This window comes from Arvicanthis niloticus, chromosome 4 (genome assembly GCF_011762505.2).
Source record: "Arvicanthis niloticus isolate mArvNil1 chromosome 4, mArvNil1.pat.X, whole genome shotgun sequence".
Taxonomy (NCBI): Eukaryota; Metazoa; Chordata; class Mammalia; order Rodentia; family Muridae; genus Arvicanthis; species Arvicanthis niloticus.
Window position 1 is genome coordinate 95,682,508 of NC_047661.1, and position 144,179 is coordinate 95,826,686.

The window sequence follows — 144,179 nt, forward strand, 5'->3', positions numbered from 1 at the left end:
AATAACATCATTGGCTTGCTGGAGTCAGTGTAGTGGAGACGACAGTGACCCAGGGATATCTGCAAATGGGTGAGATTGCATTTTCTAAAAACTCAGTGCAGCAGTTGAATGGGGGAAATGAAATGCTAAGAGAGGAAACTCTGAGAGTCACCTCATCACCTCAGTGTCAAATGTGTCCTTGTGTGCTGCAAAGAAATCTCAGCAGTTTAAAGCCTTTGGTGCTCTTGCAGGGAACCAGAGTTTGGATCTCAGTTCCCATGATGAATGACTTACAATTTAATGGAACTCCAGCTCCAGGCTCTTTGACCCATCTTTTGGCCTCTTTGACCCACCAGGTGACTACACATTCAACATACACACACACACACACACACACACACACACACACACACACACACACTCATGCATGCACCACAAATAAAAATAATTTTTGAAATGTCTTTTTGTGCTAGAACCAAGGACAATGTACGTATATAAATTTATTTTCCTCTCACTTCTTCTTAAATATCTTTTGGTGAATGGATAGTTCCATGACAGAATGAAGGTGAGAAAGATGGATAGAAGTTACTTTCTTTCTGTAACATTGGCTTGGTTATGTGGCAAAACACATAGCTTGTAGCTTCCAGAAGGAGTGTTCTCCACACAGTGGGCCTCTTTTCCACTTCTGTGCCACATGTGACACAAAATGCAATTAGCCTTTCAGTGAGCTTGCATTTCCCTGATCTTCTAACAACTAGGTGTCAGATCTCTGGATGTATAACCTCCCACTCACAACAAGATTATACATTAGACTTGTTGTTGTCTACTTTCAAGGAAGATTTCTGAATGCTAAACAGAATAATTAACTATAACAAGGTTTAGTCTGCCTATGATTGTTAATATTGTCACGATTATACAATAATTCCCAACAAGGACAAAAACATTCACATCATTATAAGTGAAGAACACTGTATGTTACATCACAGACACTCGACTCATGGAACTATGCATCCATTGTCTAGACTTAATATTATAATAGTTGTGTAAAAGCAAGTTATAAAAATACTTATTAGAATAATCCTTCTCAAATATAAGTGAGAAATATGAAATCACATATTTGCCTTCTTATTTAAAATGTTCAGGTTTTAAGCCGTCAGCATCTGTTTTCTTCTGAGCATTGTTTTAATGTTCTTATTTCTTGCCCTAGGCTTAGCTGAATGTCTAAGTCAGTAAATGCCTGAGAATAAAAGTGTTCCTTTTTCTGCCATTAACATTTCCATTAATGAGAGTGACTGACAGAAACACATACTCCAAGCTTCTTTGTTTAATATTGAATAAAATAGTTCATTGATACAGAATTGTGGGATATAGAGGCAAATATACATAATAAATCAAACAATAGCTATATTTTTGAGTTGCCTTAATATAATGAGATGTTTCAATGTACATTGCATGTTTCAAAAATTCTAAGCATATGAAATGTGTTTTCACAATCATTTTGAGGATAAGTAGACTTTTAAAACATATTCTACTTGCATACCCAAAAGTGTATTTAACATAATTTTTGTAAGAAGTCTGAAGACATATTATCTGACTTATGACTGTGACCACTCTGATGTCTATTCTGACCTCAGGCTACTTTATTATTCTTAAAAAAATAACTGAGAATTTTGCCTAGAGCATTTTTATTTACTGTATGTCCATTGAAATATCAATCCATTACTCATGCATCTACTTATCAAACACAGCACCTTTATCTTGTCTGTGTCACATAGCCATCAAAAAGACTCTGAATGAGGCTCATTCCTGAATGTATCTTGATATCTTATAACTTACATACTATGAGTAAAGTTAATAATATGTAAATATTATTACATAAAGTAAAGCTATCTTACATTCCATAAGGTGGTAAGAGAAAAGAAAAAATCATAACATGACATATTACGTTCATCTATGTGTTTATGTGTTTGAATTTACATACGGAACTTAGAGGGCAACTTTCTCCCATGTGCTTCCTGAGGAGCAAGTTCCGATTGTCAAGCTTGGCAGCAAGCACCTGTTCTCACTAGCTTCCTATTGTTGTGATAAACATCACAACAGAAAACAATTTAGAGAGAAGAAATATTTAATCCTACAGCTTACAGTACACTCTGAAGGACGGTCAGTATAGGAATTCAAGACAGGGACCTGGGGATGTCAGTTAAGCAGACACCATGGAGGGTGCTGCTTACTGGCTTGTTCTCCATGACATACTCAGCCTGCTCTCTTATTCAACTCAGAGCCACCTGCCCAGGAATGGCCTGGGAGCTCCCACATCAATCATTAATCAAGAATTCTCTACAAATTTGCTCACATGCAAATCTGATGGAATTTCTCAATTGAGATACTTTCTTGCCACATTCCTATGTGATAAATTGACATAAAGCTAGTCCATGCATACCATTACCCACTGACTGATCTTGCTAGCCCTATGTATAGCATGTATTACAGATTATATATATATATATATATATGGATATATGGATATACATATATATCTTTGTGTATATATAAGTAAATACACTTATATAATAAAATATATAAGTATAATATATAAATAAATATATATATGTATATATATGGAGATGTATTAGTAGACATAATAGAAATAGTCACAGCAATTGCAGTCTATATTTATATACTGATGATGTGGCTTGTTTACTTATTTTCTTCTATGAATTACTATTCCCTGTGCCTTCAGGAAGCTCTGGTAAGCTGGTAATGTTTGTCATTGGTAGAGTGACACAAATGGTCACTCTACCTGGAGGTTTTGAGTCATTGGGAGTTTTTCTTTCATTGAGTTGTTAGAGTTTTATGTTGAGCTTGCCCACTGGCCATGGAGAGGGTAAGAAATGCTCTAGGAAGCCCATGTACTCCAGGCATTCCACTAATGTGAAGAAAAAAAATCCAATCTCCCCTGGGTACAGGGATTCATCATGTTCATATATTCTGTAGCTCCTCCTTTGTGTATGAGTTCAGAAATATAAAAAGCCCAAAATGTCTGGAGAGCAGCTCCCATCTCTGGTTCAATGGAACCATTGTATAATGACTCAGTAGAATGCTTCTTTATTTGAAAATAATAGTATTGTGTCCCAGTGGAACCTTTCATGATTTGAAAAAATATACAGGGACAGTAAGCAATGGGGCTAATAGTCCTGTCTGCAACCTATTGAACTGTGAGCTCATGGAAGAAATGTCATCTTCTATGATCAGTAACTCTGAGTGCATGCTGTAGCCTCCTGGAGACCCCAGGCAAGCACTTGAATGTACTGCCACTGAGGTTGTTCATATTATTCTATTAAACAAGATCTTTTATAATTGAAAAACAATGGTCATGTGAGTTCACAGTGAGAAGATGGTCATCCTTGAGGTCAATCAGTGAGGTCTATAAGACTCCAAACCTGCTGTCACCTGATCTTGGACTTCTGCTATGCAGATTTTTCATATTTTGTTATAGAAGCCATGGCAGACTGATCAAATATTTTCATAGAAAATGTACACCCAAACATTGGACTGAAGTTGAGGATCGCTGTGGTTGAATTAGAGAAAGGCTGGAAGAAGCTGAGGAAGAGGGAGACCCCATAGGAAGACCAGCGGTCTCAACTAATCTGGACATATGAGATCCCTCAGACACTGAGCCACCAACCAGGCTGCATATACCGGCTGGTTCAAGGCTCCCGATGCATGTATAGCAGAGGACTTCCTGTTCTGGCCCCAGTGGGAGAAAATATACCTAACCCTGGAGAGACTTGAGGCCCTAGGGAGTGGAGAGGGCTGGTGGAGGTGAGCATCCTCTTGGAGACAAAGAGGAGGAATGAGATGAGGAACTGTGGGAGGGCAAACTGGAAGGGGGACAAATACTGGACTGTAAAAAAATTAAAGTAATAAAAAGCATATCAAAAAAGAAAATGGTATTTTAAAACATTGAGACTCAGAAAGGTTAATAAAGATGCCTAAGTTCATGTAGATGTTAAAAGATAATCCGAGTCAATTCAACTTCATTCTGAGACACTAATTAAGGAAGTATCTGGATGTCATGCAAAACCAGATGTTAGGGTCTTCTGTCATTTTTGATAATGCTCAGCACTCTTGGTGTTCAATAATTGGTACTTAATTTGCCAATCAATCTTTTTGGTGATTGTGTAACATTAGGAGATGCTAAGCTGTAGGTGAAAATTGTCATATCTTTAAAAGGAAGATAATATGGGCAATGATTTTAAATGCTTTAAAAGATTTTCATTTTTACTTGTGTGTACGTGCCCCTGTGTGTGGGTATATGCATGTCTGTAAAGAGCCTTTGGAGAGCTGAAGAGGGCAAAAATTTCTTAAAACTAATGTCACGTGTAATTATGAGATGCCAAGAGGATGCTGGGATTTAAAGTGAATCCCCTGCAAGAGCAGCTCATGCTCATAACTGTGGAATCAGCTTGGCAGCCCCAGCAGGCAGTTATTGCTTTTTTTTTTTTTTTTTTAAATAGAAATATATTGAAAGGTTTCCTTTTTTTCCTTTTTCCTTCTTTTCTTTTTTCTTTCTTTTTTTAAATTTTTAAAAATTTTACTTAATGAGGTAAATTCTGAAAACTCCCAGTAACTTGGAAGTCTAAATTGGCTTGTGTACAGTGAGGTTTTACCACTGGCCAAGATGCAAAAATGTGAGGCCTGGATGAGCATTGGGATTCTGGACCATTTCAGGAGGAGGATCAGAGTTCTTTGTCCAGAGATGCTTTTCCCTTCATGTCCCCAAAGGACAAGTTTGACCTTGAAGTTATTGCAAAGGTTTCTTGGAGAAGCATTTAGCAGTAATGGCTGAAGTTGTGATTTATTCAAAATGAAGAAAACATTTGAAGAGAAAAAGAGGCACCCTTAGTGAAAAATTAAGGTGTGAAGAACGTGGCTAGTTATGGTCAGCAGGAGAAAACAAGAAATACCTGTGTTTACGGAAGAGCCAGAGAAGGACATTGGGAGCCCTGTTTTTTTTTTTTTTTTTTTTTTTTAAAGGTAAGGTGTCCTACTGAACCTGGAGATAGGCTGGTGGTCAGCAGGCTTGAGTAATCATCCCTGTTCCCTTTTCTAACAGTGCTGGGTTTACAGACAGGCATATGCATGTGGTCATGCCTGGATTTTTATGAGGCTTCCAGGAACTTGAACTCAGGTCTTCATGTTACCCCATGCCATTTCACAATCCTAGAAGAGAAATTTTTTTATATTATTTTTCTTTTTTTAAAAAATTTTTATTGGATATTTTATTTACATTTCAGATGCTTTCCCCTTTCCCCATTTCCCCTCCCTAGAAAACCCCTATCCCATGCCCCCTTCTCCTTTTTGCTTTTATACAATTCTTTTAAATGTTGATCAAAGGCTTTATAAGTTTGGTAATGCTCAATCAGAAGTGTAACCTAATACCCAACCTAGATATATAAACTATCTTTGACTGGTGGAGACACGTGAACATCTGCCTCCATGTCCCCCCTCTCTTTCTCTCTCTTTCTCTCTCTCATCACCTAGCTTCTCCTCTCCTCCTCCTCTCCTTACTCCTTCTCTTCCTCTCAGTACTCCTCTCATCTTAGCTCCTCCTACATATCACCCTTCCAGTTAAAATAAAACTTTTCTCTCAAAATACAATTAGAGCATAATTATGCCAATTTGTACCAGTGAAGTACAAGATAGTCCTAATACCCAGTTCATCATTTTGTTGGCTAACCAGAACCTCTGTCATCTATCCTAACTAAAACACTTAGTTCTGAACTTGGATTTTTCCTTGGCTTTAGAATGAATGTCAGCTGAAAACCATCCACTAAAATCTTTTCTCTCAAGGTAAATAGCCAGGATTGGCTATGGGACTATAAGTTTTAACCCCATCAGAAATCCAGAATAACTGAGTTAACTAAAATTATGGGAAGCACAAAGCATAGCTTCTAAAACTTAGCCAATTTATAGAGACCGCTGAACACCTGGACACTCCCTATACTATAAAACGTTGGAGCATCTGATCTTCAGCCTTCTGGCCCAGGATCATCTGACAGACCTTAGTGATGCAGAATTGTTAAGGGCTGATTACTCTGTCTTGGCAGATATAATCAGTCGCCTATTCTACAAGTGTGTCCTTTTCTGGACAGTAATTTGTCTGTAGATGGAAAGAAGCAATTCTTGCCTAGTGGCTGTAACTACTGGAGTAACTCCAAAGATGCTCAATTTCTTCTTAGAATCCAAGACAGGAAGCTGTCAGGAGCAGACAGGTCTCTAATCAAAATGAACATTAATACAGAAATGTTTGTAACATCAATTCTGTTGACTTCTGATGTTTTGAAAACCAACTATCCATGTAAGGTAATCTAGACTGTTGTCTGTTAACTCCTCTCAGCTATTTCTAAATAAAATATAGAAAACACCCTAACAATAAACTCAAAGCCATGAATTTGCTATAGTCCCTAAACTCACAGGCTAACCTCTCAAATCAGTTGAAAAAGTTAAAAAAGGACTGGGTCTAGGCCTTGTATTCCTAAATGTGTTATATCGGCACAATGCCTATGAGAGTATCAATATTCATCTCACTTTTATGTCAATAAGAAGCTCGTACCAAAGAAAATCTTAAATTTGAAATCAAAGTAAATTTTGTACCATTTAAGAAATTATAACTTTGTCTTGATAATAATTGTACAGATTTCTACCAATAGGTTATGGCTATACAATAAATCCCAGCTAATCCTCCCTATTCCCACAAAACCACTACTTTTCCCTAGAAAGACAGCCCAATATTTACCACCTTAGTCCCCAAGCCCAGGGAATAGGGGCGCTGACTCTTCATTAACTTCTTCAAGCTGATTACGGGGGTTGAGATATTAGAAGAGGGGTGGGGGGGACAAGTAAATTGATAAGCCTCTGATGCTGTGTCTTCACTGCATTCAGATGGAATTCTAGGACCTCAGAGGTTTGAGCAGGTCTGCTCAGCTTGCTTGATGAGTAGATACACCAAGGCTGTGTATTCTGCAATATACAATTCTCAAAACAAATTTTAGTATCAAAATAATTTTTAAGAGGGCTGACATTTTATTAAAGATGTTGGTTCTAACAGCTTCTCTTCCCCCTTTTTTAGTAGATATAATATTTACATTTCAAATTTTATTCCCTTACCCCATTCCCCCCACCACCAGGAACCCCTTATCCCATCCCCCCTCCTCCTGCTTCTATGAGTGTGTGCACCCACCTACCCCCCACTCCCACCTCCCCACCCTCAGATTCCCCCCTCCCCCACTCAGTGTCCAGCCTTCATGGGACAAAAGATCTCCTCTCCCCACTATACCCAACAAGGCCATCCTCCCCTACATATACATCTGGAATCATATGTCCCTCCCTATGTGCTCCTAGGCTGGTGGTTTAGACCCTGTGGAGCTCTGGCTGGTTGTTATTGTTGCTCTCCTCATGGGGCCACCAACCCTTTTGGCTCCTTCAGTCTTCTCTCTAACTTCTCCATTGGAAACCCTTGACCAGATTAATGGTTAGCTGTGAGTATCTGCCTCTGGGTATGTCAGACTCTGGGGGACCTCTAAGGAGACAGCTTTATCAGGCTGCTGTCAGCATGTACTTCCTGTCATCCATATCAGCAACTCTTTTTGGTGACTGCACATGGGATGAATACCCAGGGGGAATGGTCTCCATATAACCTCTTCTTTAGTTTCTGTCCCACACTTTGTCTCCATATTTGCTCCCTTGGGTATTTTGTTACTCCTTCTAAGTAAGACCTAGGCATCCACACTTGTTCTTTCTTCTTCATGAGCTTCATGTCGTCTGGTAGTTGAATCTTTGTTGTTTCAAACTTTTGGGCTAATATTCACTTATCAGTGAGTAACTACCATGTGTGTTCTTTTGTGATTGGGTTACCTCACTCAGGATATTTTCTAGTTCCATCCATTTACCTAAGAATTTCTCAAATTCATTATTTTTAATAGCTGAGTAATATGCCATTGTTTAAATGTACCACATTTTTTGTATCCATTCCTCTGCTGAAGGGCATCTGGGTTCTTTTCAGATTCTGGCTATTATAAATAAGGCTGCTATGAACATAGTGGAGCATATGTCTTTGTTATACGTTGGAGCATTTTCTGGGTATATGCCCAGGAGTGGTATAGCTGGGTCCTCAGGTAGTGCTATGTCCAATTTTCTGAGGAACTGCCAGACTGACTTCTAGAGTGGTTGTACCAGCTTGCAACCCCACCAACAATGGAGGAGTGTTCCTCTTTCTCCACATCCTCGCCAGCATCTACTATCACCTGAATTTTTTATCTTAGCCATTCTGACTGATGTGAGGTGGTATCTCATGGTTGTTTTGATTTGCATTTCCCTGATGACTAAGGATGTTGAGCATTTCTTTAGGTGCTTCTCAGCCATTCGTGTTTCCTCAGTTGAGAATTTTTTGTTTAGCTCTGTACCCCATTTTTAATGGCATCTAATTTCTTGAGTTCTTTGTATATATTCGATATTAGCCCTCTATCAAATCTAGGATTGGTAATAATCTTTTCCCAATCTGTTGGTTGCCGTTTTGTCTTGTTGACAGTGTCCTTTGCCTTACAGAAGCTTTGCAATTTGATGAGGTCCCATTTGTCAATTCTTGATCTTAGAGCATAAGCCATTGGTGTTCTGTTCAGGAACTTCCCCCCTGTGCCCAGGTATTTGAGGGTCTTCCCCAACTTCTCTTCTATTAGTTTCAGTGTATCTGGTTTTATGTGAAGGTCCTTTATCCACTTGGAGTTGAGCTTTGTACAAGGGGATAAGAATGGATTAATCTGCATTTTCTAGAAGAGAACTTTTATATTAGAAAAAAACCTTAATTAAACATTGCACTTCTATAAATTACTCCATAATGTGTACAACTGTGTACAGATCTTCTTCACAGATACCAAAGATTTGTAGTCTATTACTAAGTGAACCTCACCTATGTATGTAGTTCAAAATAGCAAGTCAAAACTTCTCATGAAAATATGAAGGAATAGTAACCTTTGTGTGTGAGTTATGTTCCTGTGTTCTGTCAAGTAGGTCTGCTATAATTTGAATCTCTATAAAGCTACTTTTCATGGAACTGTACTGAGAGACAGGGACATGGTATCTCCCCGGTGTACCAGAGAACTCTGAATATAATGTCTGTCTGTCCATCTTCGAGGTAATGAAAGAGTCTGGCATCCAAAGCTTGTGTGCTGTTAGCAGAGGTGTCAGGTCATACATGGTATGTTAGAAGTTGTCAAAAAAAGAAAGATGATTTGTTTAAAACCGTTTTAACTGACAGTATACAAGGAGATGAATATTTCTAAGTCCAACTCTGATCTCTAAATACAGGAAAACAAGATGCAGTAGATAATGTGTGAAGCCTGTTCTAAAATGAAAACTCAAAGAGCTTCTGTGGAAAACTCAATTGGATTTTCAGGACAGTGACAGCAGAGCATGTAAAGCAATCTCTCAGAAGTGATGAGTACAGAATACTGTGTGACTCCCCAAGCTCACCAGTGGGGAAGCTTGGCTGTGACCCTGCAAATAAGTTATTTAAAAATTCAGTCCCTGAATTTGCTCTTTTTCATGGATCCCTGTGGCATTTAGAATTTTGTGTTATGACTGAAACTTTGTTTCTCAGATGGAAAAGTTTATAATGTTCACTTGTTTAGGGAGAATTTTATTATCACTATTTTTTACTCTTTAAAACAGAATTACTCAGCAAAGGATCTTTCAGTATTTGTACCATCTTTGTCTCAGAGGAGAAAAATTCTACCTTCCAAGTAGTGCATATACTGGTTGTCATGTATTTCTGAAGAAAATCTCAGAGAATCTCACCTGCTAGAAAAAAAAGGATGTGAGTAAAACCTCTTGGGAATAAAGAAAAATGCAGCCATTAAGTTCAGGCTTAAAGTTTGGAAATGGGTAAGTACAGCTCATTGCCTGCATTTTCTATTTTAGCACTTTACAGCTCACCAAAGAATGCAAATTATGCCATCAAGCCATCATGAGCTCTTTATGTTTTGTGATATAATAATCAAACAAAAAAGTTCACCCTCAAAAAAAAACCTATTGCTTTTTTAACAGGATTTACCCTTTCATGCCATGCTAGAATTTGGCTTCATTTTGACAGGAAGTTCTACAGGATGACAGAAATATATGTGTGCATTCAACAGCAAGAGAAAGACATGAAAGGAGGAAAATTAAGACAAAAATGGAGGAAGGAATAAATGCCATTTGTATTGTTGTCACTCTGTTGGTCATTTCCATTAAGTAGGAAATCAAAACAGAGTGACTCCCATGATAATTTTAATGAACTGGAAAATGGTGGAAAGAATCAGTAGGTGTCTGGGCCAAGCATATAGACATACCATAATACTCAGCTTTTCAAAGTGCAGCTGACACACAGGGTTGTGGAAAGGCTTCTGTGGACTGTCCATCATGGAGTCTGATACACTGTCAATCATCCATCTTGGTTTTAAATGGGCACACATCCATCCCATGTAAATTCCAGACTTCTGTTTTTATTCAATGGAAGTTGTGTATACAAACATGTATTGAATTCTCCACCCACACTTGAATCTAAATGTGGTATAGAATAGTCATTGAACTATGGCAAATCCTCACCATGAAGTTGCAAACAAAGTCATGTAGGAGAGGAGGTTCTTTTCCTATCAGCAAGCCCACTGTGTTCTCTCTATGTAGTGGCTCACTCTGTTTATATCCATCCTGACCTTTTCTTACAATTTCATTTTCTTTTTGAAATTCTTTAATTCTTCTATATGTATGGAATTCTTGCCTCCGTGTGTGTGTGTGTGTGTGTGTGTGTGTGTGTGTACCCCATGCATGTAGTGCCCAAAGAGGCCAGAAGAGGGTGTAGGATCCTCCAGAATTGGAGTTGCAGATATTTTTGAGCCACTATATGGGTGCTGGGAATCCAACCCAGGTCCTCTGTAAGAGTAGCCAGGACTCTTAATTATAGTGCCATCTCTCCAGGACTCATTCCTTAATTTTCAAAACAATACTTTCCTGATATTATATTATATGACATGTTTGTTTATATTACACTTTAGCAAGTCCTTTCTGTTATTCTCTCTTGGCCATTAGTTATAATTTCAATCATCTCCAGAATGAGCTTCGACAAATAATCCCTAAGGATGCCTGCCGCAGGTTCTCATCCCGTGACTCTGTTAAGTTTGTTTCACAAACTAGTTTCCTGTTTGCTCCAGTGCCTGTACACTATCAAAGCTTGAAGCTGAAAATCTGAGGCAAAGAATAGAGAGTAATAATTGTTATTATAAGTCTTTTATTCCTATGATCTCCACAAGCCAAATTAAGCTACACGGAGACACATCATCACAAATAAACCCAGCTATGGTGTGCCATGTGGAAGAAAGAGTAAGTCTTGGAGAAAGCAGAACATTTAAAAGATCATGTATAATTAGGTAAGACATGAGTGTACAGAGTGTAAAAGACAGAGGGCGCAATCTATCAAGCCAGAGAAGTTAAAGGAAAATTTCCAAATGGAATGATCTTAGAAAGTGGTGAGAAAGTCCATGTGCTGGGATGTCTAGGGAAGGGAGTGAGGCATGAAGGGATATGTAAAGCAGTAGCTTTAAGTCTGAGACTACAGGAGAATGTCTAAGACAGCGTCTAATATGGGCAGGATTTTAGGCTGCCTCTGTCTCCCAAGTGCTGGGATTAAAGGCGTGCACCACCACCCGGCTCTTCCCCTCTTTCAAGTGACAATCTTTTATGTCTCTGGAATCTGACTACAGTGAGTTAATTTTCTAAGGTGCAAAGATAACTAAACAGGGAGAGATAATGTATTTTGCATACATAGACTGTGTGGTGTGGAACATACTTGGAATTCTAGCAGCACTTGGGAAGCAGAGGTAGGAGGATCACTGAGAGTCTGAAGACAGTGTGGCAGACAGAAGAGTTCAACAATGGCAATTTTCAGAAAAATGACAATGCACAGGCATGGGGTGTTGACCAGACTCCATCACAGCTAACTGCAGCATTGTCTGGGCATGCTTTCTGCCTGCCTGCCTGCCTGCCTGCCTGCCTGCCTGTCTGCCTGTTTGTCTATCTGTCAGTCTGTCTGGTCTTCCTTCTGTCTTTGTCCTTCCTTCTTTCCTTCTTCCTTCCTTCCCTGATTTCTCTCTTTCTTTTTCTTTTGTTCTTTCTACTTTTTAAAACAAATTCCCTGCTACATCGGTCTTTATCTTTCAAAATCATCTTCTATCATTCAACGTTTTTAGTTTTTCAGTAAAGGTTAAGATGTCAGGGATTATGTCTAAGACATGCACATGAGGTAACTAAAGTTTAAGCTTACTCTAATTATATTTAAAAATATTGCTGTGAATATAAAGTCATATATTATTGCATACATGTATATGTGCATGCATATACACATGTGGATGTCTATTTAAACTTATGTCTGCTCATTATATCTGTGTGTGCTCATTATATCTTACTGTGAAGTGTACCTCACAGATGGCCCAATCATAATAGAGCAAAGCATGTGATAGAGTTGACGTAAGATATTCTTGGCTCATAGTCATAATCATGAGACACTCTTTATTTCTGAAACCCTGGGGTCTTCTAGGGAAGGTTTCACTAGTGTGTTGGAGATGTATGACAGTGACTGCCCACCAACTACTGTTGAAGTGATCAGACACTTTAATGATCAGTCTGGTGGTGCTAGTACAAATCATTTTGAATATGAACACAGGTTATGATCCTCTGAGTTGCCTGAAATGTTGCTGGTGTTCACATTTATGCTGGCTTTCTCTCCCTGTCATTGTTTCTATCTTACTTATTTCCTTCTATGGCAGTGGTTCTCAACCTTCCTAATGCTGCAGTCCTTTAATGTAGTTCCTCATGTTGTGGTGACCCCCAACCACAAAATTATTTTCATTGCTACTTTATAACTATATTTTTGTTATTGTTATGAATCATAATATAAATATCTGTATTTCTTGATGGTCTTAGGTCAAGACCTCTGTGAAAAAATTGTGTAACCTCCAAAAGGGTTGTGACCCAGAGGTTGAGAACCCCTGTACTGTGCCATACCTATTTGACCTGCTGATATATACTTATAAGATCCATTCTGGTTGAGTCCTTTGTAGACATAGTATCTTTAGCTAATTTAGGTAATTGCTGAAAATTACCAAACAAAGTCTAGCAAGATCTAATAATTCATCTTGCGTTCCTGTTCTCCAGTTCATCATTATGGCTTGCTATGCATTGTTTCCTTGCTTGTTTTTGTGGTTGTTGTTGGCTTTATTCATTTTTTCTCTTCTTTCTAGCAATCAAGATTCCCTCCACCACAGGGCCATGCATGCAATATTTCTGTCCATTCCAGACTACCTCTTTCCTTTTGGTACTTGGTTCTTACTCTGTGGCTCCTTCACTAATGTTTTCCCATTCACTTAGTGTGACATCGATGCTCCAGGTTACTTTTAGTGCCCTCACTGGGCACAAAACATACATCTGGTAATGATGTATCATTAGAGGGCAAAATGTGTACTTCTAAACAAAGATATGTTGAAGTCTCAACTTCTAATGCTTCAGGACAAATTTATTTCAGCAAATAATCAAGTTGAAGTATGGCCATTAAAAACAGACTTTCATCCAGAATCACCAGTGCCCTCATTATAGAGAAATTTAGAAACAGAAAGATTCTGAAAGGAAGAGTGGTGTGGAGACACATAGAAGGAAGGCCATGTGCTGAAGAGATGCACCTATAAGCTAAAGGATAATGAACACCACAAATTAGATCATAATCAGAGTTGTAAGTTAGAGTGTTTCTTTCCATGTACTTTAATCTCATGCCCTCCACTTCTGCACTCTAACTGTTGTATGATTGTTTTAAGTCACCCCATTATTAACACTTTAAAAAGCAACTTTAGAGACAAATTAACACATTGAGTTACATTTATTACATATTGCTAGATGTCTGTGTCCTTATTAGATGTTTGGCTTTGCTGTGGCTGTTCAAGGCTGCTTTGTTAACCGTTATTGTTTGCAGCAGCACTAGTGACAATTTTTAGGATCTATTAGGGGAGGGATATTTATGGAACTAATGAATTATTGAATTATTGGAAGCATAAATGGTGATATTTTAATGTGCAGTGCTTTTGACGATTTGGAATTCCAGATTGTTCAAATAAACAAATGACACTTTATTCTTAAAACCAGTCATGGTATTTCAAGTAAAAAAAGATCTTGATATATCATTATCAAATGCCTTACTGAACCAGCTTTGAATAGTTATTATTAGTATGATTCTCCAACAATTAAGAAAGCACTGCTCTTTGCATCTTTGGAAAGGATTTCACAGTCACATTTTAGGATTTCAAAAGTAAAATCTCTTCACTCTCCATGACTTATATTAAGAGAATATAAATGAGAAGTGTGGGTAGTCTGATTTTTGGAGCATATTTAATTGTGATTAAAATTGTAATTTAAATAGAACACCTTTAAATAATTACATAGGTGGGTAAACATAAATGCATCACACAAACTGATAGGCATGTGAAAAATAACATCAATACATTTTCAAACATTGGGGAATTGTTATTGATGCAAAGATAAGAAAGTAGATAGTTTTAATTGCCAAATTGATACAACATAGAATCATCTAGCAATAGCCTCATTATTTAGATCGGATTTCTTTATAGACATGTCTGTGAGAAATTATCTTGATTACATTAATTAAGCTGGGAAGACAAGCCCACTATAAAAGGCACAATTCCCTAGGCAAGGGATCCTGAACTACCTCAGAGTAGATAAAGTGAGCTGAGTACAAATGTGTGCATTGTTTTATTTCTCTAGGCTCTTGACCATGACTGTAATAGTACTTGTTTGTTTCAGTACATGGCTGTATGACTTCCATGCTACGATTGGAATCACAAGCTGAAGACCTCAGAAGACGGAAAGATCTCCCATGCTCATGGACAGGTAGGATTATCATAGTGAAAATGGCCATACCACCAAAAGCAATCTACAGATTCAACACAATCCCCATCAAAATTCCAATACAATTTTTTATGCAGCTTGAAAGAGAAATGCTCAACTTTCTTTGGAAAAACAAAAAAACCAGGACAGCCAAAACAATTCCGGAAAAAAAAAAAAAACCTTCTGGAGGAATCACCATCCCTGACCTCAAGCTATACTCTAGACAATAGTGATAAAACTGCATGCTATTGGTACAGAAACAGACATACTGATAAATAAAATCAAATCTAAGACCCAGAAAGAAACCCACAGACCTATGTACACTTGTATTTTGATAAAAAAGCCAAAACCATATGAGACACAAAAGAAAGCATCTTCAACAAATGATTCTGGTCTAACTGGATGTAAATGTAGAAAAATAAAGATAGATTCATATTTATCACCCTGCACAAAACTCAAAACCAAGTGGATCAAGGACCTCAACATAAAACCAGATACACTATATCACATAGAAGAGAAAGTGGGAAATATCCATGACAGATTGGTACAGGGGATAATTTCCTGAACAGAAGCCAAATGGCTTCTAAGATTAACAATTGATACACAGGACATCATGAAACTAGAAAGCTTTTGCAAGGCAAAGGACACTGTCAATAGGACAAATAAGCAGCCTCAGATTGGGAAAGGATCTTCACCAATGCTATATCTGACAGTGGTCTCATATCCAAAATTAACAAAGAACTCAAGAAGTTAGACCCCAACGATCCAAGTATCCCAATTTAAAAATGGGGTATGGAGCTAAACAGAAAATTCTCAACACAGGACTCTCAAATGGCTGAGAAACACTTAAAGAAGTGTTCAAAGTCCTTATTCATTAGGGAAATGCAAGTCAAAACAGCTCTGAGGTTCCATCTTACATCCATCACAATGGCTCTTAAACACCACAATCCTAGGATGGATGATCCAACTAAGCAGACAAGTGAAAAGACAAAATTTAAGTATTTCTTCCGGTGTTCAACCCTCAGGCCCTGCTGAAGAATGGAACTGTGAACAAATACTTTGGAAGACATACCAGGGTTGATCTTGTGACTCTACAATTGTCAGAAATCTTTGAGTGTCTCACTTATCCTCAGAAAAAACTGAAATAAGATGACCCCTATTTAAAAATGAAGGTTTGTGGAATGGTAACCAGGAAGGGGGATATCATTTGAAATGTAGATGAATAAAATGACTAATAAAAACTATAAATCAAAAGATGATGCTACATTAAGTCCTTTGAGAATAACCACATAGGATATAAATGGGCACAATATTACTGCTTTAGCCATGATTTGTTTCTGTGCAATGTAATATCTGTGAAGGTTTCATTTGCGATGTGTTAAAACTGACTGCTTTCAAAATCCAAAACAGCCCAGCTCTGTCTCAAATCACCTGAATGAACCATAAAACCGGTCGAAACAATCAGCAATCAATCGATTCCTTACAGGACTCATGTTGCCATTGTGTAGACACTTACCTGAATGTGACCAAATGCCCTTAAACTGCTAAGCACTAGCCTGGCTTAAGATACTCAGAGAAAAAAAATCTCTAAACCACAGGAAATGTTACGACTTTGAACCTTCTGTAAATACTAGCTTGAACTTGATCTTTAGGGAAGGGTAGGTGCAGCAAAGGCTCTTTATTCCATTCATGGTAACATAATCACAGCCCACCCTCCCTGTTAAAGAGGAGATCTCAGCCTTGTCTTTCATTATCTTCTCCGCAGGGATGTGTCCCAGTGGAATCTCCATTCAGTAGTTAGTATAGGCATGCATTTCAGATCCCGAGCACATGATCAATCAAATCTAATGGAAAGGTTATTCTTAATATAGATGAGCACACTAACAGCTCTAATCTCACACTCCCGTGCTAGTTCTTAACCAACAAAGTTATGGCTGACTTTCCATGTAACCACAGTTACTGCACTAATGGCTTATTTACGCTTGTAATCGCCCATCCATGAGCTCTGAAGAGCCATTGTTACATCAGTCCTAGCTTGCTCAAAAACTGCAAGAGTAAGAGCAGTGCTAATTAAATACGTGTAATGTGATTCTACGAGGATCACGTTCATTTAAAATTGTATTGCTGATGTAAAATTGTGATGTCATTTCTTTACCCTTTTATCTTTCTGTTTTAATTTCCAATTTACCTGAGTATTTGCCAGTCTGCGCAAGTGCACCAGGCATGTTTCTAGTGACTTTGGTGTCAAGAAGTGGGTATAAGGTCCCCTGGAACTGCAGTCACAGGTTGTTGTGCTGAGATCCTAACCCTGGCCCTCTACAAGCGCAGCAAATGCTCCCAAGGTCTGAGTCATTGCTCAAGGCCCACGATTCTTCTTTCTTGTGGGCAAGGATGCCCTTTCTTTTGGATGATGAATATTTGTCATGTAGTCTGATTGAAGCCCATACATTTATTTTTATTTAGCGATAACACCCCCATAATTTGGCCATAATACTCCTATCTGATGTGTTTAGTTAGAAGGATGAATTGACCTTGGTTCTTATCCACAACGAATGACCTGTGACATTTATGGATGGTAGAGGTGACAAGGGGCTTGGCTATTTCCCCCAAACCAGCTTGTATCTGGGGATTTTTAACTGACTTGATATCGAAAGGGACGATATCCTTCCCTGTAGCCAGTGGGAATCAGTAAGCAGGAAGTTATTACTCCACTTTAAACCAAAATTGTGAATCTCAGTTTAGGTTACATTGGGTAACCTTTGTGTTTCTCTGGTTTGGAAAGAATATTCCAAATAATGTTTCTTACCCATTCAATTCTGAGTGCCAGACTATCCTAGGCTACAATGTGAGACCTTGCCTGAAAAACTAAGGTAAAATAGAGAAGAAGTATGAGCCATTGAACATGGGATTCTGTGGCTGTGAGACCTTGCCTGAAAAACTAAAGTAAAATAGAGAAGAAGTATGAGCCATTGAACATGGGATTCTGTGGCTGTGAACAGAACAGATCAAGCAGTGCTTCCAAGTTAAACCTCCCAGTTATCCCCCTTGGCCTTGTCCCCCAGCCCATGCCCCAGCCTGCCAAGGTACTTTGCTCCCATAAATAAGTTTCTGCATATATACATCATATATATATATATATATATATATATATATATATATATATATATCATGGTTACATATGCATAGACTATATATAATTTTATGTTTTTCAGTTAAATATATATATATATGGCTAGTTTCAAACTTGCTACATAGCCAACACTGGCTAACTTTAAAGAAAGTCTTGATCCTCCTGCCTCCACTCTAAGCACTAGGATAACAGGCTTGTGCCACCTCACCAATTCATGTGTTGCTAATGGTTGAAGTGGGGCTTTGTAAATGGAAGATAAGCATTCTACCAACTGATTAACCCAGTCTTTGGGAGGCAGAGGCAGGTGGATTTCTCCAAATTCAGACACCCTAACCTACAAAGCAAGTCCCAAGTCAGCAGAGGATGACATAGTGAGACCCTGTCTCCAATCTTCTGCTTTGACTGATTCATCAGTTAAGGTGACATGGCTTTAGTTTTCCTCTACGGAACTGAAATGAAAGGAGGGAGTGGACTCCTTAGAAAGAACTGAGCTCCTGCCTCCACGCAATTATATGTGTTTAAAATGTTTAAAAACAGCTGGTTTGAAAACATATTATGATTTTCATTGATTCCATGTAATCATGATTCCATGTAATAGCTACTGGAATGTCTCCTCAAGCCAGGGTTTGCTTTTCTGTAAAACTAATTGCTTTGAGGAAGGTAAAGAAAACATGTCCCTTGGCAACTAAAAGATGGTATGTGCTAACTGCAAAGTACACATGAATGTGGGAACTGTGTCACCAGACAGGAAAACTGGTAAGGTCAAGCAGATTAAGGAACCCCAGCAATTCTCATAACGGAGAATGGTAGGGGCTTGAATCTGCTCCTGACCACATTCCTGTCCTGGAGCACACGACCACTACAGCCCAAGAGGACCATAACAACTGGTCCCATAGCATAGAGCTTAGAGTTCTCCATACTAATGAGGTACCTAAATGGGCTGATCCGGAGGGTTGAGCCAATAAACTTCTCTTCCTGGACATTCCTTCCTGCAAAAGGTATTTAATCTCTGGTCCACCCTCAGTAAGTTGTATGGACCCTTTCCACCATGAACAAACATTTTTGACAAGCAGGACTGTCTCTCTTATCAAGGACCACAGTAGGAGTAGTAAGCCTTCGTTACTGTGCCAGGCTGCCTAAGTATCTGGCAGAGGGCCGCTCAGAGCTATTGACACTCATCCTGAACTAAGCAGGATTTCTTCCACCCTAGGCTCATCTCAGGCTTTTGGGCCCTGTTCTCCTTGAGTTTTCCAGCAGTATTTGGGTACCCAGGAGTTTGACAACCAAAGCCTCGGCCCCAGCCTGCTCCGTTTCTCACGATCTGGGGCCCCAATATTAGATAGACTGCTTTTTCCCTCCCCGGAACATTGTGTTGGTATGTCCCTCGAGCCCGACACCCAGATAGTGGCAAGAAAGGAACATAGCCTAGCTTCCCTGAGTGGTGTCCTGACACCCAAGCGACATTCGAAACACAGACACACTTATGAACATTCTTCATCAATGTGAACCACAAGAGCTCACAGCACAGTTTTGTAATAGGCAGACTCAAGATGCTGTATGCATTAAAAATAAAAGCTGGATATAAGTTGTAAAGATAAGCAAAAATTTACAAAAAAGAGAATCTATTACTGTGAATAGGCTGTATGACAATGTCTAAATAATAAGACAAATAATAACTTAAACCTACTTTGGAAAAATTTTACACTGTTGAAAACAATCACTTTATTTAATAAAAATTTAAATAACTGTTATTCATATTTAATAATTTTGTACATTTACTTCAAACTCTTAATATCAAGGTAACTTATGATGACATTAAAGTACATGCATAATATGCTTAATAATACATAATGAATTAACATTAAAACTGTTTCAAAAGATTTATCTCTGATAGAAAATGAACACATCATAGACACCCATTTCTTATTAAAGATTTTATTAAAACCAAGTCTTTGCAACATATTGAAAAATTTAATATTCCACAGTAAAATATGTAAGAAAAAAACCTCTATATGTAATTAATGGCACATAAATTTAAGACCATAATTAAAATTACACTAAATATCTTTCTATCCACATAGACATAGATAAATATCTATCCTTATAACAGATCTATAGATCTATAGAATATATATCACATAATAGACCTATATATCTAGATAGATATATTTCTATCACAAATTCACCTTGATGACCTGGAATACCTGAGTTTTTATGTTGTTGGTTTTCCAGACAGTGCAAAATCATTTGTCATCCTCTTTATAAAGGGCACAGCCAATCCAGAAAAAAAAAATAACTTTGGTTGATAGATGCTGTCTCTTAAAGATCAAACAGGAGCCTTCCTTAGGATTAAAGTTTATCTTCAGAATCTTCTTCTAAGGGGAGATCAGTCTGTGATGTGAGGAATGATTCCCATGTAGCAAGGCACTGTATAATGGAAACATCATGAGAGGGGTTAGCTGTAGTTAATGGTCAACCCAGTAGATACACTCCTATAGCAATGTGCTGCATTTCATCCATCAGCTTAAGAGTATTTGTCATTTCTCAGATATTTTAATATCCTTTTCACCTTTCTCACTGTGTGTGTGTGTGTGTGTGTGTGTGTGTTGTATGGGTGTATAACTTTTCATTGTGAGTTTGCAGAGGCTACTAGGTGTCTTCTTTAATCGCTCTGTAAATTGTTTTTTGAGACAGGATCTCTTATTGGACATGGACTTAACTGACTCAGCTTCACTGTCAGGCCAACAATTATCAGGTATTTTTCTATTTCCACCTGCCTAGCACTGGGATGAGAAATTTGTGTCTCCACTCTAGACTTTTTACATGGGGTGTTTTAGGTACACAAGCTTGTGCAGCAAGCACTTTGCCAATTGAACCATCTTTCCGGTTTAGTATTTTAATTCGTACTGAGAGATACTACTGGCAACTAAAAGGAAACCATATGAAAGGCTGAAAGAAGAGTTTTCTAAGACAATGCATTGGCATCCCATTGACAGGAGAGAAAAGAAAGCTCATCTGGACCTTACAAGGTGCACATTGGCATCTAGACCTGGTGCTGATGCAAACAGGCTCAGGTGCTTTAGGATTGAGGTGTAAGGTATGTATGTTTGTAACTTGGCATACACCCTGTCTTGCACAAGAGTTCTGAGAATGTTATCAGTTGTTTTATTATGTGCTAGCACTGGGTGTTGAGAATCAATATTTAATGGCTAAAATGTCACTAAGATAAGATAACAATGAAATACACACAGTACACCAACAGGTGGAAAAGTAATTCATATAAAAGTGTCTATTAATCCCCTAAAGCCAAAAAAATGGAAACAGAATGAATAAAAAAATAACAGCAAGATAACACATTCAAACCTAATCCTATCAGCAGTCAATTTAAATGTCTACAAAGCACACATCTCAATAAAATGGATAGGTTGTCTACTGAACAGAAAACTAACACCAACCTGTAGTATGTTTCAAGTTATTATGTATTTTGAATATAATAGCAAAATGAAAAATGAAAAAGAATTGTGTATATGTGTATAAAACACATGTCAAAGAAAGGATTGAATAATAATGCTATATTAGTATTGATGCCTTCAGAATAAAGACTTATCAAAATAAAGATTATCTTTTATAACAGTAGAAACTGGAAGTTCAAGATATTTTGAACAAAAACATACTAATATAAAGAGAAGGGTAAACAAACTTATGATTTTATTATTGGTTTTCGAGTCCTTTTATGTTTAACATGTAAACAGAAAAACAATAATATAGATTTGAAGCATATGGTAGATCAAGTTGACCTAACTTGAATATCTAAAGAACAAAACCAGAAAACACATCTTTTTCATGCACTATACTCTGGACCATATGAGAGGTCTCAATAGTCTGGCGTGGTAGCACATAGCTGTAATTCCAACACACAGGAAACTGATGCTTGAGTATTTCTCATTGTTATTATTTTTTTCTTGGCCACATTGTGAGTTTTACGCCAGTCTAGAATATGGTATAAGACCCTGTCATAAAAAAATATTAGTATATACAAGATTCAAGCCACATGAACTGCAGTTCCTGAATGATGTAGAATCAAGTAAAAAAAAAAAATAGAGAAACCCATGATAATCCCTGAGTATTTGTAATATAAATAGAATTTTAAATACCCACGGACCATAGAGAAAACCAAAAGTGAAATAATGAAGTATTTTTAATAGAATTAAAAAAGAAATCACAATATATCAAGAACTCCCATACACCACTACATACCACTAAGGGAGTAAACAGAAGAAGACTAATTGCCTACATTAGAGAAGAAGAAAAGGTCTCCAATTGATACATTTAATTTCTACTTTCAAAACCAAAAGAGCAAAAGCCAAATAAATAGCTCCCAGCAAACATATTAAAGCCAAAGTAAGCTGCAGCGTGTGCATGTATGTGCATTTGTATATCTGTTTGGGCAAAGCAGAGTGGGAATCAAAAAGAGGCCACAGGACAAATAATAGAGAAAAAACAATGACACTCAACACTGAATCTCTGAGAAGATTAGTAATATCATTAAAGTACCTTACTGATCATCAAAAGGAAGATGGGGCAGGGTGATGGGGCTTGGTAGTAAAACAGTTGACTAGAATGCATAAGGTTCTAGGTTCGATTCCCACATGGTAAAAATGATAAAGAAAAGATGGTGGGATTTGTTAAGAGTGAAGAATGGAACGGCATTATTAGCTCAGATCCTACTGACTTCAAGAAGGAAATTCCACAAGCTTTATGATGTTGCTCTTGACGTCCAGATGAAATGGAACCATGGTCAGCTACTCAAAAGGCAGAGATCAGCCAAGCAAAGCAGCACAAACAAAAGGCTGAAGGCACAAGCAAGCTTGCTAGCTAACTCAAGTGAATGACACTGTAGGAGAAATAAAAAGCTGTAGACTGATTTTAACCAGAAATATACATGCAAAATCTCTAAAAATTAGGAAACAAAACAAAAGCCAGTAATGTATACAAAGAATCATAGGTAATACGCAAGTAGATTTTATCATGAAATAAAAGGTTTCATCAACCCTCAACGTCACTGACATAGCAAACACAACATCATCTCCATCTCAACAATACTCAAGAGTATTTGCCAATTTTCAAAGACTCTCTATTCCCAATTAAATAAACAATTCTCAGCAAATTAAGAATACATGTGAAAGTACATGCATCTGAGAAAGAAAATCTGTAAGAAAAAAGTCCTACAGTTTACCTTCCATGCAGATATACAATAAATATTGGTTAGGTAAGAATATGTTTTTCTTTCCAGTTTAAATTCAGTTTCAGATCTCCTTCAGCAAATTTAAGTATAAAAATGAAAAAAGAATACACTGAGAAAACCGATCCACAGTCTTACCCACACACTGGGAGAGCCCATGTTCCCTGAAGACCTTTCTGCTGAGCTCTAGTCATTCCTCACAGAGGTCACCCATAACCAGCAGCTGTTAACCATGCAGAACCATTCAAAGCATTTGCTGCTTTCAGATAAATAGCATAATTTAGAAAACCCAGTCAAACTAACACTTAAATAAATTGACCACCCCTCAGGTTAAAAGTCTACATGAAATTTCAAGCAGCTTTCTTTGTTTAGAATTCATGTCAAATAAAGACTCAGAATTGTATTGAGAAAGACACTGGTCCTCAAACAGACTCTCTTCAGTCACTGATCTATTGTACTTCAACTAAGCCAGTCTAATAGTGGCTGTGACATGTTAATCACCATCCATGTGGAGAAGTATTGTGAACCACCATTTATTTATAAAGTAAGCACTAAGGCCATTGACATATGGTAAAGAGACATTAGCTACTGAGTGACTTCCTTGCCATCCTCCATCATGAGGCATAGAAAAGATTTTATGGATTTTGATTACTGAAAAATCACATAAGAACCCCAATAGAGTAAGATGTATAATCAACATTACATACATTGCTATGAATATTCAATAGACATTACAATGGCTGTTTCATACATGATACTTTTCTTTGAGTGCACATTGCTATCATAAACTCTGTTTTACAATTGAGGAAGCTATAGTTCGAATAACCTAGATATATTTAAAGCATTGCAAATGTTCTGGAGACCATAGCTACTGTTTATTCATTGATACATGGAAAATGATAGATCTCCTATGTCACCATTGGAGTATACAAGTCACTGGCAAATGTGAGAAGATGTCTTTTACATAGTAGAAGAAGGACTATTTGGGAGGAGGGGTGGGAAGAAAGAATAGGAGTCAACAGGGTGATGAATTTTTAAGGGAAAAAATACCAAATCCATGTATACGGAAGCTGATTCTCTGCGTATTTCTTAAGCATGCTTTAGTTCTGGTATTGAGCCACCATTGAAGAGGATGGAGTCTAGATAGGGTGTTCAGCTAATTCTCAGTAAATGTATTGAACCACTAATGCTAACATTAATGCTAACATGTTGATCAAAATAAAGTCTGCATTCTCAATTTTCTCATGAACCGCTTTCCTGGCTTCTTTTGCTATCTAATTTCTAAATGTTAAGTTTTGACCTCATGTCCTATGGCCCCATTTCTGCTCACACTTAAGTTCAGTGACAATTCTGGGTCTGCAAAGCTGAAGGTTTGGTCTTGAACTATGTAACTCATGATGCCACCCACTCTCTTCAGAGATTTTAAAATTCTTTTACATTGTTTTTTATCACATTTGTTAATTGATGCATTTACTTTGGGTGTAAGTGTGTGGTGCACATGCCATAGTATGTGTGTGGAGGGCAGAGGACAGCTCGCAGGAACTGGTTCTCTCTTTATATCATCTGGGTCCTGGCTTGGTGGCAAGTGCTTCTGGTGTTAAGTCATCTATCTTTCTGGCCCTTTTTTCAAATTAATTACTGTTATCATTATTATTATTATTATTATTATTATTATTATTATTATTTTACTTTAAGTAAATATATGTAGTTAACTGTTCCTTCCCTCTCATGTAGGGGTAACAGTCAGCTGAGTTATTTGATAACTGGTACACATATCATGTCAATCTATAAATCTCTTCTTAAAAACAATAAAAAGGGGCAAGATGGCTCCGTTGATAAAGCTGTTTGCTGTGGAGCCTGACAACCTGAATTTGTTCCCCTAAATCAGGAGTATCAACATTGCTAATGCTGCAATCCTTTAATACAGTTCCTCGTGCTGTAGTGATCCCCAAAGATAAAATTATTCCCATTGCTACTTCATAAATGTAATTTTGCTATTGTCATGGATCATAATGTAAATGTTTTTGGAGATAGAGGTTTCATAAAAAGAAGTCTCCACCCACAAGTTGAGAATCCCTGCCTCAGATTACCAACTCCCGGAAGTTGTCCACCCATCTCTACATGCACACACTCAAACGCTAAGCAAACAAATAAATAAATGTAATAAAAATATTTAAACAGCTGATGCCTAACATTACTCATTTCTTGTTATTCTTTTGCTCTTCCTTTCGAACTGGGGAACTTAAGTAAGACCTCAAGCATCAGGCAGTTCACACAGCACAGTTGAGCAGCTTAGTACCAAGGGTATCCCCTGTGATCAGCATTGTGATGGTTGAAAAACATTACGGAGAGAGTCACCAATGTCTCAAAACCTAGTGGTACTTGCTTTGTAAGTTAGCTTTTTAAATAAGGTGTTTCTATTTGTTTGGCTTTAAATTGACATTAAGCATTTACTTTTTCTTATTTTTTTAAACCACCACTATCAATCAAGCTAGTTAGTATTTGTATAAGCCAGAAGGAAGACAAAATACTTTGAAAATGATATTAATCACAAGCATCCTCTCTGGCCTAGTCTTTGTAGTGTCATCTAGCTTTACCAAGGTTGTTTCTTAGACAACTGTGGGACAACTTATAACAACACTGGGCTCTCCTTGTTTGATTAACATGTCACATTTTTTTTTCCTGTAAGTGGCTTCTGATGCAATCAGATAATTTCATTTAAGTTAAGAGAATGGATCTGGGAGCCCCATGGCTCAGAGAGTGAAGGCACTTTCCATGTGAGCCGGCTGACTTGAGTTGGATCCTCAGATCAAAGGTATGAGGAAAGAACTGGCTTCACAAAGCTGACCTTTGACTTCCCCAGGCATGCCCTGGTGCACACTCCCCCACCCACATGCCAAACAATAAATATTAAAACCAAAACCAAACAAAACCGATTCACAGAATACTATGCTGTTTTTTTCCCAAGAGCATAGAGCGAATGGTCCATGCTATGGAAGGATAAGTAAGGTGGTGGATATGTGTTAGCTGGGATGGGGCGGAACTGAAAACAAGGTTCACCACAAATCCTCTGTAACTGAAAATCCAGCAAGTATCCTCCCCAGGTGACTGTGTTCTATAGCCAAAGGGCAAACACTAAAACTCTCTGAGAGACAGTAGCTGGGAAACGGAGCCAAAGTACGAACAAAAGATGCTCGGAAAGGTAAGCTTTAATTCCAAAACTAACTTTTAGTTTTAAAGTAAATCTCTTGCCGCTTCAGCAGAGGTGATGACATTTTGCTACCAGAACAGGCAAATGTCTCCTTAGTTCCCAGGTGCACAGTAATCCCACAAACAGATGTGATCAAGGTTTAAAGCGATTCAATGGTGACAGTAATACTCCCATAGAAATAACAGGTTTCCACAGACGGGTCTGCATTTAGGAGTTGGTATTGAAATTCTGTCACCTTGTGGAATGTGAGGAGATCTTTGCCACACTGGGACTCTCTGCCTTGCTTGGCTTTTTCACCCACTTATAGAATAAATGGGTTTACACTAAAATGGAAGGTTCCAGGGTCTGACTGAGGCTAACAAGAAGTTGGTAAATGGAATTACGTAAGATTTACAATTCTGTCTAGTTCTGCTTGCCTAGAGACATTATGAAATATAGTGACAATAAATTTTTAAACATTCCCCCAAGTATTTGGTATTTACCGGATAATTACTATCATACAGTTTCCAAAAGTAAGATCCAGAGGCACATGAGACATCTTTTCAGTCATCACCATAGTTACTACTGTTAGCCTACACACGCTGACTGCTTACTAACTGGTAGACGTTCAGTCTGCTGCTTTTCTTTCATTTAACAGGTCTGAAGCCTGTTTTCTACATCTCAGTTTCAGGCACAAATAAAATGAATAGTTTAGGGGCACGCTAGTCAGTCCTGATGGTACAATTTAATATCAACTAATTGGGAATCTGAGGCAGGAGGATTGCAACTTCAAAGCACGGACAGACCACAGAGTCAGTTCAAGGCCAGGCTGGGCAAGCCAGTGACTCTCTGCTTCAAAATAAAAAGTGAATATATTCAAATATTCTGCATATGTTCCTTAGTGGTAGAACCCTTGTCTGCCATATGAAAGGCCCTGCGTTTAATTCCCGATACTACCAAAAAGAAGAACAAACAAACAAACAGCAGCAACAATCAAACCAAACCCAACAAACAGGAAGAGAAAGGGAGAGAGAAACCTCACTTTTTTAGGAGTCTAAATCCAGATTCTGAGCGCTATTTTGAAAGCTTTAACCTTATAGGTATCAGCAACTTTAAAATAACAGAATTCATATGCTGCTTTGGGCAATTACAACGTAAGCTGTGTGTGCAGCTGCAAGGGTTAAAGGAAAGAGACTCATTAGCTACAGACGCCATCTTGTGGCCCACTTATTTATTATTCTATAGTAGTCTGTGGATGCCTAACTCAAAAGTCTGATAAAGACAGAGGTGTATCAGGGACTTTTTTTTTTTTTTTTCAATTTTTCTCACTTTGCACACAGGTTACTGGGGCAGTAAAATGTTAAGAATATTTCTTGGAGAAACTAAACCAAGGGCCTCAATTTGCATTTATATTCTTTCAACTCCTGTGTTGCTTTTGACGTAAGGAGCCAATTACCCGAGGTTCATCAGCGTGGAAGTGCCCATTTCCAAGCGTACTCTTTCAAGCTTATTTTTGTTTAACCATATATTGGCCCTACAGATAATGACAGTGAAAACACTTACCCTTCTCTCATTAAATATTTGATCAAAGCACAGCGATGATATTTTGGTAACTCATTTTAAAGCATTTGCCACACTTACTGCTTTCATTCTCCTAAAGGCTTACAGTTCATGTGTATGTACGTGAGTGTGTGAGTGTATGTGTGAGTGTATGTGTGTGTGTGTGTGTGTGTGAGTGCACATGTCTAGTGGGACATAGGAGGAGATTGTTACTTTTCACTGACATATGAGCCAGTGAGTAGCAATGCTGACAGTCAGTTCCACATTTGTCATTAGTTGACTCCCTTATCCTTATATGTACCCTTTGTATATTCTAAAGTATTTAATCCTTCCTAATCCCTTCCTATTAAATCTCTAAACAACTAAACTTCAGAAATGATTGCCTAGATTAAAGTATGGGGAAAGCAGATGCCTCTGCTTTGCCTCCCCATTGTAGACATAGACTCGTTTTCATTAGCATGAATTATTGAGAAATAATTATATTACCGGACATAAAGTAGTGAGGAGACTATTTTAATAGAAGTTTTGAGATAGCAGAAACCTCCAAAATACCAAAAATGTTTACTAACTATATGAGACAAAGTTTTTAAAAGGCACAGTTATGTAGAGCAATGGTGTGGACTATTTATTACTTTTGAGGTCTAATCTGGACAGAAGTCGCCACTGCTTTTTTTTTTCTTTTTTTCTTTGGTTAATTTTTAGAGAGGGTCTCACTTCATAACTCAGCCTAGTCTGGAAGTTACCATGTAGCACAGGCTGCCCTGAAAGTCATGGTAATTCTCTGGCCTCAGCCTCCTAAAGTAATGCAATTATAGGCATATACCACCATGCCTGCCCATCTTTTAATATTCAATGTACATCTCTTTGAATTCCAGTTATAATTCTTTCCTCTTTGTTTATACAACATTTCTAGTGACCATTTTCCCACCTGTTAAGGTCGTTTCCTGTTACCTATGAAACCTTTGTTCCCTGACGTATTTCTTCTGGTGAGGAGAGAACACCCTATGGCAATTGCCTCTAGTGAGCAGTCCAAAATAATTAAAAATAAAAGTAAATCACCCACTGAAAACTGGGATCTATGGTCAATCATGGAGCCTCTGGGCAGTAAGAACAGAATTATTAACATCCCAAGGCCATAGGAGTTCTCATTCTCTTGCTTTATTCATTCTTACCGCATACCTCTGGTTTTATTTGAAGTAAGAACTGATTGCTCACACACAAAAAAACAATTTTTCTATGACATATATGAAATAAAGGATGATGGAGTGAATTATTATACAATCAGTAGCATTGAACTTTCTATAAAATGTTAGGAAAGAGCTTCTAGCTATTTAGTAGATGGCCATCACAAGGCACTGAGATAAAAAGAAGTGGCTGTTTTCTATTTGATGATGGTGACTGCACCCATGTGAATTGGATGGTCTACTCAGAAACACTAGAGTGAGCCTGAATTTCCTAACTCTGAGATGGTTTGCCTTCTAGTAGTGTCTTCCAGTGGCTAAGAGAGAAAATTACAAAGGCACAGGAAATGTATTAAAATATTTTAATTGGCACAAAAATGGCTAGGATGAGTAAAATTGTAATCTTCTGAGCCTCTTAGTCGAAGTAGGTATGTGTACTTAACAATATCTTCCCTTCCTTGCCCCCCACCCCCACACAGAGGCACTCCAATCCTACCGTGTATAATCATGTTCTGATACAGTCTTCCCACAGTGACCAAGATACTGAGAGTTGTTTCCTTGAGGAATTGTTTTGTTACCATTAAGAAACTTGTCTTCTTATGTGTCAGATGTTAGAAACCGTTAGAATTTGTTTTTTCTTTAAAAAGAACAAAGAAACAAAAACCCACTTTGATATGGACTCCATCTTCCAAGTTCTAGACCTTTCTAGAGTCTTCTAGCTCAGCTATGCTACAATTCTAGAGCTTGGTCCTTGGACCCTGACAAGGGGCAATGAGTGAACCAAGAAAGGACAGACACACATAGAAAAGCTGGGTTGGGGGGGAGTGCTCACTCTGATGGAATGACATGACTACCATAGCGATTTGAGTCCTTTGCATGTTTATTATGTAGGGCAGAGGGGATAGGGTTAACTAGTCACTGGAGGAGGTGTCTGTAGGCAGCAGTCTCAGGTTGGAAACACCTGGGGGAGGAAGCAGCTGTTGCTAGATTTGTCCACACCGGACATTTGCTTGAACTAAACACCGACTGCAATACCAGGGAAGCTTTGCCTTCCCTGTTGAGTCTCACCTGGTGAAGGCTTTGGCACTTCCATGGGGTTGAGGCCTCGTGGTTCTTGACAGAACATGCCCATGTGGGTAATACACAGTCACTCAGGACTGCATTCTGAGCGTCTTCAACTCCCTATAGGTCCTCTTTGCTTTTGCAGTAAGAAGAGTGAGGTTAACCATTAAAAAAAAATGTGTCTCTTTACTCAGATTCAGCCTGAGAGAGAGCCAATATGTAAAGAAACTTAACGATTTAATATACACTGCTAAATCTGCTTCAATATAATCTACTAAGTCTCTGTCCCGAGATTTTAAATGAAAATCCAAACATTGCCTGCATTCTCAAGGCTCAGAATCACAGAAAAAAAAAAAAAAAAAAAAAAAAACTCTATATGAAGAAAATTTCTCCCATGTCTTCCCAAGGTGATACATATAGAGAATTGAGTAGTGCTGGTGACTATGTATGACACCCATCCAAATGGCAGAGGACAGTAATTAGAAACTGGTACCCGAGTTCCAAGTTTCCGGAGTTAACTTTCAGTCAACTAGAAAGGGGAAAAGGGGGTGGGTAGAAGGCCTGTCAGTCTCCCTACTAAGAGTCAGTTTAGAATTAAAAGCTTCAGTTGAGGCTGTAACGCAGCTTTCTAACTGGTAAAGGGTTTTCATAACACCAGACAGGACAATAAAATAACCAGCTTTCTTCTGTGGAATGGGTAGTTTTCAGTTAACCTCTTCAAATACACTGTTTTTTGGGTTTCGTTTTCTGAAATCCATTCTATTTCCATTTTCCTCCTTGGCTGAGATCACAGAGGCAGAACAGAAACCAAGCAGCCATTTTCTCTTTCCCGGACTGTCTCCATCAGAGATGCATTGTAATAATGTTATGAGCATATTAGATCTTCTTTTCTTTAGTTCAAAGAGGCTCCACATACTTGACTCGGGAACTATTTGGAAGTTTCTCGACTCCCCCTCTTCACACCTCACTCTCTCCTGAAATGTGACCCCTGATACTCCCAATTCTTTCCTGGACTCATCCTTAAATGTACTGTGCTTTCATCTTCACGTTTTATGGTCCGCTGTCCGTGGTGCAATCACGTTTGATTCTTCATATGATTCACGTTTCTCTCTTTCGAACTGCTAACTCCTCTTAAGTCACAACCACTTTCAAAGTCTTTGTGACTTTGGAAGTGTAACTAACTTTTCTAAATTCTAGGGAATATGAAAATGGCTAGCGTTTCCCTCCTTTGCTTTCTCCTTCTGGATTTAAAAGGCACTTTATCCTTAGGCTGAACGGCAGATGAAGGTGACATTCCTCCTGTGCTAGTTAGAATAAAATTTTGGGAGGCTGTTCTACTTACTCCTTTTACTAAAGTAATTTTTCTGATTTTTCAGCTTCCAAAAGAATGAAATTTCTGACAGAAATCTGGATCAGGATCTTTCCCAGGTAGCAATTTTATAATTATAATCAATACACTTTTACCTCGTATCAAAATTCTTGGGAGCTATTCTATCTTGGGCCAGGCTGGTTTTCAGCATTTTTTTTTTCCCACATCAGAAAAATGCGTCAAGTCTGTCGTGTAAAACTGATGTTAAAGCAACCCTTTGCAGGCTCCCATTTTCCAAACATAACAAGGAATACATTGTATTCTGGAATAAAGGTAACTACATTTGGAGAACATTCAGAAACTTTGGAGTCTGTCTGTCTATTAGTTTGTAGAAGAAGACTTACGTTATTGTTTTGTACATTATGGAATTTTTTAATGGCTCACAAATAACTAAATTTGGATTTTAGAAAATCTTCAGCAGTTGTGCCCATTTGGATAGAGATTTGCTCTTGTTAAGATATTTATTTTTTATATTTTCATTTACCTCCCAGAAAATGCATTTCACCATAAATGCTTCCCTACATTCCAGATGTCCACGTGGACTCAAATATTTGTGGTGCCCAGTATACCCAAAATCCTCCTATAGGTCTGTCCATTTCAAGCAACTGATTAAGATAAATTTAAACAATTGCCCATTAAAAATATCAGCACAAGCTGCAATGATGCCTGCACATGATTCTATCACTCAGAGGTTAAGGCAGGAGGATTGCCATAATCCTGAATCCAGTTTAGGTGACAGAGTGAGTTCTAACTCATCCTGAGCTACACAGCAAGACACTGGAGAGAGAGAGAGAGAGAGAGAGAGAGAGAGAGAGAGAGAGAGAGAGAGAGAGAGGAGACTGTAAAGCTCTATTAATCAAGTGAATATGTACATTATTTCTCCATAATAAGCTTTAACTATATGAGAAAGGTTTAAGCTTAAAGTTCTATCTCCCACAGTAGCTCACACATGGGTTTGATAATAGTCCTTTTTAACATTAATTTTAAAGTCAGTATACAAAGGACTGAGTTTCATTGTGGCATTGGCATTTTGGGACATATTTCATTGTACTTTGTTCTATCCTATGCCTCTCCATGACTGCTCACCATATGTCCTCTGCCCTGCTCTGTCTGGCTCCCTTCCTTCACTCAAATACTACTCCCCCACTTCTGATTTAATGTTACATGTTCTGGGAGTAAAGTTGTTTGCCACCACACAGGGCAATAATGGAAGGGTAAATGAATCATTTTACATGAGGAGAAGAACATTCTAAAATGAGATATAATAATATCATGAATATAAATGTGGATTTACGAACAATTGATAATTGTAGAGTTGTTTCTTTTTATTTATTTTAAGGTTAGTGTACAAAATAATGGGTTTTCTGATAGTATTTTCTTTGTACATTTCATTTCCATTGTATTTCTAATTTGTTCAATTCCCCAAGGCCCTCCCTCATGTTTCCTACATGCATCTGAAATTCAATAACCAGTAATCTGGTTATTTAAAATTCATATTACCCAAATTTCAAACAGCTAATATTCATAATTATCTTAAGACTTAAAAAGAGATATTTAGACAAGTGCTTAAGTATTTCTGTCACAGCCTTGCAAATACTCTGGATTGCTGGTATTGGTGTCTTTTTCCAAAACTGAGTCTAGGCTCAATTTAAACTGTGCTGAGCCAGGCATGACCCTGGTTGGGACAGAGTGACATGGTTCCTGGCTCTGAGACAGGGCCTTGGTGTGAGCCTCCACAAGTGTCTGGCTGCAGTGGACATAAAGCTTGTTTGTGTAAAAATGTATATATTTTCTCATTCCTCTGATGAATGTCCTCCTTGTTAATTTTAATGACTCTATGAGAGTCATTAATTTTAATTCTCTATAAGAATTAAAAATAGCATGAGTCCAGGAGTTGAGGATGTGGCTAATGGGGAAAGAACTCTAAACACATGAGTTCAAAGTATATATAATTTCTCAACTATGCAAAAAAAATAAGGATGTAATATGAATTATGGGGGATTCATGAACCTAAAGGAACAAAAGCAGCTATACTATGAGCCAACTTGTCAGAAAGATAGAAAAGCCAGCAGATTCCTGAGTTCAAGGTTAGCCTAGGACAAAGGGAGGTTAGGCCCAGGTGTGGAAGAAATGGTAATTTCAGGGTAAGGCCCCACCCAACTAGTTTATCATCTGTGCTTCACAAAGGCAGACAGATCTCTGAATTCTTTTGCAAAGATAAGAAAAAAAATGTAAGGTTGCTATCTCCTAAGAATCAAAGGGCTGGGTTCAAGGGATGTAGGTTCACAAGATAATCAAAAGGAAACAAGCACTAAATGATTGGATTGATATGTAAAATAAAAGATTGGACCTGTGTTCTACAGGAAACAAACTATCCAGAGATTTTTTTTTTTTTTTTTTTTTTTTTTTTTTTGAATAAAAAGAGAGAACTGCTTGGAGAACTGACAGACAAACAGGCAAGCAGGATGGGACAGAGAGATCTCTTAGAATAAATAGCAAGTAGAACACAGGTTGCCTGTGTCTGCAAGAACAAAACTTGGATCCAAGATTTGACTTAGAGTCCTTTTCCTGATCCCAGATACCCCTTCTCTCTGAACTCCTCTCTAAGCTAAGGCGGGTCAGTGGAAAAGCTGGACTATGAAGGATTTCTGACTGTCCAGGAAATTGCAGAACAGGTTCCTGTATGTAAATAATAGTCATTTTTCTTTTTTTATGGCAAAATAGACACATGGCTCTCCACTGACATATGTCTGTCGCAGGTATCAGTATGTCCAACCAAGTCCATTCTGGTCTCCTGGCTCTCTCATTCACTACTCACAAGTACCTGTTCCTTTACTGTGCCTCCCCCACACCCCACACATAACAGCACAGCTGACTTAATAGTGTTACTTATGATAGAAAAAAATACACAAATTTTAAGTATTAGAGAATATCTGATGGCATGATGAATTATAAATACATGATGATTATGACAAATTATGTAAGACAACTTAAAAATATGAAAAAATCCCAAATATATTTATTTTAATCATCATGGCCCCAAATGGAAAAGTAATATACTCTCAAAGAAGGCCTTGCAAATGTTTATTTAATCAGTATGATAATCTTGGGCTAGTAAATTATTTTTCTATAATTATACTAATATCTACTTTTCTGTAGGAGATAGGGTTATTAACTTTCATGTCTTCTTTACTTTAGGATAACTACTTAATTTCTATGTGGTGGTTTTCAATAAGTATGTATTACTTTTCTTTTAAACAGAACACTAGTCTACAAAATAATGACTTTTATTTACTTACTAGTAATACTAAATAAAACAAATCAAAACACAATAAAAAGACAAATAAGAATAAGAGCCGGGCGGTGGTGGCGCAAGCCTTTAATCCCAGTGCTTGGGAGGCAGAGGCAGGCAGATTTCTCAGTTAGAGGCCAGCCTGGTCTACAGCGTGAGTTCCAGGACAGCCAGGTCTAGACAGAGAAACCCTGTATAAAAAAAAAAAAAAAAAAAAAAAAAAAGAAAAAAAGAAAATAAAAACCGTAAGAGTCTGTGAACTACAGATGCCCTAGAATCCCCTTTATTAACGCCAACCCTCAACACAACTTCCAGTGACTTCTGGTCAATTCCCTGTCCTTTTTACTCCTGTCAGGTTGGCCTTGGTGTGTTAACACACAAAGTAAGCAAAGACATTTCCATGAGCAAAGGGCCTTCAACAGAACTGTAGAGAAATTGGGGCTGTTTGTAACAGCCTTAAAATCCACAGTGATGTCACAAGACAAGTTTTCTACTAGGGAAAAGGTCACTGTTCTCTTTTCTTTTTGTTTGTTTTTTGTTTGTTTGTTTGTTTTGTTCAAGCCTGTAGGAGGAGCTAAGGTGGGAGGAGTAAGGGAGGAAGAGGAGGAGTAAGGGAGGAAGAGGAAAAGGAAGAGGAGGAGCTAAGGGAGCAGAGGACAAGAGAGGTGAACATGGAGGCGGGTGTTCACGTGTCTCTGCCAGTCAAAGGTAGTTGGTATATCTAGGTTGGCTATTGGGTCACACTTCTGATTGTATTAGCATCTTATTGATCATTACTGAATATATAAAGCCTTTGGATAATCTAAGCATTAGAGTCTCATTTGTACCAAGCCCGTGTGGTTGGTAGGGTGGTCCGGGCACTGCCCAGCCTTGTGGAGACAGCATGGAAGATCAGCAGAGCCATCTCCCACGCTGGTGTCTTGTGGGTGGCAGGGCTGGTGTTTTTGGCTGGCTGTTTTTAGCTGCAGCGTGCATGTGGCCTCTGGCCATGTGGCTGAGCTAGGGAGAGCCACAGCTTAGATGGTCATTTTAAAATAATTATTACAACACAAGCCTAGAGCCATTCTAAAGCTACCCTGGAACCAAGTCCAAGGAGGTACCCAATGCTCATGTGTAAGAGGAGGTAGGATAGCTGAGCAGAGTCAGTGATGCTAAAATAAAGCTTTCATAAGAATGCACTTTCATAATCCACTGACTATTTCTCTCAAGGATCAACATTCTTTGAAGCTTTCTCCATCACTATAAGCATTGAGAATATTCAAAAACAATGAAAAAAATCCACTCACTGAATTCCACATGCCATATTACAGTTTCAATATCCCTGTCACATTACCACATTAGCAAGAATTGGTTTGTACAACCATGCTGTTGTACAATCATGTCCTGTTTCATACTGCTTTACTCAAGGTCACAGCACCTGCATGATGGCATTCCCATAATACCCCATCTCCTAGTGATGTCCTTGTCATCTTAGTTTGTGTAGGCACACTTCGCAGTGTTCTCAGAGCAGTGAAATTGCCTGCAGACACACCGTACAGACCAGTCCCCTATGCGAACAGATGCACAGGTACTATCCAAGCTGGGTAAGCTTTCATGAAAGAAAATAATGGAGTAACATTTTATATCCATCCTTTAGCCAGAGTCAAGTGTCTCCCACAGAGTCAGGAATCTAAGTAGGACATTTTAGAATGGCAATAGTTAGCATCTGACTCAGACTCACTCTGCATATGTGTAATCTCATTTCCCTCTGTCATTTTGATATTTAAATTTGAAGTTATACAAGCTGTGACCATTTCCCTTCCTACAAGTAAATCCAAAGGCACATGTGTGAACTCTATTTTATCTTTTGCAATAGGAATAGACCCTTTGGGCATTTATCTATGTGAATGTTGAAGAAAAAGGAGACATTTCTGTGATAATATGATTAAATTAAATGGGGGACAGAAAGATCATGAAACCCTTCATTTTTCAGTGTGTCTGAGAGAGTCTGAAGTTAACAGATGACAACACACTGCTATTCTTTAGGACCTTGCAGCTTTTCTACAATGAAGACTTCTTGATCACTCAAGGGTGCCAAATTCCTTATCTTGCCTTGGTGGACTGTTGTGTCAGATATGTTAAAATTTATCATTGAGGAAACAAACAACAAAGGATATCTGGGGCAGGGTCTTTTTAAGTTACAATAACAAAAATCAATTGTTCTTCAAAACAACACATCCAAGATGCAGTGCACAAGATGTATCTTCAGTAACAAAAATACAGTTCACTTTGGGGCAGAATTAGAAACACAACACATTGATGAAAATTGCTATGAACAGTGACCAGGCATGTTAGTGCTAATTTAACTGTTTTCAAGGAAGTGATACTCGTGTATAAACCAAGTTTTAGCAGGAGAATAACATGGATACACATCTATGTAAAATATTGTGCCAAATCCCAAACATTTTAGTTAGTTTCAACTGAATTAGTAAGAACATTCACCCCCACATTTTATTTTTAAAAGCTTAATCTCAAGCCCAGTGTGGTGGCACACACCTTTAACCCAAAACTCTGGAGGCAGGGTCAGGGTCAGGGTCAGGGTCAGGGTCAGGTTCAGGGTCAGGGTCAGGGTCAGGGTCAGGGTCAGGGTCAGGGTCAGGGGCTGGGGCAGGGGCAGAGAGGCAGGGGCAGAGAGGCAGGGGCACAGGTAGGCAGGTAGGCAGGGAGGCAGGGAGAGGCAGGGAGGCAGGGAGAGGCAGGGAGAGGCAGGGAGGCAGGGAGGCAGGGAGAGGCAGGGAGGCAGGGAGGCAGAGAGGCAGAGAGGCAGAGGCAGAGAGATGTCTATGAGTTCATGGTCAGTCTGGTTTACATAGCAAGTTCCAGGTCAGCCAGGGCTACACAGCAAGACTCCATCTCAAAATAGAAGCAAATAAAGAAAAGAAAACCCAACCAAGCAAAAGAACCCAGACATAGAAAAGTCATGAGGAATTACATTTAAAAAATGAATTGTATTTGTCATATAATTTTAATATCTTAATGTACTTATGATTCACAATACTAAACATGTATATCACATATTCTCATTTTCAAGGCATTTCCTTTTTTTCTGTTTGTGTGTGTGTGTGTGTGTGTGTGTGTGTGTGTGTGTGTTCTCACAGAAGAAGGCATTGGATGTCTTGGAGCTGGAGCCACTGTCAGTCAGCCGTGTGTGGCGTGACATGGCTGCTGAGGCCAAACTCAGGTTCTCTGCAGGAACAGGGCACACACCCAACTGCTGTGCACTCTCCAGCTCTACAAGGCATGCTCATAGCCTCTGCTCAGCTGATTGTCACTAAGATGCCATAGTGTAAATATGCCCAGGCTGGACCACAAAGAAGGAGTAATGATCACTGCAGATTTAAACAGTTGTGATACTGACACTTTATGTAGATAAAAGGACTTCATTAAGGAGCAGTATTTCAGATCATTCAAACTTGAGGTTTACAGACATGTTGAATTGTTTGGATTACTTAAAGGGTATGAATGCAGGGTCAACAGTAAGGGGAGAGAATGAGCATCATCAGATGAAAACTCATTAGCCTTCTTAGAAGGAATGATAAGCTTAAGCTGACAGTATGTTCATCAGCCTAGTCGTTATCTCAACATTGCGCCCGCTTCTCCCTCCACCGCAGTTAAATGGTTTGAACATGTCCCTCACTTCTCTGTTCTTGTCCATGAGGTTTTGGTACCTGGATTTTGATTTCTCACAATTTCAGGTAGAGATAGATGTCTTATTCAACATTCAGATTTCAGCCTCAACCTATTCTCTGAGGACCACCGCATCTCTTTTATATTAGGTTAGAGTGCCTGCAATGGATTTCTATATTAGAACATGCATCATTGTTTTTAGGATGCCTTGTTTTAACTGTTTCCTATACTGGGTATCCCTCTATGAAAAAGGGATGTACATGCTTTGCTCTTTCTTCGGGGTTACTGTACAATGCTTGGTTAAAAGTAAATGCACATTTACTTCTCATTTTATGGAAATGTCCATATTAGCTCATCTTTCAAAAGAAATAACTACTGAATTTAAGCTTCTTCTAAGATGATAATTATTGTAGCTATATAGTATAAATTCCCTAACCTACCAATTACATGTATTTATTATTTTTATCAGAGGCAATGTTAGAGACATGCATTTTAAATATTCTTCCAGGAAAGTATATTTAGACTATGTTGGGTGAAAAAGCAATAACATTATATAATTCATTTGAGAAAGTAACCTCTTTGAGGGCTGTTTGTTGCAAAATTCAAAACGATTATTCAAAAAAATGCTAACAAAGCCTGAAGACCTTTTCCCCCAAATGCTTGTTAGTTTTGTATAGACAGACCTATAGATCATCTGCTCTCTTCTTGTTGCTCTTTAAGTAGCTGTGGGATAGAAGAAACATGGGGTTCAGGGAGGGCTGTGCATTGATTCTGTGCTCCCTCAAAAGTCTGCTGGTGTTCTTCCTTTGCAAATTCTTTATAAGATAGACATAGAAAAGGGGACAGTCAGAAACATCTGATCCTCTTTTGAGGACTGCAAATCTTCCCAGAACAATCAATAGAGGGAGAAAACAGACCAGAACAAATGTAGTCACCAAGGAGGCTTCAGACTGTGATATCGGACTCTTTTTCCTGAGTCCACAGGGTAGGTGGACAGTCACGAGCGTACCACGTAACCAGGAAGTGCTTACAAGAACCACGGGCCTACCTGCTCATAGTAGCGGATGTTCTCCTCCGCGGTGTCTGTAAACGCGGACCTGAGGTCATTCTGCATGTTCTGCTTCCACCGGTCCCAGTCTGCTTTCAGGGCGTTGTTAGCACATTCCACTTTATCTTCAAGTTTTCCGATTTCCTCTGTAAGCTGAAGACACCACAGAGAAAGGTAAGTCGATGGGTGTGGTCTGGCCATGTGGAGAATTCATTGAGTCCACGTAGTCTGACCATTGTATTAAGTAAGGTTAAGAATAGCTTCTCCTGTTTGGTGTGAAAGTCAAAAGTGCTGACCATGCACAAGTGGAAAGCACATGGCATTCCCTGAGTCCTGCTGCACGGTCCTAGAGTCTGCCACATGAACGCTTCAGTTTGGATAAGATCTCAAACCCTATGCTTCAATTTCATTATCTACAAAATAAAGAAAATTGAACACCACACATCTGGAAAAGAATTAATACTATTATTCTCACGATCACTATCATTAGTGGGGATGGTATTTATATTCAGTTTAATGGGATGTCACAATTCCCAATTTTTATTTTTTTTTTTTTTTTTTTTTTTTTTTTTTTTTTTTTGCCAGAATCTAAATTAACTACATGCATAGCCACAGAGATTGTTTTCACATATGCTGACCCAGGGGATTAACTTATACAATTTTGCTTCTTAGTTTGGGGTTACTATATCTGTGATGATACACTATGACCAAAAAGCAAGTTGGGGAGGAAAGGGCTTATTTGGCTTACACTTCCACACTGTAGTCCATCATTGAAGGATGTCAGAACAGTAATTTAAACAGTGCAGGAGCCTGGAGGCAAGAGCTGATGCAGAGGCCCTGGCTGCTTACTGGTTTGCTCCTCATGTCTTGCTCAGCCTGCTCTCTTATAGAACCCAGGACCGCCAGCTGGGCTGGGCCCTCACACACCTGAATCACTAATTAAAAAATGCCTTTCAGCTGAAACTCATGTTTCAAGTTGAAATAAAACTATGCAGCACACTGAACAGAAGCAAGCTCACAATCTCAACATGTCTGACCTCCAGTCCATCCTCCATTACATAGGCTTAGTGGAATATTTACATTTTCCTCCTCATCCCCTCCAAACTTGAACACTCTGTCCACTGTATTAGTCTTTAGATTTAGCACATTGAGACATATTTCACGTATGTATGTGTTTGTTAATATACTCAGAATAATTTATTAAGTGTCTCATCTGCACCAGGCATGCCTCTGGGGCTGTAAGATTCAGCACTGAAGATATAAGACAAACATTCTCGCTTTTCCTAGAGTTTATTCTCTCTCGGGGAGAGACAGACTATATGCAAAATAAATAAAATATGAACCATCAACTAGTAATAAAAGCTCCAGTAGAAAAATGAAGCCCAAAGCTAGAGAGAAAATGTTAGGATACTGAAATTTTAGACACAGTGACCAAAGGAAATCTAAGTAAGAAAATACCATTAGAATTGAGAGCTGATGCTTGAGAGTGAAACATGGGGTTCTCTTGGTTACAGCTGTGTGGGCAGAGGGCATGGGTAAGACATGGACCTGGAGGTGGGCACATGGCTGGCATCACTCGAGCAAGAGGCTGGGTGGATTTAAAAAGCAGAGGAAGCTCCTTGAGGGGCTGAGAGAAGTCGCAGAATGATCTTATAGCTACATAGTCCATAGAAGGGCTCTGGAGTTTCCTGAACCAGAGCTAAGTCAAGATACATTAGCAGGAATGACATCTCTCTCAGGTTAATGATACACTTTTCATGTTTCAAAAGGGATGTTATACACTGACATCATTTGTGGTCAGACTGACTTATAAAGGGACATCATTTCAGAAGCATTTCTTTCAAAGAAATGATGATGTGAAAATGTTTAAAGCGTGAAAAGCCAGTAAAATATATTTTTACTGATGCTTGAATTAACTTTTTCTGTTAATAGGAAATTTTATTTCTGTGTTTGTGATTTCACACTTTATTTTCCTAAAGAACAGATTTTACACACACACACACACACACACACACACACACACACACACACACTCACTCACCTGTGTTTGCATGTAAACAATACTATATTCCCAATGGGATATTTACATTTTTTAGTGGTAGGACTCCTGGAGTGTTGTTTTCTTGTTTGCTTTTCTAGGTAGAACTATCTCAAGGATGTCACGAATAACTTTGTGAGTCACTGTGTTCTTTTAGGAAGAAAGTCTAACAGAGTGCTAACAGAATGGCTAATAATGACAGGCAGTGGGTGCTAACACTAGAGCTTGAAGTAAGGTTGTTAAAAGACCAAACTCAGGCAGGATCCATGCCCACGAAAAAGTGCTTTGAGGCTTTATTCCTTGGCCTTACTCCTCCTTGTTGCAGGTTAGAGTCTTCCCAGCTTCAGAGCCATAAAGATTTTAATAAAATATTTAGGGATCAGAGGTCAGTCCAGCAACTGTGACCATACTGTATTCTACTTAGCCTTGCAGTCTATACAGTTCTATATACTTGCATGGAATGGCTGGCCTGAGGTCTCCAGAAACTGACTTCAGGAAACACAGTATTTCACTCTTATATTTTGTCTTCCTGCCTTTGCTGTGAAGGTTAAAATGTTACTACTGTTATAACCAATTTACAAAAATTGCCATTCATCAGTTTGTATGCTGCTGCATTAAAACCCTTTAAACAGAAATGGGTTGATGATGGTCCATCTCTGTCCAAGGGATGCTGCAGTTATGAAGAGATGTTGTCTTCTGACCTCAGGGACAAAGTCAGGAGTCTCTCTGTGTAGCATCAGGACTAAGAGGATTGTGAGTGGGCTTGACTTCAGGTTGAGTCCGGCGACTACCTTTTATAAGATATGTGATACTGTAAGGCTCCTGGTTGAAGTCCTAATTCCTCCATCCATAAGACAAACAAAAATAGTAGCATTCATATCATAGGGATTTAAAAAAAGCACATGAAATGCAAAAACACAGACTTACATAGTGTCTGACAATTTGCCATTAGTTGTTTGTTCTTGACCATCACTACCAAGAATTCACAACATTAGCATTGGCTGCTACAGTGGACACAGACATCCTGCCCTCTTCTGGTACTTTGGTTTCTAGCACTGTTTTGTTCTTCTGTCAATGCCTGGGTCTTACATCAGGCACTCGTGCTGTTCCTAACTCTGTCATTACTCCTGTGGAGGATGACACATATGCTTTGAATAACTATGATCAGTTCTTGATGTTTTCCTTGCTGCATTTTGTTGTTGTCCTTGTTCTCGATGAGTTCATTATTTCAGTTAGAAAAAGGGAAAATGAGAATATGTCTGCACAATGAATCATGAATCATCTTCTTGTGATTTTAATTCAAAAGAACATTGCTTAATAAGAAGCACAAGACACCCAAGTCAAAGAATGCTATGCGCTGCATCATGCTAATGCCCCATGATAGCATAACATAATGAGATGTTCTTCTCCTAAGTTCTTCAGTGGACTTCAAATTTCTGACTTTTTTTTTTTTTTTTTTTTTTTTTTTTTTTTTTTTTTTTTTTTTGAGACTGGCTCTTAATGTTATCTACGCTGGCTTCAAACTCAACACAAAGCAGAGGATGCTCTTGAACTCCTAATCCTCCCACTGCCTTCACTTCCTTCCTGTATCCTCACACCTGGCTTATACAGTCTTGAGGATCTAACACAGGGCTTTGTGCATTCTAGGCAAGCACTCTACAAACTGAAGTACAATCCCAGCCCCTCATTACTTGCTTTGTTACAAAGACTAGGTATTCTGCGTCTGCCATCTGTCTGAATTCTGACAGAACATGGACGTTCAACAAAAGTTAACAAATTTAAGAAAACAGAATGTGTGAGACACACATGAGGCCAAGGAAACCCTTCCAGTGTCCTCGTCTATTGGTCACGAACAAACAGCAGGCTCCGCTAGCTGTAACCACTTGGAATTCATTTAATATTCTCGATTGCAAAATAGTGCAGAAAAGGCTGGGTGGAGAGAACTGAATTTTTTTTCTAATTTTTCTTTTCACGAACACTTGCAGTAATTGGTCCTCTGTCAGGAGAAAACTTAAAAAAGCAAGCAATTACCTGCAAAATGGTCTAAGACAAAAAAAAAGTACTAATAGAATATTGGAAGGTAATGAGAAAAGGTTGATATTTAATAGCAAAGCTATTGGGTAACTTCTAGTTTCAGTTTTGTTCAGCTAGAAATTAGCCATGGAGTTAAATGAAACTCATTAATACTTGGAGACAAAACAAGATCTTCTAACAGTCCATACCTATTGCAATAGTAACAATAAGGCTAATGATTACTACATTTATACCATTGGCTATCATTTTAAGTTATATGCTTTGCATATATTATCACATTTAATCTGCATAAACATACTGTAAATTTGGTTTCATTATCTTTCTATTAGAAGCTGGGAGCCTGGGAGAAAGGACTAACAAAGTCTACAGTGACCTATGACATAACAAGGCTTCAAATCAAAGTCTGCCACGTATGTGTTCTTTGTATGCCAAGAGCATATGACCATGAGTTGACCTAGCTTGCCTATGATGGTCAAAGGTGAACTAATTTTGCTCTCATTCTCAAAGACTGTCATCTATAAAGATACACATATGCAGAATAAAGCATAGCCAAGGGCTACGAATAAAAGAAAGAACATAATTCATCTATCATGGAGGGAAGTGTTCAAATGAATCTGCAGATACAGGACAGAAGGTTAATTCTGCTTGCAGGGCAGGTGCTACGTTGACTATTTATTCCCAGGGCCTCAGACCTAGGTGAGGACCCAGCACGAGCATAGACATTGTTACAGTGAGACAAGGAAGGGAGAGATGGTGGCAGAGTTTGGAGTGGACAAGGAGAAAGGTAATAGATACAGTAGGGAAAGTAGACAGAAGACTGGAAGGTAAAATGAACTGCAAGTGGATTGGATTCTGGAGGGGTAAAGGCTTTTATCCAGAACAGGCAAGACTGTGCATTGAACAGAATAGACACGGTGGCTAAAAGAGACAGGAGGGAGGAGAAAAGACAGGAGAACAGTGGGTTGGAAATAAGAACTTAGAAAATTATTAAGCAAAAGAACAAGGAAGGTGTGGCTTGCTCTCATTCACTCAGCTACCCACTCACCCACTCTGTGGTATTCACTCAGTATGCATGTAGGCTGCGTGAAGTGGTAAAAGATGGGGGGGGGTAGAAGTAGTCCTCATAAATTCCCCTGCTGACAGGAGGAATACAAAGCAATAGGTTACAGATGACGTGAGGAGCAGTTCCTGTGAAGTGCACGACAAGTACAGGCACACCCTTACTCAGGAGCTTCAGAAGAGCCTAGGGTGGCTCTTCATTGCTGGGACAGAATGGGAGCAGCAGAGGGATGGATGAGCAGAGGGGTGGCTCGGGAATCTCAAGGAACATTGCTGGGGAAGTTTGTGTGTAACAAAGAGTTCCTGAAGGAGCTCAACCAAGATTCCTGTGACTCCAGGAAAACATAGAGACTGACCACCAGAAGGCAGAAGCGGGAACGTCTAGGTACAGCCACCAGGAGAAAAATCCAAGTGACTTATAATGTGAAATGGAAGTGCAGGTGGAGTGGGGTAAGGCACAAGGCAAGGCGACAGTAATAATGTGGTCCTTCTCCCAAACTGCCCCTCTGGCCCAAGTGTCACAGTGTTGGATAGTCATTAAAAATCCACTCATTTACAAAAGGTTGTTAAATCTCAATGTTGGTGAGGCAAGAGAGCTCAAGATATGAAACCTCAAGACTACACTGACCTAGTAGGCATTGGTCCACCCACATCAAGGGATCAAGGACAAATGTAAGGAAAAATTCTTGTCTCTGGGAGTCAGCTTTCTAGGAGAATCTTAATATCCACATTATACCTTTACTTCCCATAGATATTCAGTACGGCTCCAAATTGCCATGTGATGAAATTAAAGTACATAAAAACACAAGTAAGTAGTAAACAATCAAAGGTAATCAAATTCAGATGGAATGACTTCATTACCATAATGCTTCTTCATGCTCAGGGTTCTCCCATGGGTGAGGGAGAAAGGTGTCTGTGGGCTGGGCGGGTGAAGCACCTGTCTCGTTGTTAATTCCTCCACCCTTGAAGACCTGCCCTTGGCTACAGGACTGACAATCCTCATTAACTGTCCACTTCACTTGGCCGAGTTGCTTAGCATGTTAACAAGGTAGTTTTGCTTCATCCTCCCAAGTTTTGTCCAAAGTTTAAAACTGCATAGTCATGCAGGAAAGACCAATGATTTAAAGCACAGGGTTCTCAGGTTCTAGGAGTCCAGTCCTGCCTAAGAACATCACAGGGTAAGTTTCCTAATCTATAATTTATAAAATAACAAAGCAGCACTCACTCCACAGGATCTTATGGAATATGCTAGCAACATGGAACCCAGGCTTTCTTTTTTCTTCTAACTTTTTAGTGTGTGTGTATGTGTGTCTATGTGTGTGTCTGTGTGTGTGTGTGTGTGTGTGTGTATTTCAAACCATGCATCCCAATCCTACTCATATCCCCCTAAATATGTCGACTGGCATCAGTCCAGACCAGGGACATTCACCCGTCCTTTGGTGGTTAACAGATCCCTGCTGCTGCAGGGCTACACATAAACCCAGACATAGACCCCAGTGACAGCACAGGCTAAGACCCCACCACTGTCTCCAGTAGCATCCCAGGATACTCACATCAAAGCTGTTGCTCACTACACATGTTCATGTTAGAGACACACTGAAGAGACTTTTAAAATCATCCTCTGGGAATTGAGATAGGTACTTGTAGAGGCTGAACCACTTTTTACTTGGGCCTGTAGATGTCCAATGTATAACTTACAAAGCAAGATCAAAGCTTCCACTTGCCCTTTTTTTTGAAATGGAAACTTACAGGTTCATTGGAAAGTCAGTTGCGTTGGATAGTGTTTTGCTGGGACAAACTCGTAAAGGAATATTTTCCTGAAGTGGACACAGGTGAAAGGTTAAGGAAGACTCATGAAGAAACATTTTGTTGAAGCAGACACAGGAGAAAGGATGTCACCTGAGACAGACGCATGTGCTGAGGCAAGACCCCTGGGAGGACATGTGATGTTTGGAGGGATATAAAGAGGGCTTCAGCAGCTGTGTTGGATGCTGAGCTTGGCTTGCTGGTACAGCTAGCTGTGCAATGCTTGTTGCTCTCACATCTTTGCTGATCTTTGAGTCTTTGCTGATCTTCCCTTCACTGAGAGGAACAATTGAGAACTTTTCCTTGGGTTCCTGCAGGTCCCTCCTGCTGACTAGTGCAGAGGCCTGGCTGTCTCTTTTAGGTTGGGTCACTGCTGCTGCTCACCTGACTCTACCGAACAGGACTGCTGATAGATCCTTGAAGTGTTTGTGACTGGATGAGTGGCTGCTGTTGACCTGTGAACTGAACTGCTGATTTCCAGACAATACAGAGGGGAACTGCTCCAAAGAATCATTTGTAAACAGGTCCACTTTCCCCTGTATCCTTTCTTTTCCACCACCTTTCGTGGGTGGTGGATTAAAGGGGAGGTTAAAGGCTTTAAGAACAATCATTCAAAATTAAGTTTTGAAAGAAACTAAAGTTACACTTTTCTTTCAGTTATTTTCTTCTGCGGACATCTTGGATTGAGTTGAAGACACTTATGTGAAACTTAAAACCCAGAGTTCTCGCTGGCTGGCTAAGAGCACTTGCTGCAAAAGCGCGCGGGGGGGGGGGGGGGGGGGTGGAGGTGGGGGGGGGGGGGGGGGGGTGGGGGGGCAGGGTTCAGATCTCAGCATGCATATAAAAGCCAGGCGTGGTCAGGCAAGCTTGTGTAGTAGGTGGTAGAGACTAAAGGCTGCCAGCCTCGATCTAGGTTCAATGAGAATCTACAGACAGTAATAGAGCAGGGCACCCGAAGTTACTGGTCTCTGTACCTAGGCACATATGCCTGCATACATGTATGCACACACCTAGCACAAGTTCTAATAAATACAGAATTAGAAAAACAAATGAGTGAAGCTGGAAAGCTTTTAAGAAAAGTAAAGCTCGCATTAGACACTGGTGTGTCGGAGGTTTACTGGGGGGATACATTCTGGATCCTTTACATGACAGAAATTAAACTGTTCTGACAAGAGAAAAACTTTGAACTATATACAACATTAAACCAAGTATGAGAAAAACATGTGTTTCCTGAGTTCTATACTTAATAAATAATTCATATACTTCAGCATTATAATTCTAGAGGAGTTAATTGCTGTGACTGACAACAGTGCTGCCAAAACATTTGTTATATACATTTGAGTTGATGGGCCAGTGAGATAGCTCCTCAGGAAAGCACTTGCTGCAGAGGCCAGTGACCTAAACTCAGTCCTCATGAACCACATGGTGAAAAAAAAAAGAATCTATTCACTTAGGGCATCCTCTGAACCACAGAGACAAAGAGACTGAGAGAGACAGAGACAGACAGAGAGACAGACAAAGAGGGAGGGCTTCCCTACAGTTTACTTCCATGGATTAACTTTCTTCAATACCTGTGGTCATTGTTAAAAAACAAAACAAAACAAACAAACAAACAAAAAAAAAAAACCAAACAAACCCTCTTTTGCCTGCTCTTGGGACTTTTTTTCTTCTAGCAGGTTCACTTGTCTAGCCGCAACATGAGGGCTTTTGCCTTGTCTTACTGTATCTTGTTTTTTCGTGTTTGGTTGTCTCTTGGAAGCTTGCCCTTTTCTGAAGGGAAATTAAAGAGTTATGGATCTTGGGGAGAGGGTTGGTGGAGAGGAGTTGGGAGGAGTGGAGGGTGGGGAAACTCTGGTCAAGATGTAATGTACAAGATAAGAATCTATTTTCAATAAAAAGGAAAAATAACAATGTAGGAAAAATTATATTTGCTTCTCAGAGAGAGAAGCATTGCTGTTGACTATTTAATCATTAAACCTTTAACCACTGATTTCTGATTTTATAATGACTTATATTAAAAGTAAACATCTCTTATCATCACTGCATCACAGACTTATAGAGACGCTAACATGGATTAGGAATGTCCATGAGGCTTCAACACTACACAAAGGACTACAGGTAACTAAGGAATACTGAGGATGGTTAGTCTTCTGGTTATCCATTAAGAAAAGGGTAACCCTAAACCATACATACAAGTAACATTATATAGACTGAGCACGTTGTACTTAGGAATATGTGTGTACACACACACACACACACACACACACACACACACACAGAGACATGCATATACTCTCACTCTCCCTACCTTCTTCCCTCCCTCCCTCCCTCCCTCCCTCCCTCTCTTCCTTCATCCATCCTCTCCCTGCAGTTGTCATCTCAAGATATGAGCTTTCAGCTACTACTCCAATGCCATGTATGTCTGCCTGCTGCCAGATGCTCCACCATAATGGTCATGGTGTCTTCTCATACTAATATAGGAATCATCATTATGAATGAAAATGGTTCGAAAGCATTTACTTTAGAACCAGGGACAACACAAATATTTTCTGTTGCTAATAAGCACTCCTTTATTTTACGTGTACTTTTCCTCACATAAGCTCTGCCATGGGGCTGCATTCCCTTTGAGCTACAACCTTCAGTCCGATGTGGTCAGCGAGTTAGGGCAGATCCATTGCTTTAGCTTCCCTTGATTCACAAGGGAACTAATTAGAATAGAAAGTGTAAAGGAAAGTTATTTACAGTTTGGGGAAAAACTATGAGTAAAAGAACCCAGCATCTCTCACCATGCCTATGACAGTCTTACAACTCATGGACAAGCATGACACAAAACCTCAAGGCTATGGAAATTTCCTAAGAAGTTTGTCCTCTGCTGGGGAGGGAACAACACTGGACCAATTCGCTTCCTGTCTCTGTCCTCAGCACATGGCTCTGATACATTTTGACTTAAACCATCTTTTTTGTTATATGGGAGTGATAGAAAAGTGTAGATTGAAGGATTAATCTTGGGAGAAGTGAATGCCTGCCTACCTTTCCTATTATTTCTCTCTAAGAAAATTTTAATACCTGAAATTACCATAAAAACTTAAAATGTGAATGATCCTATCCATAAAAGCACAGAATACCAAATTTTCAATAAAATAATATAATTTGAGAATTATTATTCTTACTCAAAATACCTCTGTTTTCTTTTCTAAATGATTTCTCTATGATTTCCTTTTATGGAAAAGGAAAAGCCCAGACACTCAATTTATTCAAATGTTAAAACTTTCTCTTCACAATAAGACAAGCTTAGGAAATTATCATTTGGAAAAGTTCTTGAGAATAACATACCTAAATAAAAAGATTTAGATTGCCACTCTATCAGAAGACAATAGATAACTCAAAAATTAAATTCTAATCTGACAGCTACCTCTGCTTAACAAGCACTAATTAAATTGCAGGAGAGAGAGAAGAGGGCTCTTAACAATAAAATTGTATTATTTTCTGATTCATAAGAGAGGTGAGATGTGTCTGAAGAAATTAAATGCTTGATTATACAATGCTGTTGAGGCACACACGTGGTTGCTAAGTAGTACCTTTCTTAACATACTTTATAATTCACACTGTTCTCAAGAAGTAGAAACCTCTCTCCTTGAAAGCTACTGCAGATTTATTATCTAAATGTAATGTGTTCAATAGTACACAATAGATTCTCTAAAAATGACAACTTGAATCTGGAAACACCCACAAATGCTGTTGCTGAATCACTGTTGAAGCCAGCATCTCCATCGGCATTAGCATCCTTCAGATAGTAATCACGGCTTCTTGGTACGCGGTAGGCACAGAAAGCCAATTACCTAAATAGCACTATTCTAGGAAATGATGAGGTCCCCCCGCCTTGAATCTTCTGCACAGGCAAACACAGCAAACATGCACGGAGACGACATTGAGAGTTCTTCTCTTTCTAAGGCGTCCAGCAGTCCGTTTATAAAACCCTTCAAAAGAAATCAACTTCTGCCTAGACTCCAGGCTCTCTAATGGGGTAGATGAACTTGCTGGTGTATGTATAGGACAGCTCACAGTACTGCATGGATGGAGGAATTTCCATTTTCATTTAGCTTAATCAGAACTTTTAGTATTATTACATTTATTGTTTATGAAAGAGGCTGACTACATGATTAGAGAAGTGTAGATAAATAAACACAGGTTTAAAATGTGCATGTATTGAATGATATGGTCAAAGATACTTAGGTGAGAGAGTGCATGGGACCAGTCTGGATGTATTTCCCAAAGATCCACACAGTGTATGCTTAGTCTCCACCATTGAAAATCAGTAGAATCTTTAAGGTATCCCATCACTGGAGATATGCCCAAATCTGAACTTTAGTATGCCCATCTCTTCCTTGTTCTATTTCTATGACACATGAGAGAAGCAGCATGCTGTGCCACGTTACTGCCATGATGTAATGACTCACGAGAGGCCCTAAAATAAAGCAACAAGGCCTACTGACATCTGACTGAAAGTTCTAAGACTGTGACCCCCAAACAAACCTCTCTTCCTTAAATGTTGTGTAACTTGGGTATTTTGTCACAGTGATGGGAAACCAGTGTAACAGGAAAAAAAAAAAAATCTGGTGATTGATTGTCATGGCAACTTTGCTTTGGTATTGCATATAAATTATACTTCAATTAAGTAAATTCCCCTGATGTTTCTTTAGACATCCATCACCCCTATTTGAATCATTATCAGAGCTAATGTTTCATGAGAATGACTTCTCTTTGATTAAAGTCAGTTGTTAAAATTGTGGCACATTCCAAAACAGAACTGTCCCGTAGGCCACCCTACAGGGAGTAATGCTGCACTCTGAACCACACAATGCAGTAGCTGTGACCACATGAGACTATGGCACTTCAGCCAGTGAACGTGAGGAATCTGACTTTTGTATTTAATTTAAATTTACTCAACTTTTATGTAAATGGCACCTGCTTCTTTTATGCCATATTGGACAGTACAGTTCTGGAAGGTCATGAGTACCTTTATTCAATAATATATATGTTCAGGTTAGTAAGAAGGGATTCCATCCCCAAAAGATCCTCAAAAAGCAATGCTTTTATTAGCTTCTTTAAAAAGCCTCAGGTATTATTGGGTATCTCAAACACCTCACTCTGTATGATAGAAGAATATTTTGAAAGAGATAACAGGCTGAATCAAACTCTAGTAAGAATATTTTCAGGTCTGTATCATAGTTTATATTCTAATACCTGAATTATGAGGTAATCTGCAGAAAGAGTAAGCTTGCTATTTGCCATGGTTGCAGGTTCCCAGAGCGCAATGTCTTAAAGGAGTTGTACTTAAAGGAGGAAACTGAGGGAATGGCTTGGTCAGGAAAAGTGTTTGCCTGACATGGTAAAAGCTAGGCACGTTGGTGCACTTAAGTGACACCATCACTGAGTTGATATACTCCTGGCTCAATGGCCCATCAGCCTAGCCAAGTCAGAGGGCCTTGGAGTCCAGTGAGAGCCTCTCAAACAATCTAGGTGGGTGGCTTCCAAGAAATGAAATGTGATGTTCATCTCTGATCTCCACATAAATGCACATGCACATTAACTCTCACATAAATATACCACACACACACACACACACACACACACACACACACACACACACACACAAGCTGAATACAAAAAAAACCCTCAGGTATATTTCATAAACATCATCAAAAATCACTAGAGAAAATATTATTAGGCCATAGGCTGTTCTGGAAAATCTGGATGGTTATCTAAAAATAGACATAGGTGATTGATAGATGAATCGAGGAACAGCTAGATATGTAGAAGACAGATAGTTCAATTAAAACCTATAAATTTTAGCTGGAAGTAATTTTGAGTACCTCAAATATTCAACCATAAAAAGTAACCTTAACTATGGAAATCAGGGTGGCAATACCTCAGTAAGATGGCTATATAACAAGCTGAGAAAGTTTCATTTTTATATTATTATTATTATTATTATTATTATTATTATTATTATTATTATTTACTTTACATCCTGCTCACCTACCAGTGAGCCCCTCCCACAGTCCTTTCCCTATCACCTCTCTCCACCCTGACATATCACATCTCTGCAGTGCTAAGTGCACCCTCTCCCACTGAGGCCTGACAAGTCAGCCCAGCTAGAACCTATTCCACGTACAGGCAACATGAAAGTTTCATTTTGAAGATGTTCCCCACATTATTCCTGAATGACAAAAAGAAAAAGGAGTGATTCTCTAGAGAAGCTTGGTAAACCCCTTCACCAGTTACTAAAGAAGGCATCATCATCAATAAGATTCATACAGTACCATATACTGCCGAACAGGAGTTGATGAGATGGTCACAAAATTACTCCGGTGAAATCTCACATACTAATAATTATAATATAGTCAAGATGAAATATCCAATAAGTAAATTTAACCTAGGCTTCTACAAAACAGCTGCCCCGTGGTCTTTGAAGGTCTGATGATTATGAAGGTTAAGGAAAGAAGGGATTATTCCAGAAGGAAGAGAGGGAAAAGGAAGAGGAGGAGGAGGAGGAAGAGGAAGAGGAAGAAGAGGAGGAAGAGGAGGAGGAGGAGGAAGAGGAGGAAGAAAAGGAAGAAGAGGAGGAGGAGGCCTCTAGGTGCTGCTGACAGCAGTTGTGAACTATGGGAAACTTTGCATGGCATCTGAACATCAGATGCTCAGAATGGATCAAACCTTGGACTTATGTGCTTCCTTAGCTAGCGTCACCAGTGCTAGGTCTATGAGTATATACTACTGTGCTCAACTTGGTATCAGACCTTAAAAGTCTGCAGTACTAATAAATAATAAAGTTGTTCATAGTTCAAAAGATGTTTGTGGGGATATTATTATGCATTATCTAATATTTCACATGCTTGTAATAACTGTAACTTAGCAAATGTTCATTAACCAAAGTTGTAGGTTTAAAAAAAAAAAAACGAATTCTTCAAAAATAAACTTTCTTTCAAGCAAGGCATTATTTCTGGGTGTCCACAGATAAAGAATGGCTAATGTCTAATTAAGGTTACAAGTTAAGGGTGAGTGAATCAAAGCCCTCTGCAGGCTTCTGGCTCCCTGGGTGCTATTGCTGCAAGGATAATCAAATATTTATTGCATGTCCAAGCAGAGCTGGAAGTGAAAGAGATATGGAAGACAAGTCCTCAGGGCACATTCTTTATTAACAAAATGTTTAAATTATAAAAAAAAAAAAATGGAATCTCTGCTGAATGTCTGGATAGGACAGCTGTTTAAACTATTATTCTCATGGCAGGAGGATCCCACAAAGAAAATCACAAATCCAAATACCAGACAGAGAAGGTTGTTTTAAATACTGGGAAAAGAAAGAGGCTAGAATTTCCAACTTCTCTTTTTACTTACCCATCTGTTACTTCTCCTGGTGCAGTGAAGACAGGCAAGGGAAAGCGGCCTGGAGGAAGGCAGAACTTAAGCTCTTCCCTAAGAAAATGAGCTACACCACCACCACCAACAACAACAACTCCAGTATCTGCTGTCTTCTGGGTCAAAGTGACAAGAGTCATTCAGAGATTATACATTTGTATTTGCAGATGACATGCTGATGTCTGTTCATTCAAAGGAAATAACTTTAAAATTTTTTATCTGGGGACACACTGTATAAAAGTGGCTGGTCTTGTATGAGTTTGGAGTTTTCCCTCTAGTTCCTGTTAATATGTGTCTCATATGCTCCTTGCTGGATTTCACATGATTTCCCACATTAGTCTTTACTGGCTTAAAAACACTAAGTGGAAAGAGACAAAAAAGTACACGAGCTGGAGGGATGGATGAGCCCTTAAGAGCACATGCTACTCTTACAGGGGTCCCAAGTAAAGTTCCCAGTAGCCACATGAGGAGGCTTACAACCATGTGTAGCTCCAGCCCCACCTACCCACATACACGCAAAATAAAAATCCTTTTCAAAACATGGAAAAGAAATTAAGCATGGAAATAAGACAAGGTAAAGCCAGCTGTGTGGCCATCTCTTCTGCAAAGGAAACACGTGCCAGACAGCAGCACATCAGGATGGATGGATCACCATCCAGGCAATGAATATAAAAAGTGGGCTGAGAGCAGAGATCAGATCAGGTGGCCAAGTCAAGACCTAAGAAAACTGAAGACACTACTCAAAACCCAGAAAGCTCAGTCGCTGCTGACAAGAGGAAATGGAAGCTTTCTCATGGGTCCTCAGAAAGGAAAAATGATCAAGTGCCCAGCGCTGCCAATGCTCAGCTTAAGTAGAATCGTGGCACTTCTTCAAATGGCCTTCATTGTACTTTCATGACACAGGACCAAGCGTGGCTTAGCTAAAACAATTCCCACGCTCCTCAAACACGGCTTTCAAATTGTCTGTATAAATCTAGATGCACTAAAATATTCATTAGAGTACAATTCCACTGGACAGAATCCCTAATACACTATTTAGTACTTTGAATGCTGCTTCCCTTTAAAAAAAATCAATAAAAAGATTGTTGCGAGACAAGAGTTGTATCACAGAGCTATCCCCCAAGCCCATTTCTTCCTGTTTTGGGGTTGGGATGATGAAGAAATCTTAACAAGCAAACATACAGCTCCCATGCTCGCCACGTTTTGATACGAAATAATGAAAATGCACACTGTACACTCCAAAGAAGGGCTAATACGTTTTAAAATTTGATAGCCAAGTTTGGCTTAGCATTGGCTAAGGGTTTTAAGATACTTGTTCCTTGCTTCTCTGGTAGCTGAGGGAAATACAACAGAGTGTAAGGAACTTGCCCTAAACCCCAAAATCAGTTCATGACCTCTGCCAGGAAATACTGTGCTCTCAACCAGCATGGGCAATCCACAGATTAGAGTCAAGGCTGTATCTTCAAATTCTTTACAGAGACTGCCATATTAGAAGTGCTAGAGGCACAAAAAGGAATTCCCATGTAACAGTTCCATGTTCAACAGCCTCCTGTGTGTGGATTCCTTTCACCATCTTTTTTATCAAATATAAAGATGTGATTTAGAGAATTTTTATCAAATTCTCTAAAACTGTCTTTGATGAGTTTCTATAAATAGGCCACACACACATACAAACAAATTTAAGTTAAAGCCAATGAATCCATGAATGGGAAAAGATCACTGAAAGGGAGGGGAATCCATGGCATCCCTGGTACATTGTTCTGGGAGAAGGCTGATGAGGACCTTTTTGTTATAGCATCACTCTCATTCCACATTCCCACTCAGCTATGTCTGCATGAATTCAAGATGCTGCTACCCTATTTGTACTACACTTAATAGTTTTAAACAGCATTCATACTATTCTGTTAGTGTTTTCTGAGAAGACTGCTTTTCTGTGGATATATGGGAGGTGAAATAAGTCAGTTCTGGAAGTCATATCACCACTCTGTGGTTGATTATACAACTTATTTTTAAAATACTGACCCCAAGTCCTGAAACAAAGTTTGTGGGATGCCATTTAGGATGAATTGATAAATATAAAAGGAAACTTCCTTTGCTTCCAGCAGACACTCATGTTCTTTGTGACTATGCGAGCATGTGTTATGTTGCCTGTGGATCTTTCAAAACACACACCAATATGAGAAAAGTCAAAAAGAAATTACACTGGGGATATGGCTGAGTGTATAAAGTATTTGGTACCCAAGTGTGAAGACCAGGGGCCAGATTCCACCCTGCACATGAATCTTGGGGGATGGGATGGGGTAGCAGCCAGCACTTGGGAGACAGAGATGGGTGATCCCAAAGCAAGCTGGTTAGTACGACTGGTGAGTTCGAGGTTCAGTAAGAGACCATGCCTTAATATGTAAGGTAACGAGCAATCAATGAAGACAATGGTCATCATCCTCCTGCCTCTACTCACACATGTGCATCTACACACATGGGAACATGCATACATGCATGCAAGTATTCTTTACTGAGAAATATACCACACACATATACAGAAAAACATGTATTTACATCATATTAGGAATAACTTATATAGGAAAATAACTTAAACAGTCAGGGAAGAGAGGTGAGCTAGCAAATATCCAAGAAGGTGTAGCTTTCCTTGCTCCTGTCTTGATAACAGCTTACTAGATCAATATTCATATCTCCTTGGCTTTCTAGAATCAGAGAGAAGGCAATCTTCCTTTGTGCAGATTTAGCACACCACTAAGAACATTTGGAAATTAATAACCACCATTTGAGGATGAGAGTAAAACATTGTTTCAAAAATAGCAAGTCACACAGAGCAAGTACCAGCCTGAATTAATTTCCTATCTGCTTGGAGCTACTGAAAACGGCTCTATGCAAATTTGTATTATAATGATCTTATGAAAATGTATTTTTTTTTGCTCACATAAATATAGTGCTAAACAGCTATGGCATTATATCTAGATCCAAATTTCAGTCTATGCACATATTGCTAAATGTCAAATGTATTCATATTCATTTATATCCGAATGCTGCATTGAGTGGAAAACTATAAATCATTCATTCCAAAATAAAAATAAAAATAAAAAGGATATGCAACCATATTTAGCACCACAGATGAACTTTATTTATTTTACAGTTAGGTGGGGAAGTGAATAAGCATTTTCAAACAGAAGCTCTGACTGAAAACTTAACCAAACTGCAAAGCACAGTAGCTCCCACACAGCCTCTCTTCCCCTCCTAATATCAGTTGTTCGCTTCCTCTCACTCGTTATTCCTCAGTGTGAAGTCTCTCTTTCACTGAAATTCTTCTCTATCAGAGCACAGAACACCTCTCAGACCATCATGAAATGGTCGACCTATAGCCATGTGAATTATGCTCTATCAAATTCTTTGAGTATCTCAACAGAAAACTGGTTACAGTGTTGAATAGTCTCAGTTAGCTTTGTGTTTTTCCCTCATCCACTGAATTGCCTACCAGAATTCAAGCTGTATAAATTTCTTCTCTTCCTTCTCACTACCTATTCCTTCTTCGGTTTTCCCATTTGCACTGACCTTTTACAATCTGAGTATGTCAAAGCCAAGGCCAGGATTTTTCCCTTCACTAGTTTCTCTCCCCTTAGTGACCACAGCTCATCACATGACTTTGAATGCCATCCCCTTTCTAGTCATCTTTGAATACTATATGTAGCTACACCCCAGCTCTTTCCCATGGAGCATCTGTTTGCATTCTTCACCACTAAAGGTATCCACATTCATGCCTGATAGACATACCAATTTTACATCCAAATTTGGTTTCTTCATCTGCCCCCTTAAAATCTCTCTTCTCAGGGCCTTCCCTCTTCCAATTGATATTAATTACTTCCTTCCACTTACTTAGCCCCCAAATCCCAAATCGCAGAATCTTCCTTACCGTTAACTAACAAAAGAGCTCTTCCTACCAAACACAGCCCAAATATGACCAAGTGTACTTCTTCACAGCAGCAGAAACGATAATTTTTAAGTGAGTATTTTTGTTTTGTTTTCCCTATCCCCTAACATGTAAGATACACGAGGCCCTATCTTTTTGACCTATCTTTTGCTATTGGTTCCTCCTCTGCCTGGGCAGACACTCTCACAGCAGGTACTCAACAAAAACTGGACAGAATTTTGTTGAATGTATCTCTTCTGAAAAGGTCACCTGACTGTGATTTGAAGTAGTGCATTTCTAAGTTTCTTCATGACTTATTTTATCTCTCAGTGTGGATACCCACCACTTGCCTCTCACCAGCTAGAAATGGGAAAAGTAATGGTGTATTTTCTCATCCATGAGGTAACAAGGAATCTTCTCCATCTCCCTCTCTCCAGTTAACCCTTCTTCTCAATCCACTGCTACCACTTTAGTTCAAGATCCCTTTGGATTTACAAAGATCAATGTATGGGGTTTCCTTTTTTTTTTCTCTGAGGAGAAAGGCTCCCTACCCAACTGCCTCCATTCCATTAGCTACATTCCTTCAGCTTCCTGAACCCCTGACTCCACCTAGCTCCCCAACTTGGTATGATTTCTGAACTTATGCCACCTTTAATAACATCCATTTTTCAAAAAAAGTATTCTCTCAGAACTGTTCCTGTCTAAAAGAAAGACAGGGACAAAAAAATGGATCAGAGACCAAAGGAAAGGCCATTCAGAGTCTGTCCTCATCTCAGGATCCATTCCATCTGCAGACAGCAAATCCATAACCTATTGCTGATGCCAAGAAACACTTGCTGACAGAAGCCTGGTATGGCTGTTCCCTGAGAGGTTCTACCAATACTGATGCAGATGCACACAGCCAACCCAATGGAAGAGTTAAGGGAAGGACTGGAGGAGCTGAAGGGGATTGCAATCCCATAGGAAGAACAATATCAACTAACCTAACCACCCAGAGCTCCCAGGGACTAAACCATCCACCAAATAATACACACAGAGGATCCATGGCTCCAGCTACATATGTAGCAGAGGATGGCCTTATCTGGCATCAATGGGAGGGGAGGCCCTTGGTCCTGTGGATGCTTGATGCCAGAGCAGGGGGATGCTAGAACAGTGAGGCAGGAGTGGGTGAGTGGGTGGAAGAGCACCCTCATAGAGGCAAAGGAGAGAGGGGATGGAATGGGGGATTTGTGGAGGGGAAACCGGGAAGTGGGTTATCATTTGAAATGTAAACGAATAAAATGAATAATAAAAAGTTAAATGTACTGACTTTCAAGAAATAAGTATTCTCTCGGCACAACAATGAGCCACTTGCCTCTCACCAACTAGAAATAGGAAAGGTAATGGTGTATATTTGTTATTATTCAGGACTTAACACAAATATCTCTTCTCTCCATAGCATCAAAATAACAGCAGGTAAATACTACTGGGTGTGTGCTACAATAGACACAATTTATTAGCATCTTATTATCCAGTCTTTCAGCAAGCCTCTTACAAAGGTGCTAATAATTTCTGCAAATATACATAGTGTAAAAGGAGGCTATAAGAAGTTGTAAATGTGTCCTATGACATAGTTAATAAGTAGGTAAGCTAGTATTTGTATGTAAGTCTATCTAACTCCAAAGCACAAACAACAAAACTTTCAGTAAACAGCTGACCTGAATTTGGAAAGAGTATTCTGCCTTTAGGAAGCAGAGGCCATTTTGAAACCATTTGTTTGCTGCTTCGAGATAAGAACTACAGACCACAAACTCAAAAAAAGCAGCCACTTTACAATAACCTGGGTGGTAAGTGCAAATACATACTCTCATTATTAGCCTGCAGATATGGTTACAAGTAATGTAAAATGACTAGAGCCTGGTATTATGTACCACACAACCCAGGTCACATGATATATTCAGCATGATATAATCAGTGTTACTCTGCTGTTGTCTTTCTATGGAGTCATTATTATCCTCCTAATTTTTGAATACTTGGTAGGAGCATCATTTTATTCAGCTTATCATTAGAAGCTTATCATGCCTACTGTTGCTTATTGGATGTGTATGTGACTCCTATCCCAATGTGGGTTTGATAAAGCCTCCAAAGGCAGCCTCAGGAGGTCTCCATAGAAATGGGCCCCAACACTGTCTCCAGAGTGGCCCTGTCTTAGTTGCCATGGTAAACAACCAGGCAGATTGCTATTTTCAGTTGTCTGCCAGGGTCGCCATGGTGACTGCAAAGACCTGCTCCTCAGAAGGACCTCACAAGGGCAGGTTTCCATGGTGACACCCATCTTGCATATTTCCAAGCAACATCTTTTTTGGTTGTTCAGCAACCAATCACGGCAGACTCATTTGTGGGTGATTCTGCAAGGTTACTAACAATGCATCATGACACAGAGGGATTTTAGTTTGTATAAATCACATGACTATGATGGGCATACCTATGTGATGAATGAAAGACATGTAAACACATCCTTTGAAAATGGAGAATTTTACACATTATTATACTAATTTTGTGAATTATAAGACAACTCTGTTTTGATGAGTAAAAGCAATAAAAAATTAAAAGTTAAAAACCTGTCATGATTATACATAAATTTAAAAAGAATACTTGCAATGCTTCCATTAAATATGACTGCTTCAAACATTAATTTGAAATGTTACAAGATATAATGGAATTAATTTTTTAAATTTCCACAATTTCATAATAATGAGAATTTTAATAAAACAGACATTAAACACACACACACACACAAATGCACACATACATGCTCACATGCTCACAACTCAATCAAATTCCTTAAATTTTAAAAATAAAAACATAATATAGGAGGGTGGGCCGTCCTGAACAAATGCTGCTTTCATAAACCATGTTATTATTCCCTGGAAAATTTAAAGGCTCTAGTATTTACTCAAGAGGAAAATTTTGCCAAACCACTAGTCTTAATAATTGTTAAAATAATTTCACAAATGGAAAATGAATTCTAACGTTCAAATGAGGTACTTAAAATTTTTGTGTATATGTCCACTCTTTTTTTCCTTCAAGCAGACTCTAAAGAGAACAAAACATATAAGCTTGAATACCAAAGGCTAATTTTTAAAAATTTCTCTTCATCGTTATGTAAAGAAAAATACAACTCTTCCTTTGATCACTAAGCTCCTCCATATGCATTTTTCACTATCCTCCTTTATGAAAGCCTTTCACCAGCTCTGCCCACCACAGCCCACCAACAGGTCCCCACTCACATTCCACTCAGACAACCGAAGGTCAGTTTGGAAAACATGTAGAAGAGACAAGAGTAAAATTCCCAGTCAGATTTGAATGAAGTATCTGTTTTGCACAAAGCTGAGTTTGTAGAGACCTCTTGATTTTATCCTTCAGCAAGTTCTCGTGGATCAGAGTGGCCATCATGATTTTTATTGCTTCATTAAATATCTATTGAGTGACTAGTATAGTCCACATGGTCCAGGCTGGGAGCACTCAGTGAACAAATCACCAGTTCCTGCCCTTAAACTGTTCTGATAACGGACAGGGAAATTTGGAAAGGAGCCAAAGCAGGGCCGGGGGTTGGAGAGGATGTAGGAGATTTTTGAAGAAATTCAGAAATAAAATATCATGCTATAAAGTGTCTAATGCAAGGAGAAGGAATCAAAAACTACTAAAAGGTCAAGTTGAGGAGACTACAATACGACAGTTTCACAGGAGGCTTCAAGGATTCCCCCACCACCAACTCAATTAAGTGTACTCAATAACGAATCAATGATAATTTAAGTATCACTTAAACTAAGAAAATATTCTTCATTGAGTAAATGGTGAGGATGAGTCAGGTCTTCTGTGTGGACTGTGACAGACAACAGCAGGCCCTTCTGCCCTACTATGCTTCAACAATAATTAGGTGTAGGCAACCTCTCCCATCCAAGTCTTCAATTGTAAGAGTTCCATAGAAATTCTACTCTGCTCATGCTGTGCTGGGATACTCAAAGGCAACAAACTAGAAATACTAGAGTGTTGTGAACCCAATGGTGTAATGTCAGAAATTCAATTAATTTAGATACTCCACCAAAAAAATGAGAGGTGCTACAAAAAAAAAAAAAAAAAAAAAAAAAAAAAAAAAAAAAAAAAAAACCAAAACAATCAAAACTGACAATTAATGATATTTCCCCATAATGGCAAAGCATAAGAATTCATTAAAATATCCAGTTTCATGACTGAACTCTCCCATAATTTTAAGAAAAGGATTAAACTTTAAAAAGAAGCTTATTTTCCAAGATTCGTGCAAAGTGTGAATTTTTTCACTGAGTACAACCTAATACGATGCAAAGTACTTTCTACAAACACTTCAAACACTGTGTCCTTTTGAAATCATCAGATTCATAATTTCCTTACAGCTCAAGTCAATGCAAGGCAGAAAGGCAGAAAAGCAAGAATGCCAAGCTCGAAGAGTTAAAGAATAGTATCTTACAGGTTTTTAGAAGAACTTTGAGTATTATTTATTGAATAGTTAGAAGTACCCACACAGTGAAGCTCTGCACTGTTAATGCATGTTTTTTTGTTTTTTTTTTTTTTTCAGACAGTGGCTTCTAAATGACTCTATTAACAAACTTAAAGACATACCAGGTCAGCATCTGCTTTTTTGTAGGTCAAAGCTTCAACTTTGGAATCCAGTTCTGTTTGTATTTGATCTCTTCTTTTCATGACACCCTTCATATCAAAACAAAAGGATAAATCAAGTTGGGGTTTGCTGTAATTATAATTGCCTATAACAACTGTTTATATTTCAGAATATAAATAATCATCAGGAATGTATTTCTGATGTAATCAGTCATTTGGAATCATAATATTTTTATAGAGTATGTTTTTTTTTAACTCTATAAAATCTCAACTGTAATCAAGTCTTTAAAATTATTTTTGTAAATTTTGTATTAGGTTTCCCTGGGTACATTTTATCGGTTCAAGCATTATATACATACTTAATATTTGATGGCAAAGTCTTCAAAGAGAGCAGAGAGGAGAACAAATAAGCAATAAAGGTCAGTGAGAGCAATGGAAACATATGTCCCATCATCCTCTGGGGCACATGAGAGATCACCTGAGTCACTAACGTGAAAATTTCTATAATCAGTGGAGCATCTCCTTTGACCCAAAGAGGACAGTTAATCAAACCAGTAATTACAGCACAAAATCAGAGAGCTGGAACATAAATTCATACCTTAAGAATTTCACCATAACCCAAAAATGTATAAATATTCATCCATTAGCCAAGGTTTGATAAGAAGTAATGGCTCCTTGGGTGAGCTAATAGTCCAATGTTGTTTACTTGAATAATTATAACTTCATGTTTCAATGTTCTTGCACCTAAAACACCCTTGGGAATCGACGGAAATGTAGCACCCATCTACACCTTTAATACATTTTCCCTATTTTTCACATTGCCTTTCTTTAGGCAACTCAATTGTCTTACAAGTTTTAGACCTAACATCCAAGGCATGAGCACTCATCCCCTGTAGTTCTCTTTCACTGGGCTTTACAATGTTAATTAAGAGACTAGTAAAATAGACTCTGAGTAAGAAACATACTCAACCCTTGACAGGAGAGATGCAGCACATGAAGAAATGCTTTACAGAAGAAAGGTAGATGGAGAAATCAAATAGCAAGGCTCTGAAGCATTCCAAGGAGAACTGGGAAGCAGTGGGTTAAAATGTATCCAGTGATCAAGTTTCACTCCTAGCAGAATTGCCTCTCTGGTAATTTGTAGGCAGTTAAGAGCTGCCAGACTTCAGGAGCTCATGAGGCCCCTGTGTCTATGAGAATCTATAGGCTGTTAACAATTCCAATGGGAGGGAGAGAAATTTTCTTCAGTGGTGTTTCCACTGATAAATTGTTCCTGTTTCTATAACCATCCCACCCCTGATCTTGTAAGCAGCCCAGTGAAATTTAGTAGGTCATTCAGTTAATGAAAATATATACATATATGAAGACATCATAATGAAACCAATTTTTGCATAATTAAGGTATGCTATATAAGGCAAAAAAATTATTTAAAAGGGCATTAACATTTTCCCTAATCCCAGCAAAAACAATAGAAATTTCGACTAATTGTCACAAATTTCTTTATATCATTTACTTTGATTAATGTGTCAAGACACATTTTCTTTCCTCTAATCTAAATGATTCATACTATCATTAAGTCCCACATACTCAAGTTCTACTTTTGTACTGTGCATTAATTTTTAAATATATTTTAATATAAATATATACTTTATAAGATAGTCAGTAAAGATTATATAATTTTAATCATTATGTATTAAGGTATCACTAGTGATTATTTTAACTCAGATGGAAACATCTCAATATGAAACAGAGGCAAAAATGTAATATAAAAACTAGTGATTATATCCTAGGTGTCTATAAAATAATTCAATCCATCAGGGAGCTATATAATGGGTCCTTTTTAGTAGCTATTGTGATTTTTTTTAGAACTTTAATTACACAAGATTTTGCTTTCATGGTTTCTAGCTTGACTAAACATAGGGATAAATACTGCATAATTGATAGAAGAAAACAGAAGAAAATTTTCTATGACGAATCACAAGGAGAAGTGACTAATGAGAAAGAACCAAGAGACACAGCTGAGCCAATAAATGGAGAGGAAGAAGACTTCTGAGCCATGAAGCATGAAGTTTCTGAGAAGCAAGGAGTGTTGGTTTATAGAAAACTCCTCACAGTCCAGGTAACATCATAAGTCTGAAGCATTCATGCAAGATCTAATGACTCTCAAGTAAAGCCTCAACACGAGAAACAAGAGAAACAACTCATGCTTACACAGCTATGTTACCCCCTCGTACCAAGATAAAAACAATTTAAAAAATTGCTAGAAATCAAGGTGTATAACATCAGAAATCAGTCATGGCTTTGATTTCAAGCAGAAGGGGGTATGCCGGAATATATGCTTATATACCTGCAATGCTATCCTCCAACATTCCCCTAAAATACCAGGCACCAGAAGGAGCCTGCATACTGAGAGCACAAGGCAATACAGGACAAAACCCACTGTCACCACAGACAATATATCCAAACAAATGCAAGTATCTGGAAATCATATGTTGAACTGAGGAAGAGACGAACATATAAAGAACAAAAGGTTTTTTACATGGTGTAAGAGAACATTTTAACTTGGAAGATTTCTTTTCAGAAGCAGCCTGAAGGCACAGCATATATAATATCAAGACCCTACTCAACCACTTTCTACAACATAATATATACATAATACATATGAAATATGTTTTAAAATCATAAATGATATAGGAAAGTAACTCTCAAGGAATTAAATCTATAAAGCATAAAAAGACATGTTTTAAAGTAAAACTGAATGTTAGAAGACTGTTCCTTAAGTAAATCTTGATTGAGGGTGCTTTGGATTGAAGACAATCACATAAATTGTTGGTGTTCCAACTGAGTATCCTAGTTGTTGTCTATGTGGTCTTCTGGCCATTGATTCATGGCTTCAGTGAACAGAGATCTCTTGGGCATCTACATGTAATACATCCTACTAGGACAAGAAGGAGTGGAAGAAACACAGAGACAGCATCATGAAGTGAATAGCACTGAGACTCTTGTTAGAGGGTCTTACCACTAACATCTCACTGTAAAGCACATACTCGTGGACGACAGGGAGCAAGGCCTCTGACAGGCCAGACATCCGCTTCTCCGTGGCCTTACAGCACTGCTCAATACAGCTGGCAATGCCTTTCAGCGTATCAACCAGGTCTTCTTCGGAGGCTGACCACAGAATATGAATAGGGCCGTATTCTTTCATTTCATCAAAATAGTCTGAAAAAAAAAAAAGGTGTCTTTGTCAGTTTACATTTTTAAAAAATTTACTTTTTACTTGTATTCATTTGGTTGGTATGTGAGTGTAGGCTTCATGTTCAGGTGCCCACAGAGATCAGATATGGGTGCTGGGACCCATGAAGCTAGATTTGCTGGCTGCTGTTGAGTCCACATTCTCTGGTAGATCAGTAAGAACCTTTAACTGCTCAGCCATCTCTCCAGCTTCTATTAAAAGTTTTTGAAAAATTCCCATATCCTAGATAGTATGAAAAGACTTTGTCTCATTCTCTATAAGTTCTGACACTTGGATGTAAGCAAATGCTTGTATTATTCTTGATTAACTAACCAGCCTGTGCAGATTGTACAAGTCAGGTTTTGAAGTGCTACTAAGTATAAACAAAATTGGATATCTTTTCTAGTATGCTAGCTTGGAAAATTATAGTATACAACCCTCATAGCTATTATAAAATTCTACCAATCATATAATTACATATAGATATTGTATCTAAGTATGCAGAGGCAAGGTTTTAAATGAAACGTGTCTTTCTTCTGTTCTTTTACCTATACAAATTCTTCAATAGTAATTACCACCTACTAACCTAAATGCCTACTAACAAAACTATAGGCTTTCTTCCTTTACTCTCCGGGAATCACCATGCACACAATGATATCCTCTAGAGTTCACCTTCTTTCCACCCAGTATGATTCACTGAATTGTATCAAAGCTACAATTAGCACAGAATTTTTTCTATGTTCAAGTGAACTCAAGAAGTTAAGATTTGTCTCATGAAGATAAAAGTTGTATTCAGAGTCTAGGTTCATCTGTATTGAAGATTAGTGACCCTGAAACAGGAAACAAAAATTTCAACAGTTCTGTTCTCAGTATGTGTGTACGTTGATGGTCCTCATTAGGCAGCTAGCTATTTGTACTACAGACCCTTTTTAAAATTACACAGCTTTCAAACCACACCTACACAGCGACACTTAGTAAGTACCCCTGGAATTCAGCTAGTAATATACGTATCAAGTATACTGTGATGTCTGGGGCAGGTACAGCTGTAATCTCTTCTTTATTCTACAGCACAGAGAAACAACACATCATGTAGTCAGCAGAAATCTGAAGAATAAATTTAATAAATTTGGAAAAAGGAATATGAAAAAAAAACAAGGCCTTTTTTTTTTCTGTGCAAAATGAAAACCATCAAAAGCAAGAGGACTAGTTACCTATCTCAAACTAGTTTCCTGATATGGATCTGAGTTCTCTGTTAGATTTCCAAATTCCTAACAGGATCTCCAATACATTGCGTAGAATCTTGTCTCCAGCTCTGTTAAGTATGATTCACATCTTTTCTGCTCTTTTTTTTTTTTTTAATTAATGTTCCTCATACAGTATAGCTTAATCATGGATTCCCCTACCCCAGTTTTTCCTATATCCTCCTGATCTTATATAATGACAAGTCTCCAGGTTTGGGCCAGAAGCATTCATTTTAAAAACAAGAGCTCAAATACAGCAAGTCTGTAAGACCTGAGCTTCCTTCACAAAGAGCGAAGCCATTAAAGACCTCCTTGCCAGTAAATTCAAAGCTTATGGGCATCTTTGTAGCTCTTAGGGGTCAGCAGTTTCCAGAGCATGCTTTGAGTTGCTGCCCAGCCTAACTGTGCATAAGGAATCTGCTTCACAGAACTGGAGTGACAGAACCTACTTAACTTATTAGCTTCCCGAGAATAAGGAAAACCGTAAGACAGGGGTGGTGGTGCACACTTGACATCCTAACATGTGGGAGGCTAGCCGGAGTATATAGTGAACCCCCATGCGAAGAGAAAAACGGGGGGAACACAAAAGAAAAAGGGAAGCAAAAAGGAGAATGGAAGAAAGAAAGAATGAAGGAAGAAGGAAAGAGAGAGAAAGAGAGAGAGAGAGAGAGAGAGAGAGAGAGAGAGAGAGGAAAATGACAAGTGTAATCAGCATCAAACCCAATCATTATACTGTATTCAGATACTACAAAGCAAAGACTGTATTACATTTAGGAAAATAATTCTGTGCTTTTAAGAAAACAAAACATTTCTGTTTTATATTCAAATTATTTTTCATTATTAATTCTCTATATGTTTATGTATACATGTATGTATGTATGCATGCATGCATGAAAGTGATGAGTGTGTTCATCCATGTGTCTGAACATGAAGGCTAGTGCTTTATCTTTGGTGCCTCCTTCTTTAGCTTCTCACCTTTTATTTTCAGGCTTGTGAATCTAGGGCTCCCCTATTTTTGGTCTCGGCTGACTGGCCAGAGAGCCTCTGGGATCCCCCTCTGCTGCTCAGCTTTGGAGTTACAAATGCATGCCTTTGCGCACAGAATTGACACATGATTGCTAGAGATTGAAACTCAGTTGTTACGACTCCACACGTATTTTAACCACCGAGTCTTCTCCTACTTCCAATCTCCCACCCCCACCCCACCCCCATACATTTATGTATTTGTTTGGGGAAGAACATAGCACATGTACCACAGTTTGCACTAGGCAGTCAGAGAACACCTTCAAGGAGTCAAACTCTTTTTCTACCATATGGCTGCTACCTACATAGCATACACTAGAAATAAAATAAAATTTCCAGTTTAATGATGGATATAGACAAGCTAAAAATTCAGGCATCAGCAGAATGACTTCTGTTTGTGAGTGACTCCTCCTCTTCAGTACCAACATATATTTAAAACATGCTTGTTGGTTCTCCCATCTCTTTATAATTTTAAAATTAGAAAATAAATATCATCAAGCAATTGGAGTAGAATCATTAAAGACTAAAGATTAGCATGATTTTCAAAAAAACAGATAATAGGAAAGACCACTATTTTTTTTCAATATGTAAGTCTTTATGACCTAACACATCCTTCTCCCCACCACCAGTAAAATACTGACATTCAATTCCTGAAATTCCATTCTTTGATTTCTGAGATGGTCCACATTGAATATTTGACACCAACTTCATAAACTGAACTGAAAATCTCAAGCTCAGGGCTGACATTTCATCATGTTATGATCTACACATGGAAGCCAGAACAGACAGAGCTCCATAAAGCCGAATGGGGACTGGCTATGATGACATAAAAATCATCACTAAGGAAATGTGTGTGTATGTGTGGGGAAGGGTGTGTATGTGTGCACAGGTACGGACATGTCTGTTTGGGTGAACAGGTGCTCATGCATCCATGTGCAGGTGTGGGGCAAAGTTAGAAGACAATCTTGGGTGTGGTCCCTCGGGAGCTGCCCACTTGGTTTTATGAGAAGGGTCTTTCAGTATGACATTAGGCTCAGTGATTCAAACAGACTTGTTGAACAATGAACCCCGGAGAGCTGCCTACCTCTGTCTCCCCAGCACTGGACATCCTTGTACCTGCCATGATACCCAGGTTCTATATGGGTGCTGGAGATCCAACTCAAGTCCTCATATCTAAGAGGAGGTCAGGCATCTTACAGTCTGAGCCAACTCCTCAGTTTCTCAAAATTTCTCAGTGGATGTCAGGTAATAAAATTCTGTGTAATTAAAATCCTAGCAGTGTTACCACACCACATCACAGCAGCGAAAGTATAGATGAGAAAGAGGCTGAGCATCCGTGTGCTCACTCTTTAATGACATACCCCTTTCTTCCTTGTAAATCCTCTGAGATATTTTATCTATTAAGTTTATTTTCTGGCTGAAGGTTTCAATGAAGTTATTCATCTCCATGAACTCATCTGGCCGGTTCTTCACTCCTCGCATGGAAGACGCCACGGCTCTGACTGTCTGCCCCATCCTGCTCAGCAGGCCAGGCCCCTGCTTCTTATAGGAAGAGAGTTCCTAGAAGCAGAAAGTGAAATAAGCACAGAGAGTCAATCAGCAGCATTCCCAGCTGCAGTAGAGCAAAGACAGAGACAACGACAACACACTTTTACGTGTGTCTTTTAAAGCATTCACTTTTGAAGCATTTGAATTTGTTTGGCAGAGGTATCATTCTCCTACACCCCATTCTACTGTACTGGGCAGTGGTAGGGAGAAAACCTTGTTTAAGGTCCACAAGGAATTAAGCAATAGGAGGAGGTGTGTGTGTCGGGAGGTGTTGGGTATCACAGCAAGCTCATGTCAGAGGTTCCACTGCCACAGTGGACACACTCTGCTCTACACTGGACACTCTGCTCTACACAGGACACTCTCTGCTCTGCACAGGACACTCTCTGCTCTGCACAGGACACTCTCTGCTCTGCACAGGACACACTCTGCTCTGCACAGGACACTCTCTGCTCTGCACAGGATACACTGCTCTACAAAGAACACACTGCTCTGCACAGGACACTCTGCTCTGCACAGGACACACTCTGCTCTGCACAGGACACTCTCTGCTCTGTACAGGACACTGCTCTGCACAGGACACTCTCTGCTCTGCACAGGACACTCTCTGCTCTGCACAGGACACTCTCTGCTCTGCACAGGACACTCTCTGCTCTGCACAGGACACTCTCTGCTCTGCATAGGACACTCTGCTCTGCACAGGACACTACTCTACACAGGACACTCTGTTTCCGTCATGTTCTTGTTCTAATTTATAACCAGACTCTCTGAACACAGCTCTTGAGCTAACTGGAGTGGGTAACTGGGATACCAACTCCACTGACCGGCTGTCTGCAGAGAAAGCTCTTTAATAAGACATGCACCTAGTTCCGTCAGAGTTAACATGAGAGAGACAGCTACAAATTGGAAAAACAGAAACAGATACCCAGCCATGAAAATCATCCCTTGAGAAATACAGTGTGCTTAAGTAAACAACAAAACAGAAATCAGAGCTCACTAGGTTCTGAGTGGGCACTGCAGCATCTGTGAAAACATGGGCTTGTCTGGGATCAAATAAAAGTTAGAGAGCAAAACACATAAGAGATTCATAATCTGTAAATAAAAATAATTCCTGATTCGTAGATTTACAAGCAATATATCATTTACCCAAATGTGGAAGAAGATATTGTCTGTCTTCCCACAGGTTTTCTTTCCAAAAAGCCTTATGAAAACACATTTGTGACCAAAGAGTCACTGACCAGACAACCCATCCACCCAGGAGCGCCCCTGACTTCCCTGAGAAAGCATACCTTATCACTGGCAGTATAAACTGTAGCCACCACGCTGTTTTGCCAGTCTCTGATTTAACATGTTCTGGGTGTGATCCATATTCTATACTCTGAGGAATGAGCTTCTAAGGTTATAGATCAGTGGTTCTCAACCTCTCCAATGCTGCAACCCTTTAATACAGCTCCTCATGTTGTGGAGACCCTTCAAGTCATACAATTATTTTTGTTGCTACTGTATATCTGTAATTTTGCTATTGTTATAAATCATAATGCAAATGTCCGATATGCTGGATATCTAATATGTGACCTCTGTGGAAGGGTCATTCCATGACCCCCTTGGGTCTTCTGTCCTTCACTTATCTGCTCTGGCATACATGTGTTGACACTAGAATGGGCACACACACTAGTGCATCATAAACACACACATACCCAAACAAACAAACACACGCGCATGCGTGCACACACACCTAAACATCACACACATAGAACATCGTATTCATGCATGACCAATGGTGATTACATATGCAAAGAACACTCTGTCATTGAATAAAAGTTAACAGAAGTAAGAATACATGTATGTGAGAAAGACAACAGATTTCCATCTTGTTCACATGTTGATTTGGCGTACCAGGGTTATACCTAAAATATTTTCTAATATTTCTCCAATATTTTCTAAAACAATTCACTAGAACACTTCAAGGACACCATTGCCTAATTTGTAAAGGTGAGAAAGGGGAGACAGGCAGTCTGATGCACACATGGATACTAAAGGTTCTTATGAAATAAAATAGAACCATTTACCCAGGCTTGTGCAGTGAGGAAAACCTTGAAATCCTCATTAAATGTTAAAGTTGGATGGTCCGCGATCCTGTTCAGAAACTTGTGCAGTGCCTTCCTGCGGGTCTCAATGAAGTCATCGTTGAAGCGTTCCACCATGCCTTTCACGATAAACTTTTCTGGCAGTGGCTGAGACCAAAAACAGAAGCAACATCTATCTGAGAACACATGTCCATGGCAGCGATGGAGGCTGAAAAATGGAGCTGGGAAATGGAGACTGGTACGAGAAGTATGGGGGCAGAGATCACAGAGGAGTTGGGGGGGGGGGAACAGCCAGAGCTAAGTATGTATGTAAATGCTCTTCAAAACCCTGTTGTGCTCTGTGACAATTTAAAAATATCTGTGACAATTTAAAAATAAAATGAAATATTCATTTAAAACATCTATCCAAAGGCCAATGAGATGGCCCATAAAGGCACATGCTGTCAAGTCTGACAACCTGAGTTTTATCTCCAGAATCCACAGGGTAGAAGGAGAGAAACAAATCCTACAAGTTATATTCTGACCTGCAGACGTGAGCATGCTCACATACAAATAACAATAAAATTAAATTAAAATAAAAACAAACAAACAAAAAAACCCCAAACAAAAACCTTACATATAACATGGCATGCCAGGTTGCAAAGAATTCTGAAGATCAGTTGTACACCTCATCGTTTATTACAAAAATTTAAGTATATCCATAGTACATGCTGGGAATATGACTAAGAAAATAACACCCCTGCTGGTCAGGCTGATGACCTGAGCTCAATCTCTGGGAACATATGTGGTAGAAGGAGAATTCCCTCTCCTCCCAGTAGTCTGAGACCTCCATATGAATGACAGCATACCTGGGTTACCCCCCACAATAAATAAATTAATTAATCAATATAACATAATATAATATATTAAAAACATAAAACTAGTCAGGGAAAATAAAATATCATTCCATGTTATAATAATTTTTAAAAAGTACAGTTAAATCAAGGAGTTTGGAAATAAATGTTCCTAAGAAAGATAAAATTTAGTGGATTTAAGGGTATTATGTTTGGTATTATGTTTTAGACACTCTAAAGTACTCTAAAAACCACAGTGGCTATATTATAAACAACAAGAACCAAAACCCCTTATAGACTCACGGGAATAATGAGAGTGGGGTGTGCTTCTTCGAGTTTACCCTTCAACCAAAGGAAATCTTGATAACGTCGTCTGACTTCAAATTCACTGGAATCAAACTCCCCACGAGATGTCTGAGAGAAGCAGAAAAACATAACAGCCCATACAGTAGAAGACAGAAGACATTTGCTTAATTCTATTTTAGATATTATGAAAAAAAAATAGGTCTCTAAGAAAACTCGCATCTTAATTATTCAGTGTTTGTCAGGCTGTATTTTCTTTTTCCAGTCATCTATTCATGCAGCAGATGAAATTAAGCGAACTTTCCGGTTTTTCCACAAAGAAAGCAAACACCATGCTTAAATCTGAAGTCGAAACTGAAAAATCTGTCTTCCAACAGCCATCTGGCTCCCACAGGCTTTTGAGTACTATTACTCTGGCGTGGCTTTCTCGCTTAGAAAGTGTGCTCTGAATGTAGGTTTCAAACATTATTCTTTTCTTGACATGATTAGAATTCAGAATTTGAGGAAAGTTCTATTTTTAAAATCTGGAAAATAACCTGAATATAACCGAGAAGATTGTTTTCTTGGAGTGTGTTCAAGTGAACTGCTTTCACTAAAATCTGCTGTCGGTATGTAAAAATTCTAACTTTGTTTTTTTTTTTTTCAGAGTGATTTTGCCACTTTTTCCAGAAGAACATAATTAATGGATATTTAATGTGAAAAGATTTTTTTTCCTGTTATTTCTCAAGGGAGGGTCTTTTTTGAGCTCCATGTTTAAACTCTTAAAATTTTAGCAAATGTATTAAGTCCTCTCTTCCTAGTAAATCAAAAATCTGCGCCAACTCATGTGGCAAGGACATGGGTTCAATATCACCCTCATAGCTGCTGCTGAAGCCTCAGGCCAAAATAAAAGTAACACTTCTCTAATTCAGACGTAACACCTCAGGAGAAAATATCCACTTATACTGATGCCCCACTTAACTGAATTTTTGCATACTAAAAATTATATACAGTAATATTTAGGTTAATATTTTCCTGCAGGAGTAAAAATGGAATAAAATAAAAAGTACTGCAAACATATCTCCCATCACAGAAAATAACAACTACCTACATGGGTGAACCACTTGAAAATTAAGCAGTTCATGTCACAGGGTACAGTTTTAATGGTTTAGAAATGATTAAGAAGCTTGTGAAAGTACACCATCCTTAAGAGTTGATATTTGCGACATTACACAGTATATCTTAGTAAACGTTCTCTTCGCAGTTGGAAAAGGTGGGGATACATCAGATGCAGCAGCCTAAGAATCTAAATGTTCACAAAACACTTCAAAATTTTGTTATTTTGCAAAATGACACATGATGTGGAAACAGTAAGAACAGAAAATCTAGATCCAGTAAAAACGTACACACACACACACACACACACAGTGACTGATACGTGGATGTATGTATGCATACACATCACGCTTGCATATACACACACAGATCATCAAATAGTCACTCTCTATTAGACGAAGCACCAGGCACTACGAACAGGTGCATGAACAACTTCCAAAGCTGTAAACTGGCGTGACCATTAATACTAATGAAAGCATTCACATGGCCAATGAGAATGTCATTCAGCTGTATATGTTCTCAGCCACCTCCAAGTCTTTAGTGAACACAAAGCAATCTGTTAAAAATTCCAGCATGACAATGCCAAATCATATCAAAGAATCAATTAGTTCTGTCCTCTTCACTCTCTCACTGGCTTAAAGGAATCTTATGGCATATAACAATTGCAGAAAATAAAAAAAATAAGTTCAAATCTAAGTATAATATTCTGTTTCTTTCTACTTCCGGACCTTATACTTCTCCTGCATGGGATACAAACAGCAAAGCACATCTAATCATCTGTGCTTGGAGGATGACAATTTTCCTACAGTAGACTTTAGAATCACCATCCCACCTAGAGCAGTCATATTTGGTCACTCATAGCCATAAAATGAACTGGATTTGATGACAGATCCTGCCAGAAAGAACACATGGTGTGCTTCAAGTATCAATAATGTGTCTGACTGGAATGCAAGTGTCAATAGGAACAATATTACAAATGCATTTGCTCAACAAATGCAGGTATTCTAAGCTCAGAGTTACAAAACTGCTTTTGGGATAAATGAATCTTAATAATCAATTCATCAGTGGAAGACAACAGCTACTGGCTACATACTGGCAGGCATTTGCATGCTTCATGATGACAATATGGGAGTAAAGACCAGAGTTAAATCTCTTAGATTTATTTCCACAATCCCTAAAGGAAAAAAAATCTCTATGTCCCCAAAGGACAAAGAAGTTTGTCTGAGCAATCACCTCAGAATGTTATGGAAGAGTAGCAGGAAGGATTTTGGGCCCAGAGGGAGATAGGAACTCCACAGGATGATCAACAGAGTCAACTAACCTGGACCCTTGGGACTCTCAGGGACTGAACCACCAACCAAAGAGCACACACAGGCTGGACCAAGGCCCTCCACACATATGTAGCAGATGTGCAGCTTGGTCTTCATGTGGGTCTTGAACAGCTAGAGTGTAAGATATCCCCAAAGCTGTTGCCTATCTGTATGATATGTTCTTCGAGCTGGGCTGCCTTGTCTGGCCTCAGTGGAAGAGGATACACCAAACCCACAGAGATGTGATGTGCCAGAGTAGAGGGATTCCCATGGGGAACCCTCTCAGAGAAGAAGGAGAGGGAAGGGGAGAGCGTGATCAGGAGGAGGGCAATTAGCAGGATGTACAGTAACTTAAAAAGTCAGCCTCAAGAATAAAGGTCCTTTCTCAGGAAACAGATGCATTGAATGTGAGAGCCCCTTATATAGTTGGATTACTGTTAAATGATCCCAAGCCCGGGCTATTAGTGTGTACAGGTGACTTTGTATATGTGTATATCTTTATAGACCTCAGTATGCATGAATGGTAATATTATAAAACTAAAAGTGGAGCTGAGGGTATATTTCAATTCACATCCAGCTTGCATGAGATATAACACTCAGCATTGCACAGACCAGGTAGGCTTGGGCACACAAGTCATCTCAGCACTCAGGAAGTGCAGACAAGAGGCTTGTGCATTCAACTCATCCTAGCTGGCTAGTGATTTCATGGCCAGCCTGGGCTAGAGATTCTGTATAAAATCAAGCAAGTCTTCCTCAGAGAAGCCATCCATCCATGTCCAATGTTTGTGACAAGATTGGGTCTTCCTTCATACGACTTTAAATTAAGTAAGTATTCAGTAATTAACATCATTGTATTCTTCATTATCATCTGTATTTTGAAAGCAGAAATATGTCCATCAAGTGAAGCCTGACCAGAGATAGAGTCTTAGGTACATAAGAATCTGAACATCAGTAGCATTCAAAAAGAAATTTAAAGAATAAATTCTTGCATGAGTGAAAATAAACAAACAACAAATAATTTTGATAATACAACCTACATCTAATAGATGTTTATATATTTATATATTTAATGTATATTCACTGCATATATGTGCAGTTTATATACTAGGATAAAAGTAATAGAAAGTAAAAAAGGGCACCTAGTTTACAATAATGTGAAAGACAAGTTTGCCACATCCAAAACACAGACAGGTAAAAATGTAATGGGAAAAATACATATGGAAGGAAATGGTTTATACTTATAAGTCCAGCTCTGCCGATGACTATGCTGTACAACTCTTGCAAAGTTCCTGAGTTTCACTTTATTATGGGAGAAAATGAAGACAAGTAATAACGTGTAAATTCTGGAATTGTTTTTGAGTAGGTAGAACGTGTTTAAAGCCACTAAGTGTAGTCGCCACTGATGTCAGCTGGTAAAATACATTCCGATGTCATTGCCATTACTCAGTGTAAGCAGTGGTTCAAACAGTGTTCACCCAGAATGCCCACCACTGAGGCCATATGAATCATACGTCCTAATGTCATCGTTATCACTAGTACTATAAAGCAACCCATTTAACTATGACGTGGGAAGACAGTAAGAAGCCTCAGCAGGGAAAGACACCTGCCACCAACTCACACAACCTGAGTAATCCCAAAATTCACATGGAAGAAGGGAAGGACTATTACCTCAAGTTGTCCTGTAATGTCCACATGTACAGTGGCAACACATGTACACACACTCATGCCTACCCACCTTTGACATTTGAAATTAGCTTAAATGAAGTAAATTAAAATATGGTATCAATATGGATAATTCACTGTATGTCACTGAGAATCAGATCTCATGGGAGTTTTAAAAAGGGTATCTCTGAAGAGTGCAGATGATGCAGAAATAATTATTTCACAGTGAAGGAGGGCAGTCTTAGGAGAGGATGTTTATGAGCCTTTGGTCTGCTTTGTATAGTATTTTTATATTAATTTATTCAGGTTTCTTCAAAAGTTTTCATAGTTACTGCTGTTACCTTTTTAAAAATTAAGAAACGGATTTTTAAAAAGAGGTTGATTAAAATGCCCAAGACACATAGCAAGGAAAGAAATTTCTACTCAACTCCACACTCTCTTGCTGAAACCTCTCCCGACACCACAAAAATACAAAGACTTGGGCTGGAGAGATGGCTCAGAGGTTAGGAGCACTGACTACTCTGCCAGAGGTCCTGAGTTCAATTCCCAGCAACCACATGGTGGCTCACAACCATCTGTAATGGGATCCGATGCCCTCTTCTGGTGTCTGTAGGTGTCTTCAGACACCTACAGTGTATTCATATACATAAAATAAATAAATCTTAAAAAAAATTACAAAGACTTCATTCACTCATTCAAGAAAATAATTAGATTTTAATTAAGTAGATCCTGAGAATTGTATTTGGAATTATACAACCTTCCTTGAGGGGCTAGGGAGATGCCTCAGCAGTTAAAAGCATCTTAACTTCTTCCAGAGGATCTGGGTTCAATTCTTAGCACCTACATGCCAACTCACAACTGTCTGTAACCCCAGGATCCAAAACCCTCACATAGACATATATGTAGACAAACCACAAATGCACATAAAAATAAATAATACACAACACACACACACACACACACACACACACACAAAACCCTTCCTTAAGAAGCTCAGACTCTCTGAACATAAATACAAATCCCATCCACATGCACTTTTCTACTTACTGTTGGGTAGATGACAGTTACTGACCACTTAATACACATGGCTAAATGTTTTACATTGATTACTTCACTTGGGTCGATTCTCAGAACAAGGCTAGCTCTGAGTTACAGAACCAGCTAGCATCTACTAAAAATGTCTGCTTTTCTTTTTTTTAATTGAGGATACATTTTCAGTTTCGAGTGTTCCTTGGAAAGAACAGAGGAACACTGGAAGGCACTGAGCAGCTAGAAAAGCCTCCTTAGGCAGCTAATACTGTGAGTTTTGAAAAACAAATAGCACTCATTCCATCTTAGGAGATGGAGATGTCAGACAGATGGAAAAGCATATTCGGATTCATGAGACCAAGAGGTACCTGAAATACTCAGAGCATAAAAACAGTTCTACCTGAGCAGAGAAGAGGCTCAAGGGTAGAAGATGAGTCTTGTGTGCAGAGCTGTCCCTGACCTGAGCTCACGTGATCTGGCTCAGAGGGACTGATTGCACTTTGCACTGGAGGAAATGAGGAGCCAAGGAGAGAGAGTCCATATATACACTTTCAGGAACACAGGGCCATAGTGTGGCAACAGTGCTGAAAGATGGAACTGCAGAGGCATAGTCTAGAACCCTCTCAGCTAAAGTGATACCCTTTAAAACTCAAGAGCCATGCTGGTGATGAGTGAACCTTTAAAAAAAAAAAGATATTTAATGTGCAGAGAGAAATTATTCGTAAAAAATAGACTTAATGAAACAGACTATATTTAGTTTTGTTTTGTCTGATATTAGCTTTCTGTGTGTAAAGAATGGCAAACTTCGTTTTCGAATTGGTTTCTCTTGTATTGTTCAACAAGTATTCCGCCTGCACACTACAGGGGTGGTTTGCTTCTATCTGAGAAACAAACAGTACTACACTTTGTAATCCTCAGAAAAACTATCACTATAAAATGTTACTCTGTCCTGGTTTTAGTGACTGCTCTCTGTATTAGGAATGCAGGACTCTTCTTTTCCAAAGGAATCAATCTAATTATTTACTTATTTAGAGTGTTTCTTTTGAGATAGTGTCTCATGAAGCCCAGGCTCTCCCCGAACTCTGCATTGCCATGGTAGCCTTCAGTTAGAGCTTTGTCTGACTTAGCCTCCAAGTGCTAGGATTTAAAGCCTGGCCCACTACACCAGGCTAGTTGTCATTTTTATGATAAAAACCTAAATCTTAATATTCTTAGAAGTCCAAATAAAAAGGCCACTTTATAAAGTCAATTCAAATATCAAATTTCATAGGAACCAAGTAAAGATATGTCAGATGAAATCTCCTACCCAAAACGTTTAATGAAAACGTCAATGAACAAGATTCTGCAACACTGAACTACATGACCAGGAAGTGTTTCCAGAAGCTCAAAGAGCACATGGCATTCTGCTCACTCAGAAGTTACCTTGGTTATGATCCTGTAAGTGATGAAAGTTTCAATTGTAGTGACATGACTCTCAGGTGCGTCAACTGTAATGAAGAGATCCTTCAAATCTGGTCCGTCTTCAAACTTGATTTGGTTTATCATTGACAAAGGGGATGTTGGCATCATAGGGCTGAATGAGTTCATGTCCATCAGTGAGGCATCCTAAGGAACAAAGCACTTACAGAGTTAACATTGGACACTGGGGAGATTGCTTGGTTGGGGAGGGGCTTGCTGCAGAGCATGAGGATGTGAGTTCAGACACCCAGGAACCACATAAAACCCAGGCGTGGTGTGCATATCTGTAATCTCATGACCGGTGAGGCAGACAGGGCTGATTCTCTGGCCTTACTGGCCAGCCATCCCATCTGAATAGATTGATTCCAAATTCAATGAAAGAGCTCAACTCAAAAACTAAGGTGGAGACCTATCAGAAAATACTCCCAGCACTGAACTCTGACCCCTGACCTCCATGTAAAAGCACATACACACATATAATGCACATTCTTTCTAACAGACATTATATATACATATGTATATATATATATATATATATATATATATATATATATATGCACAAAAGCATATAACCCATGCAATCATACAAAAACTGACTTCAAAAGAAGCCGTAACAATTTTCGATTTCTGAGATGTTACTAATATTAATAAAGTATGGCAAAACCAAAAAGCACTTCTGGACTCATAGTTGGATATGATTGGTAAGTATTTTTTATATGGATACTAAACATTTATTTTCATGCTTGCTCATAAATTCTACCTTAACAACAATGGAAAAAAGTCATAACCTTTCAAGATTTCTTTGCTTTGAATATTTGGATTCTCAAGTATTCAATACAAATATCTCTAAAATACAAATCGAACCTTACTCCTTAATGCAATAGTATTAAGAGACAGATTGAGTTATGAAGGTAAAGTCTTACTTTAGCATTGACAGCCCTATGGTGAGGCTGAAGGGGAGGCAATAACTAACCGTTTTTCTATTTTCTTTTTTCTACCTGTGAGGACATAGAAAATATAAAATAGAATAAAAGAAAATACCATCACAGAAGCAGGGTCATCCTGCCAAGGTACCAAAGCTGCCAGGCATGATTGCGCCAAGTAGTAAAGGGCAATTATTATGGTTAATCAAATACACAAAAATACAGAAACAAGAAATTCCCTGAAACAAACGTTTAATGAGGTAATTTCCACCTCTATGATGGGATATAATGAACTGTACCTAGATGATAGCATGTAATGTAATGATCCAAAGTAATGTTCTGTATGTTTTCAACATCTATTTATCTATTTTATATATATATATATATATATATATATATATATATATATATATATGTAAAATATATGTATATTGTGTGTATGTGTGTGTGTGTGTGTGTATGTGTGTGTGCATGCTCAGGGGCCTGCACAAGCCATTACAAGATGTCAGATCCCCCAGAGCTGTAGTGACAGGTAGTTGTGTATCACACATGCAGATGTTTGGAACAGTAATTTGGGTCTTTTGTAAGATCACTAAACACTCCTAACCCCTAAGCCTTCTCTCCAGCCTGATGTAATGCTTGGGGGAAAGTTCCATGGTGTCACTAAAAAAAATGATAGTTCATAAAACCTGGGTCCACTTGAATTCCAATGTTTATTATATGCTTGATCAAGGAAAGGGGAACAAAGTGGAGAAAAAAAAAAGGATAGAGAACACATAACACATTTATCAACTAGAAAGAAAAAAAAGTAAGTTAACATAGTGTTTCAGATGTTGAGATGTCTCAGGTCATCCCAGTTAACTAAGATCCATCTAATCTTTTATGGTTGGTGGGTTGGAAAGAAATGGATCCTTAAAATTTGTTCTTCCCTAACAAAGACATTGCTCTCAGTTTATATTTTTCTATGTGACTTTCTATGTTTTCCAAATATTTTAAGAATCAATGTGTTTGGTTTTATAATAAGAAAGTTATATTCAAGTAGCTATAGTCAACCTCGTGTATGCTAATATTCAGAAGCAGTAAGAATCATGACCGGCAAGTTAAGAGAGTTGCCTAGGTCCATTTGACAGGGGACTTTGAATGACAGTTTGTGTTTTTTTTTTTTTTCCAGCTCATCTGTGTTAGATAGTTAAATAGATAAATTTAAAAGTTTGCAACAATGACAAAAAGAGTATAATTGTCTAAAGTAAAATATAGGACACTACCCAACAGAACCCTAAGAAGCCATTATTAACTCCAAACTCCAGAATTTGGAGTTCCCAAGCAAACATTCCACTGGTATGTACAAAAATTAATCTCACACACCATCCCATGTAAACAGTAACTTTCTAAACTGACGAGTTTTAATTTGGCAGGCAAAATGTCCTTGAGAGTTCCCTGACACTGCATGCCACGCTGTGCTCTGGCTTTCTCTGTGCCCACCCACTCTGCTCACCACAGCCCACTTCTTTCACCTCCTAAGTAATTTTGTGTTCTATTTTCTCTGCTTCAAATGCAGCCTTTTGTAGAGTGGGAAGGACCTGGGCTGGCTTATGAAGGCTCACAATTCTGAGGCATGCAGTGTAGTGTCATAAAAATATGCTTCCATACCCAGCAAAAGGAAGAAAATTACAGGCTGAATATTTAGAGCATGGATGATTTCAGGAGAGAGATTTAAATTACCATGAATCCCTCAAAAACACTCTTAAAACCTCAAGAAAAGCAACAGTAGTTTTAGATGTATTCTCTCCCGCAAGAGGAAAGAAAATATGGTGACATTACTTAAAAATGTACCTTGACATAAATAACTGAGGAAAATAGATACACAGAAGCAATTAAGCCATTTACCCTTTTGTGGTTGGTGGGTTTGAAAAGTGAATCCTTAATAGACGATTTTCTCTAACAAAGGATTCACCTCCAGCATCTATTCCCCTTCCCTCTCCGTCTTCCTTGTCTCCCGTCTTGGAAACCTATAGTTTTTCAAGACTACCTTAGTCCCTTAAGCATCGGACAAATATCTTTTTGATTTTCCCCCCAGACCTGGTAACAGAAGGGAAATGATCTGTGTAACAAATCTCTACTTGAATTATATTTAATACTCTTTGCACTGCCAATTCAATGAAAACACATACACAAGACCAAGAAAACCAAGATCTGAATATATAACAAAGAAGAGAGCCAAATACACTGCAGCAATACATTGTGTTCTATCTTTACTCAAGGCAACAGTCCACTGTTAGAGAAAACATTCAAGGGACTTCAGAAATCAGTGTCACAAATGGCAAAATCATCTACAATCTAAACTAAATGCAGGTTTCCCTGTTGTTATTCTTGGTTCAATAACTCTTTCTGCTATCAGTTCAATGGTGCCCTCTAACCTAAACCCGCAAATTTTCTAAAGTCATATGTTGACTTTATATGTTCATAGGTACCACCTAGTACCTTTGAATGTGACTTTATTTGATGAGGGTCTTTGTGTGCCTCTGTGTGTTCATGCATGCTCATGTATGTGTGAAGGCAAGTATGTGGGGTGCCGATGCGTGTGTCTGAGGGTGTGCCCACGTGGAGAGCAGAGGAGACTAGGTATCAGAGGAGACTAGGTATCATTCCACAGGAGCTGTCTATCTCCTTTTAGACAGCATCTCCCTTTGTCTCAGAGGTCTCCAAGGAGAGGGTGGCTGAACAGGGAGCATTAAGACCTAACGTATAGACATGTCTCTATTTTTGTAGTTATAGACAAGTAACCAAGACTGGATTTTTGTTTATTTCTTTTGGTTTTGGTTTGTTTGGTTGTTGTTGGTTGGTTGGTTGGTTTTTGTTTATTTGTTTGGTAAACATGGGTATAGAGGGAATCAAATTAAGATTCATGGACTTTAACACCTGAGTTGTCTCTCTACCCCTGACAAGGCCTTTATAGACCTGTTTAAATGTGTTCATTTGGCCTCCTGCACTGATCCTGTAGATTTGAGTCCAGATACCAGTACCCACATTAGGTGGCTCACAAGGGCCTGTGACTCTAGCTCCAGTGGAATCCAAAACCTCTGGTTTCCATGGGAACCCACACCCGACTTTATACACATAACACCCCACACAAAATTACAATAGGAAAAATAAATCATTAAAAGTAAAATAAGTTCATTAGAGTGACATCTAACTGAATATAACTAGTATTCTTGTAAAAGATATTTTGTAAAATGGGGAAAGATAGATAGGAAAAAGAAAAGAAAAAAGAAGAAACACAAAGATAGCTATAGAAAAAGCCCAGGTCAGGAGCACGGGATACCTTCTTCACTTAGTGGCCTCCATATCTGGGAAATGCACAATTATTTGTTGTTGGCAAGCCCAGTCTGTTGATCATTTGTTACAGCAGCACTAGAAAACTAAAACTAATTCAATGTTTCCATTTTTACCTTTGTACATAGTAAACACTGGAAGATGGAGGCAAGCTGGAAGGAAGACATGATAAAGTTGCTGGCTGGGTTTTTTGTTGTTGTTGTTGTTTTGTTTTTGTTGTTGTTTGTTTTTTTTGTAGGTTAATACACAATTCCAGTTAGGGTTCCCAAGACAGGCCTCTGTCTCTCTCCTAGTTTCTAAACTGGATGCCCCAGTGTTGGGGAATTCCAGGGCAGGAAGGTGGGAGTGGGTGGGTGGGGGCACACCCTCATAGAAACAGGAGGGCAGGATGGTATGGGAGGTCTCTGGGTGGGAGAAGGTATGGGGAAAGGGAATAACATCTGAAACGTAAATAAAATATCCAATAAAAAATAATCTAAAAAAAAAAAAAAGAAAGAAATGAAACCTACAACTGAAATTTAAAATCCAGGAGGGCTTGTCAGTAATTGAAAGTTCAGAAGATAAAAACCAAGAGAAATACACTCAAAGGTGAGACATGACCTCTCTTGGGGGAGGGAGGAGGTGTCCTTTCTCAATATTCTTTACTAACAAGCTGCTCTGGATAGCTCATGAATATAACATGAATACTCTGATACTCTGATAATGCTAAGTCTCATCTGCCATCTGTGCCTAAACAACGATTTTCCTTTTACAAGTAGAGGGGGAAGAGAAATCAATGTGAGAAATGTGATAAATCAGAATACTGGCATGAAAGGGCCATGCGAACAAAAATGCTGAGGCACGAGAAACACGAACACCAAGGGACATCTGGTAAAAAAAAAAAAAAAAAAGAAAGAAAGAAAGAAAGAAAGAAAGAAAACACACAACATCAAGGGCATCAAGTAGAAGGAATTTGAGAAGCCAGGAGTTGAAGAAGCTGTTGTAAAGAAGGACCCTCATCTTGATAGACCTAAATTTAGGCTTGCCAGCTGTGTTTTGATTTACAAATCCTTCCAATCTGCCTGCTTATAATAATAATAATAAAAATAAATGAGACAGGCCTGAGAAGAGCGGAGGAGACATGATCAGAGGAAATGCTACCCATGGCCGTTCTCTATAGCAGAGCTCACAACACCCTAATCTTGTTTGACCTAAGTTTTATTTCTTGGTAGTGTACACATCTTCATTTTAATACGCCACAATTCATATATTCATTTCTCAGTTTCTTTTATTTTTTTTTTTTTTAATTTCTTGACAGTGCTGCCTTAGATACGGCTGCATTTCCTTGGGCTTTGTATACTACAGTAACATTCTGAAACAAAGGCATCTTTGCATAATTTTACTTGACACAATTTTCCTTCCTGGGGGCGGGGGTGGGGGATATGCTATATAATTAGAGCATGCTTTGTCTCTACCCAAGCTCATGCGGAGATTTAATTAGCAGTGTAATGATAATGAAAGGCAATGAGATCTTGACTTTTCTGAAGTTTAATTTCTCCTTTGCAGTCCTTGAGAAAGGTCCTAAATAACCTGGGACCACACGGTAGGACAGCCATGAACATACCTACTCTTTTAACAGTGTTGTTAAAAAAAAAAAGAGTTGTGGGGTGTGGCCACATGCTGCAGCCCATGGATGGAAGTCAAAGAACAAGTTTTAGGGGTTGGTTCTCTCTGACCACTGTGGGCTCTGAGGGTTGAACTCAGTCATCAGACTTCAACAGTGAAGTCTTTAATCCGTTGAGCCAGCTCATTAGTCCCCACACTGCCCTGTCAGGAGATTTCCTGCTCTCACAGGACTACCCTGGTTCTCTGGAGAGGAGGGTGATAGAAGAGACTCTGCTCTTTGTCTCCTGCATTTGGCTGTCACATGCCAGCTCTGTCCTTCAATCTCCAGCACTGAAGCAGCAAGACGCCCTCACTAGGTGAGGCTTCCTGATCTTGGAATAGGCAGCTTCTACATCAATGCTTTTTTTTTTTTTTTTTTTTTTTTTTTTTTTTTTTTTTTTTATAAAATGGCCAATCTCAAGTATCATGGAGGGGTAGTATGGAGAAGACAATAAATAAATAATAAATGTAACCTGTGCAATGTCTGTTTGAGGGTGTTATATGCATTATCTGTGTTGATTACAGACCAAACAGTAAATTTTTGGAGATTCTTAGGCTATCTGTTCTTTGTTTAATATTTTCAACTTGGCCATTATAATGTGAAATTGGTTATAGACAGTATATAAATGACCGTGTGAACTTACACTCTAATAAAACTTTACTTACGAAAATAAGTTCAACCATATCTACCCCGGTTTATGTTATGAACACTATAGATAACTACCTGATATGTAAACTGTCTGTGTTTCAAATGCAATAGAATGTTCTATTAGATTCATACTTATTTTTTTTTACTTTTTTTGTAGCGATGAGATCGAACCCATGGCATGAGTTATGGTAGGCAAGTGCTCAGCCACTTAGCTCCTCAGTACAAAACTCATCCTAAAAGTTTAAAGTGGTACATTTAAGTAAGTATAATAAAGGTATAGCCATGATTAAGGAAAAATTGTCTACTAGTTTTCTTTGAGATAACTCATTTCTCATGAAACTTAGGATGGTTTTTTTCAATGATTGGCATCTACATGTGTGCCTCAGTAACAGATACTGCTTTATTGTTTCAGAGCTATTTACACCAGGAATGCTAAGTCTGCACACGATAACAAGCCTTCTAAAGCAGCCGTTTAAAAGCCAGTCTGGGGTATTGGATGCATACACGAAACATCAGCCAACTTTCCAATTGTGGATATGGCGATGACTAACTGGAAACAGAATAAGCCAGGAAAAATACTCTAACTAGAACTTCTAAAGAGGCTGGCAGTATGAATCCCACAGACACACGATGCTGCATATGCGACTGGGAAACCATGGGCTGGGCTCTTAAGTCATAGGTAAGTGTTCTTACACTTATAATAAACTAAAACCAGTCCCTTCAACAAAGATGTGGCGAGATAGACATTTCCAGGCAAAGAGCCTAGATGTTTATAGCTCATTTCTGGGAAGGCTTAATATATGCTTATCACATACTAGAAAAGTCAACAGACAATTCAAATAGACACACTCAATATTTAAAGACTCCCTCAGAAAAAAAAAACCAAAAACCAAACAGGAATTATGTATGAGGTACAGCACTTAGGATATATATACAGATTTTTGGTATCTTTCTCAATAATAATTGAGAAATATATGTTCTACTTATTCCAAATTAAAAGTATACTACAGCCTATATTTTATCACCACAGCAGCTCCTCTGAATACATGGAAAGTTTTGCTATATATCCCATACTGAACTAAGTAGTCATAATTCAGATCTCCACCTAGACTATCAGTATATTGTCACAATATCAACTCTTAAAAAAAATGAGCTCCAGAAAGACAGAAATATGCTTGTATGATTGATCCTTGGTAGGTCTCTTTACAAATCTAAAGTAGATGATTGTACAATAAAAAGCAGCCATCTTAAGCTCCATGGTGAATCCTGAGCCTTCTAAGTGAGAGCAATATTTGTGTGTATTATCTTGCTTAATTCCCTCAACAATCCAATGCAGGTAAGTGTGATTTAACTGCCATTCAGATTTTATGCTGTATTGGAATACAAAAATTTACTGAGCTAACATATGACCATTGTCACTACAAAGAAGGAAAGAAAGAGATAGAGATAGAGATAGAGATAGAGATAGAGAGAGAGAGAGAGAGAGAGAGAGAGAAGGCACTTACTATCATGGTTTTATTTTCATTTAACAAATGTTCACCAAATACCCATTATGTGATTATATGTCTGACACTGGGCTGAAGATGCAAGAGGGGCCAGGACTGGCAGCACTTTCCCTCCTGTAGAGGTTATATATTAGCTGGGTAGTAGGGAAGGATGTAATACATTTATTTGTAAACAATAAATAAACCCTAGAAAAACAAGAACATTCACCTGTGAGGCAATGGTAAGCTTTGTTGACCTTCTTTAAAAAAATTAGGTATGTTTTCATACCTAATTTTTTACTCCTAGCCCTTGGAGAGCTGAGGCAGGAGGATGGCATGTGAGTTTGAGGTACAACTCAATCACTTAGCCACACTCAGTCTATAAATACCAGGAAAAAAAAAAGCCAAAAAAAAAAAAAAAAAAAAAAAGTAAGTTTCAATGAAGAAAGGAGTAGGCTTCTAAAGAACCTGGACCATGCTGGGAAAAGAAAGGGTGAAAGGGCAGGAAGGAAGAGTGTTGTAAAGCTGTCTTGGAAGGGGAGGGCTCTATGGAGACACAAGTCACTGTTCAACCCTGAGGAAGGAGAAGTACAGTAAGTGATCAACTAACCCAAGGCAGGAAAGAGGTAAAAGCTGAAGGCACAGATAGGAGATGGAGAAATGGGTAATTGGGTTTTGATGACAGACTAATCAACCAAAACCAGTTGAAAGTGTACTGAGTTAGCTAGACTTTTAGCTATTCACATCTTTGTGTGGTAGGTCCTTGAGAGAGGGGGGAGATGTCCGGAATGAACAGCCCTTGAAATCCAACAGCAAGATGTTCGTCACATAGCAGGACCCTGAGGAGTACCTGTGTCTTCTACCTGGTCTGACTGGGACTAAGTATGGACATAGCCAGCTGCAAGCAATTAATTGTGAAACCAAATGCAGTTACACTGAACCTCAATTGTGCTTCCACGATGTATTATCTCATGGAAAGTTTTTTTCTTGTTAAAAATATTTAACACTTTATTACAAATTTCATTTTGTTTCTTCAGAAAGACCCAGTGTATTAGCTGCCTAAAACTTCTACAGGGCCAAGGTCAGAGGTAGCAGGATTCGTTCTGCAAGAGGACTATGCTACCTTTTAATTGCCAGGCAATTTGTAATAGCTTTTTGACAAAAGAAAATCAATCAAGAGGTCTGACCAGGGACTTGCCTTGGATAGCAGGATGCATCTGAACAGAAGATTCCAGAACCATTGCCCATTGCCATCAGGGTACGTGTTCTTTTTTCCTCTACCAAAGAACATCATGTCCTAGTTATCAGACATTTCCTTTGCATGGATTCAAAATGAAGAGGATTTGTGGAGCAGACTCACAGACTATCAGAGAAGCACAGTTCAGGCCCAGCAAACAGGGCTACAAGCAAGAAGTAAATGCTCGTTGTTAGTAAACCATTGAGACCTTGGGTTTGTATACTATGGCATACTCCAGTGAAAATGGAAGATACTCAAGTTGAAACAAACATTCACCTTTAGCTAGCTGAGTCTGTACAAGAGAAACAATTAGGGCCCGTCTTTCCTTCCTTCCTTCCTTCCTTCCTTCCTTCCTTCCTTCCTTCCTTCCTTCCTTCCTTCCTTTTTCTTTCCTTCCTTCCTTTCTTTTTCTTTTTTCTCTTTTTTTTTCTTTTGAAGACTGATCTGCCAAGAATCTCACATGGTTTTGGTCACAAATAGCAAGGTTTCCAATTTAATTAGGAACAGACTTTACACTGTCCACATTTCATTTTAAATAATGAAGCTGTTTTCCATCTTAAAAACACATAAGTGTCTACCATTCATACCACAACCATAAAAACACCTATGTGGCCAGGAATGGAGGCACTGGACTGTGATTATAGCACAGAAGGGGAACAGGGAGAAGAATGATGAGTTCAAAGTCAGGCTGGGCTATGAGAGACCTTACCTCAGACAAAGAAAAACATAACAACAATTTAAGTTGATAGCAAAATAAATCATTTTAAATTATGATTTAAAACACAACAAAAATGCACTTCAAAAATATCCCAGCATATTAGTCACAGTGCTACTCGCCTTTAGCCTCAGCAGTCAGGGCCAGGGCACAGAGGAATGAGAGTCTGAGGCTAGCCTGAGACATATGAAAGACCCTGGCTCAAACAAAATGACACAAAACAAAATTTCCCAATTAAATAAGTCAGATATAAACTTCCATATCCAGTACGGTTTGACTCATAATAAGTAAATCCCGGAAGACAAAAGGTAGTGGATTAGTGGGTGGATTTGGCTGGATTTATGATAGATCTTATTGGGGACATGAAAATGTCCTGCACCTCATTTGCATTCACTGTATCACTCAGTTAGCTGACTTAGGAAATTATCTCCCTCGTAACAATGGGTGAATTCTAATGCATGTAAGAGGTACCTCAGCACAGCTGGTCCTTAAAAGAGCGGACATATCATGTATTAGTATTTCCCAAAGTAAAAATTAAACATAAAGGACAGAGAGACATGGCTCAGCAGTTGAAAGCACATTTTCAAAACTAGATATGGAGAGCTGAGGCAGGAGGATGGAGTGTGAGGACTCAATGAGTTCACAGCACTGACTTTTGCAGCTCACAACTCCCATAATGCCAGCTCCATAGGATCTTACATCTTCTTCTTGTCACCAAGGTCACCTATAGTTGTATAGTCATCACACACACACGCACACACACACGCACGCACGCATACACAATAATAATAATAATTTAAAATTATAAATTGATTAAAATATCCTTTTTATTTTTAAATACTACTGGCCTAACTTTCTCAACTTACTGTGTTCCAGTGATTTCAATGTATCTTCTAATAATTCTATTTCCCTTTTTCTTTACTACAGATAACACTGTGCTTTCCATCAGGGTTGACAGATACAATACCAGAGTTATCAAATATTCTGTCCAAAACAGGTAACTTATTTTCATGATATGATTTTTTTCAACAACTAATAGAGAAACCTTAAAAATATATATATCTGAGGTGATTACTTATGCATCTTCTTTGGAATGCAGAGTACAAATGAACAGACACACGAAGCGGGTAGATTCTGCACAGCAGTGCATCTGAGTTTCCTTGTAATCACTGTACCTACTTGAAAAACTGCAACAGGCTGCCATTTCAGAAATGTGCCAGGGGATACCAGTAGGTCCCTTAAGGATAAAAACAAAACTGCAGAGAATAAGATATTCTTTTTAGACACTGAAGTCTTAAAAAAAAAATGTTGCTAACAGCTTCCCAAAGTATTTGTGACCACGTTCTACATTGCTCCAGAGCAAGAAGATAGAAATAGACAAACACTTGTGTCTACTTAAAGGAGCTGCTATCCCCTGCCCTATAGTGCAGTGGCTCTTGACTGTTTGGGGGTTTAATGACTCTTTCACAGTGGCTGCCTAAGATGATCCTGCATATCAGATATTTACATTGTGATTCATAACTGTACCAAAATTACAGTTATGAAGTAGTAATGAAGTAACTTTATGGCTGGAGGGGCGGGTCATCAGAACATGATGTAATGAAGGGGCACAGCATTAGGAAGGCTGAGGACCACTGCTGGAGAGGTCGCTGCCCTATTCTGCACTGAGTTTTCCAGCCTTAAATGATGCTTTATAACGTATCCATCTCTTAGCATTTTGCCCCTTTCCATCTAGAGTTGCCTTCCAGCCTTCTAGCCAAGCCCCCTGAGTCAGGTGCTAGTGATTTACTTTTACACAAACAGAGAGTTTGTTGATGATTCTCCTGTCATTTGTACACCTGGTATTTATCTCTTTCCATGCAATACAAAGAGGCAGCTTTATCCAGGATCCAGGCCCAACTCAGCAGGCTCTCTGTCATGTGGAAATAACATTACCTACCACTGATTAGGAGTAATTTGTTTTCCTTCTACTTAGTTTCGTATCTGGATTGGAGAAAAAAAAAAAACCACAATATAATGCAAACTGACTTTACTGGAACTAGATCATTAGTAAGTTATTTTTAATAATCAGGTCTATCAATCTAAAACTCTCAAGGCACATATCATTTGCCAATAAAATGGATACTAAATATCAAACATTCTGTATTTAATTGTCCTACCTTCAATGACCTTAGCTTATTGGGAACATGCAAGCAATAAAAGCATTACAGAGAAGAAAGAGTATCTATTTATAAGGTAGAATTCATTGATATCAGGCCATTCACAACAGTGTCACCAAAAGCACAAAACAAAAAGAAATTAACTGTATGTGTGGAAAGAGGAGTAACTCTGAGAGGCTGTAGCTCTAAGTCACACCATAAATTGAAGGAAGAATTTTGTTTTCTTGCCCCAACAATAATTACACAGAAGTAAAAACCAAAGTCAGATCAGGAGTGGCAAGGAAGCGGACTTAGATCACAACCAGAGAATCTTGCTCAGAGGAGTCTGGGTCATCCTTTCAGCAATGGGCTCTAAGACATTGTATTTTAAATCAGCCCTTCCCTTCTGCCTCTTGTTCTGGCTCTCTCCCTCCACCCCCAACTCGCTCAGGCCCAAAGTACACTGTGGCTGTCTTCAGACACCCATAGGAGAGCATCAGATCTCATTAGGGATCTTTGTGAGCCACCCTATGGTTCCTGGGATTTGAAGAGCAATCAGTGCTCTTAACCACCGAGCCATCTCACCAGCCCAAAATGGCTCTTAAGATGTGCAATTGATCAAGACACTGAATGAAAGGGGTGGAGAAGAGAGCAAAGCTAATTCATGTCCTAATCATCAGGAACATGACCACTCACCCATGTGTGTGAGCACACCCAACACAAGAGAGGCAGAAGATGAGGGGAGTAAAGAGCCCAAGACTCTATCAGTCATTCACAGACGTAACCACAAGTGGCAGATCTGCTTGGCTCATAGGGTATGGCACTGTTAGGAGGTGTGGCCCTGTTGGATAAAATCTGTCACTGTGGGATAGGTTTGGAGACCCTCCTCCTAGCTGCTTGAAAAACAGTCTTCTCCTGCTTGCCTTAGGAACAAGATGGAGAACTTTCAGCTCCTTCTTCAGCACCACCTCTGCCTGGACACTGCCATGCTTTTCCACTTTGATGATAATGAACGAACCTCTGAACCTGTAAGCCAGCCCCAATTAAATGTCCTTTATGAGAGTTGCCTTCCTCGTGGTGTCTGTTCACAGCAAAGGAAACCGTAACTAAGACAGCACATAAGTAACTGCTCAGATCGGGCCAGTGAGAGTATAATAGAACACTAATTCTAAAGGCAGGACAATAAAGCTGGGTTTGGAACATGATTCCGTGATTAAATAAGTGAGAGGACTAGAGTTCAGATACCCAGAACCCCCCATAAGTGCAGGGTGGGCATGGCTGTCCAGCTGTAATCTCAACAGAAATAGGGAATCCGCAAAGCAAACTGGCTAGCAAGGGGTAACCATATCAGTGAGCTCTGGGTTTGATTGAGAGAGCCTATCTCATGGAATAAGGCAGAAGAACAATGAAGGATGGCTCCCAGAATCAACCTAGGGCATCCACATACACACATGTGTATGCTTACATGCATGTAAAAGCATGCAAATGCTCATACATGTAAACGGAAGGGAAAAGAAAGAACTGACAGAAGTATTTCAGAAGTATAGGCAGACATAGCGAATGAGTGGTGTAGAAATACAAGAAAATATGGGGCATTGTGTCCTGGATCCTTCAGCACCTAGGACACATAGGGCAGCAAATTAAATGGAATGAAAGACAGTTGGGTCTGCATATCCTGATTAGACACAGTGACAGTGGTCACCTTATGCTCCAAATACTATGTCCTATCAAATACTATGTCCCATACCTTAACAGACTGTATTTTCTCTTAATATGTGAGGCAAAAGAATTACTTCTTCCCTTAAAAAAATGATATAATGAGAATTAGTAAATGGAAGATATTATTAGCCATGGGCATTAAGTTGAAGGAATGGGTATGGGGAAACCCTGATAATTAAGTCACGGTCTATCATAACAGATATCTCCTCAGAGCTCTGGGTAAAATGGAAGACTCCCTTTACCAGCATGGCTTACCCATTCTCTGACCTTGTTTGTGGAGCGAGACCCATTCACATCCTATACCTGGGGAAGATCAAGTAGTCCTTGGCAAACCTATGCATGGCAACTGTCTACCCTTTAAGAACCTGCCATCAAGAACCTGGGATTCCTGGAACGACTCTACACACAAATGAGGCATTTCCAGTACTTTAATCTCCAGCCAATTATTTCATACACCCTGAAAATTTTTTTCCACTCTCTAAAGTTAATATATACAGCTCTGGTTCACCCCTAATAAAGTTAAGCACAAGCTAAGATCGTCTAAGAGAGTTGTTTCACTGAAGATCATCTGAGAAGGCCTTAGACTCTTGGAGGAGGTCTTCTTGATCACCATCCTACCCCCATTCCCTCCCAGCCTGACTGGGATCCTGCAGACCCCACTCATTCCAGACTCCCTTCATCCTCCAAGCCTGGTGTGCAGTTGCATCTGGACACCCTGAGAAAGGAGGAAGCTGAGGACACAGGACCACAGCTGGACCCCAACATGCTGTCAACTTAAGATGTGTTTCCACTGTCTATCCAGTTAATTTAATATGTTAAAATTCCATTGGAACCCCATCTTACTCGTAGGAAAGGACAGATCAAGAGTCACAGCCAGCTTTCCTCTGGTACCATTAGTCACCCAGCCTGTACTAACACTCTTAGTGACAGAACTCAGACTAGCACTGTGTAATCCTTCTCATTTCAGAAAGTGCATCAAGAAAACTTGTAAGTTAGTCATACCCCCTGAATCAGTGAAAAACAACTTTCTCTGCAGTGTACAAGTCCCACCTTTGGCGACTCAGGCCATCAAATTCCACCTATACATTATATGAGTGGGGTGCTCGGCCCCACCCCTAAGGAGCTCTAGTGGCTAGACCCTGTCTCTGAGGAGCTCCAGTGGCCATGACCCAGCTTCCAGACTTCCCTAATGTTCCCAAACTCAAGGTAGAAGAATCCCCCCATCCCACCATACAGGAAAAACATAATTCACCAATCCCTGATCTTGTCCCAAGATCAGGCCACATAATCCCTCCAATCCAAGGCTACCTTGGAAAGTTTTACCTTTGCACTCCAAGAAACACTTCATAAACCCAGACTTCTGTTCAGTCCTCTTCTGCTTCTCGCCCAAGTAGACAATCTTCACGTATTTTTCCCTCCCAATGAATATCTTGTGTGTGTTGTGCAGTGTGATTTTTGTGGTATTCCTTGGCTCTGCCAGGATATCTTTTCCTTCAGAGCTGTAACAGTTACATTGGGAAACACTCTCTCAAACACACACCCACACACACACCCACACACGCACCTGCCCCACAGGAGTAAAGTCGGAACACTTTCCATCCAGAAATCCTTTCCTATGGGAGCAAACACTTACAAAACTCAACTTTGAACTGAATGACACTTCACTAATTTTTAGCTCCACAGTCCTGCTTGTGACCCTCGAACTGTAAACATTTAACTCACCCAGCCCACCATGATTCTTCATAAAGAGTAAAGAGTAAGCCCAAGTATTTCCTGAGGTAAGTATCTTGCTTCTTCTGAAGTCTCACTTCACAGCTACAGTTACCCAAACACAGCCTTAGTAAGTACCATTGTCTATTTGCCTTCAGGGCACATGGTGTGTGGGGGTGGCGTGCAGGAAGAGCAGTGGTGTAGCAAAACTTTTATCAGCTCCAGCGTCAATGGAAGATGATGGCATTGGTTCAGAAATAAGCCTCAGCTGCTTCTCAGACTCTGTCTGAATACAGCTTTCCACCTCACCAGACCCCCGTCAAAGTAGGAGGGAGGAACCTCCTCAGAGGAGGCACAGACAGTTCAGGTTACAGCACGGTAGGTAAATACTCCTGACCTTGAAAGAGCCGCTTTTGTTTAGATGCACTACTGTTGTAATTTGTACATATTGATCTTCCAGGCACCAGCATCCACATGGAATGCTTACCTATAAAACAGTCCTATAAAAAGTACCTGTCCAACTTAGTCTGAGATTTCCTCCTTTAGTATTATAACTGGTCGCATACGAGAGCTCACACAGAGGATGAGGGGGTTTCATCCTTTTTCTTTTCTTTCCTTCCTTCATTTAGAAAATAATATACAAGAGCACTGCGCATGGAAGAGAGCTGATTGCAGAGCAGAATCTCCAGCGGGTGGGAGGGAAATGGCCAGATCTATAGTTATTCATCCTCTTCCTCCTGCCCTCCTCCCTTCCTCTCTTCCTCCTTCTCTCCCTGTCTCCTCCCCTCTGCTCTCATCTCTCCGACCTACAATACAGAAACAGGTCCTAGGGTAAAAGGGACAGAGACGTTCATCTAATCATCACACTTGCTGTTTGTCTTCATCTGAGTCACTGCCATCAAATGACCTTCCCCAGAGAAACAATTTTCTAATTTTCCAATTAGTGGAGCCAGGATTTTGAACACAGGTGGTGGAGGCTGTCTCTGGTCCTAACCACTAAGACTGTGTCTTGGCTTATTTTCACTTACAATGACTACTGGAATCTTTCTTATCAATTAACATTCAGTCCAATTAAATGTCACAGCCCTGCTCCCAAAACCACTACTAAAAGTTGTTAAGATGGGAATGTTGATGACATTACACAGGTTTGGTGATTGTTATAGTTGCTACTGTTATGGAACAAACCATCCGTTTGTATTGGTTAGGGGCTATGAATGGCACTTAGTGGTAGAATACTTGCTTTGCCTGTATTTAATATCCAGTTTCTCAAAATAAGTAACTAATACCCATAATGTAGTAGTCTGAGACACATATCTACACACACACACACACACACATACACACACACACACATTGGAAACTCTTGACCCGTTTCTGACCAGATAGGAGATCTGAATAAAATATATGGATGGACTTTTCAGACAGTGCCCCTCTAGACAAAGAGGACATTGTGGTCGGTTTTATGAACTGGCCTTGGAACCCGTAAAGCACCATTTCTATCAAACGGTAGTATTGGACAAGATACTCACACCATCTCCATGAAGAGATTGCAGGAAAGAGACACAGAGCCCATTGCTCGATAGAAGCATGGTAGGTTGCATCATAGATGAACAGGTGAACTGAGAGATACAAAATGGTAATCTTCATCTGAAGCTGCTCTCTACCTTTTGGTACTCTGTACGATCTAACCAAGTTACCCTTCCTTTCGACCTCACACTCCCTCTATCTACATGCTGTATTCTAGAAGGCTTGCCCTTATAATGATTTCACTGTGGCAGCTTCCCTGGGGAGAAACATGAGCATGGTATCCAATGAGGGTAAAGGAGAACTCAGCGAGCCCGATACATGTTGTTTCTCTCCCTCGCTGCAACCCTGCTGGCAGTCTGTGTTGCTCTGGAAGTTGGCCCCCTTCTCCACAACTCCAGCCTGCACCAGTTTCCATACCTCGCCCCTTTCCAGCAGAGCAATGCAAGTGGACTTTGCTACTATCAGATTTTAAGTGCTTCACTGGAACTTGTTTGACCTTGTTTGTGCCTTAACGCAGAACATCAATCCTGTAAGTAACCCATGAATTAATATAGCATTTAAAGAATTAAAGAAAATTCTGACTTTTATCAGGGTAATTACTGGTAGAGCATCTAACACAAAACAGAGATTGGGAAAACAAACATGAAGTATATAGGTTTCCAGACTATATATATATATATATATATATATATATATATATACACACACACATTATGCGTGTGTGTGTATTTGTATAATTATAAATAAATAAATAATAGAACATATACTATATGGTATATGATACATAATATAAAATTAATATATAATAAATATATGATACATGATACATATATAATAATATATATGTTATATACATAATAGATTATATAATAGATTATATAGCTATAAATATTATACATATATATGTATATATATACACACACATACACACACACACACACACACACACATATATACCTGATAGACTAGTTGGCTAGTGTAGTATGTCCCCTTTCATTGCTGTGGTTTTCATATGGTCTTAGGAGCTTTTTATTAGTATGAGGTTACTGGGGGTAGTGGAACCCAAAGATGGTTAGATCTACTGGGAGATGCTTAGACCTAAAGAAGTACTCATGGGATACAGACTTGGTTCATTCAGGAGAGTCTTTAATATAAAACAATACTGGACTCTCCCGGTCCCTCTGGCTTCCTGTTTGGAAATGTGATAGTTCCTTCTTCCTGTGTACTCCATCCATATGATGCCATTTACAGAAGGCCTTCCCCACAGCTGAGATGATAATCACATCCCTGAGCCTCTAGCAACCTGTGATAAGTAAACTTTTTTTTATTCACAAAGTGACTTAGCCTTAGGTATTCCATAACAGAAACAAAAAGGTTGACTGTTCCAATAATTATAATGTATTATCTCTCAAAAAATAACCTTTTATACAAGAATGTGGTATTCCTTCAAACCCCTTCAAAATAAACATGTCTGTTATTAAACTTCTTTTTAACTATAAAATCTAAAATTTTCTATATTCATAGGAGATATATTGTCTTCTATGGATCAGTTCTTTCTTTCCAAAGTTTATAAACAAAACACAAAGTGACCCATTCTGTGGCCTTGATAGAGATTGAAACGAGAACTGCTCCTGGTCCTGATATTTCAAAACTTCTTTCTGGTCCATTTTTAAGGACTTACTAGATTTTTCGTTCAGATGACTATATGTGGGTGTGTGGATGTGGAGGTGTCCACTGAGGCCAGGATGTCCTGGAGTTAGGGGTGGTTATACACTGTGCCACATGGGTGCTAGGAACTGAGCTGCGGTCCTCTGCAAGAGCACCAAGACTATTAACCACTGAAGCATCCCGCCAGCCCTGGTTTATTACATTTTAGAAGCATATTTACCTATTGCATTTGGAGGGACATATCCTACATCTCAAAAGTAAGTAGATGTGATGGTGTGTAATAAAATAAGGGCAGCTTTACGTGTCTATATAATTTTCAAATAATGTTCAATATGTCTCTAAAGGAAGAGACTTTGAACTTGCATGGCGGCTTAGCAGGTAATGTCCTAGCTGTACAACACGATTACTAGAGTTCTGATCCCCAGAACCAAAGTAAAAGGCTGGGTGGGGCTGGAAGTAGCCTGCCAATTAGTTAACAGGAAGTAGCCTCTTAATTCCAACATGGGAGACAGATAAAGGGACTCCCCTGAAGCAAGTTGCCTGTCCAGACTAGCAAAAAAACGCCAGCTCTGGGCTCACTGAGTGACCTTGTTTTAATATGTAGGGTGGAGAGTGAACCAGAAAGACACAAGAAGTCAATCGCTGGTCCCCACGTGCTCTTGCTCATGTAAACATGTGTACAAACCTCACACCTGTGTAACACATGCCTGTAACTGCCAAAAAAAAAAAAAAAAAAAAAAAAAGAGGAAAGAACTGGCCTCTTTTCTTTCAGTTAATTTTTCTTTCATCTCATTGTGGCCAAGTTCAAAGACAAATTTTACATGATTGCTGTTATTTGCATATTATTTTCTTTTTACTTTATTGCCTTATGCCATTAGTATGTTCCCTGGTGTCCTTCAGTTATTCTTTTAAATCAAGACTTTCTGCACTTTTGGGGGTGGGGTGGGGAGGGACTTGAGATCAATTACTTGCCAGTGGATTTTTGAAAACTCAGCCCACTTTGCTTTTCCTTCCATTCCTCTTGGTGTTTTTTGCCTCTTAGTCCCTGTCTATCTTGCCATTTAGGCTTCAAGACTATGAGAAGAAGAAACATATACTACACGTTATTACCAAGAATACTTAGATTTTTTTTTTTTACAGAAAAACATGTATTTGTCATGTATGTAGAATATACTGTGGGAGAAAAATGTTTTCATCAAAGTGTTTATTCTTCAAGGTGATCTGAAAGGGACAACGGTATAGATTCACAAATAGTCTACAGAGAAGACGTGACTATAAATGTAAATGTAACCTGACTGGGCAGAGGGAGTTGGCCTCATTACTCCTAGGCTAACCCCATCCTGGAGAAGGCTGGATGGTAGTAGAGCTCCAGGAAGGAGGAGAAGAGGAGCATGGAAAGGACTGGCCCAGTGGAGTCCTTCAGAATTTTGCTTGTCTAACTGTGGTTAATGGTTGAAAGTTTTAACAACGTGGAATAAAGCTGGGAGTAACTGAATAGTTTTTCAGCATAGTGTTCTCTTTAGACTTTAACCATCATTACACCCACACTTGCCAACTTGTAAGGGCATAGTTCTTAACTTTCTCTAGGCAGCAATTACAAGAAGCAGGAGCAAGTAGGGTAGAAGCATTTGTACATGTCTGAAACATACAAAGTCTGGAAACCCATTTTTTTTTAGAAGAATACAAACCCACCAGCACAGCCATCTGAAGAGTGTGTATGACTTCCAATAATAACCTTTTAAAAGAAAGCTCAGCAAACGGCTGGATTCCTGAGGAGATTTTCCCTAGTCTGATACTGCTTTAGGCAATGTAAGAAGAATGTGCATTCAAAGGCTTATGGCTTCAATCTGTCATTTCCTTCTCACTGAGAACATCTGTAACTCCAGCAATCCTCAGCGTTCCCATAGACTCAAGCAAATAAATAGCTCTACCATCTCAGAACCATCTCTGAGCACAGGGCTTCACTAAGATGGGGATTCTTGAGGGGTGAGCTAGCATACAGAACCAAGGGAAAGGGGCTGCCAGGAGAATTTACAGCAATTCCAGATGAATTTGATAGAGAATTTTCAACCTCAACACTCCATTCTCAACTTTGTATGTTTCACACTGACCTGAACGTAAAGTGTGTGTATGTATAACGAAGAAAAAAAAAAAAAAAAAAAAAAAAGCAGATTTGGGACACCGGATGGCTCAGTATGGAGAGGTGCTTGCTATGGGGCCCATTGACCCGGGTTCAATCCCCTAGACCCCACATGGTGGAAGGAAAGGGTGAAATGCAGGCTGAGCTCTGATCTCTAATTGTGCACAAAGGAACGTGCACGCACGCACGCATGTGCACAAACACAAATAAATAGAAATATTACAATTTTATAGTATTGAAACTAAACATGAAATTATTCCAGTTTTATAATTTATATAAAAAGAAAGGCTAACCACATATAACTGACACACCATCTACTTAGAATGCAACTGGGTGTACCACCACCTCACGAGCTCTAGGGGTGCAAAATGATGTTTGTGAGTTCAGTGTTTGGAGTCCAAGTGTGGTGGTTACTTGCTACCTTCTGTTTAACAGTTTTAAGTTGGTGGGCTGAATTAACATCTCAAGGAAACACGTCACCACTGCACAGGCGCCTCAGTCATTGATACAATGTTCCCACTGAGCCCTTTTGAAAAAACTTCTGTGACACTGAACTGTGCCACAACAAAGGTATTTTTGATTGTTTGTTTCCAACTTTCAGAAGGGCAAGTTTGCACCAAGTCTGTCACTAAGGGCCCATATGTCCATTTCTGTCTAATTATAACACTAGCCAGGGAGTGCCTTTGAGGCTAGATTTCCAAGGCAAACGGGAAGGAAATATGCAGACTGGCGCTGAGGGTTGGACCAGAATAACTGCCCAAAGTCTTCAGCTCTGCCTGTGGTGGAGGCCAGGCTTTCTCAATCCTGAAAGGATTTCTACACCCAATGGTCACAGGTTTCCAGACTCTCTCAGAAGGTGACTCAACTCTCCCATTTATACATAACAACAGTAAAGCAAAAAACCACCTCCCTGCACTAAGGCAATCAGGGGAAGGAGCACTTTCAGGCCACCCTCCTAAGGTAAGGAATGTCCCTGTCAAGCAAGGAAAAATGGAAAGACGAAGCGGGAATAAAAATCAGAACTTTTCAGTCCTTGAGCCTTGGCCCTGCCACTGGTAAGATAAAAGTCAGGAGGAGGGAACCACTAGTTTAGGTTTGAGTGTACTGTCCCCAGCTCCGGATCCATGGGAGAGTTGAGTCACCCTGGAACTTTCCTTGGACCGGCACTCCCCGCCACGGCAATGGCCCCATCCCCTGCCCTCACCTTACTGAACACCTCCAGGTCGTCCTCGTCCTCGTCCAGATCCAGCACATCGGCCTGCAGCAGGCTGCAGGAACCGCTGCCACTCGGGATCGGGGCGCCGCCCCGCGGGCTCTCCCCGACCGCCAGCTCCGCGGAGCCCGACGCCAGGCGCTCGCCGTCCATCCCGGCAGTGCGCGCCCAGCCGGCCGCCGCCGCCAGCCCGGCTCCCCCGCGCGCGCCCATTGGCTCCCGAGGCGCCCTGCGCCTCCCTGGCCAGCCCAGCTCCTGCCCCTCGGCCGTGCGCAGACGCGGAACTGCGGGAACCCGCGGCGCCGGGCCGGGGCGGGAGAGCGCTGGGGCCTGCGTGTCCCCATCCTGGCTCTGATCAGCAGCCGGGCTTCAAATTCTGACTCTAGGAACCATGCTGGGGTGGGCGATGGAGGCCCTGAGGACAGGAGGTGGCGTTCTCACACTGACACAGCTAAGGGCTACCAGGTTTGTGTGTGAGGTGGCAAGATCTATATGCACAAGCTGCTGACCCAGCAATATTTTCTGTACTGAAAAGTGCCTTTTTCCTGGGTTGTGACTCTCCCCCCCCCACCCCCAGTCTGTCCTTACAGAGACTAATGCAGAAATTAAAGGCATCAGAACCTCCTGGTTTTCAATCGATTTTTTTTTTTTTTTTTTTTTGACCCAGTGATTGGACTTTGTGGTCTTTTTACTGTCGAGTTAAGGAAGCTGAGGCTGAACAACTATTTTCAGCTACTTTCTAAGATAGCTTTCTCCTGGAACTCTTCCTGAAGTTAATGTGCAAAAATGTTTCCAAGCTCCAAGGACTGCCAGCAGCCTTGGGTATTGCAAGGAGAAAGAAACAATCTTGCATGCCTTTTCCTACAGGCAGTGCAAAGCTGAAACTATTTAGTTCTTCATTGTTTGTTTTTTTATAGATTCAAAATTAATGAAAAATTGAGTACAAATTGATATATGTTAGAACTAGATCCCATTTTCATTATTTATTCCTTTTGGTCTTTTTTTCTTCTCTCTTTAAAATTTCTAAATGAAGATTCATGCAAGAGCCAAGCATGGGAGTGCGTGCCTGTAGTTTCAGTGCCTGTAGTTTCAGCGCAGGGTAGGCTGAGGCAAGAGAACTTCCATTTTGAGGCCAGCCGATTTTAACACAGGTTGAAAAAAGAAAATGGGGAGGGGAAACAGATAAAAGGCTTCCCGATTTAAATACTTTTATTTCTGGCTGAGACAGTTCCTCAATATATTCCCTTTTAACTATTTAAGGACCTCCAATGTGTTTCAGGATATGACCCACATAGCATCCAGCCTGGTCACTGGCCACTTAAATATACAAATTGTTTCTTTACCTTATGGTTTCTGTCCCCAAAATACTGTCTTCTGCTAGTCTTCCAGGAATCATCCATAGTCCCGTCAATCTTAGTGAGACTTCTGAAACAAATCTGGTCACAGTTTCTCCTTTGGTTTTATCACACAGATTGTGTGTCTTATATTCCTTAGTAAACAAACTATAATGTTTTTTAGGTTAAGAACCATGAAATATATTAGTAAAGCACATTACCAGACATACTCATTCAAAATGACTCTTTGCTGAGCTCTACAAAGAATGCAAGTTATTAAAAAAAAAAATGTTTTTCTTTCTAATCTCACTGTACCTATGGAGAGAAGTCTGAACAATTTGCAGACTTTGAACCAGGAAACTCTTAGTGATACTGTGACTCACGGAATTACCCAGACAACAGGAAAAAAAAAAAAAACCCTCCAAAAGATCAATAGAACAAATGGCAGATACATAGCTCAAATTACAGCCTAAAACATGCCTGTGTGTTACTGTAAATACTTTGGGGAGTGTTGCCTGATTTTGAGGCAGCCAAAGCACCTTCCCATGTTGCTATGGACACAGATGTCCCTGATATCAGCATTATCCTTTTTTTTTTTTTTTTTTTTTTTTTTTGAGAACTTCCCTACAATAATCATTAAAATGGCCCCACAGTTCTATTTCTTTATACCCCATGCTCGACTCAAGTCATCAGGTATCATGAAGTTTCACAAGGCAGGCAGAACCATATCGATCCTTGTCATCAAATACGAAGAGGAGAGAAAAGGGGAGGACAATAAGAGAAAATGGGAAAATTCTACTATAATTACCCCTTTCACTTTCCAACAGCCAAACCATCTTTCTTATGATACTCAGTCCCGCCTTAATGTAAAATGCAAGTCTGCTATGCCTCAGGTACCTAGGACTAGAGCTGCTAACTGAAAAGGTGAAACCTGTCCAGTAGGTGCATCACTCAGTATCTGCTGTCTGCTCCATTACACTCCTGAAATCTCTGCTCCCTGTTAAAAGGAGCTATTGTAGGACCCTTTCATGGAGAAATTCTTATTTGGTACTAAAGCCTTTAAATTAACAAGGTCCAAAATTTTGAGTAGTGGTACCATAATGAAGGTATTGGCTCCATCCTGTCCCTTTATTCCCAGAATATTGGCATGATTGTTATTCTTCATAATAGACTAATACCAATTTAAATGGGGAAGAAAAAGATAAAAGTCCCATTGAGGGGTAAACCTGAGGACAGTGATGAAGGCGTACCCTCCTAGGAGACAAAGCTTCTAGTACAGTAGTTCTTAACTCTCCTAATGCTGTGATGCTTTAATATAGTTCCTCATGTTGTGGTGATCCCCGGCCACAAATTTACTTATGTTGCTACTTCACAGCTATAATTTTGCTGCTCTTATGAACTGTGTTGTAAATATCTGATATTTCTGAAAGTCTTAGGCAGACTCTGTGAAATGGTCATTTGGCCCCCAAAGGGGTTGAGAACTGCTCTTCTATTATGTCATTCGGTTGTATACTCTGCCTTGAGAGAGAAAAGCCTAGAAAATTAAATCTGTCTCAATTTGTGGCTACTTGCAAGTGACTGGGTTGAGTTGTCAAGGAATGGAAAGCCACACTGCTGAAGAGATCTGAAGGAAGTCTGTGAATGGGCTTTTCAGAAGGTTCATGACCTAAGCTGTTTTTTGGCATGTGAAACATCCCACAGGAGTGCACCTTGTAAAGGTGACTCAAAGATAAGTTAGAGTCACACACTCTGGGATAACTCTCCCAAGACAGAGCTCATGTGCAGGTCAGTAAGATAGGAATTTCTTCACCAATGCTGACCTGCCACGTTCTACTGTTGCATGTCTCATCTGCCTACAACACAGACCGATAATGACACCCTCCCCAGAGCAGCATGCCTAGTATATGGGACATAAGCCAGCATGGCCATCTGGCAGCAGACTGATTACACTGGACTTCTGTTCTTGAGGATTGGGTAGAGATTCATGCTCACTCAAAATGCACACATTCCAGATATGAATGTGCTTTCCCTGTCATTAATATTTCTGCTGATACCACCATGAACCGATACATACGTATGGCGTCTTGATCATGCTCAATATAAGCATTTCATATAATTCATTTACATCTGATGAAGAAGTAGATTTTATAGCATAGGGAGTCACCACGGGCTCACAGGCAAACAATCAGCTCATCATACATTTCATAGTCTAGACATTACAATGAAAAAAAAATATGGACTGACAGAGTGAACCGTATTCCTATTCCTTGCAGGGTTCTAAGAAGTCGCGGTATGCACCAAGCATTAATAATACATTAAGTCATGTGGATGCTTGACTTCATGTGGATAGAGCACATGGGCCCATGATAGACCAATGAAAGTAAGAGTGATGTAGTCACTGTATCTCTCACAACACACTAACATGTGCTTCGGTTTCCGTCTATTCTTTCTGGCTCAGAAACAGCCCATCATCATTACAATTCTGCTATTATTAGTATTGGCTTGGTCACAAGTCATTGGCCAGGACAGATCACACGGCATTACTGAATAGAAAGAGGGCTATGAAGTACAGTCTCACTGTGTGTTCAGTAGGCAGTGAGTCAAGAATGTTTTTAATAGCACAAATGACAGTTGTAACCTTTCAGCAGTTAATTCTAGGTGCTTAACACGAGGCAAAGACAAGCTAATACAGGGGCTATGACCTCAAAGCTGTGATTATTACCCAATTATCTGAAAGTACACAGTTCTTTACATGAAATTTCTCACTGGCTTTGAGAACTCAGGCATGTATTTCAAGTTATTAACTTTAATTTTCTCATCAGCAACGTTGGGATAGTTAATAATAGATACTTCAAAGGTTATGAAGATCAAAGTAACTAATACACATGGACTAAGTATCTATCTAAATCTTAATTGTTTTATTGCTTTTACTGCGAGTGTTATTGACTTGAGTAGTAGTATCAGGCTGCCACATTTGCCCTGTAATTGCATTTAGAGTCCCAAGCAATGTAGGTTTCTCTTAAAATGTGTGTTATCAAAGGTTTTCCTTAGTATTGTAATACTTACTGGATACTGCAAAAGAAAAACATGTCATTTTTTTGCAACAAATTAAAACACTGAAATAATAAATAAGCATCATTTTAAATATCTTTAACAGGAAAATTCAACAAACATGGAATATGGGATAATACATATATAATACATATGCATGCGTGTGCATGTGCGTGTGTTCCATGATCAAAGTAAGCTACATCCATCTTAACCCTGCTATCAACTACAGGGATCCCGGCTGATCATCAGTCAGAACTTGAAGCCAAAATGTTATTCACCACCATTGAAAACTCAGAGGGAGGTTGACTTCTAGAGACAGTTGATCATTGTTCAATAAATGTTACCCCATTCTATGAATGAAATGATTTTATAACAGCTTACTTCTGTCAAGTTTGTTTCTAAAGTCAGTTGTTTTCTGGCCTCTTCATCTTGCTGTGTTGTCTTTGCAAGGACAGAGACATTCGTCAGAACTTTGCTACCTCAGAATTGTATTCTGAGTCAAACTGATCTACAGTTCCCTTAAAGATATTTTCTTCATGTAAAGTTGGCAAAAAAAAAAAATGACTTCTGTAAAATATTTTGGTCATCAAGGTATTGCTTTATATTATGTTGATAGCTTTGAAGGAAGATGTTCTTACATAGAGAGGAAGCATATCATAAAACCGAGGCTAATGATAGTTTCATCTTCTTTTTAAAAATACCTTAATTGAAGTTTAATTTATACAGCATTTGATTAGCCTATTTAATACGCTCAACTCAGTGGTTTACAATCATTGTACAGCCATCAACAACATAAATTATAGAACTTACTCATCATACCCAAAGGAGGGCTTTACCTACATTAACATTCATTCCTATGTACTTCCAGGTGCAGCTCTTAGAACTGATAAATCTAAGTTTTAAATCTCTAAATTTGCCCATTGTGCACATTTCACCAATTACATAGATATAATTGAATAATTTGTAGGCCTTTTGTGCCTGAATTCTGTCATTTGGCATGATGTTTTCAAGGCTCAACTCCCATGACTCTCCATGCCATTGCCATTGTGTCAGCTCTATGCCTGAGGGTAGCCCTCTTGGAACACTGAAACTTATTTAATCCTTTCACAGCCATTCTATAATATATATGCATGTGTGTACATGTGTGTACACGTGTGTATATGCATCTCCTGAAATGTAACATGCGATCTGAAAGTTAATGTTAGTAATTAAGATTAGAAAAAAAGATGAACCTGTGACTGCCAATGGTCATGTTTACCACATTAATTTAAAAGTAATTGATGAATGAGTGGTGCAAAAAGATACAGTTCATAAATGTTTTGTTATTTAATAAACTGATGTTATGGAGAAACATAGATATGTCTGTCTGTATTTCCAAAAATAGCCCTTTCATGAAAGTTCCCTAATTAACAAGTTGCCTTTGTTAGATACTCAGTCTGCCAGCACCTTGATTTGGACTCTAGAGCTGTGAAAAGTAACTTTCTGTTTTTTATTAACCACACACAGTACACAATATATTTTATCAGAATAAACTGAAAATCATTACTCATAAGGGTTTTTGCTGCTATGAGAAATGTATAGAACATGTGAAATAGCTTTGAAATTGGGTAAGAGGCAGACACTGGAAGAGTCTTGACATCCAAGTTAAGAAATGATTGTTGTGAATTAACACTTCCAAATGATTAGGCTGTGAGGGGTCAGGAGAAGAAGGATGGACTTACACTAAGCGTTGTCCATTGTCGTGGTGCAGACTCTCAGCTAGAAATGAGAAGACGCTGTTAGAAAGCAGAAGAAAGCCTGCTATAAAGTAGCAAAACCACAGCAGAGTCATACTCAGATGTCAGTGCTTTGTAAACCCCATGAGAAATGAAATGGAATGTTTGGCAGGGGTAACTTCTAAGGAAAGCATCAATGGGGCCTGGTGGTTTATCCTTGAGTGTAGGAAGAAAGATGACCTAGAACAGTTACACAAAAGGAAAGCAGAAGTCAAAACTGTAGGAAAATTTTAGCTTTTCTATTAAACAAAAAATCAAACAAAAACAAAACAACAACAACAACAAAATAAAGAAATACTCCCAGAGGAAATATGAAGAATGAGGGCAAATTAGGTGATAATCCTGTGGATCTGGCATCTCAATGAAAGCCAGCTCCTGTTCACTGAGATACTTGGAAAATCAGTCAACAATCTGCACAGAAGGAAAGATCTATTGTCCTGAACAAATGCCATGACCCAGAAGACTTTCCAAGGCCACTGTGGGAGGTTTTCCATGCACAAGTCTCAAGTTTATGATTTTGAGGGCTGGCTTACTCAAAGGAAGCATCATTACCCCAGTTCCTATCTTTCTGGAGATGTTTGTATCCAATTCTGGGGCCTCACTTTGTATTTAGCATAAGTACAACTCTAGCTGAATAGATGTAGATTCCCAGTGTATGTACCTAAGTAAGCTGTAGAGTAACTCTGTCTAATTGTCAGAGATGCCCCAGAGAACCGTAACACCCAGGTAGAGAACCACCAGTATATTGGAAAACAAAACAAACAAAAAACCAAAACCAATACACTCTAAGAAGGATATGCAGTGAGATCATGTAAAGAGTCCCAATTTCATGACCTCAGATTAGTCCAACCAATGGCCTATGATTCTGGCTTAAAAGAACAGCAGATATAGCTGCAAACAGTAAGACTGCTGAACACTGATTCAGGGAATCGAGAACTGGAGCATCATGTCAAAGGTTTTGATTGAGCCTTAGGGTCATACTGCTGGCCTTGTTATTTACTTGCGTGAAATTTTTCTCTGCTTTCTTATTTCTCTGTTTTAAATGGCCATGGTTGTGCTGTTCTTTCATGCTCTGTACTTTAGAAGTACAGGAGGTATTCTATTTCACAGGTTCAGCACTCAGTAAGATTTTGTGTCAGAATGACTCAGACATTGATTCTCACTCATCTCTGAGCTAGACAAGACCTTTAGACTTTAGACCCTTACATTAATACCAGACTAATACTTTAGAAAGAATGCAGTCTTAAAATAGAAATATTATGTATTTCAGGGTCCCTGGGTTTGAATCTTATAGCTTGAATGATAGTGAATTCCTCTGAGTAGGAATTACTTGCCAATTTCTAACAAATAAACAAACATGGCTGAGCTTTTGATGTTGATTGCTTCGAGTCTTTTGAACTGTGATGGGGAAAGCCATCTTAATAATGTTTTCCTTCCAGAAACAGTGAATATATTCTATTTATTTAGTTGTTTAAATTCTTTTGAAAACCTTTGATGTCTTGTACCATATATACCCCCCATCTTTTTACTGAGCTTATTCCTAGGCATTTTATTCATGTGACATTAATGAAAGTGGATTTTCATTTATAGTTTTATTTTCCAGTTGTTCACTGTTATTATATAGAAATAAGACTTTTAAGATGCTGATTTTTGTTTCCTCTGGTCTTTAGTACCTCACTTATTTGGTTATTAGTTCTAATATTCGATGAATCTAGGACTTACACTTATAAAATCAAGTAACCTGTAAATATGGTTTCTCTTGTTATCATCTAGTAAGGAAGGCCTTAATTTCATTTTCTAAAGTGTTTTGTAAGGGATAAAGAAGTAGAATTAATGTATAATCTATGTGTCTATGTTTGTATCTTTCTAGCTCTCATCTATCTTTCATCTATCTATGTAAAGAGATATTTTATAAAGACACTGGTTCATAAGACTATGAAAGCTCCTATATCCCAATGTCTTCAGATGACAAGCTAGAAACACAACCTATTTAATGATAAGGGGACAGTGATGTGATTAGTCAATAAAGGTGTATACAGAGAAGTTTAGAAATTTGTCCTCTAACCTCCATATGTGTTCATGAATATGCCCACCTACGCTTCACAAACTCCCTCCACCCACCCACATATACACACAAATATTAATGATGAATAATATTAAATGATGAATATAATGATGAATAAAATTAATATTATTGTCCTGTTTTTTAGCTCAAGACTCAGCAATAGTCGTATCTGTTTGGGTTTAAAGGAAGAAACTTAACTAAAAACACCAGTGTTCAAGCATAAGAACAAGCAGAAAGATTTCCATTTTTCATGGTGGACTATGACTTTGTTCAGGCCTTCAACATCTTGGGTGAGGGCTGTATGACCAGATAGCTAGGTACCTCATGACCCAGTCCAACTGATGAACATTAATAGTCATCCAAAATCCCATCTTTGTCAGCCTGACAGCGATGATATTGTGATATAAACAGAAAAGCATATTTGGTCTTGGGACTTCTATCTAGAACTTTGAAAGTCCTTGTAATCACCAGGAAAGTGGTGAGTGGTAGGAGTGATAGGAAGATCTTTTGTCATACATAGCAAACTCCTTTCAACCACACTTGAGTTTAAAAGGTAATTTTTGCATGTATGATATATGGTTGCTAGGGGAAACAGACATAAGATTAGAAGGCTAAAACTTTGAACCATGCCTTTCAATCTCTAGAGAGGGAAGACTGCTCAGAGATCCACCTAACTACCAGTGCATAATATAATGCACCTCTATAATGAAGCCTTATACAAACCCTAAAGCGTGAAATTTAGAGAGTTTTTGAATTAATGAACATGTAGACGAAGAGTGAGCATGATGCTGCTGGGGCTGAGGTACCAATGACCTGTGTTCTTCCACCTAGCTCTTATAAAATATCGATAATAAGTAATCTGTTTTTCTCACTTCTGTGAGTCATTCTATCAAACTGCCAATTGGCTGTTGAGTTGGGCAGATGTTTTGGGTTATCTGAAGAAGGACTTCATGCAGTTGGCATCTGCATGGACAGAAGTATTGTAGATATAAGACCATACCCTCTGAGATCTGACTCTCCTCTGGGTAGTTTCACAACTACATTCAATTGTGAAATATCCACTTGATAGTGTCTAGAGAATTGACCTGGATTGATGTGCAGTAAAAATGACTGTTCTGTGTCAAAGTAAAGAACTGAGAGTGTGGAAGAAAATCAGGGGTTTTCCTCCACTGCATCTTTAAATATCTCCTGACCCAATGCTTATGTCATTCATACAAATAATAATACAGTCACGATTCTTTCCCATATGCTACAACTATCCCAAACCTCTGTAAATGCACTAATAACTTTCTCTGGAAAGAAGGACTAACCAGTCTAAGTAGTGGTGATTATTGCCTTTGAAGTCTATGTTAGGAGATTTGCACTGTCGTGATAAAATACCAGAATTGATCAGGTTATAAGGAGGAAAGGTCTATGTTGTTTCAAGGTTTCAGATACTTTAATCTGTCGATCTGCTTGTCAAAAAATAGAACACCATGGTATATCAGTAACTAAGGCTTTAATACATGGTTCTTTGGGGGAGACACTTACTCAAATAATCCATAGCACAAACCTGTGGGTGCATATAATATGATATAAAAGTCACTGATCTTCAAATGCTGCAATAAAGTTTATTACATCACATAATAAAAGAATAAGAGAGGAAAGAAAAGCAAGATATTTTTGTTTGACACATTTAATAATATATTCATAACAAAAGAATAAATATTCATGAAAATTATAGTCCACACTTCTGTATATTTTATTCTACACTTCTGTCATTGCTCTGTATTCACTAACAACTCATATTTATAATTACCCTGTGACACCTCTGTCACTTTCTAGTCTGTCTTCCATTTGCCTTAAGCAAGTGCCTCAGCTGGTTGTATCATTTTACTTCTGCATGTGACCCATGTCTTCACAGCAGAGTGGGCTAGACCATTAGCAGTCTTATGAGCATTGAGTTGTAATTTTCTATTAACTCCCCATCATAATTGACCTTAATTATCTTTAATGTATATTAGTAATACATGCCCTAAGGATTCCTTTGTCTTCTAGACATATTTTTCTTCTTTCTCCTTAATTATATCGTGGAACAGTTTCATTTCCTCTTGGTTGCTAATGTGAAAGTTAGTAAAATCAAAGGCATTTGTCTAAAATCAACTGAGACATTTGTCTCAACTCAAACAAAATAAGTAAATACCTAAGTATAGAAAGTAGTGAATCCCAGGAGGTTCTGGTTACATGATAGCAGCTTCCTCAAAAGGTGATCAAAACCACCAGTGGGCATAGAGGCTAGCACAACCTCATTTAAAAAAATGACTAGACAAAGACATGCTTTGCAACTCTCTGTTCAACCTTAAACTGGTAGCACAGCTGTTATTAATGACTGCATCCAGAGAGAATTGTTTCAAAGTATTTGATGCAGTCCTCCTCATTTTGGTCTTTAGAGGGCTCCTTTGGTCATAATCTCTTTGTATGTGCCCGTGGTTTACTATAGCACAAGTAGTCTCACTTCAGTGTTCTACTCTTCTCAACTGTTACTCTCTGGAGAACCGTTAATTGTTCACTGGCGTTTTCACTGGTATCAACTACAGCAGTCAACATAGTAGTTTCTTTCTTTTCCTCCTGGTTCAAGGGAGGCATGAAGAAATCTTAACCTCCAACTCAATGAAGCCATTGTTGGGTTCCCGGGGCAGAAACATTTCTCCCTCTGTAACTTAGACTTCTTCTAGGAAGGCAGATAAGAGCACAAGAAGCAACATTTTGCCAGTAAGTCACTGGGGGATAGCACTTTTCTCCCGAACACTTTTTCTTTTGAAATGGTGTATTCTACTTGTGGAATAGGAAAACACCCAAACTTTAGATATGCAAGGCTTTAGGCATGCAGACCCTTTTTGAGAACATTCCCCAGATTCTATAGATGGATGGTCCTATCTAGCTGGGCAAAAAAAAATACTTGAGATTGCATTGTTTTCAGACTGCATAGGCATTGAATACTTCTACACTCTGAGAGCAAAGACCCCATAATCAGTTTAGGAAAATCTGGGAAAATCCTAATTTATTCGTGATGAAAAGCATTTAACAAAATCTCACTCTGATAAAATCAAGAATAGAGCTCTCTAATTTCTAGTCAACATTATTGGAGATCACAGCCAGCCAATTGCATACTAATGATTATTAATATTTTATGTGAATCCATCTGGTCCTCAGACACTTGCAGGTTGTAGTCTGAGTGAACCAAATTGCCACTGTCCTCTGGTAGTTAGATACACCTCATTTAATCAGAGGACTGAATAGAACAGAAGCAGTACTTCTGGTTGTTCACTTGTCTGGGGAGGGAAAAAAAGCAGGTATGAATTATACAGTTTCAGTTGTTACATTTGAATGGTCAAAGGACTTTACAGGAAAATGACTAAAAAATTGGTGACCAGGAAATTTGGTGATGATGTCTGTGGAAATAAATCTCTTTTATAGCAAAATCCTGAAAATATTTTTATTCTATTTGAGTGACCACTAATTCAGTTTGTGAAATGATACATTTCCCCAATTTTATTAATTAATTAATAATTAATAATTAATAATTAATTAATTAATTTACATTCTAAATACTCTTCTCCATCCTGGCCCCCACCTCTAAGAGTTTCTCCCCTCATCTCCCTCCCCTTCGCTACAGAGAGGGTGCCCCACCCATGTATCTTCCTATCCTGGTACATCAAGTCTCTGAAGTATTAGGTGCATCCTCTCCCAGTGAGGCCAGAAAAGGCAGCCCTCTGCTACATATGTACCCTGGACCAGCCTGTGTATGCTCTTTGCTTGGTCCAGGTTAGTTGACACTGCTGGTTTTCCTGTGGGGTTGCCAACCCCTTCAGGGACTTCAATCCTTCCCCTAACTCTTCCATAGGGATCCCTGATCTTCATCCAGTGATTGCCTGTGGGTATCTGCATCTGTCTCAGTTAGCTGCTGGGTAGAGCCTCTCACTAGATATGCTAGGTTCCTTACTGCAAGCACAACAGAACATCACTAATAGTGTCAGGGATTGGTGCCTGCCCATGGGGTGAGTCTCAAGTTGGGCTGGTCAGCCATTACTTCTGTCTCTGCTCCATCTTTGCCTGTGCATTTCTTTTAGACAGGACAAATTTTGGGTCAAAAGTTTTGTAGGTGATAATTGGGTATTAGCCAAAAAGTACAAACTACCCATGAAACATTCCACAGACCCACAGAAGTTAAACAAGAAGGTAGGCCCAAGTAAGAATGCTTAAATTCCTTAGAAGGGGGAATAATATACATATGGGAGGCAGAGGGGAGGGAGGGATCTGGATGAGAGAGGGGAAGTGTGAGGGAAATAAGAGGGCAGGATAAGGTATGGGGAGAAAAAGGAGAGAGACTTAGCCACAAGAATGAATAGATATATGTGGCTGGTAGGGGTGGGGTGGGGGGAACCTCTGGGAAGTCCTAGAGACCTGGGATGGGTGAGGCTCCCAGGAGTCAACTCAGAAGACCTTAGCCTAGCAGGAACATGGAGCCTGAAGAGACCACCTCCTGGAGCCAGGCAGGACCCCAGTGGAGGGAAATAATTCATTCTGTAGTTACCAGTAGATTCTTTGTGCAAATTTTCTTCTCATCACCCAATTTAAAAAATGCTCATCAAAACTGAATAAATAAGAAACAAGACATACATAGATAATAAATTCCGACTTGTAGAATCTTCTGTGGGAGATAAGCCATGGCCAGTAAATACTAAAATATTTGGAGAGCAGATGCAGCAAAGCTAAGTCTTCATAAATAATCTGCAAAAGTTTTAACCTTGACTGTATTCTTCTGGAAAAAAATGGCAGTTCTTATGTTGAATATTGATACAGACTTTTATAAAATAATCTGGTCTTTTAAGGTAAAATCTTCATGTCTTCTTTTGTAAAAAATAAAGTTACATCTCTTTTGAATCGCTATATCAAAAATTATAAAATTATGATAATACTGATAATTTGAACCAGTGTTTCAAACTTGGCACTTAGCCTTTCCCAAAAGCCCAAAGGGTATTGATGAGCTGTGTAACCACACATGTCCACATCTCACTGTGGCTAATGCCATTTGGATGTAGTATGTATTGCCTCTTTTTGGTGAAATACTTTCTTCCTTTTCCACTCTTCCTTTTAGTTTCCTCCTCCTCCTCTTCCTCCTCCTCCTCCTCTTCCTCCTTCTCCTCCTCTTCCTCTTCTTCCTCTTCTTCCTCTTCTTTCCTCTTCCTCCTTCTTCTCCTCCTCCTTCTCCTTTGTTTTTCTTCTTGATTGTTATAATAAAATTAATGGTCCTCCCTTTCTTCCAATCATTCTACCTTCTTTTCTTCCCTCCTTCATTTCTTATCCCTGCCATTCCATTCTTCCCTCCTTTTCCACCTTTCCATCCTCCCTCCTCCCTCCTTTCTTGCTTCACAGTAAGTAGAATCCAGATCTTCAGACACACTACGCAAGTGCTCTGTTGACCTATACTACCAATCCCACAATTATTTCTTTCTTTCAGATTCAAATCTGAGAGATTTTATTTCTTAAATTAATCTGAGAATCATGATGGCCTCTAAATTCTTTATATCCAGCTCTGGATTTTATGTCTTTATCCAATTCAGACACTTATTATTTTTAACTCACAGAACATATAGAGAAAATGTAAATATGTACAAATTCCTCAAACACATACAAAATATGGATGAAATTTACAAAATAAGTTAAATTTTTATTTATACAATTACTCAAAAAAGAAAACATGAACTTGTGCTTTTAAAATTCTTTTCACATAACATTATTGCTATTTAGCAAGAAATCTTTGGACACACACAGACACACACATGCACACAGACACACACACAGACACAAAGACACAGAGACACCCCCCTCACACACACACATGCACACATAGACAAATAGAGTGATTCCCCTACCACATTACTATAGCTGGAAGGAAGAATTGGGACTAACTCAAATGAACATCAGTGGGTTTTTATCTGGTAGAGAGAGATTCATTAAGTTAAATATCATTTTATCTCTTATTATTAAAAGTTAGAAAGGAAGTCTGTAGACTGTTACAGCTAAACTTCTGACACAAATTAGTATTAATCAATAAGGTGTATTCAATTAAATTTGGAAGGCATAAATGGAGGTATGTTCTTCATCTTATTTATTTATTTATTTATGTTAAAGATTTGTTTACTTTTATTTTTATGTGTGTTGATGGTTTTGTCTGCATGTATTTGTGTGCTTGTCTAGAGATGTGTAATGTCACAAGACACCAGAAGAGTACTATTTTAGGGTTTCCATTGCTGCAAAGAGACACCATGACCAAGGCAACTCTTATAAAGGAAAATATTTTATTGAGGCTTACAGTTTTAGAGGTTCAGTTCAATTATCATCCTGGTGAGAAGCATGGAAATGTGCAAAAAGACATGGTACCAGAGGACTTGAGAGTTCTCCACAAGTAGCCTGTTTAGCACACTAGGCTTAGCGTGAACATAAGAGACCTCAAAGCTCACCCCCACAGTGACAAACTTCCTCTAACAAGGCCATCACTCCTCAATAGTGACATTCCCTATGGGTCAAGCTTTCAAACACATGATCTATGGGAGCCATACGTATTTAATCCACTACAAGGGCTCATGGATTTGCAGTTACAGATGGTTATGAGCCTCTGAGATCTTGGACCATAGCAGCTAGAGTTATCTCTCCTGCCATCCTCTCATTGCTTGAGAAAACTAGTGAAAAGATGCAATTTTGCTGTTTGAATGTTTTCCACCATGCAATTTACATACCTAATTTCTTCATTATGGGGAAATTTTAATACTCTACTCACTCATCTCCTTTTCTGCTGTACATCTCTCGGTTTTCTCTAACCAGAGTAATTATTCACCCCTGAGGAGCTCTCAGCTCCTAGTGCAGTGGAGTCCCTGGGCATGGTAAATGATTGACAGTATAACTGTATCATAAGTCAGATCACTTGTCTCCTTACTGATGCCCATTATATTGTGGGTTTTGTTCATCTCCGATTATTACTCCCCATGATGACCAATTTAAATATCTTTGTAGTCTTCGTTGACTGACCTTTCTTCTGCCACCAAATCACTCCATCTACTATTTTCTGAAGAATGTAAGGCTCAACCTTTTTAAACACACAGGTTGATTCATGTCTTCCCACATGTTAAGTCTCTGCCCTGTCTGAAGTAGCATAAAGATCAAGAGATTGCCCATTCTGGAAATGCCATCTGAACCCTTGAGACATTTTTGCAACTGTAGGAAGACATTCTAAAAATAAATTTGACATTGTGAAGGTAGTCAACATAAGATGAGAAAAATCTATGGAACAACAGTGGTGGTATTTAGTGTTTTAATTAAGCATGTCTATATCAGAAATCCTATAGTTGTATAATAGAAATAAACAATCTGTGAGGCTATTAAGTTATTTCTATTTTCCCTTGCTTTTTTTTTTTTTTTTTTTTTTTTTTTTTTTTTTTTTTTTTTTTTTTGTCCTAGGCTTATCCTGAAATCTACTAAATTTATGGGTATTTTTGAATTAGCTAATTTGATAATTCCATTTCTGATACACTCATAGCAGATTTGTAGCACTTTGGAAGCCCAGTTTATTGTATTAAATGAGGTGAGGTTCTCTATGTATCCCCCAATATTAATTAGTACACACATTTTTTTGCCCATTTCTACAGGCAAAATTGCTATATTTTTTGCTTGTCACATGACTTCAAGACAAATGCACATCTCATATATTTTGAGTACCTAATTCATCTTTATTTTTCCAGCAGAGAACTCTATCTGAGATACCCAGTCTCATACTACTGGAAATACATGCTGTCATGGCTTTTTATGCTTAAATCAGCCTTAATGGGTTATTACTCATATTCAATATATTCTACAATTTTAAATGTACATTCTGATGAGCTTTGACAATTATATGTAGCTGTATAACCATAGCCCAAGTCATGATGTAAAATATGCTCATCAGTCAAAACATTTATTGGTACCATTTGTCATATATTAAAAAATCTTCTAAAGTCACTAAATTTGACTTAAACTATAATACATTTACCATATGCACATATTTTAAACTTTCTTTGTGGATAAATTCTAGATGAATACTTCTTTTTATCCTTTTCTATGCATCTTAAGAATTGTGTTTCTCTGGTAGTTTTAGTGAAAAAAATGGAAAGGATTTGTGTGTAGAGGATATCAACTCAGCTAAATCATTTCTTTAAAGAAGCACATGAACATAACTGCACAGATTGATGGGGAGAGAAGATGGAGGTCAAAGAAGGAAGCTCACTTTCATTTGAACCTGCCATGGTAGTCAGTTCCATATTGCAGCCCATTTTGCATATACCCCCCGCCAAAATGTATATCTTTTAGTCATTATAATGATTAATATTTAGAGGCTTAATGGAATTGATTGAATTATTCCAGAATAATCTTCTTTCTGTAATAGTATTTCATATGATCTTCCAGTGTATTGGATGTAAAATGATGAGTTATATAAAGACAGAAGCTTTGTCCAAGACCCCTCCCATGCATTTAAATGGATGTAGTCAATGTATGCATATCGATTAATTCCATATGTATGGATTCAATATACACTTAAATATTCAGTGTAAATATTCTTGATTTGGGGTTAAGAAAACATACATACTGTGCTCACAGTACGTGCATTCTAGACAGGTAAACAGGCAAGGATGATACAGTGTGATCTGCAGAGTATAGATAAGTAGTAGGTACCCAGTAGGCTTTCCGGATGAAAGCCTCATTTCAGGCTCATATGTGGGATCTTGGAAAGAATCTTGAAGAAAGTAGAATCTAAACCTAAACTTAAAGGGAAGTATGGGTGAGACAGTATGGAGGGGAGGCAACAGGATGTGGAAAGACATGGAAAGAGCAAAATTCTCCAGAAATCTTCAGTGGGAGATAATGAGAGAAACTCCAAAGGTAAATTTTTAATGAGAGTAGAGCAATGGACACTTGCCTTGGGTAGGATGGGCACGATAGAATTATATTTGGGAGTACATTGTTTATACTATTATGTATTACCTAGAGTTGGATTTAGCAGGGAACAAGTCATCATCTGGACTTTCTAAAGGTAAAGGGCAAAAAAACAGATGCTGTTGATCCATTCTTTCTTTTGAAACCAGGGAAATGCATCATCTTTTGGGAAGCAATTAGTGAGTAATCATACATACATGTTTAATCAAACAGGTCTGTGTTAAAAATCATCCTTAGCACCACAAAACTCTGGGCTAGTGTTGTTTTGTTGTTGTTGTTAATAAAGGAAATTTTGGATTGGCTGTTTAATTATTCCGTAGAATTCTGGTACTGTTCACAGTGCCTTCCATGAGAACTGTTTAGCACACAGTTATTCAAATTTTCTTCAGGAAAATAGATGTTAATTTCAGGAAAATATTTTAAAAAATTAAATACTGGATCTGTAGGATTTCCCTGATGTAACTGTAAACTATGAAGGATCATAGCAAATGTATCCCAATGAAGATTATATGGGTGGTTAGAAATACACATTTTTTTGTCAACCAGAAACAGATTTTCTACTTCAATCATTAGAAATTCCAAGCCATAAGTGTCTGACATACCATGTGCTTGCAGCCACTGTGAGAGACCATTTGCTAAATGACAGGCAATGACAGAGTAGCTTGTTCATAACCTTACTAACTACTAAAGAATGACTTGAAGCATCTGGGACCACAACTGTGGGCAAGATCGTACTATTTTCTAGTTAAACTACCACTTTCTCTGGGGTTTCTGGGTTCATATTCCCAGGTTTATTTTATTTTTTCTTTAAAGTTTATTTCATTTGATGTCTGTACTATAATTTCTTGTTTCTTTCTTTCTTTTTATTTTCTTCTTTTTTAATGAATGAGGCAATTTATTAACCCAGCATCTGTTGTTCTAATGCTTCTTCTTATTGGCTGCTGCCACCTATCCAGCGATCCTGTCCGGATCTCTCTGACCCTGAGGTGTTAGCTTGCAGCCCTCATCTTGGTCTTTTCCCACCATTTTCAGGCCCGCTAGAGCCCAGAGGACCAGACAGGACATACTCTTGGAGCCTCTGCTAAAGTGGCTGGTCTTGACATTGGTTCTCTGCTGTCCTGCGTAGATCTTGGTCATAGAACCAACTGCCTTCCCGTCCCCCACCAATACAGAGGTACGGGTTCCTTGCTATGGGAGCAGCTCCTATGTAGAACCAGTTCTCACCATAGGAGGCAAGCTCTTTATGTTTGGCAAGCTTGACTGTGTCCACCCATTCGGGGCACTTTCAACTTCCTGGACTTGTTGAGAAAGGCTGCCAAAGCTCCGAGTAACATCTTTTACACTAACTCCAGACATCTTGCTGCCTCTGAGCAGCCAGCCAGGGAATAGGGAAAGGTGGGGTTTCCCAGGTGGAAAAGTAAATCGGGTGCCCTGAATTATAATGTCATTATTAATCGGTGTCATAATTTTATTCGTTATTCTTATTGTACATTTACATTTCTTTTTTTTTTCTGAAAGCAAATGTTTAATTGGATTGGTGAACACTGTTCTAGGTTTTTGTCTCCACCTCCTTGCTACTCCTTGCTGTTCTCTTTAAGGCCCTTCATCCTCTCCCTTTCCTTGAATGTCGGTGCTACTCAGAATTTCCTTTTTTACTCTCTGTCATTAAATGCCTTGCGGTTGTTAACCTTACTTGGATGATGTAGGAAAAAAAGAAACTACAGACACAGAAGAAATCTCAGGCACACATACAGAAAAGCTTCGATTAGATGGGCTGTGATTGCTCTGGTGGAGGGCATCTGCTACAAAACTCAGAAACCCAGCATATTAATTATGTGAGTTGAGCGCATAAATTGTATGAGGCAAGGAGGAGGCAGAGTCATTGCTTTGACTAATCTCAATGGAAGGTCTCTGAAGGGCACAGGTTCAGGTTGCTGTCATTTAGAAGGAGCTATGGTTGCTTCTGGCCAGTCATTCATAAACAGTTGTATTGGTAGGAGAGGAAGACTTTGTCAAGGAAAGTGCTGCCACTCCTGTGGGTCTGAGGCATTGGAGTCTTTGACATGACTGTTCTCATGCCAACAATACATAATCTCTCACGATTTCCTCTGTTCCCATAGCCCTCTTCTGTTTCTATATGTTCTCCTGTAATTATGCCAATCACTCAGAGTTCCAATTACTTCTACAAGCCAACAAATAACTATACTTTGTACTTTGAGATTTCTTTTTAAGACTCAGATGAACAAATCTGCCTGCAGACCATTTCCTATGTTGAACACTCAGTATTTTAAACCTTGAATTCCCATACTGCAGATTTTTCATAGTTAATGTTCTTCCTACCCAATTGTCTCTTCTCATTATTGCTGTAATCCTCATTTCTCATCATATCTGTACAATGATCTGTTGAAATAATCTCTTTGTTTTACTGAAACCTGATGTTTTTATTTGACATTAACAATATTGCGTTTTGGATGGTTTACTAGTTGTCCCTGAACCTGCTCTTGTCATCATAGAATTCGTGCTGGTTTCACAGAGCTGCACGTCCTTCACTGATTGAATACATCAAGATCATTGTGATGACTTATTGATCCTCTAATCTAGTCTGGGGACACTTTTCTGCTGAAGCATTATTATTTATGACAATATAGATTTTTCTTCTTTATGCATATTTTTCTAGGATCTTATGAAGATCCTACGACTGCTCCCTGGGTTTCTATTCCAGGAGCCTACACAACAGGAGGAGAAAACTGGCTCCTGCAAGGTGTATTCCCTCTGACTGCTATAGACGTGGCACCTCCCATTTCCACCATACACAGAATAAACAAATGTAAAAAAAAATGGTTTTTAAGTAGATAAGCTTTATCAAAGAGAACTAAGAACTTCAGTGGTCTCTTTAGGAAATTGGGGCTCCCTAAAACAGCTCACCTAAGATCTCCCCCATCTCATCACCACATCTGGTTCCTTTCTCCACTACATTGAAGCATGGATATCCCTTGTATTCTTAGAAATGGATGAAGGCAAACATACTCTGCCAGACTTTCATTTCACCCACCATTATGTTGTATGGATATCATGTCAGTGTAAAAAAAGTTTCCAACTTCTTTTGCTAACCTCAAACCTCAAATTCACAATACATTATTTATACAAGATATATAGATTGTCTCTCTATTACAGAACAAGATTGATTTTTGTCCAAAGTAAAATGGGAGGTTGTTCTAGAAGGAGAAAGGTAGAATATGGAACAAAACCAAATGGACACAAAAGCTTGTATAAGCCTTAGAGAAGAATGAATTTATTTCTGAAGGTCAAAGCTAAGATTTGATGTTCATTTATCAGAGTTTTCAACAAAGATCTAGCATCAAATATCAACAGAAAACTAGAGTTTGTCTCTGCGAAGATATGAAAGAAATTTGTCAGTTATTTTTAATTTTTATAAAACACTATACTTTTATTCCCACCTTCTTACAACCTGCCTAGAAGAATAGATTTTGCACCCTATCAGAATAGTTTTTTGTGTGTAGTTTGGTAGTGGTGTTTAATTTGTTATTTACCTTCCGGTGTCCCCGGTTATTCTTCATGCTTTTATAAAATAGCAGACAAAAGCAACTTAAAGGACTTATTTTGTTTTGCTTTGGAGTCAGCTGCCATGTTGTGCTTGCAGTTAGGAAGCAGGGAGAGATGGGTGCTTAGCTTGCTCTCTCTCCTTCCTAATCAGTCTGGGACCACTTTGGAGTGTTATTACTCACATCCGGGTTGCACTTTTTTTCTTATATCAGTTAAAACTCTCTAAGAATAGATAAGCTGTGGTCAAGTTGACAATCAAAGTTACCAATTCCCAGTTAGGATTTTACTCCTGTATCTAGATCACAAGCAAAGGGTCTGACAATCTAACTAATGACATATCAGAAACTTTTAACATAAACTCTCTCCTCCCAACCTTTTACATTGAATATGCATCGGGTGCCCTGAATTATAATGTCATTACTAATTGGAGGAGGGAGAGAAGACACACACACAGGGAGAGAAGACAGGGCACTGTGCCCCGTCATCCCCATTCGTATTGGTGCCCAAATGTGGATATCAAAAATCATATTTGAGGGGGCTGGATAGATGGCTCAGTGGTTAAGAGCACTGGGTGTTCTTTCAGAGGACCTGGGTTCGATTCCCAGCACCCACATGGCAGCTCACAACTGTCTGTAACTCAAGCTCCAGGAAATCTCATGCTCTCTTAGAGACATACATGCAGTCAAAACAGTAAAGTATATTAAATAAAAATAAATAAACTCCTTTTTAAAAAGTGATATTTGACATTTGATGTGGAAAGGGGAAATGAAGGAACAATTTGTTTCTTGGCATCAAACTAAAGAAGATAGTGTTAAATGCATATAAAATAGGTGGTCTTTCTGATATAACAGAAAAAATAAAATCATTGGTTATAATAGGACACGTTTATCACAACTGTAGTATTAGTTTGTCCTTAAAATTAAAATACTTAAAATCTAGAGGCTTGGGAGATGACTCAGCAGTTAAGAACACTTGACCTTGCAGATAAGACCTTGGTTTGGTGTCCAGCACCCACATAGTAGCTCACAAACATCTGTAATTCCAGTCTCAGGAGACTCCCTTTCTGACCTCTGCAGATACCAGGCACACAGGTAACACACACACACACACACACACACACACACACACACACACAAACACACGCACACACACACACACACGCACACACACACACGCGCACACACACACACTGACACACACACATATGCAGACAAAATATTCATACAGATAAAAATAATCTCTCAAATAAGAGAAATATTTGCAGTCAAAGGGCAAAAATTCTTCCTATCCACTGGGAAGACTGGGAAAGATAATCAGAAGGATGAAGTGTGGGAGGGATGAGGTGTGGGAGAGATGGAGGGCGGGAAGGATTGAGGGTTGGAGGGATTGGAGGTGGGAGTGCTGCAAGGGTTCTGCTTGTTTATAAGTTTAGTTTTTTGCTAATTAGGGAATTAAAAAACATATTAATATAAACTTTAAAACTCCTGACCTATTTTGTTTCAACATTTTCATGTTCTTTGGACTTTCAAATTTTTATTTATTTTGTTCATTGAAAATACAATTTTCCTCATGCAATATATTCTGGTCACCTTTTATCATCTCCTCCCAGACCCACCAAACAACAACAACAAAAAAAAAAATGGAACAAAACGAACAATGAAAAAGAAAAACAGAAACATATACACATGCACAGAAACAAAAATACCACATAAAAACACAAAATTGGAAACTATGATATGTAAGCAAAGTGCCAGTAAGGTTTTGAAACAAACAAAACAACAACAAAAACATAACAGCATCAACAAAAAAAAAAAATGTCAGACAAAGCAGTATAGGACAAAAAAATATCTTCCCAAATAACATTGCATTCATTTTGAGCTTCCTGTCTACTGCAGGGCATGGTGTCTGGCCTGGAGTGTGGTTCTACCCTGTGAGACTCCATTGGAAAAAAACTAATTATTTCTTTCTGAGTAATTATCAGCTGGATATAGATTCTTGGTTAGACACTGGGGCTTGTGTCTGCCTCCCCATCTCAGTGCTGGAATCCCATCTGGCTTGAACCTGTGCAGACCTGGTGCATGACACCACAGTCTCTGTGACTTCATATGTCAGTCCTTCTGCTGCTAGAAAGCCTGATCAGAATGCCCCGAGGCCATAGTCAAGTTTGGTAGAGATACTCCAGTTTTGCCTGGGTGCTCTAAGGACACTCAGCCTGCACATTGTACAGCTGTGGGTCTCTATGTACTCCCATCTGCTGCAGGAGGAAGCTTCTCTGTTAAAGACCAAGCAGCACACTGATCATGTTTGTCTTTTCGTTTGTGGTGACACTTGCTGGTAGAATTTGTTGAGGGAAGGCAGAGGCAGGGGGATCATGAGTTCGAAGCCAACTTGGAATATTTCAACAAGGAAAAAAAAAGAATAGCACAATCAAATATAGAAAATGACTTCTGCTTTAATGGCTGTGGGCAGAATAAATTACAAAACAAAACAGTGCAGGGGCAGTTGAACTAAGGAGGCAAAGGGAAGAGTAGTGTCTAATGCAGTGCAAACTTTCCCTGGACTCCACATTCATCTCAGCTGCCCTTCCCTCATGCCCACAATGGTCTTCAGCTCCTGGTGAGGACGCACAGGTCTGGTTTGAGAGAAAGCAACCCTATCCTCTTATCTGAGTTCATCATTTCCATTTCTCCACCCATTATCCTCTCTCGCATTTATTTATTTACGTTTGGCATCTTTTCTGTTTAGCTTTTGTCGCAACTGTGTAATTATTTAGCCATAGCATATGCTTACTTATGGTTTGCCATCCCTGAATCTAGAGAGGGGTCCACAAGGACACAACTCATTTGCTCTACCTGATACAGGGCCTGGTTAATTGGGAGTCTGCAATAGATGTCTATAGTATGAATAAGTGCAGTTAACTGTTGTAGGGCAGTGGGCTGTGAGAAGCAGCTGGGTGTTCGGTTGAGCATGAGTTTTGAACCCTGGAACCGTTATCGGACGGCAGGAGTTCAGCTCTGCTCCCAGGCCCTGGTTCTTTTCACTTAGCTTCAGTCCTCCAACAACCCCTCCCACAGAGAGGTTTATGACCATCAGTCAGAGAAACGGTCCCTCAGGCTCTCTCACATGCAGATGAGGTATCTCCAAGCTCTCAGGTCAAGCCAATAGACATTATCTGCTGTCAGACTCTAACCCACCCCAAAACTGTATATAAGGGCTCTATTTAGGGGAAGTAAAGCACACTCAAGAATCATCCTGGTGTCTGAGAGTTTTTGTCACAAGAGCTGTAACACTTGGGGAGAGCTCTGCTCTCCCAGAACCTGCCTGGGACACCAAGCTGCCTTCTTGCCAGCTAGCCGGCTCCTTATCTGCCCAGCTCCGGCCTGGACCGGCTCAGCGTGGAGAGACAGGTGCAGCACCTGGGAGAGACCGGTCAGCGACAGCCATGTTGGGAGATCGTCGTGGGACACCCTCCAGAACAAGGGACCAACAAAGTGTTAAAGAAATGTTTGTATTAATTAAGTATATTCTGACATTTACACACACACACACACACACACACACACACGCACAATATACTGACTATATTACTTTCTACCCTATTTTTGTCTCCCTCCCTCCCTCCCTCCCTCCCTCCCTCCCTCCCTCCCTCCCTCCCTCTCAGTTCTACCTTCTTTCTGCACATTCTTTCCCCAACTTCTTTCTGTTTGGTGAACAACTAAAGTTTATTTGGAGCTATCTATGTGACCATGGGCTTGGAACTCTCTACTGGGGACTATTCTTCAGCAGTGGACACACAACTAAAGGCAAGGAGGACCCTCCCACATCATCTTCCATAGTCTCAATATTCAATAGTCCAAAAGTAAGAGGACACCCACTTAGCACCTTGTCATCCATCCTTGGCTGAATGTAGAAAGGCCTATTCTAATACACAAAGAGTATAGTCACCCATAGTTGTTAAAAGTCCATGACTGCTTCCGTTGTATAATGCCCAGAAGGTATCCTCTAACTATCGTCTACATTGTGGCTCTTACATTCTTTCTGACCCCTCTTCAGAAATGTCCTATGAGACTTAAGAGAGGATGGTATCAATTAAATGCAAAACCATAAACAAACAAAAATAACCTCTTGGCTATTATATTGGTTTTCTATTAGTTTAATTTCTGATTAGTTTAATTTCCATTAGTTTAAAAATCTAAATCTGGAGTAGAAGAGCCACAAGGTTTAGATTTATGCTTCCACTTAATCTGGTTTTACCTGCATTTATGATAGACTTTGGATTTCTTCTTTTAATTTCTAATGGCTGCGTTCTTGATGGTGTTGTGATACTATATTGAAATTTGAGGGAGTAATTAGAACGTTTGTTCTTCTCTAGGTATAAAACAAAGTCAAGACCTACAGATACTGTGTTAGAATTCATCCATGTTGCTAGAAGGAAGAAAAAAGTTTAAAATAGCATTCCTCCAGTTCCAAGTAATAAGAAACTCAGAAACTACTGCAAAAGTCAAAACAAACAAACAAAAAAACCATAAGTTTTAATTAGTCAGATGGGTAGAAAATAAGATAATATAGTAAATTGCTAACTCTGAGGTGTAATGCATATTAGAATCCCAAATCTTGAAGGTATGATGACATTTTACATTGGCTTTATTAACCTCAAGTCAGCACTGCCTGGACTGTTAGATCAAACGTTGATTCTATCATGAATACCATCCCCTAGTTAACCCTCCAGACTCTCACATTCAAATGCCAGTAAAATTATTTTGAGGCTAAGTTTTGAAGATATGGAATTTGGGGGACATCTTCAAACCTTAGACTGTCAATTTGCGTCGATGGGTAGTCCAACACTGTGCCAAGATTGTGAAATATTTAAAGTCGAATCAGCAGGAAAACATGTCTTAAGTTACACAAAAGGAAAACTGATATATTCTACACATCCGCTTAAAATTTAAAAGCAGAAATGCTAGTTGTCAATAAAAAATGTGCTCACCATTTGATTGGCTGTCAATAAACTAATGTTCAAATATCTAGTCTGAGAATCTAAAATAATTTGGAAAGTAAATCTGAAGGTTTTTCTGATGAAATAATATGTACTGGCTGGTTTTGTGTGTCAACTTGACACAAGCTGGAGTTATCACAGAGAAAGAAGTCTCCCTTGAGGAAAAGCCTTCATGAGATCCAGCTGTAAGGCATTTTTCCAAGTAGTGATCAAGGCAGGAGGGCCCAGGCCATTATGAATGGTGACATCCCTGGGCTGGTAGTCCTGGGTTCTATAAGCAAGCAAGCTGAGCAAGCCAGGGGACATAATCCAGTAAGGAGCATTCTTCATGGCCTCTACATCAGCTCTTGCCTCTGAGTTTCTATCCTGTGTGAATTTCTGTCCTGACTTCCTTTGGTGATGAACAGCAATATGGGAGTGTAAGCCGAATTAACCCTTTCCTTCACAACTTGCTTCTTGGTCATAGTGTTTTGTATAGGAATAGAAACCCAAAGACATAATATTAGCCTGAAAATTAACAAGAATTTCCAAATTCTCCTCTCTTAGTAGAATGATAAATGCCTTAAAGTGTTCCCTGGGAGATGTGGCTAAGCACTTCAGTTCTTAGATTTTGAAAGCCTAATTTTTACCTAGAAGTATCATCAGAGTGGCAGTAGGCAAAACAAAGGAAGCCTGGTTATGTTCCATAGAAAGGCAATTTGGTTTGGATTGTCCACTTACAAACATGGCTGCAGGTTTTTCGTTAGAGCTCAACCAACCATTCCATCTCTTAAACGAAAGTGTAATTAGGATGGACTTTGATGCCAGGGCTGGAAGATCTCTTGAGTGCTAAGGAGCACCCTCCACCTAAGACATAGCCTTCCTATAATAACCACCTGAGGAATCCTTTGTCATCCACTCTGCTCATGCTGTTTCTGAGTCAACCATCTCTATTTTTTTCAATTTTTAGTTCGCGATTACACCTACTTGAAATTTGGTTGTATGTGAAGTCATTGTTTATTAAAGAAAATCGGCTTGTGTTTGGAAAAATAGATTCTCTTCATTTCTTCCAAATGAATAGTGTATTAGCATAAATGTAAAAAAGTAAAGTAGAAAACTTCAAATAAGTCACTCTTTATTTGAGGAAAATGTTTATAGTATTATGCAAACTTATGTTATCAATATTGCTTTATCAATACTAAACTTGGTACTTTTGAGTTCTATGGAGGATAAGGTTTGATAATGCCTTCCTTTCCCACCACAGGGCCTGGTACTTACCATCCTTTTATAAGGCTTCAATCAATAGTCTTTCTTGGTGGTCGTGGAGAAGAGCTAACAGAGGAACCACCTGATTATTGAAGCAACAGAAAGGTTTCAGAAGCTAGAGAAAGGAGTCACAGGATAATTGATTAATTAATTAATTAATTGTTATGATTTAACTAAGTCAGAAGATTTATTGTTTCAACAGTTTATGCTACCTTATTTGGAATAAAATGATGAAATTTGAAATTGTATGGCTTCCATGTCTAATTACAGTCTTTCTGTTTTATTTTAGAAATTTCACACGGTTCTTACCCTTGCAGTAAAAATGGCTCAATAATTAGTATATCAGTAACTACAGTCAACACTGACATATGCAAGTTTTTTTCTTTCCCTTACCTAATATCTCAGAATCTGTCAACAAATAAATCTCATCCCTATTCTTGTTTCAATCTATATATTCTTGAATAACATTTGTCTCCTGGTTTTCATTACTTCATATTCACTTGGTTTTAATTTTGTATGTAATCCTTGTCATTACTCTGAGAGATAAGTTTTAGATGGATTTTTATAGCATATACAAGTGAGAAACTGAACTTATTACTGTTACCTAAGATAATGGTAAAACCAAGTACCTATGAAATATGTATTGGAGATTGGAGATGTGGCTCAGATGGCAGAGTGTGAATCTAGTATGAAAGAGACAACCTGATTCAATCCCCAGTACCAAAGAATTTTAGTGTGGTCATACATGCTAATAAGGGGTTTGAGATCATCCTTTGCTATATTGTGAGTCTGAGACCAGCTTGCACTACATGATGCCCTGACTCTCGAATATATATTAAAACAAAAAGACAAAAAAAAGAGAAATACCTATTTTAAAGCTATAACTATTTGAGATTCCTAGTTGGCCTATAAACAGCTAAATATGTTAGAATAATATTCCCAAAATGAATACTCAGAAAGATGTATAGAAGACAACATTTAAATTATCTATATACATTAGGGACTCGCAAGGCGTCCAGGAAGCAGGAGTCAATGACCTCTAAGAGACACATGCAGCGGAGCTAAGTGTGCATGTGGCCTCACTGTTCTTGCACAGCATTGTTCGGAAGCTGCAGCAAAGAGCAAGAAGTCAGACAGAAAGCAGCAGTTGAGAGTCTGAGGAATCTAGCAGAACTTCCAGCAACTTCTGGTGGGAGAGAGAGAAAGATTAACTCAATATTTGCAAAGGAATAACGATAAACAGAAAATTAGTCATTACTCCTTAAAACTGACGGCAGGTTTTCAACTTCACTCTAAAAGAGGATAAAGAAAATTACCTCCCAAACAGATTGACAGACGAACAAGTATAAATCTCTAGAAGCTGGCACCATCCTTGCCATCTCATTAGCTTCAATGTACTTATACAATCTCTGATGCTAAAACGATACCAGAGTAAAAAATCCTAGAAAATTAAAGCATTTTCGGATTGAAAGTGAGACAAAAAAGGCACTATAAACAAACACACTGATGATCTTGAGTGGCCATATCAAATTGACAGGTCAGAGGAATAACTAGGAGGATGTAACTGAGGCCTTAGCAGGGACGTGAAGAACAGACACACAGACAGGACAAGCAAGACATGACTTCAGGAGAAAAGCTCAAAGTAAAATAAGAAAAGATAAAGAACATCTTAAAACATAGACTTTGAAGTTTCAGGGAGAAGGTGCATGGCTTCTGTGCTTCAGGGCTAGAAACTCACATTCTCTAGGAATCATGAGAAAAGGGGAGTCACGCCTTAACTATTTTTAGCAAAAGCCATATTTAAGCCCTCTTTTGGAACTTTTATAACTGAAAGTTTTACTTATTAGATTGTAATTCTATCTGGAGCACCTCACAAATCACCTTATGATCTCATTTTTTAAAGGAGTATTTTAAAAACCATTTTTGTGTAGTGACCTTTTAGTATATAACTTTAGAAGCCACAAAACCATATATATGGCTACTGTTATGGCATCTGTGATCTCTCTCTCTCTCTCTCTCTCTCTCTCTCTCTCTCTCTCTCTCTCTCTCTCTCTCTCTCTCTCTCTCTCTCTCCCCTCATTTCCAGTGTGCTTCTCTTTCTACTAACTTCCACACTTAAATCTGTGTAAAAATCTTTTTTTTTTTTTTTTTTTTTTTTTTTTTAAAAAGAGACACTTCAGGTCTGCTTTATATGGGTTCATCTGAAATTCTTTACTATGGCTCAGTTGTGAATCCTGTCTTCACACAAGTGGATGCCCTGGTTGAGAATGCCTCAGTCTGTTGCAGTTGGCAGTATGGTGTTCTCTCTGTCTCTGTCTCTCCTCTCTCTGTCTCTCTCTTTCCTCTCTCTCTCTCTCTCTCTCTCTCTCTCTCTCTCTCTCTCTCTCATGCCTCCCTGTGATAAAGTGACACATACATCAAAATGGAGAAATTTGTATTGAAAATTTTACCCAGTCAATTGACAGCACCCCGGTAATGCTGGACTACAACCTTTCTCCAGCAATATGGCTTTTCAACATTTATGTTCATTCCTGAAGTAATAGATGAATCAACAGAGCTGGTTTTGTTCTGTATCTGTAAGTATGAAAACAATTGAAAACAATTACAAAATATTTAAACATCTGATTTTTTTTATTTTTGGTTTGTTTTCTGGGAAATGTTCTGTGTTAGTTTTTTTTTTTTTTTTTTTTTTTTCCTAGCTTGACAGTGATGAGAATCGTCTGGAAAGAGGGAGTCCTATTTAAGGAACTGTTTCCACTAAATTGGTCACATCTATAGGGGTATTCTCTATTAATGATTGATGTGGGAAGACCCAGCCCATTGTAGGTGGTGCCATCTCTGGGCAGGGAGCCATAACTTCAAGGCCCAAAGCATTGTTAAAACCTAGTAGTAAACTTATAAAGCCTTTGATTAACATTTTTTAAAAAGTGTATAAATGCAAAAAGGAAAAGGGGGCATGGGATAGGGGTTTTCTAAGGGGGGGAATGGGGAAAGGGGATGGCATCTGAAGTGTAAATAAAATATCCAATAAAAAAACCCTAGTAGTAGATGGTCTACTATACTTTATGGCTATCTCTCTTTTGTATGGCTTTTGAGCATGGAATGCATGAGAAGGTACATTGTTGCTGGTCAATAGGCATCCCTGGAGAAACATAATGTCAATACACAAGACAAATATATATCCCCTGTGAAATTTTTGAGTGAGGAAATTGTTTTCAGTATTATTACATTTGATTAGACAGTTTTTGGAGTTTTCCTTTTGGGGGGGGGTGGTGAAACAGAATGGTGTAAGGAATGAGTGTGAGGGAGAGGCCAAGATTTGTGCATTTAGGCTTCAGTCTGGGAGAGGTTCAAAAAAGTGAGTACTGAAGGAGTAGTCTGTGTGTGAGGAAGTGGAGCATACGGGATTACAGGGAGTGTGATTTTGAGCTACATTTCCCCTTCACAGTTTTCAAGAAAGGCAAATAAGGACAAGAAGTTATTTTGGAAGTATCGCTGCTTGCTGTTTCATCCTTTATGGCAGGAGTTTGAACCTGGACCATAGGAACAGCCACTCACTGCAATGCCAGCAAATGTTTCCAAGGATTTAATGAAGCAGTGATTTAAATATCTCACCAAGCCTTGCCATATAGATCATAAGTATGTATTGCTGAAGATAATTTGATCTATAACCTTTCCAAGTTTTTTTCTAACATAAACAGATGCAGCCAAACACATATACATTTTCAATGAGAAATATGCTATTACTGGTATATGAATATATAGGTGTGAATATAAAGTGCTCAATCAAATACAGCCCATTTGTCTTTCAAAATTATTATCTAGATCTGTTTAATTCTTCTTAGTAAGCCAACCCATTAAAAATTGTCATAAATATATTATTTTCTATGAAGTTTCTATGATTTTGTGCAATTAAAAATTTATTTCACCAAGTACATTCCATGTAATTTGATTCTATCATATGTATGGGTGTAAACGGAAATATACAAATTTGTAAAAAATTGCCACTTTAAAGACATTTGATCAAATAACAGCTGACTGTGGGTCATTTCAACCTTTATTTGGGTCACATTGTGCATCTTTCAATAAAATTCTATGGCTTTCTATAATAGATTGCCTTTTTTCTTGTTAAAATTGCCTCTTGTGGTACAGCATATGTCATTCAGTTACATTTTAATTTGCTAAGATACTGGAATGATATATTCACTTACTCATGTATTTCATTGTCTTTTCATATAATAATTAATAAGTCCAATGATTCATTACTTGAGCTATGCCATGTACTTGTCAGTGATTATATCCATTTTTTCAGAGGACATGAACTAATTTATCAAGTGTCTGGGGCAAGAGATTCTGGCGTGCCCACGATTTCCATAACCATCATGTGGATTACATTAGGATGCAAAGGGACTGACACGTTAAGTGCTCCATAATATGGAGATTTTAATATTAAAGGACAAGAGGACAAGGATTGCATGCTCGTAGCAATCACCTACTAATTATTAGCGATAACACACAAAATGTCAAGTAAAGTACAAGGTCACTATATGCAAGTGTGTGTGTATTGATTACTATCATTGAAAGTACAAAAGGAAAACCCCTCAGCTGAAGGTTGTCAAAACAGATCAAACTCTACATTAACCTAATAGTTGTGTTCAAGTGGAAGATCATTTGCTAAAAACATTAGGAACCTCAGTTTGCCTCTTCTGTTGGGAGGGTTTATTTAGGTATGAATAGGCAGAAGTCATCTTTTCCTATCTAAAGGGAGGAGGAGATTCAGTTTGACCATCAATACAGTATCTTGCCATGAAAAACTGCTTCAGAACAAAATGCACCATGTTGAGGGCATGAGTTCTTTGACTGTGAGAGCTTACAACAGGCAAGGGAAATTTTAGCATATACAAATGCTGGAGGAAGAAAATGAAAAGAAAAAATGGTGTAAGAAACTTATGCTCAATTTATGGTGGATTTAAAGTTATCTGAACAAATCTGTGATAAATAACTATATCCTGTCCATGATAAATGGATCATTACAATTAACAGCAAACAAACCCAAAGGGGCTGAAGACTTAGTCCTGTTAATAGAGTGAATATCTTGTAGGCATGAGGAGGGATCTGATCTCTGGGATATAGTGTCAAGTGTTTAAAATCCCATGGCTAAAAACGCAAGATGCAAATAGGCAAAACCCTCTGACTGGCCATCAGTCTTAGTCTATTTGGCAAGCCCCTCGCCAGTGAGAGTCTTTATCTCATAAATTTAAGTATATGTATATGACATCTAGGAAATGCTACCCAAGGTTGTTCTGTGGCCTCCAAATGCAACTGCACAGATGTGCATCCACTCTCACAAGCACCTATATATCCATACAAGGTATCTATCATACATGTACACAGGCACACAAATGCATATGCATACATGCACATGCATACATGCACATGCACAAACATACATATACAGGCATATATACATACATGCACATGTACACATACAGACAAGTTATAGATAATATGTTAATGTACAACAAATGGAATAAAATATTCATGATGCATAAACTAGAAACACTCAGAGAAAAGGCAAACTGGGAGAATAATGGGAACAGAAGGAGCAACAGATAAAGCCAACATGACACCAATCCAAAGGAAGCTAGAAGGCTATTTTAATTTGAAAAATGCAGAACTCAGTTGAATAAAAACATTATCATGGGAAAAGAAAGTTGTTTTATAGTCACAAAGATGCTAAGTCGAAATATGACATCAAATCCCTAAAAATGTTATTTATCCATAGCAATGTGAAAATAATAAAAAATGAATAAAACTGTAGAAATAATGAGACAAATTTACAACTGTAGTACTACATGTTCATATTCCTATTTCAAAAAGAGAAGATAATAAGGTAAGTATTTTTACATGGTTGGCTGGACATGTAGCTCAGTGTACTGTCTGCCTGGCATGTTCAGAACCAGGGTTAGAATCCCAGCACTTCCCAAAGGAATACTAAAGAAGTGAAGTTGAACCAAGCACCTCAATCAGCTGACATCAATTGCATTTCTGGAACATTCTACTCCCAAATAGTAGAACAGACTGTTTTAAGCTGCACATTTAATATTTACTCACATGGGTCATTCTTGACAATAAGCCTCACTAAATTTCAGAGGAATAAAATCACATAAAATAGTTTGCTTGAACACACAATTAACATTCCACAAAATAGCAAGATCTTTTAAATATCCACAGATATTTGCAAAAATCTTTATTTTTCATTTGTTTATCTTCATATATGTGGTTTGTTCATGTGTAGAGGGGATATATGCATTTGTGTATGGAGATCAGACTTAAGGGGTCATTTTTACATAACTGTTCATCTTATTTTCTTTTTTTAATTGGTTATTTTATTTGTTTACATTGCAAATGTTATCTGTTGATGTAATAATTTAAAATAGCAGCACTCAATCTGCTTTTTCTAAATCAGCTGCCATCTTCCCAACTAGACATGGCCTGTGGCCATGAGCAATGGCGGCGACGCTGTTCAGCTCAGGCCGCTGGCTCAGACCACCAACTCAGGCGGCCAGAGACACTGGCCCTGCCACCCACAAGAGAATCAGTGGGAGAGAGCAATGAACAATAGTTTACAGAAGATGCCAATTTCCAATCTGAAGGGTGAAACACTGACAGAATCCCTCTGTGAAATCTGAAGTCAGAGTCCTTCTTTTAGAGATATCATCAGACCAGGTGACATTCATTCATATTGTGCCAAAGAATTTGTTTTCTTTTCTGGCAATTATATCTGAAAAACATATACACCACGGTTTTACCAAAAATGCTTCACAAAACTGAAGTACATGACACACATCTAAGTGACTTACTTCTCAGTCACAAAACTGTAGGGGAAATCAGGTGTAAATTTGTAGCTGACTAAATTGTGATAAATAATATATTATACTATGTTAGTGGGATGAGGCAAATACAGTGCTTAGGAGAAAATGATGTCACTAAACATTTAGGTTGGAAAAGAAAAAAGTCAGCTCTTACCTTGTAAGTTGGAAAACATGGGAAAAAAAGAAACTCAAGCTAATAAGGAATTAAATAATATAGTCAAGAAAGGTTCTGATTGATCAAGAAAAGAACAGAAAGGTTACAAATTACCAACCTTAGAAATGGGAATAGTCTGATATGAATTACAGTTCTAGTTATTGAATGCACTAGAATCCAATCTTGTGAAATTCTGCTAAGCCAGTTAACAGTCTCGATAAAATGGAAAATCTGTAATTGTCAGAGGGCACCAACAGCCTTCTGTAAAAGAAAATGAATTCATAGTTAAAATTCATCCCACACAAAAAAGTTCAGATTCAATTGGTTTTTCTAGTAAATTCTACCAAATATTTAATGGAAAATAGGAGTTCTGTATCAAATTTCTCTAAATAATTAAAGAAACTGTGATATGTCTTTTTTGTTGTGCCTCTAGCCTTTCATTCTGTTAGTCTGTCCTTCCTTCCTTCCTTCCTTCCTTCCTTCCTTCCTTCCTTCCTTCCTTCCTTCCTTCCTTCCACAAGTCTAGAAGAAACAAAACAGCATATGATTTTTCATGTTTGGAGAAAAGGTTCAGTTCAATTAATTTATGAATTTTTGAGTACTTGTGTATTTATTTAATAGTCAAAATATGATTGGGTCAAGCATGGAAGCCCATGCATATAATCCTATTTTCCAAGGTCAGAACTTAGGAGGCTGAGGACAGAAGATCATGATTTGGAGTTAGCATGGGTTACATAGTAAAAGCCTGTGTAAAAAAAGAAAAAAAAAACATAACTTTTATAAAATCTTGGTTTCTGTCAAAGCAGGATTGCAAGTGTTGTACATGGCAGTGCTTGGAATGTTTACTGTTTATTTAAAAGTACCATTAGTTAACACTTCTCACTAGTTTAATATAAGTTCCTGGGTAATTATTCATATTTCAAGGTATAATCCCATATCATGTTATTAATTCTTATTAATTTGTTATATTTTCTGTAATAATCTAATTTTAGTATTTTATTAATGCTAGAAGTTTCTTTTGCTTGGCAAGCCTCCATAGCTTTTTGACCATTTATTTCTTTGTTTTCAGTGGCACCAGGGTCACCCTTCTAACATCCCAGAGGCTCCTCCCTTCCCTACTCACATGTCTACATCCCCCTGCCTGCATGTGATGTAACAACTGTCACGTCCACTAGAGGTCAATTGTGCAGTGGCCAGCACTGGATGATTGTGAGTATGAAAATAAGGATTCTGTAAACAACCTTATAAACATTTGTTTGTGAACAAAGGATTTCAGTTCATTTGGGTAATGAAATGGTATTGTTAGCTTTTTTTGGTACATTTGTCAGAACCTGCCCAACCTTTTAATTTTGGTAATCTCCATTCTCTTAGAGACTATTTTCTTAGTACCAATTCTAAAAATTCTTTGCAAAACTTGAGATGATTTTTTAAAAAAAAACTTTAGTGTTTTTAGTTTATACACCCTTTCTACGATTCTATTTTGAGTTAACTATTGCTATCAATCCTTGGGTCAGATTCACTTTTTCATGTGAGGTCCTAAGATTATTCCAACAACTTTAGCAAGGTTCCTCCATTGCACCTCCCTTTGCCTCTTTGTACAAGGGTCAGCTGATGAGACCATTCAGGTCTATCTTCAGGATTCCTGTTGTTTCACAGATGTCTGTGTTATCTTCATGTTAGTTTCTTTTCCTGTTTCATTATTTCCTAACTGAAGCATTTATATCAGCCTAGACATCAAATAGTGACTCTTTGAACTTTGACCTCCTTTGAATTGTTTTAACTATTTTATTATTTTAATCCCTCACCAGTTATGTACATATGTATATACAACATGTAAATAAACAACATATACATGCAGTATATACATACACATACAACATATGAATATACAACATATACATATATAAATATACATAGCACCATTCTGTATTATATACACATACACAATGCATTTCATTTGTTAGTTAAAATTAAACATGCATGTTGGAAATAGAGAAAACATGGACTTTATATTTTCATCATATAACTTGCAGGCAAAATGATATTTTCAAAGATATCTGAAGAAAATGTTAACAGATAGGGAATATAGAAAAGATAAACCAAAGAGAAAAATACTGGCATTTAGAGAATAGTAATTGAACAACCAATGTAACCTGGAAGATGAACACAGAATCACAAGGAAAATGAATAAGGTTTCTGCTGAAGACAGCAGATATTCATCACTTCTGAACATGGCCTGTGTGAAATTAGCTCCATTTGTCTGATTTCATTCTCTGTAAGAGCCCTATTGATTATGATCTGGGTTTGGGTTTTAAAGCAGGAATGCTGTCCAGCCTCAGCAACCACCCATTAGTTGCAAGCTTGTGAAATTCTTTGAATGGCATTTTCCTTATTTGTAAAGTAAGCATTGGAATAGTACATCTCCCATTAGATTCTTATGGCAATTAAACAAGTCAATGCAAATCAGTGTGCTAAAGTGCAAATTCCATAAATGAGAGGATCTCGCTGCTTTAGCAAGACCCCAATTGGCTTATTTCTTAAGGGTGGTCCACTAGCCAGGAGATGAGGGCAGTACCAAAAATCGGAGAGGAGGTGAATGGACAGAGATAAACTGAACCTTCTTCCACAGGAGAGCAGTGGGTGGTTGCAATACATGTTTCTCGCAGACTTTTCCAAGTTACTTAGAAAACAGCATGAGGGTAGTCACAGCAATGGAGAGGGGCTGAACAATGAATTTTTCTGGGGGATAGAACCAACTGTATTTAACTTTTGAAAAATATAGATAGGTATACACAGTTCCCGAGATGTTTAGGAGGAAGAGGTAAAGCAAGTAAGCAGAAGTATTACTGAAGAAAAAAAATCATACTTGTACATGGAAGAAAATAGACTGAGCCACTAAGAGTGTTTTGTAATTGGAAATAACTGTTTTGTTTTTGTTTCCTTTTGTTTTGTTTTTGTTTTTTGTTTAAGTTGAGTACCCTTTATTTGATGTTTATTTACCTGTTCACCTTAGATATTTAATTTTAACTTATTCTTTTAATATGTATTAAAACATACCTATTATAAAGTATGAATATTAATCAGGGCTCTCTCTCTCTCTGTCTCTCTCTCTCTCTCTCTCTCTCACACACACACACACACACACACATCAATTTATTAGAGTGGCTTACATAATATTGGGTGGTTAATCCAGTGATGCTTGTCTTCAAACTAGAGAGGCAGAGAAAAGGATAGCTGCCGTTTCCATGACCTCAGCACTTTCAATCAGCATGATGGAGAAATAACTAAGACAAAGGTAACGCCAACATTTGTTCAATGAAGATACAATGAGATATATTTTTATGTCAAGTGATGTAATAGATATCAGGGACAATATATACTTGGTCCATGATTGAATAGAATTTGCTGGTTGTGGGTGAAAAGGAGGGAAAAAAAGATAATGATGATGATTTCTGCAGTAACACAGAGAAGATGCCAGCACTTCCTCCTCTGAAAGCATCAGAGAGCATTTTAATCTTTGCAGGCCACATAATCTCTATGGCTACTTCAAAAGGAGACTGGTTTTCAACTTCACATTTTGTGTTTATTGTGAGTCATCCAGGTTTTACATGCTGGTGTGGTACCTTTTCAGATGTCCAGAAGTGATGAATTTACTCATACTCTAGCTGGAGGAAGAAAAGTAAGGTGTGCTGAAGGGACAATATTTGTGTGGAGGACTCCGTGGCCATCAGTAACATAGCAATGCATCAGCAGCCCCCTGGGAAGGCCACGCCTAGTGAGCACCAGTGAGCTTTGCTAAAGCTAAAGAAAAAAAAAAATGTAGGTGCAAAAGACATTGGACTGCACTTTCAGCCTGACATCACATTAGTTTCCAGGATATTCCATTTTGCAAGAACAGTACATAATATCAAGACATAATGTCAAGACTTCACTTGCCTTAGTGGAGTAGAAAGAGAAAAAAAGTCTAACTCCTCAAATGACATCACCCATTTGGATTAAGGAGGGCACTACTGTGCAGCCCTGCTTGAAAGCTGTCACAGTTAGTCAGCTTCTGTTACAAAATTCACAATGCGGAGTTAGATAAATCAGAAGCTTTTGATAACTCTCTGATAAAGCATTATAGAAATGCATTTCCACACAATTGGGAGTATTATCTAGCAAATCGATGACTGATGGTCAACAGGAAGCTGCACATAGCAACTTGTTGATGTATAACTGTACTTCTCTGATTTTCAAAAGAATTTGAAGTAGCTTATGATGAGGATGTATATATTCATATTTTACAAGTGTGCATTTTACTAAAGTTATCCAAGTTAGATTAGGATTAAATGACCTATAACAAATCACAGGACCTATCCTTCAGTCCTGTCCAGAAGCCAACACTTTTCCAACTCCACATTTTCTATTACTTGTAAATAATATACTTTGTTATTCCTTGAATTAATCTTTTAAATGTATCATTAATTTCATTGTATATTAGTTCTCTTCTCATTGATGTTTCTTTTCTTTATTTTTCATTGTTTCCTTGTATTGAAAATAAATTTTTTTCTCACATGATATATCCTGAGTACAGTTTCACCTCTGTCTGCACCTCCCACTTTCTTCTCAACTCCTCTTGTATGTGGGTCTACCCACTTTCTGTCTCTCATTAGGAAAAAAAGAGGCCACTAAGGAATTAATAATTTAATTATATAATAATTATATCATTATCATATATGATTATAATATATTATATAATTATAGACATATAATTATATATGGATAATATATAGATATATAATTATGTAATATAAATATATTATAATTATATAATAACTTAATATGACATAATAATGAGATAAAACATAACCAATTACATAAAAATAGGAAAAAAAAACAGAAGGAAAAGAACCCAGAAAAGCCAGATAAAACAAATGTAGAAATAGAGAACCACTTGTTTGCATACTCAGGATTCCCACAAAAAACATTAAATTGGAAGCCATTATATGAATTGTACATATTATGTACATAAGAATTATAGAGTTAAAAGAGAGAAAAAATATAAAAGGAAATAAAATAAAAGTAAAAATAAGATATATTCAAACAACAATAACTTTACTGACATTATATTATGAATAAAGGAACCACCAGAATGTCAATGAGCTCTTTGTTGTCCATCAACTTCTGGGGATGCAGTCTACCCTTAAGAATAGTTTGTTTCCCAATCTGCTGGTTGCCATTTTGTCCTATTGACAGTGTCCTTTGCCTTACAGAAACTTTGCAATTTTATGAGGTCCCATTTGTCAACTCTTGATCTTAGAGCATAAGCCACTGGTGTTCTGCTCAGGAACTTTTCCTCTGTGCCCAAGGATTCAAGGTTCTTCCCCACTTTCTCTTCTATTAGTTTCAGTGTATCTGGTTTTATGTGAAGATCCTTTATCCACTTGGACTTGAGCTTTGTACAGGGAGATAAAAATGGATCAATTTGCATATTTCTACATGTTGTTCTCCAGTTGAAGCAGCACCATTTGTTGAAAATGCTGTCCTTTATCCACTGGACAGTTTTAGCTCCTTTGTCAAACATCAAGTGACCATAGGCATGTGGGTTCATTTCTGAGTCTTTAGTTCTATTCCAGTGATCATCCTCCCTGTCTCTGTACCAATACTATGCAGTTTTTATCACTATTGCTCTGTAGTACAGCTTGAAGTCAGGGATGATGATTCTTCCAGAAGTTATTTTATTGTTGAGAATAGTTTTTGCTATCCTGGATTTTTTGTTTTTCCAAATGAATTTGAGAATTTTTCTAGCTATGTGAAGAAATGAGTTGGGATTTTAATGGGGATTGAATTGAATCTGTAGATTGCTTTAGCCAAGATGGCCATTTTTATTATATTAATCCTGCCAATCCATGAGCATGGAAGATCTTTCAATCTTCTGAGATCTTCATCGTTTTCTTTCTTCAGAGACTTGAAGTTCTTGTCATACAGATCTTTTACTTGCTTGGTTAGATTTACAGCAATGTATTTTATATTATTTGTGACTTTTGTGAAGGGTGTCATTTCCCTAATTTCTTTCTCCAACATACAACAATGACACATGCTCCATTATGTTCATAGCAGCCTTATTTATAATAGCCATAGCTGGAAAGAACCCAGATGTCTTTCAACAGAGGAATGGATACAAAAAATGTGGTACATTTACACAATGTTAAATTAAAACAGCTATTAAAAACAATGAATTCGAGAAATTCTTAGGTAAATGGATGGTACTAGAAAATATTATCCTGAGTGAGGTATCCCAATCACAAAAGAAAACACATGGCATTCATTCACTGATTATTGGATATTAGCCCAGAAACTCTAAATACCCAAGATTCAACTCACAGACCACATGAAGATCATGAAGAAGAAAAACCAAAGTATGGATGCTTCGGTCCTTCTTAGAATGAGTAACAAAATACTAAAGGGAGCAAATATTGAGACAAAATGTGGAACAGAAACTGAAGGAGGGACCATCCAGAGACTGCTCCACATGGGTATCTATCTTGTGCAGTTACCAAAGGTAGATGCTGATGTGGATGTCAGAAAATGCAGGCTGACAGGAGCTTGATATGGCTGTCTTCTTAGAGGTCTGCCAGAGTCTGGCATATCAGAGGCAGATGCTCACAGCTAACTATTGAACTGATCACGGGGTTCCCACTGGAGGAGTTAGAAAGAATACTGAAGGAACTGAAAGGTTTTGAGGCCCTATAGGGAAATCAACAATACCAACCAACCAGAGCTCCCAGGGTCTAAACCACCAGCCTGGGAGCACATAGGGAGGGACCCATGGCTCCAGCTGTATATGTAGGGGAGGATGGCCTTGTTGGGCATAGGTGGGAGAGGAAGTTCTTGGTCCCAAGAATACTGTATGCCCCAATGTGGGGGCATTTGAGGGTGGAGAGGTGGGAGGGAGGATGGGGGCACATCCTCATAGAAGCAGGAGAAGGAAGATGGGTTAGGGGGTTCCTGGGTGGGTGGGGAAATGGGGTAAGTGGATAACATCTGAAATGTAAATAAAATATCCAATAAAATAATTTAAAAAATAGAATAGTTTGTTTCTCCAGTGAGATTCTCTCAGAGAACCCTACATGTTCATTTGCAGGAGGTTAGCAATTGGAGAGGGCTTTCAAGTTAGAGATGTGAGGAGAGAATGTATGCATTTCTCCTTTTGGTTCCAGGCCCCCAATTGTAGAAACCCATACAAGTCCAGTGCATACTACCTCAGCTATTGTGAGTTCATATGTGTGCATCAACTATTTTGATTTAAAGGGCCTTAATTTCTTGACATTGTTCATATTCTCTGGCTCTTATATTCTTTCTGCCTCCTCTTCCATGGGGTTCTCTGAATGCTAAGAGGAGGAATTTGATGGAGACTTTGCATTTAGAGCTGATGCTGCATTTAATGTTTTACTCTTTACATACTGTCTGGCTGTGAGTCTTTGTACTTGTTCCCATCTGCAGTAGAAGGAGGCTTCTCTGATGAGAACTGATCTCTGAGAATAGCATAGTGTCATTAGGAATCATTTAATTTTTATATTCTTTCAGTTGAACAATAATATTCAGTTTTATGCTAGGTCCATGAGCTATTTAGTCTTAGGTCCTTTGCCACCCAAGCAGTGTTGGGCATAGGTTCTATCTTGTAGAGTGTTGTTCAAGACAAATCAGATAGTTGTTAATTACTGCCACAAGCTTTGTGCCACCATTGTACCAGCATATCTTACAGTCAGTACACTATCTTAGATCACAAATTTTGTGGCTAGATTGCTGTTGAAGTTTCTCCCTTGGTAGCATGGTAGCATGCAGAGTACCAGCTTGTAGGAGTCAAGGCTCTATGTAGGTACCAGTTTGGCTTTTTCATAATCCATGAGTTGTATAAGCATTGTCTTAAGCAATGGGTCAGTTAATGGAGAGTAACCTATAGTTTTGGCAACATCCTATGTTGTTTGGCATTCCCACGGGACTCATAAGGACAACAATTCTATTAGATATAACTGATTTCCTATACTGGAGGCTTCATTTGGTGAGACGAGATAGCCAGTTGGGAATCTGTCTGCCCCAGTATTTGTCCACTTTATTTAGATCATCTTTATATAAGTACATATTTTCAGAAGTTTCTACTTTATTAGGTTTCCGTACTAGAATTTAAATGACCCTTAATTTTAGGTGTCTTTTCTCATATTCCCTACCTCATCTGTTTCTTCCTTCCCCTGCCCACTTGATTCTTTTGTTGCAGACTCTTCCCTACCCACACATAGTTACCTATCTTTTCCCTTCCCTAGGGAGATTTATCTGTCCTGAGTTTCTTAATCTATATGTAACCTCTGTGTTTCTAACAGTTATGGCTTGGTTTTTAGTTGACCTATATAATATCCATATATAAGTGAGTATAAATCATATGTGTTTTCCATGGTGATTTTTCTATATATTTACCAAATTTCATGGTTATAACAGCTGAGTATTATTTCATTGAGTAAATGCACCACATTTTCTTTATCTACTCGTCTGTTAAGGTACATGATAAAGATTACGTTGAAGTCTTTGATCCATTTGGAGTTGAG

General features: G+C 38.6%; 1 protein-coding gene, 1 long non-coding RNA gene and 1 pseudogene across 3 annotated transcripts; 1 reads left to right on the forward strand and 2 right to left on the reverse strand.

Moving 5' to 3' along the window:
• Window positions 1–20,010: 20,010 nt before the first annotated feature.
• Window positions 20,011–101,722, reverse strand: Snx7 (sorting nexin 7). Its single transcript, XM_034499355.2, has 9 exons — window positions 101,527–101,722; window positions 79,400–79,582; window positions 72,882–72,992; window positions 71,728–71,892; window positions 69,472–69,670; window positions 65,634–65,833; window positions 62,618–62,704; window positions 39,702–39,854; window positions 20,011–20,518 (listed from the first exon to the last, which is right to left on the reverse strand). The coding sequence occupies exons 1-9, from the start codon at window positions 101,686–101,688 to the stop codon at window positions 20,441–20,443; spliced, it is 1,338 nt and encodes a 445-aa protein (XP_034355246.1). The 5' UTR covers window positions 101,689–101,722; the 3' UTR covers window positions 20,011–20,440.
• On the forward strand, window positions 26,377–47,401 carry LOC143442113 (uncharacterized). 2 transcript variants are annotated; one of them, XR_013110044.1, is made up of 5 exons: window positions 26,377–26,535; window positions 31,703–31,754; window positions 39,638–39,875; window positions 47,000–47,162; window positions 47,296–47,401. It is a non-coding gene; the product is annotated as an uncharacterized LOC143442113 (long non-coding RNA). The 2 variants fall into 2 exon arrangements; XR_013110045.1 differs by lacking the exon at window positions 31,703–31,754.
• Window positions 101,723–119,659: 17,937 nt separating the features above from the next.
• Window positions 119,660–120,122, reverse strand: LOC143441905 (small ribosomal subunit protein eS19 pseudogene; annotated as a pseudogene).
• Between the last annotated feature and the right edge of the window lie 24,057 nt (window positions 120,123–144,179).

What these genes read in the sequence shown, in the direction of transcription:
- Snx7 (XM_034499355.2), bottom strand. Translation starts at nt 101,688, where the DNA reads ATGGACGGCGAGCGCCTGGCGTCGGGCTCCGCGGAGCTGGCGGTCGGG. An exon ending in TCCTCACTGCACAAGCCTGG is followed by an intron (nt 69,671 to 71,727) that starts GTAAATGGTTCT and finishes TTCTGCTTCTAG; the next exon opens with GAACTCTCTTCCTATAAGAA. An exon ending in TTTACAGTGAGATGTTAGTG is followed by an intron (nt 62,705 to 65,633) that starts GTAAGACCCTCT and finishes TTTGATATGAAG; the next exon opens with GGTGTCATGAAAAGAAGAGA.